Here is a 144,179-nt window from a genome sequence, read left to right on the forward strand (position 1 = left end):
TCTGTATGTGTAATACATGTGATGTGTGTATGTGATGTGTGTGTATGTCGTGTGTGTGTGATGTGGTGTGTATGTCTCTATGTGTAATATGTGTGATGTGTGTGTATATCTGTATGTGTAATATGTGTGATGTGTGTGTGATGTGTGTGTATGTCTATATGTGTAATATGTGTGGTGTGTGTATGGGATATATGTGCGTGTGTGCCTGCATGTGTAATATGTGTGATGTGTGTGTGATGTGTGTGTATGTCTGTATGTGTAATATGTGTGGTGTGTGTATGGGATATATGTGCATGTGTGCCTGCATGTGTAATATGTGTGATGTGGGTATGTGGTATGTGTGTGATGTGGAGTGTGTGTGGTATGTGTGCGCTTATGTGGTGTGTGTGATGTGTGTATGTGGTACGTGTGAGATGTAAGTGTGTGATGTGTTGCGATGTGTGTGAGTGTATGTGGTGTGTGTATAATGTATGTGTGATGGGTGACTGTATGCGTGTGTGTGTGTGTGCCTATGTGTGAGATGTATATATGTAATGTATTGTGGGGTGTGTGGGGTGTATGTAATGTGTGTGTGAGTGTATGTGGTGTGTGTGTAATGAGTGCTATATGTGTGATGTGTGTGAATGTGATGTGTGTGTGTGACTGTGAGATGTATGTGTGCGATGTGTTGTGTGTGTGGTGTGTGTAACGTGTGTGGTGTGTGTGATGTGTATGTGAGTATAAGTATGTGTGGGTATATGGGTGTGTTTTGAGAAGCGGATAATGCTTGTTTTGTGAATGAAAGAATCAAAGAATTATGAGTCTGGCTGCTTAATTAAATCATTGTCAAATTTTATCTTAATTTCATTCTCACTTTCACAGATTTGAGTGGGCCCTAAGATCTAACATCACTGAGACTGGAGTCCATAAGTCTTTTGGGGGCAGTGAAGAGTTAATAAGATTAGATCAACTTTGGAATTTTATACAAATTCAAAAACTTTAATGAACACAAATGATCTCATCACTTGCTTGTCCCAGTATATCACCCTTTCCATTTTATTTTATTTTGGGACAGGGTCTTGCTATGAAGTCCAGGCTGGCTCCATATTCGTGGTCCTCCTGCCTCAGCCTCCTGATTGCTGGGACTCCTAGCATGCGCCATCACTTGATTCCTCTTCATGTTGCTAAGCTCCTTGCTTGCTTCAGTGTCTGTTCTGATTCCAGATAGGGGAGGCAGACCTGGTTAGGCCTAAGAGGGCCGATTACAAGAGAGAGGACAGATGTCAGGTACCCTGGGTTTTGTGGAAATCAAACTGTCTGGATAGCCTAGGATGTAGCTCTGTGCTTACCTAGCATGAGCAATGCCCGGCGGCTTGATTCCCAGCAAAAGAAGAAGAAAAAAAGGAAGCCAGGTCTGCAACCTGCCTCCGTCACTCCTCAGCCTGATTTATCACGTGGATAGGCCAACTCACCTCTGTGATCTTAGCTCTTCTCCCCTTAAAGGATTCCCAAGCTGTCTCTGTGGGAGAGGAGACTTATGGATGCCTGTGGCCCCATGTTAGTGCTTTGCTCCTCAGTGTTCAGCTGAGGTGTGCAGCCCACTTGCTTTTTTTGTTCTACCAAGCTGCCTGGTTAAATGCATGCACTGTTTTCTCAATGTTTTCCCCCTTTAGCAGCTCTGTAGGCCACGTTGCAGATCAAAAGACTCGTTTTAATTTTTCTGAAAGCAATAGAGAGCATTTTTCCTGACAAGAAACACACACTCAGAAGAACAGTCACAGTTTTTTCTGCCCTGGGTCAAGCGCTATCACTGCCTCGTAGCCTGGATTCTCAGTTCCAGCCCTGTTGACCGTCAGGACTAACTAACTCTGTTATGAGCAGTATCCCAGGCCTCTCCCTGGCAGACTTTGGTTCTAGCCTCTCCACCCAGGCTTTGTCCTGTGTCAGCCTCCAACCTTGCTGCAGGAGCACTGAGCTCATAAGCATGCTGCCTCATCCTGCTGTCCATGGGTTCTGAGTGTACACACTCAGCTTGTGCAGCAGGCGCATTGCTCACCGGGTTATCACCTCAGCCCTCTCCTTTGCATCTCAAATTTTATCCTTTCAGATAGCATCTCCACGGAATCTGAGCTGGAATTCTTCAATCTGGCCAACAGTTATATGGTTTAGTGGACAATGGGCGGAGGGTTTCCAGGAATTCTCAGGTCTAAACGCACTTGGCGCTCATAGAGGCAAGATGACAGCAGGCTCTAGCATGCTACACTGAGCCATGGGCAGCAATTTAAGCAATTTTAAGAATAAAGTAAGACCACACATCAGCTGTAAGAAACTGTTTTCAACCCAGCTATGGTGGTACACACCTTTAATGCCAGCACTTGAGAGGTAGAGGCAGGTGGATCTCTATAAGTTCATGGTCAGCCTGGTCTACAGAATGATTCCCAGGACAGCCACAACTACACAGAGAAACCCTGTCTTGAAAACCCAGAAGGAGGCGGAGGAGGAGGAGGAAGTGGAGGAGGAGGAGGAGGAAGAGCAAACTTTTCAAATAAAGGAGTCATTTATAGAATTTTGGTTCTTTTATATAAGCTGATATATTTTAAATGAATAATACATTCAAAAAGTGGTCATAAGATGAACATCATGGCACATGCCTATAATCCCAGCTGAGGTTGAGGCAGAGGGATTGTCTCAAGTTTGAGGCCAGCCTGAGCCACACAGGGTATAAAACACTAAGTAGCTTTAGTTAGCCGGCTTTCTAGCCCTGTAATGAGATACCAGAGATAAACTACTTACAAGGAGTGAAGTTTATTTGGGCTGACAGTTTTAGAGGCTTTCATCCACAGTCTGTTGGTCCTGTTGGCTTTGGGTTTATGGCCAGGCAAAAGCTGCCCTCCTCATGGTAGTCAGGAAGTGAGAAAACACTCATCCACATAAAAATGATGACAGATCGTGTAAAGCCTGGTTAAGGGAGTACACTGCCTCTCTGAGTTGCCTTGTGAATAAGCTGAGATAATCTTGTGCTGAACTGGCGTGGAGGAAAAAATGACCTCACACTCAGCTTTGCACATGGGCGCTGGAAAATCTAACCTTGGGCCTCATGTTTCTCCAGTAAGTGGTCTTACCTCTGAGCCAGCGCCTGAGGCCTGTTGTTTCTATCTGGGCACCCTATATTCCATGTGAATTTTTATCAATTAACAAGCAACATGAAAAATGTTATTTATTGTATTGTGCACATTGGTCAATTTGTAAGCTATATTCTAGGTACATTTCTAAAATGAACTTATTTAATCCCAATAACAAGTATATAAAGCCTCACTGCCATCTCTATTACAAATAACAAAACCATACTGGGAAAGGCAGAGTCAGGATTTGAACCCAGATCTGCCTCATGCCAGAGTCCATGCTCTTTTTATTATTGCTGAGGATTTTTGTTTTGTTTTGTTTCTTTACTCTGTGTGTGTGTGTGTGTGTGTGTGTGTGTGTGTGTGTGTGTGTGTACATTCTTCCGAACATAACCTCTTCTATAGGCACTGCATGCACACATTACCCTTACATACATGCAACAAACACTCATACACATAAAATAAAAAACAAATATATCTTTTTAAATGAAATAAAAAATAAAATTCCATTGATAATATTACTGAAAACTTCACTTATAAGCTATGTAAATGATAGACGGTGACAGTAAAGAGCAAATAATTGTTGTGGTTAATTAGTATTGTCAACCACCTTGGATTTTTTGAGTTTTTTGGGGGGGGGAGAGTAGCTTTTGCCATAGACTAATGTTGCAATGCTGTGGATAATTCCCTCTCTAAGCTTCCTGCACTGAGGGCAGGATGTGTCCCTCATAAGGCCAAAAGGTTCTGTGTTGGTCAGCGCTTAATGCTACAACAAAATTGTTGACAAAAACCTTCTTTTCTTTTTGAGACAGGGTCTCACTGTGTATCCCTGGTTGGCCTGGCCCTCACCATACCCTACAGAACAGGCTGCTCCCCACTTCACAGAGATCTACCGGCCTCTGCCTCCCACGGCTGGGATAACAAAGGCGTATAACACCACATCTGGCAAAGGAAACATTTAGTCTCGTTCATGGTTTCAAAGTCCTTTTCTTCGGGCCTGAAGTGAGGCGGCCTATGATAATGGCAGGAGCGTGTGGCAGAGAAGCCAGAAAGTAGAGAAAAACAAGAAGGGCCTGGGACAAGGCTTGCCTCCAGTGACCCACTTCTTCCCCCTGAACCCCAGCTCCCTGACAGAGATGGACTCAGCAATGAGTTAATCCATCGGCATTAGCGCTCTCCTGGCCCAACAGCTCTAGATAGTACCACCAGCCAGTGACCAAACCGTCAACCCATAAGCCTTTGGGGCCATTTTATGTCCAGACCGTAACAGGTCTGGCTTCCTTTTCTCAAATTTTGTGTCAGTGAGTGTTTTGCCCACACGTCTGTCTGTGCACTACATATGTGCCTAGTCCCCACAGAGGCCAGAGAAGAGTGTCAGGTCCCCCGGAACTGGAGTTACAGATAGCTGTGAGCCTCCATGTGGGTGGTGGGAACCGAACCTGAGTCCTCTGAAAGAGGAGGAAGAACTCGTAATCACTGAGCCATCTCTGCAGCCTCCTGTCCTATTTTTTAAAAACCGTTTCAGTGAACTGCCTTTAGCATTGTACTCTATAGTGTAATTTACCTTAGGACACTCTTCCCTTTGACTATAGTAATCATCTATTCAGAATCTAACATAAAGACATGGCCAACAGTTTTCTGAGGACTTTTGCAAAAAAAAAAAATCTTAAAACACATTTATACATCTAATAATAATAAATGACTTTTTATTAAAGATTTGTTTTTCTTGTTTTTAATTATGTATATGAGGGGGTCTAAGTATGGGTATGTGCACGTAAGTGCAGGTGCCCAAGGGAGCCAGGGAAGCCAGAGGAGTCAGCTTTCCCCTGAAGTTACAAGTGGTTGTGAGCTTCTTGCTGTGGGTGCTGGGAACCGAAATCAGGCCCTCTGTGAAAACAGCATGTGCTCTTAACCACTGAGCCATCCCATTCAACCTCATAAAATAACATCACTCTCAGGCTGGAGAGATGGTTCAGTGGTTAAGAGCGCTCGATGATGCTCTTGCAGAGCACGCAGGATCAAAGTCCAGGCATCCACACAGTAGCTCACAACCATCCATAGTGTCAGTGCCAGAGGATCTGATGGATTTTTCTGACCTCTCCAGCACCAAGCACACACAGGTGGTACCTACATATACATGCAGGCAAAGCACCCACACATATAATAAAAAATAATAGTTTTTAAAATTACTTCCATTTGAAGGCATGATCTTACATCCGATCAAAACTAGACTGGATGACAAAGATAAGAGACAGCTAGCCGTCTGGGCATGCCTGCCCACCCGACCCCTGTTTGAAGTCTCGCGCCTGTACTTGGGATCTCCTGTTCGTAAATCTCAGTGTACTTGAGAATCCTTCAAGTTCATCTTTTTAGACAGAGTGAGCCATGCTCTGCTGGGCGTAGCCCTGTCACCCTGGAGACCAGTCACGGAAGGAGCATTTACAAAAGGGCCTTTTGGATTCAAGGTCTGAAGAGGGGTGGTCCCCTGAGGCTCTGCTGCCGAAGCTTGCAACGGACGCAGCCCCAGCGCCCGCAGGAAACTGAAGAGTTAAGATTGTTCGCTCACGGCGAAATTGGCTCTAGAACTAGAAAGGTTAAATTATAAATCTTCGGCAAAACACGAGTTTCTCTACATCATTTTCCTCTGGAACTCGATGAGAAACAGCTGGGCGCTGGCGTAGAAAACCACTGGAAAGTGTCACAGCTTGTCCCAGCTGAGGCCAACACTGGGTCCGAGACCCAGCTCAGCTGTCTCCTTCCCAGAACGTTCAACCTCTTGCCTCCTCCCAAGCACATCACCCTGTTCCTCTTGGCACTCTGGCTCCCAGGAAGTAGCTTACTCATCTGTTTGCTGTCACTGTTCTTGCCACAATGTGTCACCAGAGAAGCAACCTCGCCTGGCCGTGGGTCACGGCCACGTGAACAGGCAGGCACACGCAGGCGGTCAGCTGACGTGGGATGCCAGACTCCGTGCGACTGACTGCCTGACTGGCCTCTGTGCTCTGCAGTTTTCCTCCCAGTGTGAGCTGATGGAACTCACAAGAATTTCTGGGAAAGAGAGCCTCAGCCAGCCTGACTTCAAACTCCACGTGAGATGCTCAGAATGTCTATCCAGCGCAGGTTCCTCTAAGTTCTGGGAGATGGTGTATTTTTCTCATGGCCATCTCCCTAGCCTCCAGAACTCTGCCGGGCACATGAGGGACACTCAATAAATGGGTAGGGTTAGCTCTTCACTGAGTACGTGCCTAGGGTCGTGCTAGCCACTATTACTAGTAATCTATCTCATTTAATTGCCACTACAGCCTGATGAGGCTAAACTGTAAGCCACATTTTATAGATGAGAAAACGGTGGTTTAGGGTTTTCTTGAGTTAAAAAAAAAAAACTCTAATAAGAGGGAAAACTAATGTTCAAAGGACGCAGATCTGTCTGACACCAAGGCCACAGAACTGTCACATCCCCAGTCTCCCAAATGGCCCTAACACAAAGTCGTCTTCTTTTTTTTTTTTTAAGGGGCCCAGTGGGATCTACTGCTGCACCATTCTATAATCCATTTACCCAAATTTTAACCTGATTACCACTGTATCCAGGCCAGGGCCTGACACAGAGCAGGCGTTAATGAGTAATAGATTGAAGAAAAGACCTAAGGGGGGGCGGGGGAGGAGAGGGGGTGGAGGAAGGGAGTGAAGCAGAGCGTGGTTAGCGGGAGGTCTGGAGGGCCTGAGGAAAGACCAGCAAACAGTGCGTGCGTGCGTGCGTGCGTGCGTGCGTGCGTGCGTGCGTGCGTGCGTGCGTGCGTGCGTGCGTGCGTAGGCTTTCTGAGAGGCTGCCATCTCAGAAGCATCACGGAAGCGTTGATTTTGTTCCTGGCTTCTTGATAGAAGCTGCTGACACCCCCAGGGAGCTCCAAAGGCTTCCTTGCCCTCTCTACCATGCCTCTAGACCAAGCAGCATTTCTGCCTGGCACTGAGCCCTCTAAAGGAGAGCCAGTCCTGCCTGGGTTGACCCTGTGACCTGCTGGGAGGGAAGGAACAAAGGAACACTGTCAGGGGTGGGAATCCCTGTCTCCCGCCCGGTTCCCTGTCCCCCCACCACGTTAAGGAATACCCTTTAAGACCGGATTCCTAGGGTGAGTGTAGCTCAGTAGTAGAGCTCTTGCTTTAAACTCACAAGGCCCTAGATTGTGACTCTTGGTGTGAAAAATAAATAAATAAAAGACTGCAGGGCTGGCAAATTGGCTCAGTGGGTATTGAGGGTGATAAGCTGAGTTCGATCCCAGGAATCACATGGTAGGAGAGAAATAAGTTAAGTTGTCCTCTGACTTCTACATGCAAGGTCTGGCACATACACATACACAGACAGACAGACAGATGAGATTTTAAATTTTTTAAGAAAGACAGAGAAAAGAACTCCCAAACTGACTTCACTTGAAGCAGAGATGAACTGGGCTGGGGTGTGGAGGCTTAATAAGCTTCCTTTGATGACTGTGGCTCTGCTGCAGGCTCACTTCCTCTGGCAAAGGCATCTCATTTGTAATGTGGTACTCTACTGCTGTTCATGCTCCTGTGTTCTGTGCATTTAGGCGTTTTTGATGACAGTGCCTGCTCTATTTCAATGTAGAGCAGGCACCACCACAGGGCACAAGTCCTGGTCATATTTTTTAATGTATGCATTCAACACATACTAACTGGATACAGGTCTACTCCAAGAAGTTCTGAAACTCAGCTTTTTCTTGATGTTGGCAGCGGAACTCCTGGCCCAATCAGCTATGGTGGTATTTGAAGTCTCTCTCTCTCTCTCTCTCTCTCTCTCTCTCTCTCTCTCTCTCTCTCTCTCCCTCTCCCTATACCTCTCCCTCTCCCTCTCCCTCTCCCTCTCTCTCTCTCTCTCTCTCTCTCTCTGAACATTCACGTACTCCTCATGCTGTAGAGATGGGCCAGGGTTGTTGGACGTGGGATACCCAAGACTCAAGTGAGCATTCCAATGTAATCTAAGTACCGTCCACTCGACCTTTTAAGTTCCAAAAACATCCTCCATTCCCCAAACACTTGGCCCCACAGGCTTCAGCTAAGGTCCACGCGCTCTGCGGCTGCCTGTGGTGGCCGCTGACCGCTGCTGAGTTGAAGAAGCGCGCTGAGGATTCTGCTTTCACATAATTTGCTCTTCAGCTAACTAGGCAATAAGAGGAAAATGGGGCGTCTAATAGAGAAGAGTTAAGCAGCCAGGTCAGGAGGGTGGGACGGAAAGATGATGGAATAGAAAGGTTTTGCTAGAAAATCCTTTGCTAGAAAACCCAAACAAAGACAAGAAAGCATCCGACCAAAAGATCTCGGTTCAGGACACCGTCACCGAACAGAGATTAACAACCCACACTCACTCCTACCCAGGATCTCGGCACGTGCTGTCTCTTCGGCAGGAAGCAAGGCATTTAACCTTTTGAGCCAGTTTTTCTTAAGACTCTACATATCTTTAACGTGCCAAGGCTGGAGTGAAAATTGGAGGATTCATGATGTGGACTTACACTGGAGGCTTATGGGGGCGATAGCCATCTGCGGAGATAAACCGGAAAGAGATCTTCCGTGGACTTCAGTGGGTCCCTACAGTTGGCGTCACAGCACAGCTTAATGTCGCAGAAATGAAGTCAGACCAAGGCTATGTCTGTCTGACACAGGAACAGAGATGACCCCAAAGCTCAGCTCTGGCTGCCATGCCTTGAAATTGACCCACACCTTTTTTTTATTTTTTGCCTTGGGCATGGGGGTTCATAGCTCAACAGGCGCATTGGTCTATACACAGGGCCTCACACTGCCTCTGCAGCAACTGTAGCATCTGTGAACACTATCCCCGCCTGGGAGCCTGACCTTCCATCTCAGGCCAGGTTGTTCCAGCCAGGGGTCCTGCTGGGAACACCAGCCCTCAGTGTTTTGTCCTGATTGCTGCCATTACTGTTGGCTTCCCTGGGTCTACTTGTTTGAGGGACGGTAGAGTCTGCAAAGGAGGTGGTACTTATGTCTGGAACAAATGTGCCTTTATGGTAGGAAGGCCGATGTGAGTCTGGAGGTTTAAAAAAAAAAAACTAGCAAAGGCCGAGCAGGATATGAAGGAGCATGACCAATCACCAAATAGGGGCTATTGGCCACCCACTTTATTGGGCCATAACATCCCTCCTTTACGCTTTACATGTTAACAGCAGGTCACAAGCTTGAAGTTGATGTGTACAGCAGGCAGCCATAGGTTCACTCCTCAGCTTAACTCTCCTTAAAGCTGTGCACCCCTCTTTCCTGGCCAACTTCTCAAATGGATACCCACAGTCAAGAAGTTGAGGGCTTGTCTGGACACTAGCCTCCAGCAGGACCTTCAGCACTCTTCTTAGTTCACCAAGAATATTTCTTTTCTCTGATTCAAAGGGCTATTTAAAGGGTCTGACTGAGGGAAAAGAGGAGGCACAGATGAGTGGGGACAGCGGGGAAGACTGTTTGGAATGCTGGATCTCCTGTTTGGCTGCTAGGGACCTCCATCTGCCTCTGCTCAGGCAGACTTTGCCTTCTCAACCATCCGTGGCCCCCTCCAACCCCTTTTGAAGATCTCTCAAAGAGACTAGATTTCTCTGTGTCCCGGGGAATGGACCGGTTGAGGCCTCTGCAGATTTGATGCTCTTAGCAGCTTTCACTGCCATGAGTTTAGAAGTGTACAGCTTAGGGCTGGGGGTGGTGTCCATGAAACCATGGGGCCCATCCCTGGCCTGGCGTAAACTGAGAGTGCTAGGATAGACCTATAATTCTGGCATTCACGAGGTGGAAGCAAATGTCTTCTTGTTGTTGTTGTTGTTGTTGTTGTTGTTACGGAGTGAGTTCTAGGCTAGCCTGCACCCGTGTGTCCTGATTCGAAGGAGGGAGAAGAAGAAGAGGAGGAGGTTGTTGACTTAGTAACTGCCATTTGCAAAGAACTCCCCATTAAGGTACTCTGGTACTCTGGAAGAGATGGAGGAGCTTGGAAAAATGAACTACCATGACCCTTGGGGAAAGCTGCCTCCTTTGCTGTGGGTCATAGCACAGGTCTATAACCCTGGCACTCAGGAAGCTAAAGCCAGACCATTGCTTGGGTCTGAGGCCAGCCTAGAATTCGTAGTGAACTCTTGTCACCTTGTCAAAAAAACAAAACAAAGCCACTTCTTCTTGGTTCTTTGGTCCACAGAAGGATCTGAGCTCTTTGCTCTGGAGGCCACTAGAAAAGGTGGCCTGTCAGGCAGCAGTTCCAAGGCTCCCTGCCTAGCTCACGTCATTGCATAGGACCTGCTGTCTCTGACATATCTCCAAACACCAGGACCCCAGGGCCAGGGTGGATTCCTAGACCAGTTCTAAGTCAGCATCTGTGTTTGGACTCCGGATCCTCGTGGAAAGGCCAAGTAAGCAATCATTATCCTTTAGGGCTGCCTGACACATCAATCAGGGCCTGGGAATGCAGGCGCCAGCTCATGGAAGTATCCAGCAGTCTAGCTGCGCCCCCCCCCCCGCAAGATTCAAGGATCAATGAGGCAGTAGCAGGAGAAATACGGTAATGTTTCCATCAACAGCATCCATTCCAGGATGAGCCCCTGGGATGCAGCCTCTCACAGAGCCGCTGGTCCCAAGCTAGTGGCAACCCTGCCCCCGCTGAGACTGTGAGTGATTGAAATGCAATCGACCTATGGTCAGGAAAGAAGTGTGGGGGTGAAAAGAAAAGAGATAAGTCTTTAATCAGGGAGCCTGTCCATCACCTAACACTCTCCAGACAGTTTGCCAAACAGCAGATTTACCCAAGTGAAAGAAATAACTCTTTTTAGTTTCTGTTCCCAGTCTGCTCCATAAATTAGACTGCCTTTTCCCTACTCTTATCCACACAGCTCAGCTCTACTCCAAACCACCCCTACCCAGGAGAAAAGGCTTTGACAAATACAGTGCTACAGAAACGCATGAAGCTAGTATTCACTTTATCATGCCTGATTAAATAAAGATGCTGACTAAGAGACTAGAGAGACTTAAGAGAGCTTCACACACACACAAATAAACATACATACATATATACATACACATACAAACATACAAAACACACGAAGACAGACACACAAACATACAAACACACACATATACATACAACCACAAACACATGAAAAAAAGTTTAAGTTTTAAAAATTGACCGCTTATTGCTGAGTATGTTGGCACATAGCTTTAATCTCAGCTCTGGGGAAGCAGAGGCAGGAGGATTTCTGTGAGTCCCTGAGTTAGGTCACAACCCAGTCCACAGAGTGAGTTCTGGGTTAGCCAGGGCTATATAGCAAGTCTCAGAACAACAACCAACCAATGAACAGAACCACCTCTTCGGTTTTGAAGCACTTTGTGGAGGGGAATTTTCTTCCCTTTAGCCTGCCTGAGGCTTCACCTTTCTGAGGAAAGCACACTGACATAGCACATCTTTTCTCTTCAGTCACCATCAAATGTTTTAAGTATTGAGCCCTGTAATCAATAAACTTTTCTGTGATTTGCTTCCTTCCATTTATTTCCACTGGATCATGATGTTTCAACATCAACTGTGTGTGTGTGTGTGATGTCTGTATGTGTTGGTGTAGTCATATGTGTGTGTTGTGTGTGTCGACATGAAGTGTAGTGAGTGTGTATAAGAGCCATAAAGGGGTCTTCCTCAGGCACTTATATTTGAGACAGCTCCCAGTAAAACTGGAGTTCATTATTTGATGAGGCCAGCAAGCCTCCCCAACACGCCTAGCAGAGATTTCGCTGAATGGGCTACCTTCCCAACCCCCAGGCCTTTTCAAATGATGTCAGCACACTAGCCATCCAGCTTGGGCCATTTGGGAGCTCTGTGCAATTGCCAAAGATAGGTCGTCAGCTGTCACCCCAGACTTCACCCCCAGGTATCCAACCTTGACCTAATGAGCCTTCTCAGTGCCATCTTGTTGGGAATTTCCCTGTTATTCCCTGGTTCTGTGCACCTGAACAGAACCATCTTAAACGCCCCATCAAAAGCCCTGACGGAGAGCAAACCCATCTGTCTCCTGGCTTTGTTCTCTGATGTTTTCTTCTCCCTGAGTAGACCTCACTCTGATAACTTAGAGATCTGCTGTTAGTGAGGGTGAGGGGTACGGAAGATCAGTTGAGCCAGCAGTGCTCTGCAACAGTGACATTCATGGAATGTGTAGTCACGCCACTCCAGGCTTTCCATGGGACAACAGAGACCCTTCCCTGGAGGTGACTTAATGTCTCTGTGACTAGATCTAACGCTCTCCAAGTGGCCCATCGAAGCACACAATCTGAAACGCCTAAGTTCCTTGCTGGGCACAGAGGAACCACATATCCATGTCCAGAGCTGTCCTGGGAAATCAAGGACTTCAAGTCACTAGAACTTGGACTAAAGCTTAGGAACGAAAATTACACGAGGCTGGTTCCACACTGTTTCTTCCCTTCCTGACTGGACCATGGTCCCCCTATTGTCATGGGCACCCTGGTGCTTGGTCGGGGGCCTGGCTGAGAGTGTGGCAGATGTACTGGGCATAAAACGACTTGTTGATAGGCTGAATATTCATAAATATCATCTTTGAAGACTTTCAAACCAAGCGAAGTCATCTGCGTTTGGGCAGAGAGCAACCATATTTCTGTATGGCATGCCCCTGCCTCTGCACACTGTTCTTCGCACGCCACCAATCCAAAGAGAGACATAGGTGAGAAACATGATTCAAGTCAACCAAAAGATTGGTCATGCCAATCTTTAATTTCTAGTTGCGATTCCTAGTTGTATTTATTAAAACAAACAAACAAAAAATTGTGTAAACTAAATCGGTCTACAAGCAGAGATGTCTTCCGTTTGCCAGCACACTGCTGCAACAGATCCAAGCACTTCAGCACTGTATGGGGGCCACACAGTCCATGCCTACTCAACATACTGATGAGCATCATGATCGTATTATGTGAAAAGAATTCCTCAAACCACAAAGAGAAGGCCTTCTCTTCCAAATGAGTGGTTGGGAACGGAGGAGAGATCCCGACTGTGGCTGCTGACGTGTCACTTTCCGCCTGGGGTTTTATGGAGATCAATGCTCAATCCAAGCAGAGCGGAGAGACCTTAAACAATGAAGCCTCTATTTCTGCTTCACACCCACTCTTCCGAGCTCTGCTTCCGAGCGAGCATCAGGCAAGAGTCTCTGGCGCAAAGTGGCAGCCTTGGATACGTTGAGATATTCGCGACACCGAAATAAAGACGTTCCACTTTGCTGAGGCCTCGCGGTCACACAGAGGAACGCGGGGAGATGGAAAGGCGTGCCTCTCTCAGCGACTCTAACCCTTCTCTGCCCGCCCAGCCTGAGGAGAAGCAGCAGAGTCGCAAACGGACGACAGAGGGCAGTGTTCGCTGTGGCTTTTGTCCCTCTCTTGGCTCTAGCACAATGCAAGTGAGCCAAGACAGAACTATGCCCAGCATTTCATAACACAGGAAGTGGGGAGTAGATTAGATACCGGGCGCCGCAGTCCCCACAAGGGAGCAGTGAGAGAGTCTGTAAAAGTCACTCTTTTCCCTATACAAAAACCTAGCCATTCGGGAGGCTTTCGTTGGGGTGTTTCTTTGGTCTGTTTGGCTGAACTTCTCTGAGAACTTAAGAGAATGTGTAATATTTTCAAACCGTCACGGGTCCGATGGATGGATCGTCTAGGCGAAGCCCTTCGTTTTGCGGAGGAGGGCCAGATTTCTCCATTTATCATCCGTTTCCCTTTGTACTCAGATTTTATCGCTATGTGAGGAGGGAAAGGCAGATTTCCCTACAAGAGGTATTTAGAGAATTTGCAGTCATTTCAAAATAAGACACACACACACACACACACACACACACACACACACACACACACTACGGGGTCCTAGCGAATCCTATCCTGAGCCCGCTTTGCACGTCATCAAACTGGGCAAGGTTTGATCCACGTTCTGTGGGAGAAACTCTCTGGAAAGGTCAATGTAAAGGAAGGAGTCTTACTTCTTTTACAGAGTAATTCCTTCCTACAAATATTTTTGAGCCCAGCTATGTCTAAGGTTGTTTTGTTTTATTTTTTGAGGCAGGGTCTAATAGTCACCGTAGGCCATGCTGACCTCACACTTCTGGGGGTCCTTCTTATTTCAGCTTCCCAGGTGCTGGGATTGTAAAAGGTTCTATTGTTACACACACACAACACTGACAAGGATGTGTTTGCCTTTAAGAAAGGAAGCAGCAAATAAGATATAGGACTGGCTTGCAACTCAGTGGTAGACCTCAAGGCCACGGGTTCAATCCCAAGCACAGCCAAGAGCTTTTAAAAGAAGGATCAGACAAAAACTATTAATAGCCATAATACAAGACAGAACAGAGTCTACTTGGAAAAAATATTAATTGCAAAAGAAGAGATTGTTTGCATCTGGAGCAGAGGACTGAGGGAAGGAAGACACATGGGAGAGAGGCTCGAAGTTGAGCGCTGAGGACCCAGTGGGCTTTAAGAAACTCACAGATGGTGGAGAAAGAGGCTCCAAGGCTGAGAGAAAGCCAGGCCTCAGGAGCCAAGCAGGGTCGTGCATAAAGCTAAGACAGGAAGATTGAAAGTTCAAGGCTAGCCTCAGCTACACAGAGGACCCCTGTCTCCTAAAGGAAGCCAAGCTTTGGAAGAGTGAGCACCAATTAAGAATTAGCAGGAACCTGCAATGTCTTGCTCGTTACTCAAGGGAGGTGGACCCGCTGCAAACGCTGCTTGTGACTTCTCTCCAGACACTACATCCAGAACAGTGGAACTGACCCAAAAAGCCACGGCTAGGAGCACACTGGGATGTTTGGGGGGAATTTGGAGGGCAAGCACAAAAGAAGACGTGAGTAGAGAAGGAGGAGGCAATGTGGCCGATGAGTGAATGCTGAGAAGTGACAATGGAGGGACTGAGGACAGGAAGTGTCACCAGCGCAAAGCAAAAGGAAGGTTAAGGGAAGAAAGGCAGTTCAGGGCATTGATGTGTTGACTCAGATGCTACCACAGATGGTCACCGTGGATTGGGCCACAGGACAGCTGAGAACCCCAGGCTGGGGTTTGAAGGCAGATCGGGAAAGGGAGGGGTGCGTCTGATGATGGCCCTTCAGAAAGGTCATCTTGTCATGCAAAGCCACACTGTCACAGTTTCCCCATGGGCCCTCCAGGTGCTGGGCTGCTGGGCGAGGCAAGTGGTTTGCCTGGCCCTCTCTGTTTGCCACTGATTTGAACACCCCGTATTAAAATAAGGACTGATACCAAGGTGAGAGAGTCCTGGGAAGAGAGAGAGAGAATGCTCATTTGCTGTGCACAGGGATTATTCCTGTAAGGCTTATCTCATCCCAGAGCCCCACTGAAGGCCCCTGAAACTCAGGGTGATGTTCAGTGCCCTGAACGCTGAGGCAAGAAGATCCTGAGTTCGAGGTCAGCTACAGCTAGGAAATTCAAGACCTTGTCTCAAAACATGGAGACACAGACTCTGACGACATTTTCAAAGGCATGATCTGGCTTTTAGATAATCAGTTGAAACAACTTTCTGGGGAAACTTCCACTAAAGAGCAAGGTATGAAAAGGAAAGAAGGAAGGAAAGAAGGAAGGAAGGAAGGAAGGAAGGAAGGAAGGAAAAGAAAAGGGAAGGTGTGTTTCAACACTTCAGTAAATGTAATTGGAATAAAAAATGGTACATTGGGCAGAAAAAATGGAATATCGGGAAGCTCTGGAGTAAAGTTTGAATCCAGCTGTACTCTAATAATCTGAGTTGTCTGTCATTTCACTATTCGGAGCAGCAGTTTCCGTGTTTGTACAAGAAAGTGATAGAATGTTCTAGTTAACATTCTATAGCATTAAGGGTAACTTAATACAGCTCTGCATGGCTCCTAGTACAGAACAGCTTAACAAAGACATTGGTTTTTTCCCCCATTGTGGACCACTCTGGCCCTCTATGGTCTCTGAGGAACCACCTTGTCCCCACCCCTTGCTATCATCCTGTGAGTGCCCTGGGGCCCCTATGTTCACAGGTCTTGATTTATTCTCAGAGCTCTGCTCTCTTGCCAGTGTTATTTATCCACATAACATCTTGTTGGTCAGAAACAAGGGCCTTGCCTCTTAACTAAAAGACACGCATTTCAAACTCCAGTCAAACCCACTACCGCCAGGGCATTCTGAGTCCCAAAGAGGGGCTCGTCATTTCGCCAGCACTCCTGAGCCAGAACGCGCCATTGCTGGCTTGGATCCTCTTGGCTGTAAGGAAATGTCACACAGTGGTCCAATAATGACATCATGAAGCACAGTCCATCTGTGTAGCACTCCTCCCTGCCCTCCATTATAAAGTGTACACACAGCACTTTCTTCCATTCCCACCCCCAAGGCAAAGTGGCAGCTATAGGCATAGACCAGGAGGCTCCACATCTCAGCTCCATCACTAGGCAGCTGTGGCAGCCAGGCAGTGACTCACTCCCTCTGTGCCTCAGTTGCTTCCTCTGCAAGGTGGGACAGCAACACCAGCCTCCCAAAAGCAATCACAGAGCTCACTTAAGATAATAGAGCTGGAGCTGGGCACTTCTGGTACACACCTGTAAACCCAGCACTCAGGAGCCAGAGGCAGGAAGATCTCTGAGTTCGAGGCCAGCCTGGTCTACAGATCAAGTTCCAGGACAGCCAAGGCTACATAAAGAAAACCTGTCTCGTCTTGAAAAACAAAAGCAAAAGCAAAAGCAAACAAACAGCAACAAAAGGATAATGGAGCTGTGATAACTCCAAGAACCTGATACACAGAAAATACTTCTGTTTTTATTGGGATGGAATTCTGAACCTTGGGCATGCTAAGCACACATCACCGCCACACTCTCACCCTGGCCCATAGCCAACCCTTCAAATGTCCTCTACCTATGCTCTGTTGTTGTTGTTGTTGTTGAGTTTAGTTTTGTTTTTGCTTTTTGAGACAGCGTTTCTCTATGTAATAGCCCTGGCTGACTTGAACTCACCTTGTAGACCAGGCTGGCCTCAAACTCACAGAGTCCACCTGCCTCTGCCTCCCCAGTGCTGGGATTACAGGAGTGTGCCACCAATGTTGTTCTAATGGACACACTGGGACTCAAAACTGTGAGCTCAAGGGTACATTTAAGCAAGAGCTTAAATAGGGAACTACATCCGTGACCATGTCACAAATTATTAGATCAAGACATCCTCCCTTTGCCTCTATTTTACCAAAAACAAAACAAAACAAAAAAACCAACCAAACAAAACCCCATGACAACCACCTCTGTCTGCTTCAGTCTTCCCCCTCACCTCCCAAAAGGTTAAAGATCAGGAGGTGTCAAGAAAGTTGTGTATTGGCTCAATCCTGGGGCTTCCTACCGGCCCCTGCTGAACCCCTGAGTTGACTCATTGGCCTTGAGTCAAGTGTCCTGATCTGTTTAGCAAATAGCGTGAGTCCACATCCTATTAGTAACTAGATGCAAAGATAAGTCCACGCCTCCCCTGGGTAATCTCTGGGTCAACTCAGCTTCCCAAGAGCAACAAAGTTACCAAAGGAAATTACAGGACTCTTTCTTAATCCTTGTCTGGCTGGCTAGTTTACCTGCAAAACAAGAGAGGTGTGAGACACTCCCAGCTGGCGGAGAGGGAAGGAAAGCTCTTTTTTCTTCCCCTTCCAATTTAGTCCACAACCCGGAACAGAGCTGAGGCATCCTGGACCTCCCCCTAGATGAAGTAACCCACAGCAAACCAGGGAAGCACCCAGTCTGCAGCCCAGCTCTGCCCCATGGATGGTGCAAAGTGGATCATGTCCTTAGAACTCTCTGCTTCCGTAGACATGTTAAGGAGACAGGAGTTCAAGGCCCTTGATGCAGAGTCTGACCCACAGATGGTGCTGAAGACCAGTATGAGGGCACTTTACACACAGTCTACCCGATAGCAGACACCGCACCCCCAACAGATATTCCTTCTGAGACATAGTTCACAGTTGTGTTTGCCTCAGTAGCTGGGGAGTTTTCCAGAAGGCCACGCCCACCTAGGCTGTTCTAAGGGAGCTCTGATAAGCTGAGGCACAGTTCCAGAAAATTGGAGCCAGGCTTGGAGATGCTGACTGGGCAACCCAGTTGTCCTCCTCTGAACTAGCAGTATCGCCCAAACTGGCAGAGGCATCGAGTCACTGCCATATGCGAGAACTTCCTGCCCGGAGGACTTTCCCTTTACCCCCTGTTTGTTGTCCAGTCTTCACACCATATCCAAATAGGAAATCCATGCGATGCTGGCATCCTCAGCCCCAGGAATTCCAGCAATAGCTCATCCTCACAGAATAAGCAAACGCTATTCGCTATTCGAGTTAAAGGAGAATTTGCCGCTCACCTGGAAACATGCTCCCTCTCCAAGCAGATGACGTTCTGCATCAAGGATGCAAAGCTCGCTGAGCACAGACGGCCTTGGGCGGTGGGCAGTCTGCTCAAGTGAATCCACACACACAGCCATCTCAGCTTACCCTGGGTCTCCACGTCTTCACTGATCCTGCTGCACCAGAGTTACCTGGCCCAGTCGAGGGAGGCTCCACCCCAGGGCCTTTCTTTCTAACACCTTTCATCTGGAAGTTTCGCCCCATATTCCCTCTGTCTTTCTCCCTTTCTCCCATTTGAGTGGTGCCCTCACCCACCTCTGAACTTACAGTTTCAGTACATCTCACGGATTTGACCATGTTATTTTGGAAGGATTTGGCCATGCTGTTTTTCAGTCCTAGGAATTGAACTCAAAGCTTTGCACATGCTTAGGCAAGGGGCCTGTCTGCTGCAGAGCCGACATTTACCGCTAACTAGCATACATGGTGCTTATTTTACAAGCTGCAAGCTGTAGAAGGCAGGGAAAGTATACTGTTGTGCCTGGCCGTGATAACTGCGGCTGCACTAGATAAGTGAACAATGACTTGGCCTGAGGAAAAGCCCAGCAGCCATGGACACCCTCTGTCCAGTAGCTGCAGATGCCAGCTTCCCCCTTGTGTATAAAACCACGCCTATTTGACAGCTGCTGTGAACACAGGGAGATGGACATGCTATGCTGCTGAAACTCAGAAGTGGCTGGGCCTGGTTAGCAGACACCCAGCAGGTCCTGGCACATGGCAGGTGCTCGGAGGCCATGGGCATGATTGGTGGTCTTGTGTTCCTGTTGTTGACCACAACAGATGTCTGGATAAGGGTCTCCTGTATGATGGCAGCTGAAGGCGTGGCTCCAAGCCCACTGTCTGCTCCTCACTTCCTAGTTCTTGCTGGTTGAGTCACGTAACCTGGCTTCGTGCTAAGATTTCATTAATAAGGTAGAATGTGTTATATCCACAGTCCTCCCCTGACATGCTGAATACACACGATGAAGCCACAATGCTTTATCTCTTCCAACAGTCAATCCCCAGTTATTCCATAGTAAGATCGTTGTCATCTTGGCTTGGTAGTGTGTACCTGTAGGCCGACTCTATGACTCTATATAGCAAGTTTCTGGCCAGCCAAGGATTCTTGTCTAGACTTTGTCTCCAACCACCACCACTAATCATCATGGTCATGTTAGCAGAGCCATAAGATGGGCACAGCAGTCGTCTCAGGAGGAGTGTATTTCTCAGCCTCCTTGAATGCTAGAAGCGACTACATGACTTGGCTCTAACCAATGGGATACCGGCTAAAGTGACCCAATTTCAAGCCCTACTCTTAGAGGAACTTCCGGTTTCCTGGGCAATGGAAAGCAGAAAAGCTAATGCATCACTGTGAGCTATAAAAATCACACACACACACACACACACACACACACACACACACACACACACACTTCCCAAAGCCAAGTGTGTACAAGTTGAGATTTGGGTGCAAGGGGGGAAAATGGCTCTTCTGTTAATAATAGCCACTTTTATTTGTGGCCTTGGTCCCATGTGGGTGAAAGCAGATCTCCAGCACAGGTGATAAGCCTCAGCTGGCACACTGCTCACCTGGCATGCACCGATCCTAGGCTCAGTCTCCCAGAACTGCATAAACTAACTTGTGCCGGATCACCTGTGTAAATCCCACCCATGAGAGACGAAGACAGGAGGCACACAGTTAGTCAAAGGCCAACCTGAGGGGTGTGAGAGTCCATCTCAAAAATAGAAAAGAAAAAGAAGAAAGAGATGCTGCCATCTTCATCCCCATTCCTCATTGGTACAAAATTGTTTGTTTGTTTGTTGTTTTTGTTTTTGGGTTTTTGTTTGCTGGTTTGGTTTGGTTGTGTTAACCTTGGCTGGGTACAAAGAAGGTTTTACTTGACAAATAGTAGATGTTGGTTCCTGCCCTTGCAGAGGAGGACATAGCACATCCAAGACATTCCAGTATGATGAAGGCGAATCCCAAGTTCTGCAGGCCCTGAGGACAGTATAACTATGTCAGCTCAGCAGCTCACTGGCATTCGTCCAGATGCTTGTTGGGCACTTACCAAGTACCAGACAGTGTTCTAGACAGAAGATCTGCTCCCAGCCATCTCAAAAAACACAATCACTAAAAGAAATTAACTTCAAAGGTCTTAATTGGCTCTACATTCAGTTCTAGACTCAGGCCATAAAATAGCATAATGTTTTTCTAATGGGGTGGACAGAACAGCTGGGGCTTATATACAGAAAGGGCCTGGGGAGAGCAGAAACAGCAAAACACTCTCTTCTTGTAGGGCTGGGACAGAGAGAGGAAAACTGTGTGGTTGGCGTCCTTTGCATACATACAGAAGGAACACTAGCGGTACCGTGCAGTGGAAGTGGGGCAGCTGAGACACCTGGTTGCTGTACCACTCTGGCTTCTGGGAAGGTCAGGTGACAGCTTTAGTGACTTGTGGCCTCGGTGTGAGTGGCTCCCAACATTACTCTTGCGCTTCTTTCCACAGATCATCTGCCATGGGACTGTCACTAAAGTCAGTTCAAGTCCCAAATGTGACTGCGCTATGTCATCTCCCCTCTAAGAGACTTCCAGACATTCTCAGGGGAGAAAAGTCACCATGCCTGACAAGGGCTGTCTTGTGACCTGGTCTCGAGTCCATCTGTACACTCCAGACTCTAGCCACGCTGGCCTTGAGACTGCAAGGCCTTTGCATCACACACGTCTCTACCTTCTAAGCAAACCACCCTTCCTCCAGTATTTCCATCGCTCGAATAGGCTCCTAAAAAGTTCCCATGAAGTGTTGGACATGGGCTCAGAACCCCAAGACCAAGTTCTCAGCACATAGGAGATTTATTTGCCCTGGGGGGGACAGAGGGCAGGAAATAAGAGACAGAGACAGGAGATAGAAGATGAGGGAGAAGGGGGAGGAAACAAGGGAGAGGAAAAAGGAGGATTTGTCCTGGGGGACAAAGGAAGGACTGCCTCTGGGCAGAGAGGAGACAGGCGTGGCCCATAGGCAAATGGCAGTTTACAAAGGTAAGGGGGGAACCATTCTTAGAAGAGGTGCTTAATTTTTAATGGGCATGATAATTAGGTGAACTAAAGGGGGCTTTTGACTGCTGGACATCAATACTTTAATAGTGGGGCCTTGGGAGTCGGCCTCAGGAGGAGGAAGTTGCCAAATAAGGGAGTGGACCTTGGTGGCTAGCTTGGGAATGACGTTAATGGTTTTTAGCAAAGGGGGGGGACATATTGAAGGAGAAGGACAAGACCTGCCAGAGCCACGCCCACCATGGTCAAGCTGGCCAGAGTCCCTGCAGGACCATCCAGCCCAACACAAGTGCTCATTCCCAGCAAACCCATCCTTTTGTAGATTCTAGGGCATGTCACAAATTATTTTACTTTTAGGTACAAAGATGAGTCACTGACTTCATTGTTTATGAAGCACGTTTTAAATAAAACTACAGGAAGCCATTGTTTTGCTCTGAGTTCCTGCACCATACCCCAACAAACTAGACTAAAATCCAAAATGAAGTCACTCGTGGTAATTGCATCATTAACCTGAAGAAACTAAGTTGTTGTCTGACCTGCTGAGAAACCCAGGCAATGGAGAGAAAACAGTGAAATACTCTAAAAATGCTCATTTCAGATAGCACAAAAATAACATTCCCTCTTCAGTCTTCATTTGTCGTTTATTTTATTTGGGGAAGGAGTTGAGGTAGGGGCCCACACTGGAGCTCCACGCTGGCTTTGAACTCACTACATTTTCCAAACTGGCCTCAAACTCAGGGCAATCCTCTTCCCTCGGTTTCCAGAGTGCTGGAGTTACAGCCGCATGCCCAATTACTTTTCTTTTATCTGTTTTCCTAACCTGATTTTACAGGGAAAATAACCCTTTGTTCTTAGTTTCTGCTCTCAGCAGGTCTTCTACAAACCATCTTGGCTTTTTTAAAAAAATGCCATTCAATGGAACAAAATGTCGCCAAATCCTAGAATCTCAGAATAAAACCAATCAAGACCTTTAGAGGAGCAGGGCCTGGTAGCACACTATTGCTCAGGATGCTGAGGCAGGAGGATTGCCATCCTGTGATGCATAGAGAAACCTTGTTTTGAAAGGAAAGCCCCATGGAGGGAACTGCTGCAGGTTTGTTCTCTGATGCCCGAGAAGCTGGCAATGTCGGCTTGCTTGACTTGTTTGGTCTGGGGTTGGGATCCAGAGCTGGAGTTTCAACAAGATAGAAATTAAACACCACCAAACCAAATAACCCAATAGAGAAATGGGGCGCAGAGCTAAACAGAGAATTCTCAACAGAGGAATATCAAATGGCTGAGAAACACTTAAAGAAATGCTCGACCTCCTTAGTCATCAGAGAAATGCAAATCAAAACGACATTGAGATTCCATCTTACACCCATCAGAATGGCTAAGATCAATAACTCAACTGACACCTCATGCTGGCGAGGGTGTGGAGAAAGAGGAACACTCCTGCATTGCTGGTGGGAATGCAAACTAGTACAACCACTTTGGAAAGCTATCTGGTGCTTTCTCAGAAAAATGGGAATGGGGCTTCCTCAAGACCCAGCTATTCCACTCCTTGGAATATACCCAGAGGATGTACTACTACACAACAGGGACATATGCTCAACCATGTTCATAGCTGCCTTATTCATAATAGCCAGAACTTGGAAACAACCTACGTGTCCCTCTATAGAAGAATGGATAAAGAAACTGTGGTACATTTACACTATGGAATACTACTCAGCTATTAAAAACAAGGAATTTCCAAAATTTGTGGACAAATGGATTGAACTAGAAATTGTCATAATGAGTGAGTTCACACAGAAGCAAAAAGAGCTAAATGGTATATACTCACTTATATCGAGACACTAGTCCAAGCTGTACGTCCCCATGAAAAACTGTACCTACCAGAATAGTGGGTAAGAGGGGAGGACATCCTATTGAAACTTTAGGTGTGAGAAGCCTGGGAGAAAGAGGAAATGGAAGGATCCAGTGGGTCCTGGAAAACTACAGGCGAGTCTGGGCCCTGGGGCCCTCCGCAAACTGTGGCAACAGCCAAGGAAAAAATAGGCAGTAAAAACCTTGAACCCCTACCCAGACTAGCCGATGGACATTCTCCACTGTTGAGTGGAGAAGGAGATCTAACTTTCACACAAACTCTGGTGCCCCATATTTGAACATGTCCCTTGGACGGAGATGCCTGGTGGCACTCAGAGGAAAGATAATAGGTCACCAAGGAGAGACTTGATACCGTATGAGCATATTCAGGGGGAGGAGGTCCCCCTCAGACACAGACTTAGGGGAGGGGAGGGGAGTAGGGGGGAAGTGGGAGGAAGGGAGGAATGGGAGGATACATGGGATGGGCTAACAACTGAGATGTAATATGTATAAATTAATAAAAATGTATTTAAAAAAAAAAGAAGTTTCAGGAAACCAAGGGTGAGGGCTTTGGGTGTCCTCCCATATTCTAGGAAGCTTCTGGAAGCCCTTGTCTCTTCCTTCCAGCCCTCTAGCCTCTACAGCTCAAGTCATAGCTACCAAAGACTCTCAGGCTTCCCCATGGGGCTCCCCTTGCTCTCTGGTAGCACCCTTCTGGCCTCGCACCCACCTGGCAGCAGTCCGCTCAACATCCAAGTGCCTCTCCTTTCCTTCTTCAATTTGGGGCCAAATGTCACTCTTTCCAGGAAGAACGCGTCCTAGGTACCTACTCTTTGAAAACAAGCTCCTACCTCCACACTCTACTGTTCTCAGCTGCGTTTTAGTCAGCCAGAATATTTACTACATCCTAACACACCAACAGCTCTAAGCTGTTTACATATGGTCATGTCTTTCTCTTCAAAGGTCACTTCGCAAGGGCAGAGATTTTCATGTGCTTTGTTTGCTCATGGATCCTAAGAGTCAGAATGGAGGCTGGTCCATAGTACGTGCTCAACTAAATGCACTTTGGGGGAAGTTGGAAGGCATTTCACTCTTCCATAAGTGGACCAATGTTTCAGAAGGATGGAAAAAGAAATCTGTGTTCTATGCATTCATCTGAATGACTGGTCGCCCAGGTGACAGTGAGTCACTCCATCTGACCACTGAGAGAACTGAGTCATTGTAAGAGCCCAGGATTCAGTGAGGTTGGTAATGTCCTGGTTTTCCTAGAGAGACTGTGGGGCATACACAAAAGCTCACCTCATTAGTCAGTTACCCAGCCAAACTAGTTGGAAAGGGCAAGGCCCGGTGTGTTTGTCTCATCTGTGTGTGGGGGCTGGACCTTAGATGTGCATGGCTCTGGGAAACTGAGTCTTCCTGAAAATGTTGCCTTCTGTGTGGGATCCTGTAGGGCAAGGAAACTTCTAGTCATTAGTATCACCCCAAACTTCACTTTGCTTTCTTCACATTGATGAAGCATGCACTCCATGCTACTCACAGCGGCCAGCAGGCTGACGCAGCCCAGATATCCAACAGACCAACGGACAACCCACAGCGCATGCGTATGAACGGAGAACCCGCAGCGCATGCGTATAATACCACTAGCTATAACATGAGACGAAGCCAAGGGCTGGTTGTCGGGCATGCCTGTAACTCTAGCACTGGGGAAACAAAGGAAGGAGGTTCAAGGCCAGATCTAACTACCCTGTAGCGTGAGGCCTGCCTGGGCTACGTGAGACACTATTTCCAAAAGTGGTGGCAGAGAGGCAGAATAAAACCCAATTAGTTTCATAAATCTCCTGAGCCTTTCATGGCCTCCTCCCAGAACGGATTAATTCAGTTCGGAGGAAATAGCTGCACAGCACTGGTGGTATTAGAGATCAGACCTGCAGCCTTCCTCGTGAGCGGCAAGCGCTCCATGACCAACCCGAGCCCCCAGCATAAGAATTCCCTTCATTTCTGAAAGATTTGTGTTTGGTACAGATCTTTGCAGGGGAGATGATTGTTTCGAACTCCTGCCTCCCAAGTAGCGGGGATTATTGGCATGAACTGCCATACCTAGCTCTGTTTTGTTTTGTTTTGTTTTGTTTTGTTTTGTTTTGTTTTGTTTTGAGACAGAGTCTCAGACTGTAATCCAGGCTGTCTGGAAACTCACTGTGTTCAAACTATCCACTCAGCAATCCTCCTGTTTAACTTCCCAAGTAAAGGGATTATGGGTGTGTGTTACTTGGCCACATTGGTAATTTCCTTTATAACGGTTTGTTTTCTAAGCAGTAAAGTTCATCTCAACTTCTTTTTCTAAGTCCACGCATGTGTTCGTTCATGTGGACTTCACGTGGGTGTGTAATAGATAGCAGCATTGCTCGCCGTGGGACAACTGAGCCTAGGGATGTCAAGGGCTTGGCCAAAGCCACAAGGGAGGGTCAGGTTGCCTCCAGAGCTTTGTTACCTCTGAGCCACCAGTCACTGGGCCCTAGAGATGAGCTCTGGAGAACCTCAGAGTGTCTTGGGGGACTGAGGGATAGTGGGATTGCTAAAGAGTGAAGTTGGGGCAGTGAAAAGGCCAAAGCAGAAGCACTTGGGTACCTAACTCAGTGTGAGCACAACTCAGTGTGAGCACAACTCAGTGTGAAGCTTCTGGGCCACTGGTCCTGCAATGGGACCAGCCTCTCCATCCCTTCTCTCTGGAAACAGGCAAAGACATAGATCAGAAGTGAGAGGGAACAGTATGCTTGCAAAGAGAGTGAGTGGGCCAGGTGTAGCTGTGCACACCTTCATCCCAGCATTCAGGAGGCACTGGCAGGTGAATCTCTGTGAACTCGGGGTCAGCCTCGTCTACAGAGCAAGTTCTAGGGCAGACTACACAGAGGAACCCTACCTCAGGAGAAGAGACAGGGGGCCCATGGGGAGAGAGAAAGGCGGGGGGGGGGGGACAGACAGAGGGTAAGGGAGAGGAGAAGAGGGGAAAAGAAAGGGAAAAAAACCAAAGAGAAGAGAGTTGGAAGACCCCAGCATGTTGACCCACAGTTCATCCAGTACTCTTCTTTGGGGGGGGGCTGCACAGGGTTGAGACAGGGGTTCTCTGGCACTTGCTCTATAAACCAGGCTGGCCTCGAATTCACAGAGCTCCACCCTTCCTCTGCCTCTTTCTTGAGTGCAGGGATTCAAGGTCTGTGCCACCACCCAGGCCCAATACTCTTCTAAACCAATCTTCCTTTATTGCTTTGGCTTTGAAGTCCTGAAGGACTTGGATGAAAACATGTTTTGAAGGAAGAACCTATTCTAGGGCGAGCCTCCATGGAAGCTGCCGAGGTGTTGTCATTCAACTAGTAGGCAGATAGAGACAGAGAAGGAGGATAGTGGGGGTGACAGGGGGACACGGAGCAGGGCAATGCATTCAACTTTTCAAAAGCTTGGCAGCTCCCAGGGGACAGGCTCCCAGGGAGGAGTAAGCCTTCCATTCATCTTTCCTTTCAAAGCTTAACACCTCTGGGAGACGTCACCACCTTAACAGGGACCTGAGACCTGATGCCAGGGCACAGAGAAGCCAGCACACTGAGTTCCAGGCAGCTGCCTAGAGGGTGCTGCGATGTTAAAAAGCACCCCCAGATTCACACAGCCCAGAGCAGCTACAGCCAAATGCTGCCACTCCCTTCCCGTCTGGCTGTTGCCTAGGTGAGCACATGTGGAAGCCATTGAGAGCTGTCCTCACCTCGTGCCCACTGAGCATCAAGACTGTTTCTTCCTTCCCGCTCAGATAAGGGAGGCTGAGCAAAGTGAAGATGCATAGCGAAAGGTCTCCAGCGCTCTCTCCCCTCCCTTCCCTTCCCTTCCCTTCCCTTCCCTTCCCTTCCCTTCCCTTCCCTTCCCTTCCCTTCCCTTCCCTTCCCTTCCCTTCTCTTCTCTCTCTCTCTCTCTCTCTCTCTCTCTCTCTCTCTCTCTCTCTGTCAATGAAGATGAAAGAGCCCAAAGGGACTGGGAACAAATGTGTCACTCCCCATGCTAGTAGGTTTATATGGGAATCCAAAGTCATCTCTGATGGCTGCAAAGGCCCTGTTCTTGGCACAGTTTCAGCCAGCTCTGAACCTCTGAGGATTTGCTCCCAAGACTCGTAGGCAACTGCCATCTGGGGAAAAATTGTATTCAGCTGTGAGATAAAGCGCAGTGTATAGGCGTTTGCTTCATAAGTGTTCAGTGCACAGCCTTTGAAGGGCTTTCTGTGGCCTGGTATTTTAAATACAGTATTAAATATGAGTAAAATATTTATTGGAGAAAAAAGATAAAAAGGATTGGAATTACGTGGAACAGCGGCACATGTGCATGGAAAAAAGGAAGATATGGCACGTGGAAAACAGATAGTGAATGAGGAGTCAGGTCCCTAGGATGCTGTGATGTCTGCAGCAGCCCGCACTCCTGCCTTCCTCTGAGTTATTTCCAGAGCAGTGGTTAAAAGTTCAGGCAGCAGAGGCAAGAGGTACATGTTCCTGTTCCTTTCTCTCGCTGACTAGCAGAGGGAAAAGACACCTCTCTGAGCCTCACTCCCCTCAGTGAAAAACAGATGATATAACTCTGCATTTGGCCGAGAAAAGTGGCTTATGTAGTCCAGAGCTCTCCAAGGGCTATTGTGTTGAATTTTTGTTGTTTTAAAATACAACAAAACAAAAATCAAAAAGAGAAGGGAAGGAAGAAAGGAAGAAAAGAGGGAGGAAGGGAGGGAGGGAGAGAGAGAGAGAGAGAGAGAGAAGAGAAGAGAAGAGAAGAAAAGAAAAGAAAAGAAAAGAAAAGGACAGGACCCACCAACACCACCAGCAAACCCACCCAGCCTTAGTATACATGCCTGAAAACTCAACAACAAAAATGGCTAAGGTTGGAGGCTCAGGAGCTCAAGACCAACCTGACTACATAGAGAAACCTTATCTAAAAGAAATGAGCAGGATGAACTAAAGTAATGAAGTGCTTCTCTTTTGGAAGGTTATTTTAAGTCCTGAATACCTAAGCATCTGCCTAGACAGTTCTTCTTAGTCTTTCCATACACATTGACTGGCTATTTCCAATTCTCTGGGTTGCAGTAAAAAGGCAGCCATGGGTGCATGCATGGCGTTCCAGGCCTGTCATCCTGCCACTCGAGAGGTCATGTGTTCTAGGCCAGCTTAGACTCCAGACTGATCTCTACCTTAAAGAGAAAAGCATCCATTGTGTTGCCCTTGTCTTTTTTTAACTAGTTAATTTATTTATTTATATGAGCACTGTATTGGCATAGTTGCCTGCATTACAGAAGAAAGCATCAGACAGCAGAGGGCACCAGATCACATTATAGATGGTTGTGAGCCACTAGTGTGGTTGCTGGGAATTGAACTCAGGACCTCTGGAAGAGCAACCAGTGCTCTCACCCACTGAGCCATCTCTCCAGCCCTCCTTTGTGTTTTCTAGGAGAGTTTACAGACAATTTATTTCTATGAAATTATGTATTTAGACTCAAATACTGGCTGAGGAAAACCTGTTTGCATTTGTACAGGTGTGATAAACTCTGAAACTTGCCAGCTCATTACTCTCAGTGGGAGGATGCCACACATACCCCTGAGATGAGTCATGAGTGACAGCATTGCTGTTTTTCTCTAGGCCCAATTCATCACAGGCTTCATAAGTACACAAACACACACACACAGGCACACACACAGGCACACAGACACACATAGACACACATACAGACACACAGACACACACAAACGCACATAAACACACACACATACAGACAGACACACATACACACAGACACATACACACATACACACACACACAACCTCCTAGCATCCCTAGAGACATTTAACAGATGAGAAAATGGGCTCTGAGTCATTAAGCATCTCTGTATGTCCAAGCCAGGGTCCCAGTTCATAACCATCTGCCTTCAGGAAAGCTGTTCCTTCCAGTCCACGGGGTGTCCAAGCAGCTCTTGTTCCTTTTTGTTATAATTTCTGAGACCAGCAGCACTGCTTTTGAGAACGTAACCATTTGCCAGAAAGTTCTCGATAGTTCTACATCTCAGCTGCAGCACCTCACGCCTTTCCCTGTATACTTGACACCCCCCCCCCAGTACCACTGTGATCAATCCCATGTGCTCTTCTCCCTAATCGGCTGTGGTTTAAATGTGTCTCCTTAAAACTGGAAGCAAGTTCCATCCATTTGTCCACCACTGGGTAGTATTCCATAGTGTAAATGGACTAGTTTCTTTATCCATTCTTCGACTGAGAGACATTTATGTCATTTCCAGGTTCTGGCTATTATGAATAAGGCTGCTATGAACATGGTTGAGCATATGTCCTTGTGTGGTGGAGCATCTTCTGGGTATATTCCAAGGAGTGGAATAGCTGGGTATTGAGGAAGCCCTATTCTCAGTTTTCTGAGATAGCACCACATAGATTTTCAAAGTGGTTGTACAAGTTTACACTCCCACCAGCAATGAAGGAGTGTTCCTCTTTCTCCACATCCTCACCAGCATGTGCTGTCACTTGAGTTTTTTATCTTAGCTATTCTGATGGGTGTAAGATAGAACCTCAGAGTCATTTTGATTTGCATTTTTCTGATGACTAAGCATTTCTTTAGGTGTTTCTCAGCCATTCGATATTCCTCTGTTGAGAATTCTCTGTTTAGTTCTGAGCCCCATTTCTTAGTTGGATTGTTTGGTTTGGTGGTGTTTGATGTCATGAATTCTTTATATATTTTGGATATTAGCCCTTAGTCAGATGTAGGGTTGGTGAAAATCCTTTCCCAGTCTGTAGGCGGTTGCTTTGTTCTCTTGACAGTGTCTCCTGCCTTACAGAAGCTCGCAATGAAGACAGTTTACCTACTTCTTCCTCTGACATCCTGAAATTATAAAAGGATATTTTGTTGAACTTGAGAATTTGGGTGCTACAAACTCTCTCCCAAAGGACTATGTGAAAAAACAAACAAACAAACAAAAAACCTGGGAGCCAGAGTTCAGCATGCCTGAGTTCTCTGGACATGCTGTGCCCATGGTACGTGGAGAGTGGCAGAGCCTGCCAGGGTCCATGTCACCGGGCTATGCAGCATATACAAATCTGGTCATGGGTTTTTTTTAAAGATTTATTTATTTATTATGTATACAGTGTTCTGAAGGCATATACACCTGTAGACCAGAAGAGGCCATCAGATCACATTATAGATGGTTGTGAGCCACCATGTGGTTGCCGGGAATTGGACTCAGGACCTTTGGAAGAGCAGACAGTGCTCTTAACCTCTGAGCCTGCTTGTGTGCAGAAAGAAAAGAGGAGATGAGTCCATCAAACAGCCAGACTTGGCAAGTCCATCTTAGTGTAGGTTGCCTAGTGACCTCTTCCTGAAATGCCACCACTGTTCAAATTGTCCAGGGAAGCCATTCTCAGACCAAGAGGTCACGCCTCAAAAGAAAGCCAAAAGCTTCAAAGACACATCTTGCGTTCCACACTGTCTTGGGATCTGAATTCGATAGCTAGAAACCACATGGGAGAAAGAGAGAGCTGACTCCTGAAAGTTGTCCACTGGCCTCCACATGTGGCACAAGTGTGCCTGCTCTTACACACACACACACACACACACACACACACACACACACACACAGGCTAGGGTACGTCCCAGATCTACTGGGACGCTTCCATCATAAGGTCACTTCGGAAACACGGCACAAGCAATGGCAGTAGACAGGACATCTGGAGAATGCCCTGATATGCAGTTCATCCTTGGGACCTGGGTAATCAGTCCAGAGGCCCCGGGACTGATAAGGAGAAGGCCGCATGTCCACTCTGCACCTGCAGATGACCAGAAGATGACCTACAGAATCATGCTCTGGAAACTTTGTGATTCTGCACACATGGAGGGAGGACCCATGGCAGGCCTCAGTGTCTTCTCTTAGAGCACAGTTGTGAGACATAGCTTAAAATCCTGAGCTCAGGGACCTTAGGCTGGTCACCGAACCCTATGGAGTCTTTGGTAAGCATTGGTGAAGTGGTCTTTCAGAGGTCATCTACAGTAAGCTCTGGTCCTGTTCCTTCTATTCAGCCACTTCTGTTGTCTGTCTATTCTATTTATGAATGAGAATTAAGCATCCTCCCTCGGGTCTTCCTAAGGTTCTATTTTTCCAAGATTTTTGCTTGTTTGTCTGTGTCTTTGTCTGAGTTTGGGTGGGGACAGTTCCTGTGGAGGCCTGGATTGGATCTCCAGGGGCTGGAGTTACAGGCAGTTGTGAGACTCCTAATGTGGGTTCTGGGAAGTAATTGAGTCGTTTGGAAGAACAGCAAACATTCCTAACCTCTGAGCTATCATCTATCTCTCCAGCCCCGAGCAGAGGTGACGTAAGGTGATATATAGCTACTAGTGAAAAAGAGACAAGAGGAAAATTCAGATAGTCCTCTTTTCAGAAATGAGTGATAAGCATTCATTAAGCATCTACTGTTTGCAAGACGTTTAAAATCCACCAGTCTTGTTCTCTGAGTCATTAGAGATTTTTGGAGGCAACACATCTCCTTTGAAAGTTAAGTATTATATTAACCCTTTTATGGAGGAATCAAGAAGGAGATCCCAGTTTGGGAAAATATTGCCCCTGGACGCCAGTTAACATTGTATTCTTCTGAGCTATGATGGCTAAGCAGTCTGGCTATGAATCATAAACATCATTTGCATTGGCAGCAAAACCCCACTCCCGGAACTGATTTCTGTCAACGAGCAAAGGCTTCTAATAAAAAGGGAGCTGCCCAGCTCGTAGGCCTGCGGAGCTCCCAGAGAAATTTCCACAGGCAGAGGAGAAAGAGTGGAGCCGTGTTTTGTCTGTGTGGGTGATAAAAGAGACAGCTAAGGTAACAAAGTGAGCCAGGCTTGGCCACCGTCTTCTCATAGGGAGCCAACTCCAATGTGTACTGTGGACTAAGTCTCTCAAGTTTGACTCCGCCCTCCCTTCTCGTGAGCCTTTCCGCTCAAGCAAGCTTTTGCATCCTAACCACAGCTGAAGGGAAGACAGAGGGCGTTAGGGACTGAGACAGACACTCAAACCAGCCTTCCTTTCTGCATCTGTCTCTCCTCCCTTCGGTTTTGATCATCTCATCCTGGCTCTTGTTCCAGCCACTCTTCCGTTAACAGGTCGCTGCTGAGCTGTGTCAGCTGGGAAAATCATCCAGAAAATCATCCATCTCTCCACCCTTTTTCCACATCCTCAGGGGCCTTCCCTAATGATCCCCCTTTTAAAATCACCTGCCTGCTGCCTCATAAGCCACAAGCTTTTGCTTTGTCCTGCCCTGGAGCTGTGTTTCAATGTTAAACTGTCCCCTCCCTCGCCTGCAGGCTTCCATCTCTCCGTGTTTCTGAAGACGCCCATGCCTTCTGATGGGAGCTCTAACTTGCAGTGAGTGTGTGAGGACACAGTCCTTCTGACTTTCTCTCTCACACCACAGGAGTTCGGCTTCGCCTGACAGATCAAAGGACATTTCCTTAGCCTGTTCAGCCGTTAGGCCTGGTGTTCGTCTAGAACTACCCGGAGCACAGCTAGGTGGCGCTCACGCCCACGCATTTCTGAGGCGTGCTGTGCCAAGAAAGATGTTTTCCATTAGTCTCCCATCTTGAGTTTACAGTTTAGGAGAAGGCAGACTGGAGCACATGAAATAACTGCAAAGAAACTGTGGTGTGTGAGTTCTCTAAACAAACTGGTGCCTAACAGGCACAGCATGTCAGATGCAGTTCTGAGCCCCCAACGGTTGTCTCCCCACCCCCAGCCCAGCAGGCAGATACAGAAAAAGCACTAATAGACTTGGTAAGTTTCCCCAGGTGGGCAGAGACAGAGGTCGACCCAGGCATGTTGCACTCAAAACCACACTTAATAACAATGGACTGGTTGGAGGACAGGACCAAGAGATGACACTGAACGAACAGTTCAGGGTTGGGAGTGTTGAGAAAGTACACTACTGGCCTCCTACGCAAGGCTCTGTACAACCTAAAATTATTTCAATATTTTGAATATTGAATTATTTTTCTAAGAGCCCTAAGAATAGCTCGGCGGTAGAGTGCTGGCCCACTGTGTGCAAGGCTTTGTGTTCAAGCCCTTGCACCATGAAAAGTTACAGGAGCGATAACATCAGCTGGGTGTGGCAGGAACTGCTGTAATCCCAGCACTCAGCACTCAAGAGTCAAGATAATTAAGAGTTCAAGGTCGGCTTGGGCTACATAGGGAGACAGTATCACAAAGCGACAGCAATAGTTGCTAACAGACTAAGTTATAGAACACAGCTCCACTATTAGCAAAGGCAGATTCGGCACACCTGGGTCAAAGCAGCAACAAAGGTCAACTATTAGCAAAGGCAGATTCGGCAGACATGGGTCAAAGCAGCGATGCGTTAGTACGCAATCAAGCAAGCACACGCGCTGTCTTGTTTACTTCTCTGAAACAGAAGGTTGCCCAGTTTGTCCTCAAACCCCTGGGCTCCGGTGGCTCACTTGTCTCAGCCCCCTAGGTACCAGGGACTACAGTTGTGAGTCAGTGGACCCAGCTAGTGGATATTATGTATGTTGAAAATGAAATTACAAAAAATTACACCTTTTAAAAAAATGTGGCAAATGCCACAGACATAAGAGCCTGGAAATGTACATACTTACATCTGAATTGTCCTATTTTCTCTATTTTTTTGGCTGCATAATTTTTGTTTGGTCATTTCGTCCTATGGCAACAATTTCATGATATAATTTTCCTGGAGAGAAAAGGAAGCAATCTAAACATGTTTTTAAATGCCATGATTTTAAAAAGAAGCAAATAAGAAAAATGCTATTACATTGGATTGAGCAGCATAATTGCTCAATGAAGTTACCCTTACTCTACGGATAGTAGCTAGGGGGTGCGTATTTCGCCACATTCACTTACTTTGAATGTCAAGTGTTCTGATATCACCAGATTTCGTTAGGAGAAGGTATGTCACATATACTGAGATTGATTCGGTATGTGAGAAGACATAAGGAAGCAGTCTGGCGTGCATAAGAACATACGTCACAGTTTACGGAATCGCTTCAGCGGTGTGCTCTACAAAGACAAGGATTCTAGTCAATTCTATTTTGCTTAGATTCCTGTTTCAAAAGTACCACAGTGTGGTGTGCGATGGCTGTGTGTATCCACATGTGAAGTGAACTAGGCCAGATTTAGAAAGACAAATATCACTTTCCTGCCCCCCTCCATGTAGAATTTTCATTAGAAGAAGAAGAACAAGAAAGGGCATGAAAGTAGAAGGAGCAAAGGCAAAACAAGCAGTAAGAGAAGAAGAGGATAAATATGAGCAAAGGAAATACATGACATTCACTCTCTTACACCATCAATATATGCTAATAAAAAGAAACTTAAAGTAATAACCTTATGCATCAAAAGACTGGGTTTTTTTAAATGATAATTGCCATCTTGATGATTCATCAGTGACAGCTGGATGCTTCACTCGTCCCTCCGTACAGCTGATGACTGAAAGAACACGTGGCTCTCGCTTCTTCTCCATCGCTTGCTCATTTCCAGACTCGAGCTTGGTGGACACTGGACTCATCACAGGACCCAGGATGCCCCTGAGGATGCACTGAGCATGTGTGCTGTTGACTCCATTTTTACCCTTAGAAGACTGAAGGAAAGTGAATGTGCATCATATATGAAGACGCTGTAGGTCTATTTCTATTGGTTCCCCTGAAGACTTCCCAGCCTCCCCATCATCCCGGGCCTCCTTATGGAGAATTGCTAGAGAGGGAACCCAGTGGCAAGAGGCAACGTCCCTACTCTATCACAGGTGACACCTTGTTTCACATTGTTGCTGACAGCTGGCCAGTTAGGTAACCAATTGTTAAGACCCCTCCTGGAACCTTGGAGGTTGCCCTTAACCACCAGCGGATCCCGTCATTTATTCTTCTTTACTGGAACGCTTTGGCTGCGGTAAAGATGACCTCTGTGTGGTGTTGTCACTTACAACTCCATATAGGAGACAGCACTGGGCTGGACCATGTGGCATTGTAGGATCTAGTATGCGGAGATGTGGGAAGGGCCAACGCCACTGTGTTTCTGCTGTCTTGCCAGTAAGTAGACACGTGTGTGTGTGTGTGTGTGTGTGTGTGTGTGTGTGTGTGTGTGTGTATAAAGATGTTGAATGTGTTCCTCCTGCCAACAAAAACATTTCCACACCCCTGGCTTCGCTGCTGCTTCACGTGAGCCAGTTGCGAGGCATCTGCACATCACTGGAGAATGAGGAAGTAACTTTCCTTCCCAGCCCCTTCTGCTCAGCCCAATGAACAGAAAGCCACTCCCAAGCCAGGAGGGAGCAGAGCCACAGGCATTTGGCACACATGTGTGTGCTGCCTTCTTCTCTCCAACCTGAGGGTCCAAGAGTCAGGCACAGGGACAGGCAGGGTCAAGAAGTGGTCTGAAACACAGCTGTCTGGTAAACCAGGAAGAGAAGCCTGGGGGAAGTCCGTTCAGCTGACCAGATAAATGGAGGAAGATCCTCACTACATTCTCAACCCCTTTTCTGTTGTAGCATTGAGGAGAGAAAAAGGAATTCCCGCCAGGAAGCAGCTCCCCCGCCCCCACCCCCAACTCCATCCCTGCCACTTCTGGAAGCCTCGACATTGATCTTGGCTGTGATCTTTTGCTGGTGTCTGACAAGCTATATTTGATCTTCAGTGTTCTGGAATGTCAGAGAAAGCCTCCCCTCGAGTGAGAGGACTCTCACAGGCTACTTAAAGGAACTCCAAGATTAGGCCAGCGTCATCAGCAACAGCCACGGCCCATCGCGGGTACCCAGGTGTGAAGTCACGTAAGCTTCTTGATTTTGTCAAGGATGTTAGAGCTGGAATAGGGAAGAATGCTTAGGGTCCTCTCCTCCCAGATCATGCATGTCACTGCCCTCCTTTCGGGTTCCTGTAAATTTCCATCTAAACTATTTGTTATCTATTGTTTACCCAAATTTCACATCCATCCTAGATCTCAGCCATACTTGTTCTGGGTCATCTGATGCACCGGAGTCTCCTCCTGACCACACTTGTCACTAGGCCAGCTTCCTGCTGAATGAACAGCCATGCGGGCCTGCGCAGGACCCTGAGGGTGCGCAGGTGGAAAATGGTGCTCAAGGAGCCATTAACTCTGGCCAGATTGAACCCCTCCCCACCCCAGGCTATGGGTTAAAGAGTCAGCTGCCAGCAGTTTCCTGAATCTTAACTGTGGCAGCGACACCACTGATGAGCTAGCTCTTGTTTTCTTTTGTGATGCTTGCAGGATCCCGTGGTGAGTTACTGTCCAGAGCCTGGGCCTGTAACTTGGTGTTAGAGTATCTGTCTGTCACGCAGGAGAGCCTGAGCCATGCCAAATCATGCTACTGCCTCTGAGGAGCTGGGTCCTCAGTCTCACCCTGACCTCTGCCCACTTTGACCCTCTTCTCTGAAAGGCAACAGAAGGACAGGATTCCCCACATTTCCTGGAGGAATTAATATTTTCATATTTTCCAGAGACAAGAATGTCTGTTATCCTGGGGTGTGCCACAAGTTCCCAGCTAGAACTCAGAATGACTTGTTACAGTAACAGGTTCAAATAGAATGGAAAAGGTGTTACAACCAGTTTTCTATAAACTGTTCCTGCTCTATTAAAACGGCTTCAATCACCAGGCTCGGTGGCGCACGCCTTTAATCCCAGCACTTGGGAGGCAGAGGTAGGCAGGTCACCATGAGTTCGAGGCCAGCCTGGTCTACAAAGGCTACACAGAGAAACTCTGTCTCGAAAAACCAAAAATTAAAAATAAAATAAAATAAAATAAAATGGCTTCAGCTTCTCCAGTGTCCAATAGACAGACAGACAGACAGACAGACAGACAGACAGACAGAAACAGAAACAGAAAGACAGACAGACAGACACATGGCGGGGGAGATGGTGCATAATCTTGTTTTCTTCTTTTCAAGTTGGCCTAATTCAAATTGTGTCAGGTAAATCTCAACACCGGGTCCTAGAGAGACAGCTCAGCAGTCTGCTGTTCTTGCAGAGAACCCAGGTTTGGTTCCCAGCACCCACATGGTGGCTCACAACCATTTGTAACTCCAGTTTGTCTCTGGAGACCTGACACCCTCTTCTGGCCTCTGTGGGCCCCTGGCACTCACAGGCCAGCAGAACATTTATACACAAACTAAGTGATTTTTTTTTAAGCTCACATGGTAACCTCGAATTCCATGGTAACAGGGACCAGTCGTTCCTCGCCACTTTCACTTCATTTTGTAGAGGGATAAGGCACGGAGGCAACAGCATCATGAAGCAGTGTCTAGAAATGTGAAGCCACAGCCAAAAGAACAAATAGGCTTCAGAAGGTTTTGTTTTCAGTTGCCACTTTGTGTGCTTAGAAACACAAAAATGTATCTCGTATAACCAGACCCCCTTTTTTAAAGTGCTGAGACTTCAAATTTGCTAGTTCAGACACACTACTGCCAGTCTGCCACTGAGCTGCACCCCAGCGGCAACTAGGTCACATGTGAGCTTGCTAAGCTGCTCCTCTTTGGTTTGAGGAAAGGGGGCTTCTTTCAACCTGTGTGTGTTGGCTGAAAAAAAAATAAGACCCCTACACTTGGGTTTTTTCTAATTTTTTTTTAAACATTAAAAAAAAAACAAAACTCTAAAACAAGCTGGACAGTGGTGGCCATGCAGAAGCAGGCAGATCTCTGTGAGTTCGAGGCCAGCCTAGTCTACATGGTGAGTTCCAGGACAGCCAAGGCTACACAGAGAGACCCTTTCTCGACAAACAAAAACAACAAAACATAACAACAGCAGCATGTTTCCCAATAGTTCTATGTTAATTCTGAACACCAGAGAAGAAAACCTGATTCTCAGTCAGCTGCAATCTAAGCCAGTCTGACCTCTGGCCTCACCCACTTGTGCTCTCTCAGGGCCTCTGGTACTTTCTATAAAGCTGAGTTTGTGACTGGGGTAAAGGGAGAACTGGGTCTTTGCTCACCAGGGTCTTCAACGTTGGTTGTGGTTGTTGTTGTGTTATTTTGTTGTTTGAGGTGGGATCTCACTCTGTGGACCTCACGTAACTCAGGCTGGCCTCAAACTCAAGGGGCTTCTACCTCCTAAGTGCTGGGGTCAGCCAAGTGCCACTCTGCTTCAGAATGATGCCTCTTCCTCCTTCACTTCCTCTTCCGCCTTCTTCCTTGTGTATACATGTTTTGGGGGTGTATGGCTATTTGCTATATGTTGCACACAGAGGTGTGTGCATGTGGGTGTCGAGGCCTTCGGGTGACACTGGGGCTCTTCCTCTTTCTCCACCTTGATTCCAGAGACAAAAAGGACAAAAGAAAATGTGATAGCATTGCTGCAAATCCAAATCCTGCTGGGGACCATTAAAAACAAGATACCTTCATGCTGCCTAAGGCCAAAGCACTATAGCGTGTTTCACAAGTCCGGGTGGCGGGGTGGGGAGGTCAGTCCCGATAATAAATGGACTATGTGATATAATACTGAAAATAAAGTCCAGCATGGTTGCTACATCACCCCCGGGCGGGTCCTCCCGTCTTCCTTTCTTCTCCCTGCACCCTCTCTTCCCACAGGATCTCCTTCCCCCAGCTTGTCTTGCTCAGTCAGCCTTCTTCCATTTATCACCCTTTGTCATTTTCTCAGGAGCCACTGAGGACTGAGGAGTGGAAAGAGCTTGAGAAGGCTGTGCAGGGGATGCGCTAGGGAAGGCTGAGTGGGTAGCTGGTGTGTGCAGGGGGTGGGCTAGGGGAGGCTGAGAGGGAAGCTGGTGTGTGCAGGGGATGCGCTAGGGGAGGCTGAGAGGGTAGCTGGTGTGTGCAGGAGATGGGCTAGGGGAGGCTGAGAGGGAAGCTGGTGTGTGCAGGAGATGGGCTAGGGGAGGCTGAGAGGGAAGCTGGTGTGTGCAGGAGATGGGCTAGGGAAGGCTGAGAGGGTAGCTGGTGTGTGCAGGGGATGCGCTAGGGAAGGCTGAGAGGGTAGCTGGTGGATCTAGGGCGGCCCGAGGGCTGTGAGCTTGCCATGGACTGGCTGGAGCTTTAAGAGGCAGAGATGGGAGGATCCACCAAGAGCAGGCCATAAAGTCGGGTGCTTGGGAAGCTGCAGTGCTTCCTGAGTGCCACAACACCCTCAGATGCAGTTTGGGTTGTTTTTTGGTTTTTTTTCTTTTTCTTTGTTTTTTTGTTTGAAACTATCTTGAGTATATCCTGGCTGACAGCACCAATGCAGAATCCCTGTTGTGTTGTGTGTATCACAGAAAGGCTCTGACAAATGCCCTCCCCGTTTACACTGATTCTTCTGCCCAGAGCTCTGAGATGGATTCTGTTTTGTAAAGGATCAAACAGGCTCAGAGGAGTTATTTAACATGTCCAGGGTCCCACAGTCGATGAGAGGCAAATCAAATACACAAGGCTCACTCCAATTCTTGTCTTTTTTTTTTTAATAGAATTAAATTATTTGTGTTTTTTTTAAATTAAGTTAAAATGGAATTGATGGTGTGTGTGTGTGTGTGTGTGTGTGTGTGTGTGTGTGTGTGTGTGTGTGTGTGCGCGCGTGCGCACGCTCAGGGGAGAAGGGTACACATCTGTGGTGGTTCCCAAAGAGGCCAGAGACCCTCTAGAGCTGGAGTTATCAGAGGATGTGAACCATCTGGCATAGGTGCTGGGAACCAAACTCGGGTCCTGTCTTAACCACCGACCCACCTCCCCAGCCCCTCGCTCCCATCCTTAAGCCCTTTCGCTACCCTAGGAAGCAACGGACGCTTCAAAGACATGATCACAATTCTTTTGAGCACACGTATAAAACTCCACTGAACTGCAGAAGAAAAGCCCTCGTCTGCCGGCCCTCTTGCACACCCTGCCAGGAGGACTCACCAGGAGACAGAGGTGATGCACACAGCCAGCTAACCTGGCAACAGGAATCCCCAGGGACCTCTCAAATCCTGCTGTTTGTGCACTTCCTGCCTTCCCAAAGACACCCTCCAGAAACTCCCGTTTTCTGGCTGCAGTGGAGGGAGTTTGGCATTAACTCATCCATTTATCAAGTGATATAATTTAAACCTTCATCTTGGTAGATATCACGCTGATTTTTCTCTACTTTGGGTAGAGCTATGAGCAAGAGTTTCAAGGTCTTTGTATATGACTCAAAAGGCCAGATTCCCCTGGACCATTGTAAAGAGCTAAAGAAACTCTCTGCAGACTTGGACGATGTCCCAGATCTTAACACGGAGCTCCTCTTCTTGGGATGCCATCACCTGAGAGGAGCTTAGGGATGTGTTAATAATTCTGTAGGGAAATTGGCCGGGATTACCTGCTCATGACTAAGGAGGCTGTCATCCAGTGTTCCTTCCCACTGTTTAATAAAGTCTCCCAAAGACTGGCTCATGAGGACGGATGGCGCTATAAGAGGCACCCCCAAAACTGTCACAATGTCAGCCTAAACGGAGGCCAGCTTGTTTCACATGCCAGTCTTCTTTCACTATACTTCACAACAGCGTGTTATTAAATGACAATGAATTTACCATTAAGGACCAGATACTACTTAATAACCATTCAGCAATCTTCCATGATTTTATTTTATTTTTTATTTTTTATTTTTGCCTTTGTAACTAGAACATCAGCCATGCGAGTACATGTCATTCTGGATTAGAGGAGCTGGATTTTCTAGAACAATTAAAATTATTGGCACTCATTCACTAATACTTGACATGTTTTAAAGCTCAATTTGCAAAGTTCTGATTTTGAATTCATCATTTAAAATTCAATAAAATTAGCGACTGGGGATATGGTGCCATTGGTAGACTAGCTAGCTGGCATGCAGGAGGACCTGAGCCTGTCTCCAGTGGCGCGTAAGCGTGTGTGGTGGCACACACTGGTAATTCCAACACTCCGGAGCAGGCAGCAGGAGGAACAGAAACTCAAGGTAGTCTTTGACACATAATGAGTTTGAGGTCAGCCTGGGATAAATAAGGCCCTGTCTCAAAAATTAAATTAAGTAAGAATGAAGTAGCCTTTTTCATTTACATAAGCAAAAGAATTATGTGAAATGGGAATTAAGGAGAGATTTGGGGTTATTTATTGGTATTGATTTGTTCTTAAAAATTTATTGAGCCGGATGTGGTGGCACGTGCCTTTTGTCCCAGCACTCAGGAGGCAGAGGCAGGCAGATCTCTTTGAGTTTGAGGTCAGCCTGGTATACAAAGCAAGTCCAGGACAGCCAAACCCTGTCTCAAAAAAAAAACACCCCAAAACCAAAAACCAAAACAAAAGAAAAGATTTATTATAGCTCTCTCTCTCAGGTGCCCTTGGAGGCCAGGGGAGGCCGGAAGAGGCCATCGGATGCTCTGGAGTTACAGTTACAGATAGTCATGAGCTGCCTAACACAGGTGCTGGTAGCTGAACACCAGGCCTCTGTAAGAGCCACACATGCCATTAATTACTGAGTCCTCTTGCCAGCCCCAGTTGATTTATTTTTGTTTTAGTTTTTGAAAATGTATTCCCTTTTCATGGATGTGGGTGTTTTGCCTGCATGTCTGTCTATGCACCATGTGTCTGATTGGTGTTCTCAGAGGCCAGAAACTGTCAGATTCCCCAAGACTGGAATTGAAATGGAATCTGAGTCCTTTGCAAAAACAGCCAGTGCTCTTGACTAATGAGCTGTCTCTCTGAGACAAGGTCTTACTGAGAAGCTAGCTCAGGCTGGCCTCGAACTCATCCCCCACGTGCCTGCGGTTACAGGTGCGAAGCCCACCTCAGCAGACCTCCTGATTAGTAATCATCCAAAATATCCCACACTACAGTCTCCGCAACTCTCTTTTAGGAATAAAATAAAATAAATATGAAATAAAGCCAGAAAAACGACCCAAGAGCCATGTAACCCAACCTCCCACATTCGTCACCGCTAAGCACTGTGGGCATTGTGTCACGGCTGCTGCAGATTGCGAAGTAAGACAACAGGTGGGTGACAAGTCCCTTGCGGGTCCCCAGCCCACCCTGCTCCGCCCACTCGGGGGCCGCCACCAACATGGATTTAACATGGAGGCTTCCAGGGTACACTTTAAAGCTCTGCTTCATCTGTGATTGTCTATAAATAATGTCTGGGTTTTCAGTCACTTCGAATCACTTATTACTCTCACAGATGCATTTTGAATCATCTCGTCCAAGTCCCCGAAGAGCCCTTTCTCAGATTTTTATTGGGGACGTATTAAAAGAATGTATTACTTTGGGGAGAACTGACATCTTTATATTATTCGTTTTTCCCTCCAGGGATGAAGTATGTTTTTCATTTATTCAAGGTTTCATTATATTATGTCCCTCTGCAAAATATTGTTATTTCCTTCTTGTAGATCCAGCACAGATTTTGCTAAATTATTTCTAGATAATTTATGGTTTGTGTTGCTGTTAAAAAAGAGGATTTTAATTTTGTATTGTATTTAATTCCTTTTGTTGTTGTTGCTATTGTTACTTTTTTTTTTGGTATTGATTTGTGACAAGGCCGTCACATGTAGTGTAGGCTAGACTCTGGTACATAGCCACTACGTACCAGAGGCTGGCCTTGAACTCCTGATCTTCCTGCCGTGTCCCCAGTACTAGGATCACAGGTGTGCACTGCTGTACACAGTTCTTTATTAGGACTTGTGACTCGGTATTATTGATACCACAAAAAAAGACAGCAAACTTTAAAATATGTATTTTCTACCTGATTATAACACTCTATTCACTTTATGTCTAAAACTACAATTTGTCCATTGTTTCCTTGCTAGATGGTTGGGCATTATGTATAACACTCAAAATGTACAAATAGTGATGATTTAGTCGGCTTCCTCATGACCGTATAGCCTCCGCTCCTGTTAGGCCTAGTTTTCTCATACATAGAATGGGAAAATGGATTTTATTGATTTCACAGCATTGTTATAGGCAATGATTAGGTTGTATTTTAAACAAATGCTCTTTGTAGTACATCATGAATATTCAGTAGGCAGTAGTCATTGTTTTTAAGAATTTAGCTATGGATGGAAACACGCAGAGGCCTGCCTACCACCACATAGTATGGGCCAAACACTACAGACCTCCATGACACACACAGTGTGGGCAGGCAGAACACTACAGCCTCCATGACACACACAGTGTGGGCAGGCAGAACACTACAGCCTCCATGACACACACAGTGTGAGCAGGCAGAACACTACAGCCTCCATGACACACACAGTGTGAGCAGGCAGAACACTACAGCCTCCATGACACACACAGTGTGGGCAGGCAGAACACTACAGCCTCCATGACACACACAGTGTGAGCAGAACACTACAGCCTCCATGACACACACAGTGTGGGCAGGCAGAACACTACAGCCTCCATGACACACACAGTGTGGGCAGGCAGAACACTACAGCCTCCATGACACACACAGTGTGGGCAGGCAGAACACTACAGACCTCCATGACACACACAGTGTGGGCAGAGCGCTACAGCCTCCATGACACACACAGTGTGAGCAGGCAGAACACTACAGCCTCCATGACACACACAGTGTGAGCAGAACACTACAGCCTCCATGACACACACAGTGTGGGCAGAGCGCTACAGCCTCCATGACACACACAGTGTGAACAGAACACTACAGCCTCCATGACACACACAGTGTGGGCAGGCAGAACACTACAGCTTCCATGAGAGGATTTTTGTTTGTTAGTTTGTTTGTTTTTTATTTGGGTGGTTTGCAGGGTAGAAGGAAAATAGGAAGAAGGGACAGGGAAGTCGGTGTGGTGGTGCACTTCTTTAATCCCAGCACTCAAGAGGCAGAGGCAGGCGAATCGCTGTGAGTTTGAGGCTAGCCTGATCTACAAAGTGAGTCCAGGACAGCCAAGGCTACAAAGGGAATCCCTGTCTTGAAAAACCAAAAAGAAGAGGAAGAGGAGGAGGAGGAGGAGGAGGAGGAGGAGGGATGGGGAGATGAGGAGGATTGGGGTCCATGATGTGAAATTCACAAAGAATCAATTAAAAAATAATAATTTAGCCCTGTTACGTGCACGGTAGTGTATGCCTGTAACCCAAGCACTTGGGAGGTGGAGGCAACAGGATGAAGGGTTCAAAGTTACTCTCAGCTACAAGAAACCCTGCCTCCAAAAAAATCAAAACAGGCAGGGCTGGAAAAATGGTTCAGGCTTTAAGAAGGATGACTGCTTTCCCAGAGGACCCAAGTACAACTGCCAGCATCCACATGGTGGCTCACAGCCATTTCTAATGCCAGTTCCACGGGATCCGGAGCCATTGTCTGATCACTGCACGCATGTGGCTCTCAAACATGCATGCAGGCAAAACATTCATACACACGGAATAATAAAATAAAGCATTTTGAAAATACTGGGACTGATAGTTGTTGTATTTTTCAGTGAGTCGAGGCATGTGCCATGCAAGGCAGGTGACCTGAGTTCAGTTCCCAGAACCCTCATAAAACTGGAAAAAGGACACTGACCCCACTCTGACCTCCACACACAGGCCCCATCATATACAAACACTAATAATAAATAACATAAGACAATAATTTTTTAAAAAGCAAAATATACATGCACAAGAAAACCTTACCATGAACTTCAGGCTGGTCTCACAATCCTGAATTTTTTTTTCACTTCATAGTCTCATGCATGCAACCTGAGTTTCTTGTTTGTTTTTTTGTTGTTGCTTTTTTTGTTTTGTTTTGTTTTAAACAAGGGCTTGGGTGGCCTGGAACTAGCATATAGATCAGGCTGACCTTGAACTCAAGGACTGCCTGCTTGTGGCTCCGGAGCACTAGGATTAAAGCCATGCGCCACCAGGTCTGGCTCCAACCTAAGCTTTTAAGAATCTTCAGTCCTGTCCAGTTATTAGATGCGTCTGACTTTGTAAAAATACATGTGTGCATACACACATGCATGCATGATTCCATACATGCATGCATACATACACATATGCATGTATGCAAACATACATACATAGGGTTAGATGTGGTGGTACATACCTTTAGTCTCAGCGCTCAGGAGGATCTCTGTGAACTTGAGGCCAGCCTGGACTACAAAGTGAGACCCTGTCTCAAAAAAAAAAAAGTAAGATGAATTAGTCTTAACAAATCAAATTGATTTTTAGGAATATTCTTTATCTTTTTTAAAGTGTGTGCTCATGTGTGCATGCGTGCTCTTGTGTACATGCATGCAGGACCACAGAGGGTACTCTGCATCAGCCCAGGCATGATTTAGGGTTTTAGCTGCTTCTAGGACAAGCTCTTGATATGTAGCCCAGGCTAGCCTTGACCTTGCCTGGAGCCCAGGAAAGCTCAGACTGGGCAACCCTCCTACTTTAACCTGCCCAGGACTGAGAGCAAAGGCATCCACTGCCACTTTTCTGTTCATTTGTTTGTTTTTAACACAATGCCAGTTGCTATGTCGTCCAGGCTGGCCTTGCACTACTGGGAGCCGGGGATGCTCTGCCTTAGTCTTCCTTAGTCTTCTGAGTAGCTGGGACAGAGGAGTACCACTGAGTTCCTGTGAGCCATCACAGACGAGCGGACCTGTGAAAGGCAAGGGAGACCTTCAGGGAGAGGACAGCTTGCAAGAAGAGGTTTGAGGGCAGGGGGAGGGCAGCTTTCAGACCTGGGTTCTGCCCCTGCAGCCCATTTAATGGCTGTGTGGCTTCTATCAAGTTCTTTTACATTCCACTTTTTACTGTTTTAAAATTACATTCGTGTGTGTGCATGTATGTGCATGTGTGCGTGTGTGTGTGTGTACGTGTGTACGTGAGTGCGTGTGTATGTGTGTGAGTGTGTATGCATATGTGTATGTGTGTGTGCATATGTGTGTGTGTGTGTGCACACATGCCTGCTATTGCACATGTGTGGCTGTTGGACAACCTTCAGGAGTCAGTTTTTTCCTCCTGCCACGTGGGTCCTGGGGATGGAACTCAGGTCACCGGGCTTGGCAGTAAGCACCTTTACCCACCGAGTCACCATATCAACCCCTGAATTCTCTGCCTTTATCAGGAAGGAATCCATTGTCTCTGCTAGCCCTCACTTTCTTATATTTTTTGGTTGTGAGCCTAGCCTTTAACGGCTGAGCCATCTCTCCAGCCCTAGCCCTAACGTTCAAAGATTAGCATTGATCCAGAAGAAAATTCAATTCCCAACATGAAAATCTCCGTTCGGCCATTCGTAGCCAGTTACAAGCCTAAAACTAGCAGGACCAAGTCTTGACTTTCCCTTAGCTTAGTCCATTTGGCGGGGAGTTCTGCACTGGGCATGGAATCCAGATCCTCTGCAGAAAAGACTTAAACCTGTGCAGCCTCTTGCAAAGACTGGGGATGGCGGTGGGGCGGGTCCTCACATTAGGGGAAGGTAAGCGCAGCCCTATTCAAGATCATTAGGAAGTTGCTGAGCAAGCAAACCAGAAGGTTACAAAGCCTGCAGCTGCCACAGATCAAGCCAAGCATGAGGTCAGAAGACTGGAAAATTAGGGTGGGCCCATGGAGAATTCAGAGAGCAGAGGTCAGCCACAAGCCCAGCATAGAAGTCAGGCTGGGTAGCCCAAGGCTAAGGAACCTACCATTTCTAAAGCTTCGGTGGGAAGGTGGATGCCTGAAAGGCTCCCCAGTGAAGAGAAAGAGAAAGAGGATCCTGTCAGTTAGACTGAGCTCCTCACGCATTGCCCCCCCCTATACCCCCCCTTGCGGCTCCATCCCTCGATACCCCCCCACTCCCCCAATCCCCCCACCCCAGCCCACCCCCAGGCCCAGGAAACTCAGAAATAGTTGTTGCCTCAAACTGACCTGAGTGAGTTAAAACCTCAGGGGTCATCACACAGAATAAACCTCATCTCAGAACAGATGTTTCTCGCCCCCAGGGATAAGCCGGAAGTGTCTCCCGAGTGAGCCAGAAGAGCAGTGTCCACAGAGCAGCAGCCCTGTGGGATGGTGGGCAGGGATGGAGGCCTCAGCTGGGGATGCCTCCATGGCTTGCTGTCTCCAGCCTGGCAGCGTCCCAAGATGTCCAGGCCTGTCAGCTCAACCGTCCTCCCTGCTTCCCCTCTCAGAGTAGACCGACCAAGCAACGAAGCTGACAGAACCCACGACAAGGTACAGAGACTGCCATAACATACTTTGTCTCCCTTCACAGAGGGCATAAGTCTTTCTTAGAGGCAGAATAATGATGAATTTAAGTTCTCAAGGAAACACCGTGGAATAGTCACAGGGCTGGTGGGGTCTTACCTGCGGGATGTACAATTGGCCCTTGGTATTTCCAGATTCCATATTTACAGACTCACTCGTACTAGTCTTTTGCTTTGTTTTGTTGTTGTTGCTGCTGCCGGGACAGCAGTTCGTGGGCTCAGTCCTTCATGGCAGGGAAGACCTGGGGGCCGAGGGGCGGGGGGAGGGGGCGCGGAATATGAGGCCGTTGGTCACACTGCACTCACTGGCAGGGAGCAGAGAGAGGTGAACGCCGCTGTCCAGGTGGCTTTCTCCTTTTTATTCAGTGCAGGACCCCAGTCTACAGAATAGTGCCACCCACATTCAGGATGGGGCTTTCCTCATCAGTTACCTTGCTGGAAATACATCTATACATACACCCTAAGGATTGTTTCCATAGTGATTCCAAACCTACTCAGCTGACAATAAAAATTAATTACCACAAATACTGAGTGAAAGATAGCTCCAAACCCAGTGCCTGACAAGGACATCCTGGCCACTCAAAGACCTACACAGAGTAGTTTTTTGTTTGGTTGGTTAGTTTTTTGTTTGTTTGTTTGTTTGTTTGTTTTAATTCAACCAATGGGCACTGTTTTAGCAGATGCTGAATAAGTCCTGCTCTTCCATCTTAGCTTCCTCTCTCACTCTCTGAACGAACATCCTTCCTGCTCTCTAGACAGGGTCAGATCTTTGTGTTTCTGTGTTCGCACTACTTAAATGGCTCCCCAGCCAGGCACAGTGCTGCATCCACCTTTGACCACAGCAATCAGGAGGCAAAGGCAGATTACAAGCTCGAAGTCAGTCTGGGGTACACTGTGTGACCTTGTCTCAAAAGTTGCAACATTTAATAATAAAATCAGCAAAAAATAAAAATTAAGCTGGGCGGTGGTGGTGCACACCTTTAATCCCAGCACTCGGGAGGCAGAGGCAGGCAGATCACTGTGAGTTTGAGACAAGCCTGGTCTACAAAGTGAGTCCAGGACAACCAAGGCTGCACAGAGAAACCCTGTCTTGAAAAACCAATATATATATAACATAATAATTATTCCTTAAAAAATCAAAACTCACAATGGGCAGCATTCCAGTCCCATATGTCAATGAGTCACTATATGTGTTAAATAAGCGTCTTTAAATATCTAAAGTAAGGCTGTGTTCTGATTGGTGTATGAAAACTATGCCTAGAAGCTGGTGGGAAAGAATCCCCATGATTCCCTGGGGCATGAATGTTGGGTACTTCCTGTGCCTCTATACCATATGACTACTTGAAGAAAAAAGAGGAGGAGGAGGAGGAGGAGGAGGAAGAAGAAGAAGAAGAAGAAAAAGAAGAAGAAGAAGAAGAAGAAGAAGAAGAAGAAGAAGAAGAAGAAGAAGAAAAAGAAGGGATTGTCAGGGCTTGTATGCGGACACTGACTCGTTCTAACCCGGTCCCTAGGAAGTGTTTCAAGGAGCTATTGAATAACTGCTGCAAATAAAAATAAAAATATCTGGAACCGTCTTCAAAATCTTTCTTTCTTTTTTACAGGCACGGCCTCCGTTCTCCTTGACAAGTCCCGAATGTGATGGCCCACTTAGGACCGGATGCTCTGGTGCGGAACCAGATGAAAGGCAGCTGGGCAGCTACACGGCCTGCTTGTTCTTACTGTACATCTCACCACAGATTTCCCATGCAGGCGCCTACGCAGAAAGCCAGCTCCAGGGTGGACGGAGGTTCACAGAGCGGTCTTCAGCCCTACTCCAGGAGATTGCTGGGAGTCCACCAGGTCACGGCAGAACGAAACTTTTCTTTGGCTGTTTAGTGTGGACTTTTTCTGTCCCTGTTGCGAAATCACGCCGACTGGACTTGGAACCTAACAGCACTATGACAAGGTTAGATTCAAACAGCAGCTGTAGGGGGGGGGTACTGGGGGGGTGAGGCGGATGCCGGGGAGAGGCTCCTGCTGACTCAGTGGACATGCAGTGTGGACACAAAGGCCGTGTGATGCCACATAGGCGTCTTCTCAAGGTGTGAGGATCTGGGGCCAAATGCTAGCTGTTCTTGCTTGGGTTTTACTCAGGCTTTGGTCACCCAGAACTCCTTCCTCACAACTACAGATGTTTGACTTGTCAGCAGGCATTCCAAGCCATAAGGCCAGTCCCGATTACCTGTAGTTTTCTTTTCAGTTCAGTTAAGGTAAATTTATTTTCTTCGTGTTTAAATTTGTGGTGTAATATAGTGAGGTGGGGAAGGAGGGCCCCCTCGGTCTTAGACCTAGGGGAGGGGAACAGGGTGAAAGCGGGAAGGAGGGAGGGAGGAATGGGAGGATACAAGTGATAGGATAACAATTGAGTTGTAATCTGAATAAATTAATAAAATTAAAATAAAAAATAAACTTGTGGGGTAGTTGTTTTCTTCCTTCCCCCATCCTTTTCTACTTCCCTACCCTTAAAAGCCCAGATACTTCTGTCTTAGAAAAAAGAAGGCTTCTGCTGAGGGGTGTTTGCTGCCTGCCTCCTTCAGGGCCTCCCAAGCATCCTTCGGGTCCAGCTGGAGAGTGTGTGTGGCCAATCCCCAGGAGGAATTCACAACTGGAGACCAGGCTCGTGTCACACGGTTTCCGGTTTCCTACTTGGAGACACCCTTTCTTACACCAGGGTCAAGTGTGAGCCTCACAAATGCATGCTGCTGGGACTGTTTTCTTAGCAAGTCTTTTCTCTCCCCTGAGACCAAGAGACTTTGACCCCGAGACCTTTCAATCCTTCAGCAGATGTCATAAACCACAGCTACATCCCATATTAAAGGACATACAAGTGACTAACACTGTCCACTGGCCTCAGCTGGCCTGGGCAGTCGGCCAGCGTGGGTGGAGCCTGCAGGGGGAGAGTGCTGCCTCTGCCCCTGAGAGCCTATGAGAGCACATAGGTCGGTCCCAGCTTACATGCACAGCGTGCGGGGACATGTGCTGGGCTCCGGAGCCAGCCGGTGGACGTACACGTAAAATTAACCCAGTCCAGTTTGTCTTCTCTCTTCTTTTCAAGTTATTTGTTGGTGTGCAAGCATTTTTAGCATATATTCAAGCAAGTGGGCGAATGTGTATGTGGGGTAGGGCGGAGGCCATTGGTATTTTGCCAGAAGGGAGACGGAGGAGGCTGGGTTCTCAGCTAAACAATAGGGAGCCAAGAGCTTCCTGTCATCTACGGTCAGACACTCAGTGCGGCCTCCTCCAGTCAGTGATGGACAGAAGTGGATGACGAGGAGCAATGGGGGCCTGAGCGGAAGCCATGCACGGTGTTCTAGGGCCTTCTCCCCACCATCACCAGCCTCTCTGCACACCGGGAAGCCTTTCCCACTACAACCCAGCCATGCAGGGTGCGGGGTTCCCAGATCACACAGGGGGCCACAGGGGCAGCCAGGTGCTAGGAAATGGGGCACAATCTGTGCAACGGGGTCCCCAGCACGGAGAGGTCCTATTGTTTCCTGTATCCTGCTCAGGCGTCAGCCACCAAAGCTCTTTCCTCCCAGCTTCTGCCTATGACTCTAAGTTAGTAAAATTTGCTTTCTCACCAAATGCAAATGCTTTCAGGGCCAGAGGGTACTTTCAAAATGCTGACTACGTGGCAGAGGACCCAGGCTTCGGTTTATAACAGCTCCATGGTAGCTCCCAATTCCAGTTCTAGGGCATTCAGCACACTTTCCTGACCTTTGCAGGAACACACACACACACACACACACACACACACACACACACACACACAGCACATAAAATAAATAAAAATGTAAAAATAAGTCAAGTACTGTATATGATTAAGAATGCAGAGAGCTTCAGATCCAAACCCCAAATGGGAACATTTTACACACCATTTAATTGTTTTTTTTTTTAATTTGATGAATCTTAAATGCGGAATTTTTTATGTAAAAATGAATCATGTTTTTAAACTTTTAAACGGAACTTTGAGAGAAAATTTACCCCTCACTGCACATCTCTCCCTTCCATATGCTGTGCGGCAGAATGCACTGGTGATGCGTGGCTGTCCTGGGGGCTCCTGTGTGCAGTGTGTGCAGTGTGTGCAGTGTGTGCATGGGTGTGCATGGGTGTGCAGTGTGTGCATGGGTGTGCACACTGCTGCTTGACCAAAGGCAGCACAGCTCTCCCCATGCACTCCTGTGCTGCTCACTTGCTTCAAATCCTTCTGCATTAAAAAAATCTCTTTTCTGATAGAACTGTATTACTCCGAGTTTCAAAAGGCACCTTTAGTTGTCTAGTCAAGGTGGTAACTAGGCTGGAATCTCAGTACGTGGGAGACACAATCCAGAGGATTGAGGAAAGTTTAAGGTCGGTCTAGGCTACATAGCAGAATGAAGTCTCAAAACAAACAAACAAAGTAGAGGCCAGTGAGGTGGCGATGAAGATAAGGAGTTTTGTTGCATATGCCTGGTGACCTGAGTTCGAGTCCTGGCACCCATAAAAAGGACACAGGAGAGATCTGATGGCATGAAATCCTCTTCTAGCCTTGGCACTCATGCCATGGCATACATGAACACATTTACACACAGACCGCAACAACACACACACACACACACACATACACACATACATTTTTAAAAGCAAACAACACACCAGGAGTAATTGCACATGCATTTAATCCTGGCACTTGAGAGGCACAAGAAACAGGCAGCTCTCTCTGAGTTTGGGCCAGTCTGGTCAAGTTCTGGGCCAGCCAAGGCTACACAGTGAGACCCTGTCTCAAAACAAAAGAAGAACCCACCGGTCCCAAATACTATTATACTTCTTAACAGTGGGCTTTTGGACCAGTCGTGGTGGCACATGCCTTTAACCCCGGCAATGAGGAGGCAGAGGCAGCGGCAGAGGCAGAGGCAGGTGGATTGCTGTGAGTTGGAGGCCAGCCTGGTCTATAAAGAGAGTCCAGGACAGACAAGGCTACACAGAGAAACCCTATTAAATAAAAGTGGGCTTTTGTTTGTTTGCACTGTTTTGACTTTTATTAAGCAGAAGAAATTATAGGTTTCTAAGGTAGTGTCGCCCATTGTTCCCTCATCCATTGGTGATGGACGTGTCTTTCATGGGTGCTCTGTGCTACAGTAGCTACTACCCACCTGTGACCACTGAGCCCTGGACATGTGACAAGTGTGTCTAGGAGACTGACTGTTCTACACGCTGAGCTTCCTGACTTTTACTTGATTTCAATTTTGTTTTTAAGACGGGGTGTTACCATGTGACCCAAGCTGGCCCCAAACTTGCCATCATCCCCCTTCACCTCCAGAGCGCTGGCACTACAGGAGTGCACCATGTCGGCCCTGATTTTTGCTAACTTAAATGCCAACTGAAATAGATGTGGCAGCTACTGTCTTGTGTATTGGATGATGCGCTTGTAGAAATTTTGGGCTGAACAGATTCTATCTATCTGTGTGTCTATGTGTCTATCTACTTATTACTAGAAGGGGGCAATGAGACTCTGAAACCAGACTTTTGAACCTTATAATTCCTTCCATTTTCTGGCGTCATTACTTTGCACACGTGACTATAACTGTCTGAGCACCAATTTGCTGACTTGTAAGATGCTAATGATAACAGAAATCCTTTACTGGAGTGTTCCGAGGAGCCGGTAAGTTAACAGCTGTGAAGTGATTGAACTGGACTTAAGTACACAGCAGGTACTCGGTCTCTGTTACAAAGCAAATTTACTTGTAGTGGGGTTGGGAGGCAGAATGAGGCGGATCTCTGAGTTTGAGGCCAGCCTGGTCTGCAGAGCTAGTTCCAGGACAGTCAGAGCTACACAAGGAACCCCTGACTCAAAAACAAAAACAAAAAACAAAAAACAAAAAAAGAAAGAAAGGAAGGAAGAAAAAAGGGAGGGCAGGAAAGAGGGAGGGGAGGGAAGAAAGGGAGCGAGGGCAGGAAGGAGGAGGGGGAAGGAAATGGAAGGGAAGGAAAGAAGGAAGGAAGGAAGGAATTTGCTCTAAGACTAGGCGTGGAAGGCAAGAAAGTCCAGTGCTGAAAGGGGAGGAGCGTGGCGGGAAGACAGCTGACTTGAATGGACAGACCCTTTATTCCTTCAGCAATGGTGTCTCCTAAGTGCCGACAAGAGCCTCTCCACCTTGCTTTTAAACCTCACACTGGCCAGTAGTTCCAAGGTAGGGAACGGAAGAGCAGGCAAGCAGCATTCCTGCCTCTTCGCGTCTCCCTCCCTGCAGGACACAGGTCAGCTTGATTCCCCTGCCTTGGGCCAGGCAGGACAAAAGGCCTGCGTTCAGCACACCTTTCCCTCAGCTGCAGCCAGAGAGCAGGCATGGTGCTCCCAGGCCTCAGAGCCGTCACTGTGCTGAAGCTGGTTTAAGGCTAATTCCAGTAAAGATGACACCGAATGACATCATTACTGCAGGAGCCGGAGCCGGAGCCGTCTTCCCAGGGAACTAGTCAATACAGGTAATCAATGCATGAAATGTAGCAGGTCTCTTTTTCAGGGGTTCTTTATCCACTGCCTGACTCTATCAGACCACCCGCCCACACTACACTGAGCCCTGGAGTCCGGAGTATTCACAGCATGTTCCTCTGGCTTTTGCTGTGACCTAAGACACTGGTTGGCCACATCTCTCTAGCCTCTGCCTGTGAGTGGTTCATGAGGAATGAATGACAGGCAGTCGAGCTGGTCCTTGGAAGCTCATGTTCTTTTTCTTTTTAGATTTATTTTAATTTCTATGTATGAGCGTTTTCCCCCCGCATGCGTGTTTGTGCGCCACATGCATAGTTGGTGCCCTCAGAGGTCAGGAGAGGGCGTTGGTTCTCCTGGAACTGGAGCGGCTGTGAACCACCATACAGGTTCTGGAGATCGAACCCTGGGCCCTCTGCAAGAGCAGCAAGTGTTCTTAACTGTGGAGCCATCTCTCCAACTTCAAAATTGCGTATTCCGGCCTACATGCTCTCGACACATATTAAGCTGCTCTACATTTATAGGCGGAGTCAATCCATCTGTTTGTTTCTGCGGTGCTGCGGGTAGAACCCAAGGCCTCGTTCGTGCCAGGCAAGCACTTTACCACTGAGCCGCACACCCTTAGTCCACCATCGGGACTTACATTAGAGCAATAATTTTCCACCTTCCTAATGCTCCCGCCCTTTGGTACAGTTCTTCCTGTTATTTTTAAAAAGTATTTCATTTGCTACTTCATGGCTGTAATTTTGCTACTGTTATGAATTATAATGTAAATATATCTGATATGTGACCCCTATGGAAGGGTCACTTCACCTCCCAGAAGAGCTGAGAACCTTCGCGGTAGAGGGCTGTAATGTTCTCAGGCTTAGCCATGCACAGACCAGTCCACGGGGCATGTTGTCTCAGGAAAAGGCACTGACTCTAGCCCTGGCCTGCCTTCAACCCCAAGCTCCGCCAGGAGCCTTGACTTCTTTTTCTGTTTCAAAAAAATCCAAGAGGCTCCTTTGGATTTCCAGGAACCTGGAAGAAGGCAGCAAAAGCACACTAGGCTCTAGGACTAAGCTGACCCCCTTTAGCCAGTTACCATTTCCCAGCTAGGACCAGACAGCCTATTTTCTTAGCATCACAAGACACTTTTGCTCTTCCTGCCGCTTCCAGAAAGGTTCCCAGCAGGCCTCATCCTCAGAGCCAAACCCATCCCTACAGGCCCCCTACCCCACCCCACCCCACCCCCAGGACAGTTCTAACCACCTCTGTCGCCTGTGAGTGGAAATTTTCCTTTCACAGACCCCATTCAGGGGCTTTTTGCAAGCCTTCTATCCTGGTGCAGTGAAGCAGGGCTGCCTCTTTTTCCACCAAATGTTCCAAAGGGAAATGACATTCACCAAGAATTTGGACAAACTTTTTTTTTTTTTTTAAGAAGAAACGGTGTGAAAATTGCCCGGATCCTTGTTCCTCAAAGCATCTCAAAAGCAAAACTGCAGGAAGTAGTGGATTCCGACATAAAGGCATCATTTGCCTGCCTTATTATCTCATTTTCCAGCAGGGCTGACAGGACAGCTGCCTGTTATTACGGGGCACACCAGGAAGTGATTTGCTGCCAAACAGAAAAGAGCGAGAGAAGGATCCGTGTGCTCCCGCCACACAAGCGGGCCTCCTGCACCTGGTAGGCACACAGCCCCATTCGTCCTCTTCACAGGGTATGTTTCTTAAATCCCATTTACAAAGCAACAAAAACAACCCCAAAGGCGCCTTAATGTCATTGTAATTATGATAAGCATCAGCAACCATTTTTCGGTTTTTGGTCTAGACTAAATGAAGTGGTGGTAGCCCTCCGGCCTCATCGCGCTAATCTCTTCCTCGGGTTGTGTGATGTGAGGAGGGGGTTACCCTTCCAAGTCACAGACCCAACGGGTTCTGCAAGATGAAAGATCGGTAACAGATTAACCCTCCTCCTCCTCCTCCCTCCTCCTCCTCCTCCTCCTCCGCCGCCGCCGCCGCCGCCGCCGCCGTCGCCGCCGTCGCCACCGGCCGAGTTTTGCAGCAATAGAGATCTCCCTGCAAGGTGGCAAAGCACCGACAGAAGTGACATTTCAAAGAAAAGAAGTAATTTCTCGATTTCTAAGGCAAGGGGGAGGGGCCGCGCTCCTTGTGAACATCAGACATCAGGATCCCAGAGCCAGAGAAGACACAAAAGGGTGACAGGAGGTCTTAAATGACCTTCGTGTGCACAGCAAAAGTTAATTCAGCTCCCTCAGGTGGATCCCCAAGGAAAGACTCCAACAGGAGGAAAAGAGAGTCTTAGCCCCTTTAGTACTACTGGTAAGTTTATGAAATGAATCTTTGAATTAATAAAAAAAAAAAAAACAAAGAAAGAAACTAAAAGAGAAGAGAAGAAACCAGTGGCGGCGGGGGGTGGGGTGGGGGGTATAGCTCAGTTGGCAGAGGGCTTGCCTAGCATACACAAAGCCCTGGATTTGAACCCCAGTACCAGATAAATCTGGTGTGGTGGACCTTTCCTTTAATCCCAGCACTCAGCAGTTAGAAGCAGGAGCATCAGAAATTCAAAGCCATCCTTAGCTAGCCCCATGGCAATCACATAGGCCCATTGAGTAGAACAGGATTTAGGTCTAGCCTTTTTACTCAACTGTCTTGTGAAAAGCTGATCGGGGAGGCAACTTAGTTTTGAAAGTCCAGCAAAGGATATGGAAAGATTGTGAAACACAGAGCAGAGAGGCGCACAGAGTGCTGGAGAGTCCCCTAATGTCCAGAGTGCTGAAGGGATGCCCCAAGTTCATGAGGCTCCATCTAAGGGTAACTCAGGTGCGCCCTCCCCTTACCAGTGTGCAACAGGGCTTCCCCTTGTGAGGGCACTGAGAACCCAACCTACACTGCGAGGCTCTCCCACTGCGCCTTTTTGTGTTTTGAGGCAAGGTCTTGCTGAATTGTCCAGGCTGGCCTCGAATCTGCTGAATAATCCAGACAGGCCTTGAACAGTCAATCCGCTTTCCTCAGTTCCCCAGGTAGTTGGGGTTACAAGCACGTGACACACTACCCTGCTTTCAAGTGTTTACAAACACCAACAGTGTGTGTCTTGTAACATTCATTATTTACTTCAATGTGTGTGGGGGGGGGGTGGTCACATGTGTACAATGACCTGGGAGTGGCAGTCAGAAGACAGCTTAGAGTCAGCTTCCTCCCATTGTTTGGAGTGTGGGCACTGAACCCGTTGTTAGGTTCAGAGGCAGAGGCGCCTTTACCCACCAACCCTCAATTTTGAAATTGAGAACAGGAACTTAGGAGCTGCATGCCAACACACACACACACACACACACACACACACACCCTGTAGCTCTTCCACAGTCTGAATTACAATTGTGGATTACGCTGGTACCCGGTTTCAGGGGTTTACTGATGGACTTACGTAAGAACCATCGAGTCCCTAGCAACTGCCACTAACTCCTGATCTTTTGTTCCACATTAGAGCTGCCATCCCACCACGCCCACACATTCCATTCTGACCCACCTCCCATTCCTCCAGCCCCCCCCCCTTCCACTGCCACCCGGTTTCCTCCAGTCCTCTTCCACCATGGGGCTCCTCCTCCATCAGGGGGCTCCTCCTCCTCCACCATGGGGCTCCTCCTCCTCCACCATGGGGCTCCTCCTCCTCCAGCATGGGGCTCCTCCTCCTCCACCATGAGGATCCTCCTCCTCCACCATGGGGCTCCTCCTCCATCAGGGGGCTCCTCCTCCTCCACCATGGGGCTCCTCCTCCTCCACCATGAGGGTCCTCCTCCTCCACCATGGGGCTCCTCCTCCTCCACCATGAGGGTCCTCCTCCTCCACCATGGGGCTCCTCCTCCTCCACCAGGGGGCTCCTCCTCCTCCACCATGAGGATCCTCCTCCTCCACCATGGGGCTCCTCCACCACGGAAGCCTTTGTCCCTTCCCCCTTTCCACATGAAGTCCCATCTTCTCTCCTACCTGGCTTCCTTCCATTCTCCTTGTCTTTGCCATCGTCTCACTCTGTCACACTTACGGAAGTGTCACAGCCAGGGGAAATCCAAGACTGCCTGTTCTGAGGTAGATGAAAATGTCTAGCAAAAGGTTCGACTTACTCTGAGTTTCTGATCATGAGCCAGTGAGTGCTGCCTGGCAACCCCGCGCTGCCCCAAACGCTTGGACCATAGGTCTTTCAGGCTTGGCTTTATTTTATTTAATTTTTAAATGCTTAGAGAGTTCTTCCTGGTTGAAGATCCCTGAAATGAAAGGTTACATTCTGAGCTTCTTGTGCGAGTAAAAAGGTTTTGGGTTCTAGAGTAGACCTTGGATTTTTGGACCAGGCACGCTCAGTTCATCCAGGCGTGCTTAATTCATCCAGGCATGCTCAGTTCATCCAGGCATGCTCAGTTCATCCAGGCATGCTCAGTTCATCCAGGCACGCTCAGTTCATCCAGGCATGCTCAGTTCATGTTTCCTTTCCAATTAAAGCACAAAAGTCCGCGCTGCCTTCTCTCTCCCTAGACTCTTAACATTCCCATCTCCTCTTTACTTTCAGCTCTTTGCTACCTAGATCTCACTGTCTGAGACAAGGAGAAAGGTTCCACAGGCACCCACACCCACACCCACCCGCTTACTACTCCCTTCATCTTCCCAATCAGCCTGTGTCGGAGTCTTAACCCCGTCATCTGTGTGGGAGCGTTCTGTGCTCCCTCTCACCCACTCAGGGCCATACCCTTAAGCCCAGCAGCTTTCTCTCTTCTTCCTGCACCACAAATTGTCACTCAACCCAACCCATCCCACACCAGGACTGTCAGCAAACAAAGCTGCTGTGACGCTCACAGCCACAGGCTTACCCATTGCACCCCAAGCTTTGCTGAGGGCCCAGGCTCTGTTGCTCTCTTTGCTTTGGCCACTCTGTGTCCAGAAACCCAGCGTGCTTGTCTGCTCTTCCACGTCAAATCTTCACTCAGGCATCAGCTTCGGGTCTGCCCTGTCTAGCCTACCCTACTGTAGCCCTCGAACTCACAGAGATCTGCCTGCCTCAGCCTTCCAAGTGCTGAGATTAAAGGTGTGTGCCACTACACCCAGCTCAAGCACTACACTTTTTGTGTTGTTGCTCTTTTTTTAAATGTTCATTGGTGTTTTGCATGCATGTACATCTGTGTGAGGGTGTCAGAAACCCCTAGCACTGGACTTACAGAAAGGTGTGAGCTGCCATGTAGGTGCTGGGATTTGAACTCAGGGCCTCTGGAAGAGCAGTCAGTGCTCTTAACTACTGAGCCATCTCTCCAGCCCTTGTTATGTCTTTTAATTAATTAGTTTTTCAGTGTTGGGGATGAAACCCAGGGTCCTGAACATGCTAGGCAGATGTACCACCTTGAGCTACATTCCTAACCCTAGTCCCCAGCCCTGGTCCACTGCATTTAGCACATAGACCCTCTAACGCACCAAATGGCTTTTTGTTTTTCACTTCCTTTATGTTGCTGCGGTTGTTGTTCATCCGTCTGTTTGCGTCTTCTTCACTGTCTTGCCCTTCTAGGCTTTAACTGCCGCGATACAAGGGCCTCTATTCCATTCACATCAGACACCCAGACCACTGCTTGCAGCACAACAAGCTCGCAATTAAAGCTGAAAGAAGGTAAATATTTTGCAGACAAGCCACCAAAAAAAAGTATGTATTGGGTTTTATATTATCCTTATGTTATACAGGAAGAAGCTGAGGCGGATTGCAAATGTAAAAACCATGCCAGGGATCAAGTCACTCACAAGCCAGGGAGAGCCCAGCGGCCTCCCTGACTCCACAGGCTGCTGGCCCCACAGCCGCCGCTCTGCGCAGCCTCCCTGAGGGGCCTCCCAGTGGTTTGGAATAAGCGTGTTGAATTAGATCCACCATAACTAAGGCATCATTCAGTACAGCCATGTCTTACCGTGGCCCCTTGGGAGAGACAATAGATAACACGGTTTTGATCTAAGATCAAATGCTGCTCCATTTACTTACTCTGAAAAACTAATAGGCCCCCAACCCCCGCCTGTTTGCAAAGGGTTAGCTTGTCATTCACTTATCCATTTGTTCCTTCACCCTTTTAGGGAGCACCAAGCCGCCGAGGGTATCCTGTGGGCTTCTAAAACAGATGCAGCCAAAAGCCAGAGTTCTCTGTGAATTACCATGAAGAAAAGAAAAAAACAAAAAACAAATAAAATAAAATGGCCACATCATACTTGGAATAAAACCCACAGATAGAAAGATGATCTTTCCTTCAACACATCAGAGGTCCCAAATGCCACCCCTCTGGCTTGCTGTCCCTGGGCAGCCATTCCCACAGAAGTAGGTAGGGGTTGCGGAGGCTGCTAGCCTGCTAATTCTGAACAGCCCTGTGCTGGAATTTGGAAGGAATGTGTGCTGTGCTCAATACAAAGCTCATGTGGCTTCAGGGACCATTTTAATTAAATTAATTATCTCTAGAAGAGACACTCAGAGCTCTTTAGGCCCAAACAATAGGTACTTGTTCTCAGTTCTAATGAGTCAAGCCCGTTGTTGAGAGAATCCTCTTGGTAGGCTGAGGACAATGTCTCACCAGATACTTAAAAAGCCCCCCTCCCCCTGCCACGCCCCTAATGTCTACCTTCCATGTGTCCTGCTCTGTCCTGCGCACAGCAGAGAGACAAACCTCCATCACACTCTCCTTGGCCACCCCCACTCTTTTCCCGTTGGCCTGTCTTGTGTTCCCAATAGTCAAATATTTTTATATAACTATAAATATATTCAACCAAATATCTCTTTGGTAAACAAACAAAAAAACAAAACAAAAAACAAAAAAAGGAAGGGCCCCGTGCAAAATGGCCAACGCCGCAGCATCTGTGACGATTTAGGGAGCGCAGCCTCTGTGCTCTGGGCTGCTTCCACAGCCGTTCCTCCTAACGGACCCTTCTAGAGCACCAGGCTGATGTTTAAAAGAGACTGCAGGATCAAGGCAAAAGAAAGGAATGCTGAGGCCGCCTCGTGTGGTCTTGTGGTCTTTTTGCAATGGAAAAGCAAGGAAGTAAAATCTACCAACATCTTTCCTTCTCCAGCCGCACTCCCTGCTCCTTGCAGCCAGCCGCTGTCTCTGCAGACAAGCCAGCACAAGAGCCTTCCCTACGCGCCGAGACCCACTTGTCAGAGCCGCGCAGGATCTGGGAGAGCTCATTACTCTTTTGTGTGGGCTTTGTGTTAATGTTTTTCTGAGATGAGGCCTTACTGCGTGTCTTAGTTAGGGTTTTGTTGCTGTGAAGAGACACTGTGACCAAAGCAAGTCTTAAAACGGACATTTAACCGGGGCTGGCTTACAGGTTCAGAGGTTTAGTCTATTATCACCATGGCGGGAAGAATGGCAGACACGGTGCTGGAGGAGGAGCTGAGAGAGTTCTACATCCGGATCCGCTGCCAGAAGAAGGGGACTGGATGTGTTTTTCAGTGGGTGTGGCTTGAGCATTTGAGACTTCAAAGCCCACCCCCTACAGTGACATCCTTCCTCTAACAAGGCCACACCTCCTCCAATAAGGCCACACCTCCTCCAATAAGGCCACACCTCCTATAACCCAGCACTCAAACACATCACTCTATGTGGGTCATAACTGTGCAGCCCCCCACACACACACTGTGTAGCTCTAGCCTCAGTCCTCATCTCCCCATGTGGCTGAGACTATAGGCAGGCCATTACAAGCAGAGCTTGGGCTATTGTTGATGATGTAAAAGCCCACACTGGACTGGAACTCATGATTTTCCTGCCTCGGTTTCCTAAGTTTAGAAATGACAGAAAGAAAAAAAAAAAGCCACATCTCTTAATTGTGTTTTATTAAGTTCTCCTTAAAAGGAGAGTGGGATGTACCAATGCTTCCTCCTTGGAGTCCTTAGCAGAGTTGTGAAAGGCCGTGTGGGCAGAGAGCTTTGGCTTCTGTTCTTTGGAATCTCTTTCAGTGAGTGACCAGTAGGCAAGGCACACAGGCAGAGAGCAGTGAAGAGAGTCGGTGAATGCTGTGGATTGATTGATCGCAGCAGAATTGGGTTTATCAAAATGAGTACAACACTAAGGGGAAGAGCTTGTCCAATCAGCTTTATGTAATAATAGCGTGAGCTTGGTGTTGGGGGTGATGGCCAAAGGCCAGGCGGGCCCCTTTCCAGCTTCCGCGGCTCATAGTAATCACTTAACAGGTAGGATGCAGTCTACAGCCTAGTGGTACCTCCAGGACGCTCTAAATAAAGTGGTAAGTATTAACAATGCTCAGAATTATTTTAATTTTCTTTCAATATAGTCTAATTCATTAATAAAAGGCAGATGTATGAGTCAATTTTTTGTTGTTGTTGTTGTTCCAGGGACAGGATGCCTAAAAGACATAACTGGAGAGGAAAAGTTCATTTTGGGTTCATCTCAAGATTTTAGTTCATCCTTGCTTGGCAGGCATGGTATAGCAATGGCTTCACTGCTGCTGTGTTGAAAAATATTTTTTTTATTATATATTATTATATATTATATATTTATATAAATATATTATATATTAAAACATATATATCATGACTAAAAGCCACTTAGGAGAGAAACATTTATTTGGGCTTCCAGTCCTGGAGGGGCAGAGTCTGTCCTGGTTGGGAGCATGGCATCCAGAGCATCAGGATGGTGTCACATCTGAGAGATCACAACATCTCCAGATGCAAACACAAAACACAGAGAAAGCCAGAGATAGATAGAGTGAGGCTGTCTCCTCTCAAAGCCCGCACTCAGCGATGTCTTCTTCCAGCAAGGCCACACCTTTTCAACCTCCCCAAATAGTGCCACGGGCTGGGGACCAGGTATTCACATGCCTGAGCCTAGAGGGACCATTTTCTTTCAAACCATCACAAGGAGGAACAGGAGACCAGTAAGGAAGGACTGGGCCAAAGCAGCACCAAACCCATTGTGGCAAAGGTTCCTGGAGTTTGTGGCCCTGGGACTGAGCTGCAATGGGTCTGGGCAAGCATTCCTATGGCCTTGCTGTTTACAGCCCACATGGTCTCTATTTCGGGCTGGCTCCCCGCCAACCCCACCCCTCCCCCACGCCCATGGCTTACCTTGTCAGACAGGCGATATACCTGGCATCTCTAACATCCTGGGGTCGCAATTCTCGGCTAGGTTTCACCCTCATAGCTTCTCTGCCATCTTGGGGCTGCCTTTAGAATGTGGTGGGAAGTCCCTATGACTTTGTAACTCTTGCATTCTGCATGCCTGCAACACTAGCATCATGTAGACAAAGTCAAAGTCTGTCATTAGACTCAATGCTATCCAGACCCCTTGGGGGGCTTGGTAGTGTTTTGTGGTGCTTTTAGGATACAGTCTTACCTACCAGGAAGCACTGGATGGCCTGGGACTCACTATGTAGACCAGGCTAACCCTGGAATTCACAGAGATCCATTTGCCTCTGCCTCCTAAGAACTGGGATCAAAGGTATGTACCACCATGTGTGGCTTTCCAGACTCCCTTGGAACACAGCTTTTGGTTATGGTGTTTTTTCATAGCAATATAAATCCAAACCAAGATATAAATTGGTTCCAGAAGTGGGGTATTGTTATGACAGACTTGACCATGTTTGGGGGAGGATTGTGGAAGGGCTTTGGAATTTGGGAAATTATGAGAAAACATAATTGAGTGTTAAGAGCATGGTGGGTGATTTCTATAGGAGCTTGAAAGGTAAGAATGTTGAAAGTGATGATGATGGGGGTCTGAATTGTGAAGTTTCAGAGAAAATAAATTAACAGGACTGTATGTATGATATTGTGAATTAAGAGCCACTTTACTGGGACAATTGATACTAGTCACCTGGGACTGAAGAGCCAAGGTGTGATTAAGAAGAAACCAGCATCCCTGAAAGGAAATCTTCCAGGAAGTGTTTCCTCAGGGTCAGCTCACAGAAACTGTGTCTCAGAGGTGGTTAAGGTTGTACTTTATGCTGGCAGACAAACTTGATCCTGTATAAGCGTCTTCCACATGGTACTGGTTATGAAGGCATGAAGGAGTTATGGAGAGCAACTGAGGCTTGGCACTACAAAGAGGCCAGGAGAGGCATTGATGAAGGTACTTCAGTAGCAACTGAACCCCAGGATTGAAGAGGTCATGGAAAGGCTTGGCCCCATGAAAAAAGTACATCAGAGGCTACTGATGAAAGTACATCCTGGTTGAATGAAGCAGGAGAAACCAGTGTATCGGAAATGCCAGTACCATGAAACAACTGGCAAGGACAGCAGCAGAGGGCAGAGCCAGAAAAGTGACCCACGCCTTTGGAGGAGCCCAGAAGACCACAAGTGAACCACATACATTGGACACTTGAGTTAACTGAGTTATTTACATTGTTGGAGCTGGTTGTGCTAGATTCAGATTGTGACTGTGCCCTGGGTTTTCCTTCTTGTAATAAGAAAATATTTAACTTATTTTGATTTTTACAAGAACCTATAGTTGTAAGGTGCTAATATTTTGAAGAACATTTGAATGTTGAGACTTCAGATGTTTTAAGGAGTTGAATTTTAAACACTGTAGGACTTTTAAAGTTATTTGTGTTTTATACTATAATATTCATATAAATATATCTTGGGGAAAACAAAAAGGGAAAGGTTGTGGTTTAACATGAATGTATGTATGGTCAAGCTGGCAAGGAGTCAATTGTTCTGGCTAGATGGATAACAAGCTAGACTTATTTTAGAAGTGAGAAACTCAATTGAGAAAATGTCCCCACCAGATTGGCCTATGGGAAAAACTGAGGTACACCATCTTGACTGATGATTGATGTAGGAGGGCCCATCTACTATGGGTAGTCTACCCCTGGGCTGGTGGTCCTAGGTACTATAAGAAATCATATTGAGCAAGCCATAGGGAGGAACCAAGTAAACAGTACTCTTATAAGGCTTCTGCATCAGCTCCTGTCTCTTTAAATTCCTGTCTTGGTTTCTCTTCATGGACTATGATCTTGGATGTGTAAGCCAAATGAACCCTTTCTTCACCAAGCTGCTTTTGGTCATGGTGTTTTATCACAACAATAGAAACCCAAACTAAGACATATGCTTTAAAGTTTTATTTAAAACAAACAAACAAACAAAAACATCAAAGTTGAGGCTTGAGAGATGTCTCATGGGTTAAGAATGCAGAGGACCCAAGTTCAGTTTCTAAATCCAGGGCCCTCTGATGCCCTCTTCTGGCCTCTTCAGGAAACTGCACTCATGTATACACACACACACACACACACACACACACACACACACACACACACACTTAAAATTTTTAAATGTTTAAAAAAATTTTAAGTTGAGACTGGTGCCTTATACCTATAATCGTAGCACTAGGTCAGGAAAACAGAGAGTTTGAGGTAGCCTGATCTACATAGTATATAGTAAAACTCTGTCTCAAAAACAAAACAAAACAAGACAAAACAAAAACCAAAAACCACACTAAGTATCTTTATGTACATACACATATGCAATACACAGCACATTGGTGATGTTCAGAATATCACTGTCATTAATACCTTAAAATATAAGGAATATTTCACGGATTTTATGTGCATAGATATTGAGTAGGGTCCATTTAACTTAATGTTTCAGTTCTCTCTATATATATATTTAATATATAAATAACATGTACATTATTGTTTTAAACTGTTAATTTTTCAAGTCACAAAGAACAAGTTTTGGTCAAAAGACACTGAGTTTAAAAAAAACCACTATTTTAGCACTGTTAACTTCCTGCCATTGAACACTTACCATATTTACATTATATAGTGTAATCAAATACATCATACATAAATGTTCTCAGAAAATATCTTACCCAATGATGGCCAAAGGGCATGCCATTTTTACTAATGACGGTCGAGAAAAGTGGAGCCTTCCCTGTCATTTCAATTACCCTCAAGTGGCAGCCTGCTACACAACCAGCTCCCTATGGCTTAGCATTCGTTCTTCTAACACTTGGGCCCCTTCCATTCTTCGGCCACTGCTCCGCTCCACCACACTCTCAAGCGCTAGTTGTGCTTTCCCAAGACTACCTCAAACATAACTCGTTTGAAAGACTGACAAGGTGGAACAGAATGGTTCTAGCCTAACATCCAGTGAGTATGGATAATTGATACATGTCCGTACTGCCACTGTTCCCAGGGTAGTTCATTTCTACCCACACAGACACAGCACTAGCGGGCAAGCCTGCGGAGCGCCACTCTGCTACAACAACGCTCACAGTGCCCTTCATGATTACCAGGTCCTTACTGAACACGGGATGGTTCGTGGAGGCTCATGTGCGTAGATCATTAGTGGGGCTCATTGGGACTAATGTTTCAGTTAGCTTATACTATAAAATAAAAAACAAATTCAATGGTAAAGAGACAAAGGACATAGTTCACACCACATTACTCACTTGATTAGAGAGCTCAACGAGAACACACACACACATACACACACACACACACACACACACACACACACACACACACACATACACCACAAACCCCAGGATCTGTAGACCTGTCTTTGTAATTTAAAATGTTAATGAGATGTAAATTTTTCAGTACAAAATTCATGAATGTTCATCCTTCAGCTGCATTGTGCCCAGCTTTGTAGGAGTCCTTTTAGTAGCTTTCATTAGACCCCAAAGTCTCTCCTTGTGCCTTTCCCTCAGTCTCACCATCAGCAAAGAAGATACATTTGACAACTACCATCAGCATGGAAGCAACGAAACATAATTTCAATTTGGAAAACAACACACCCCTTGCATTTTTTATAATGAACTCAGGTTTTTTTTTTTGGGGGGGGTGGTTCCAGCTATTCATGGTGACCAGAATGTGTTTAATCTGATGTGAAGCTGGCTACCCAGCCATCTAGGCAAGCTGCAGAATGTTTAACTCTAGGTCTGGTAGGCTGCCAGCCATTCTAAATGTTTTCACACCATGAGCAAGAAGTAATTAAATCTCTAAGTCACAGCTGATAGGGCTGTACAGAAGGCTGATGTCACCGCTCACAGAGCTGGGCGTTTACCCTTTTGAGAGTAAAACCACACTCTACCTCAAGGAGCTCTTGGTATGCAATTCCATTTCAGGCAACCATGGTAACGCTTCTTTATAAATAAAAGGGATGGATGGATGGATGGAATTGAATGGGTAGATTGATGGATGGATAGATAGATAGATAGATAGATAGATAGATAGATAGACAGACAGACAGATAGATAAACAGACAGACAGACAGACAGATGGGCCAGCAAGATGGCCCAGCGGGTAAAGGTGCCTGCCACCAGCCTGACAACCAGAGTTTGATACCCAGGGCTCAGATGGCAGATGGAGGAAGTGGTCCTCTGATTGTTGACCTTAACTGTCATGCTCACACATACACCTATATATAACTGTAATTGTAGTTAGGGAATGTGTAAAAGCACACACACACACACACACACACACACACACACACACACACACACACACACACGGATGCCAGAACACAACCTTGCAGAGTCACTTCTATCCTACTGCTACTTCTGGAGATTGAACTCGCATTGCTGGGCTTCCGAGGCAGGCGTCTTCACCCACCCAAAGAAGTGCTGTGGCTGACCGCACACTTGTCACCCCGTTTCTACTTCTTCAGCATAACACCATGCCCGGCAAGGCTTTAAAATGTTTTGTTGTTAGGATTTGGTGGGGCCTGTGTCACTCACTCTTGCCACAGAGTTGTGGAGAGCAGAGGCCAACTTTGTAGAGTTGGTTGTTTCCTATTACCCTTATGGGGACCAACTCAGATCAGCAGGGTGCTGTGCCAAGCACCTTCACCTGAGGAGCCATCTCACTGGCCCAAGATGTTACAGCAATTCAAGAGATCACATTTGTAATTTTTACCATTCCATTTGCAAAAAAATCAAGATTCTACCTTTAGTAAGTATCACAGATGCCACCACTAGGCCTCATATGTAAACTAGAGTCAGATTTCTGATTTTAGGTCTGGCACTGTCACCTACAACTCATGACCTGAGATAACATTCTGGGTCTAATGTTACAAAATTAAGTTAGAATGGAAGATACATTTTATTTATTTATTTATTTATTTATTTATTTATTTATTTATTGAGACAAGGGTTCTCGGTGTAGCCTTGGCTGTCCTGTACTTGCTTTGTAGACCAAGTTGGCCTTGAACTCAGAGATTTGCCTGCTTCTGCTTCTCTGAGTGCTGGGATTACAGGTGTGCATCAGTATGCTTGGCTTGAGAAAATTTTTATCATACACAAGAAAAATATGCTTGCTCTCCTTCCCTGTCCTTTAAGTTTTCATGTGGTAGATGTTTATAATCACAAGTATTCAAGACAAAAATGAAGGAATAAAAGCTTCCTATTTCAGTGTTTTTGTTTTTCTTTCCCTTTTCCTTTTTTGCCTGAGGCGATGCCTTGCTGTGTAGTTCATGACAATATCTAATTCAGGGTTAGGCATTCATCATCTTTCAGCCTCCCAAGCCATAAACTACTACAACTAGCTATTAAAAATTTATTACAAGGCCAGGCATGGTGGTGCACACCCTTAATCCCAGCACTCAGGGAGGCAGAGGCAGGTGATGGATGGGAGTTTGAGACCAGCCTGGTCCACAAAGCACGTCCAGGACAGCCAAGGCTACATAAAGAAACCCTGTCTCAAAACAACAACAAAAACCAACAAAACAACCAAAAAACTCACACACACACACACACACACACACACACACACACAAATAAATAAATAAAAACAGGAAACTCTTATTACTGTGTGTATTACAAGTAAAAGTGAGCAGATCCCATTGTGCACTGGAAGTGTGAGGACAGCCTTCAACATTTGGTCCTCTTTCCTCTGTTTTCTGTGAGTAGAATTCTGGAATAGTAGCAGGTGTCTTTACCTGCTGAGCTATCTCATTGACCCTTTTTAAAAATGAGGATTATGGGTGGTGGGTGCGGGTCCATGGGGTTCTAAAGATGAGGTCCTCCTTAATGCATTCTGAGGATGATTGTGCTCCCGAGCTACACGGAAATGTCCACCCCTGAGAGCAGCCTGATTGGGAGGAAACCCGTAGTGCAATGTATTAGAAATACCCAAGCTGAGATCATCCAACATGGCGTTGATCACACACTGTGTCTGATCTGCAGAACAGCAGTGACTGAACAGACATCACAGGACCATACTGAGAGCTCCAAACCACAGTGCTGGTGTTTCCCAGAAAGAAGGAAATCATGTCACGGGAATCGTCCATGCCCTCCTGCCACAGGACCATGGAACCACGCTCCAGTGAGCTCCCAGGGAGCCCGGGCCACCGCTGCCGCTGCCATTGCTTTTTGGATTGTGGCCCAGGGCAGTACGGCAGAGGAGATGGCTTTTGAGGAGAGGGTGCTGTTTGAGTCGAGCCCCGAGTGAGGACTGTACTGCCCATACCACAGGCCTCACGGATACTAGGGGCAGCATCAAGGCAGGGGCCCATGGTAGATGGAGCATGTGATGGAACCAGAGACTCAGGAGGCGGGATACAACATAGCCACAGGCTCCCCGGGACAAGAAGCTGAGCTGGGCCAACATCAATGGTTTCTGGGAGGTACTCAATGAAGACTTTGAGGGGCCTCCACTTGCCACCTGCTTGATGGCCCACAAGATCCAGTACCCACAGGAGTAGGAGGCCATCCAGGCCTTGATGGCCAGCAACAATCTGTTGGATTGAATGGAAGCAGGAGAGCTGGCCCTGAGGACACAAGAACAGGAGAGATGGCCCTGAGGACACAGGAGCAGGTGAGCCAGCCCCGGGGACATGGGAGCCTGAGAGCTGGCCCTGCCTTGAGGACACAGTAACTGGAGAGCTGACCCTGCCCTGAGGACATAGGAGTGGGAGAGCCATCCCTGCCCTGAGGACACAGAAATGGGAGAGCCGGCCCCACCCCAAGGACATGGGAGTGGGAGAGTGGGCCCTGCCCTGAGGACATGGGAGCAAGAGAGCTGGCCCTGCCATGATGACAGGGAGCAGGAGAGCGGGCCCTGCCCCTGCCCTGAGGATACGGAAGCAGGAGAGCTGGCCCTGCCATGATGACATGGGAACGAGAGGGAGGGCCCTGCCCTGAGGACAAGGGAGCCGACCCTGATCCAGGGCTCTGAGTGGACCACACCCCAGCATCTACCCCATGTATGGCCTGCTGGAACACATGAAGGGGCCAGACCTACAGATTCAAAGATTAAGAATCTCCTTGACACACAGCAACAACGGAATCTCCGAGAGCAGTGCCAGTGAGCATCTGGTAACTATAGTGTAGGCCTCAAACCAGACTCATGACTTGTAGCAATGAACATTTGAAAGTAAACATACGTGGGCAAAAGGCTACACGACGTGATACCCTACAGCTTCTGTGACAAGATTTTTTGTTTGTCTGTTTTATTTTACTGGGAGGAGGAGAGGGGTTTTGGTGCATGACGTGTGAATCATAGACATTCAGTAAAAGTTTAAAAAAAAATGAGGATTATGGCTAGAGACTGCTATACAGTCTCCAATGCTAACAGAACTGGGCAAGATGATGCTTTCTCCGCTCATGCTTTCCCTAGAGCAACTTCAGGGTGCTGCCTAAGTTTTTGATAGTTCTGACTGGAGCCATTATTGATGTTTTCTGATGGTCTACTTCATCTTTTACCCTTATAAGGAGTGGGATCCTGAGCATCCCACAGAGGCCCACATGTTAGGCATGTTCCAAAAGTGGTGCTACTGAGAGGTAGCAGAGACTGTTGTTCAGCATCCAGCAGGTTGGTACAGGTGCTGCTTGCTTCGGAAGGGAATGGATAGACCTTGAGGTCAAGGGTCCCAAGGTCCTACTTCCTGATCAGGAGTGGCTTAGAGTGCTCAGGGTGAGACCCAAGGCCCAGGCACTGTGCCAAGCTCCTGGTCTCACCGGGGAGGTGGAAATGATTTTCCACTGGTGTTACAGTTTAGCTCTTTTAGAATGAATTTGCTGGTATCAGACAGGAGTGGAGACTCAGGAGCTCCAAATACCCGTGGTGATTCCACAGTGTTATAGATCGTTGTCAAACTGCTGTGCTAAGCAAGACAGAGGAAGCAGGCGGTTGTTTGAGACCAGATAGCAGGCAGGTCGAGTGAGAGGCAGGCCTGGGTGGGTGCTTCATCAGTGGTCAGCACTGAGCTAGCAGCGGTGATGGAGCAAGCGTTAGAGGCTGCCAAGGTAGTTTTGCCATTGCTGCTTTACCACTGGGAGTCTGGCGGCAGTTCTCTCTCAGAATAAATGGAGTCTCAGATGATGACAGTGGAGGAACAGCAAGAACCTGAGACAAGAGCAACCCAGCCAGCTAGCCAGCCTTTATTTATAAACCTTGGAAAGTGGGGAGGGGTTTGTGAGTGAATGTGCCTGATTTGCTGGGACTAGGGGTGCCAGAATATCTAATCTACATGCAGTGGCACAGTACTTCATTGACATGTAGTAGCACAGGATCCTATCACAAAAAAAGAAAACAGTACTTAATTATCCTATGGGTGGTGGAAGAATTTCTAGGTACAGTTAAAGGCCATTTGCTTAAGGCTAGGGTCTCCTCAGCTTAGGGTGGGGTACCCCAGGGATCTCCAGATGTTTGATAAACCGGTTTTCTTATCAGGAAAGGGTCAAGCCTGTGATGCTCCTTAGACGATCTGGGGTCTCACATCAGGGGGAAGGAGAACCTCGCTAAGAAAGAGTCCACTGTAATAGACAGACCTCAGTTGGCTATCCGGATATGCTAGACTTCGACCTCTCCAGCAGCCCTTCACAAGAGACTTTGAAGCTGTGAGAAACATTTTAAGTCATGGGTGGCATACACTTACAGAGTACCAGGGGGCTCTGGTCTCTTCCTTTTCCTTTTATTTCCAGCCATAAGCAAGCAGCTCTGCTCCACACATCTGCCAAGACGTGTTTTCTTACCACAGACACAAAGCAATGGAGCCAACCCGCTGGAGCTTCCTAAGTCTGAGCCTGAATCATTATTTTCTAAGGGTGACACAGGCTGACAGACATGATGGGGAGGAGCATTGGTAAGACAATCAAGGGAGAGTGGTTCATGTGTTGACTTCTTATTCTTTGCCTCTTTCAGATGAGTTTCACCCAGCAGGATTGGAGGTAAATAGGTCAGTGGTAGAGTGCTTGCCTAGCTAGCATGGATGAGGCCTAGGCACGATCCCCTGTGCGGCCTCCACCCAGAAAACCTATCAGGAGTATGTTGCAAAGAGGACGACTAAAAAGCTGCTTTGCAGAGTTCAAAAACCTTGAAGTATGTCTGTTCAATTCTACATCACTTTGTGAAATGTGCAACGTTTGTGTGATTTGTTGTGCAGAATAAACCATGCCAAGCACATTTTACAGCCCTGGAGAGGTAAGTCTTCCTATGCAGTCCAGACTCTTCCAAAGTTAGTAATTTTAAAGTAAGAGTTTCAGTAATTTTTTAAAGTTCTTAACACACATAAAATATCTTCATTATTTTATATTTCATCTATAAGCCTTAGCTGTGATTCCATCCTTGGATCTTTTTAACTTTAGCTTTATTTATTGAGTCTCAAGGATGACCCTGAACTTCTGATCTTTCTGTCCCTACCTCCCAAGTGCTTGGATTACAGGTAGATAACACACCTGTTTTATGCCATGCTAAGGACTGAAACCAGGACTAAGCAAGCACGCTGAGCTATGTTCCCCAACCTTAATTTTAGCTCTATGCTATAGAACAATGTCCTGTGAATTCACAAACCACTGACAGATGATAGAACCATCATGTTGAAAAACAAACTAAGCCAGATGTAGTGGCGCATGCCTTTAATCCCAGCACTAGGAAGGCAGAGGCAGGTGGCCCTCTGTGAGTTCAAGGTCAGCTTGGGCTACAAAGAGCTCTAGGACAGTCAGGGCTATTACACAGAGAAACTCTGTCTCGAAAAACCAAAAACCAAAACCAAAAACCAAAAAACCAAACCAAACCAAAAACAAAAAACCAAACCAAACAAAAACAACAAAAAAACAAAAACCAAAAAAAAAAAAACCCCAAAACAAAAACCTAGATGTAATAAAACCCAAACCACAGTATTTTTTCACAATAATTGCCATATTTCATGTGAAACATTGGTCAACAAGCATTTTGGATGGAGGGAAATGAACTGGATAGAATAAAGGAATTAGCTTCCTACTTCCCAGTGACAACAGGATACCTCTAATTATCTTGCTAGGTTATTAAAGAACCAACAAGTTATCCTTTTATTTTGCTGAATCAACAAATTAGAATTTTCATCTCCAAATAACTTAGAAAATACTTAAAGTGCTTCCTTTGTAACCAATTTTTAATTTCCTCAGACAGCAATAGCATTTTTTCCCCCACAGTGTTTCCATTATTTCTGACTCAGGTCTGGTGTATCCCAGGCTGGTCTTTTTTTTTTTTTTTTTTGGTTTTTTTGAGACAAGGTTTCTCTGTGTAGCCCTGGCTGGGCTGGACTCACTTTGTAGACCAGGCTGGCCTCGAACTCACAGCGATCCGCCTGCCTCTGCCTCCCGAGTGCTGGGATTAAAGGCGTGCGCCACCACGCCCGGCTCCCAGGCTGGTCTTGAACTCATTACACACTTGTGAAGTAGCTTGAACTTCTGATCCTCCTGCCTCCACCTCCTCAGTGCAGGGATTACAAGCACCATTTGACTGGTGCTAGTGACTGAACTCAGGCACCGCATACTAGGCAGGCACTCCTATCAACCGAGCTACACACCTAAACAGTCTTCAGGTTTACACAGGTGTGGTTAACACATGGTTTGTGTTAACGTGGTAACAGGGTTTGAACAAGTAAGTGTAAACACGTGCCCCACGGCAATCCTTTGGGCTTTCATGAATCGCACTGCTTAAAGCAGCTCAGGTTGGTGTCGGCTGCTCACAGCGCTCCTGGCACTGTGTAAGGAAAGGGTTTGGGCATCTGGGATGGCAAAGGAACAGAAGACTAAAACAAATATGATCAGTTAAAATCTTTTTCCAAGGAGATTTGAGTATGTCCGTGCTGAGAACCAGAATTGACTCATAAAAGATTTCATTAGCAACCCAAGGTACATGAAGCAGGCCTGTCCTATGCCAAGATCAGGATTCAAAAGACTGTGAACCATCTCCTGCCTCCTTGGGAGCCTGGCTCACTTTTAAGTGGTCCTGTATAGTGAGGTAATCCATGGTGTGTCAGTCTGGGCTCCAAAAGTGGGTGGTCTTTGCAGAAGGAGGTGCTCACTCACTCTACCTCCGGCTAGAGGCAGTTCCTGCAGCTGGCCCAAAGGCAGCCCACAGACTGCACTTGCACATTTCTTCATTTCTCACTTGAGTGCCCTTCTTTGGGTCCCTTTCAACTGCCCACTTTAGATCGGCTTCATTACACCACTGCTCCATTTGTCATGTAAATTGGGGGACTCGGGGAAGTTTTTCTTTTGGCCTTGTCTACGGAAGAATACCAAGAGGTATTCAAAACGTATTAACACAAATCAATGGCACCAATAAAAGCGAAATCTCCTTAGCAACATAGTCTTGATTGCAAAAGGAGAACGGAGAGCATTTAGCAGAACACTGGCCCACATGGAAGACGCATTTGTCTGGAAGAATCCAGCACAAAGCCTAAAAGAGAGATTTTGAAAAAATCCAAAATTAACTCACAGGGAACAGTTACTCTTTTTTTCAAAAGTCCACAATTGGCTACATTAAATCTATCGTGTGCTTTTGGCTCAGCAACATTGTATCTCAGCGCTTTGCAAACTGAAATTACAACACCCTGCATGTTTCACATGAGTTACAGGGTGTTTTTTGTTTGTTTTGTTTTTTGAGGTTTTTTTTTTCCTCTGTTGATTTCTTTGATAAAGCAAACAAAAAGTCTTAAGAAATATTCATCTCACACACAACGTGAAGAAAACTGAATGGCTATTTAACAATATCTGAGACTGTAGGTACAAAAGGCTGGGCTATCTGCGAGGCTTTCTGCAGTGGACTCTAAGGTGCAGGCAGCGACGGCATTTTGCTGCAGTCTATTTGTGGAAAAAGAAATGGAATACAATTCTGAGAATGCTCTCATTTTTGTTAGAATGAAAATAGTGATAAGAATGGAAATTCAGAAAAGTATCAATTCTAAAACAACAAAAACCCTCCAATACAGGGATGATTCAACAAAAAATAAGCAAAAATAAAGCTTCTCTCTTAAAAGGTTTCATGTAGCATTTTCATTTTGTATCTCAAGTAAAACAATTCAGGCAATGGAGAGAAAAACATCTTTACTGCATACTACAGAGAAAGTCTTTAAGTAAACTGAGTTGGGTATTTTTGTTAGACTCGTACCTCTATGCGTCTTCCCCTCTGTCTACACACAAGTGCACATGTGTGAAAACTCTACAGCTGTTACTGAACTTGATGTAGATTGTAGAGGGGGTGGAACGCTGTCTGCCAGAGCCTAATGACAATTCATCTTGGACTACCTGTATTATGACCCACTTCTCACACCCTTGTAACAGCTAAAACCTTTCAGATGTATTAACAGGCCATTGGCTTCCACCAACTAAAAGCATCTGAGACTCACGCTGACTGCTACATCCACCTACTGGTATTTCCGCCAAAGTGTCTTTATCGATGACTTTGTTCTGTTACTTTAAGGATACAGTTTCTACACTGAAATATGGAAATTTGCTATAAGCAGAATCTGTATTCCCAAGCCATACTTGGTTATATTTAGCTATAGAATAAATTTATTCCCTTTGAGGTGAAAGCTGTTTTTGCATCAACATGTGTATGTATTTGCCATGTTAACAACTGGAATTTGAGTCAAATAAAATGGAACAAATCCTGTGTAATAAGCCCATTTAATACAGTGCAACACACAGGCACTGCTATGTGTATTTACAGAGGTGGTGGCTAGATTTATTTCTGCCTTCACCTGAAAACTTGAGAGCCTAAACAAGGTGACAGACTATGTAAGGACAATAAAGTAAGACCTTTCGGGCAAAGGGTAAGATAGAAGTCGCTTTTCCATTTTTTTTTTAATTTTTAAATTTTTTTATCTTTTCTTCATAGTAAAAGCCTAGGGCCTCAAGCATGCTAAAGTGTCCCACCACTGGGTGGGAAGTTCACAAATGTCTAGTGCAAAATTTTCACATTCACCATGCCAAGTCCTAAACTCAAATTCGTGAGAATGTCAATGTAGTTATGTTTCCCCAGACAACTGTGAAGTGCTGTCTACTGTAAGTGTGTCCATGGATGTGGGCTTCACTCAGCCATGGCCACAGCACCTGCTCAGTCCGTGCATTTCCTCTGAAGTGATTTGGATGGATTCATAGTTTTATTTCATCTACTATGTACACCATGCAAGGACAAAACGCTGTGCTTTTAATCTGGCTACAGCATTATCTGTTGAAACCACGATAATGGATTCTGCTAAAAACAGCACTTTTATGCCTGGAGTGGCAGAACACATACATCTACAACCCAGTAACTCAGGAGGCTGAGGCAGGATGATCATCAGTTTGTGGCTAGTTTAGACTAGAGTGAGCCTGTAAGAAAAAAAGAAAAGAAAAGAAAAGAAAGAAAGAAAGAGAAAGAAAGAAAGAGAGAAAGAAAGAACACTTTCAGTTTACCAGCCAAAGCAAGCAAACGCACACAGTAAAAATTTGTAACTCTCTAGCTCATAACAGATTCCTATTCGAGTATGAGTCTTGTCATTTTACCCAGAACTCACTTGTAGCCCAAGCCCAGGCTTTGAACGGGAAATCATCAAGGCTTAGCCTTCCAAGTGTGGGCATGTCAGGTGTGCATTCCTACATCTGGTTTGAAGAGTTAATTTTATAAGAGAAGTTTATAGTTTTTGACTTTTAATTTTATTTAAAAATTTTATACATTTTACTGTAACCTACAAGAGATCACAAACCATGCCACCATAACTACAATTCAAGCATAACCCATCTAAAGGACTTAATTATGGATCAAAGTTTTAACCAAAAAGAAGGTTTCTTAAGAAAAACAGACCATTTTTTTTAGAGCAATGGCTTTAATTTGTAAATAATGATAGTAAAAATATACACCTCTGAAATTCACCTTTGAACTATACCAACTTTGAAAAATGTCACGAGCCTTCCTTCCACATTTGAGTTCGATGAATGCTCAAGCAGGAAGGGCCACTTTGTTCAGCAGGAGTCTGAAAATTATCTGATACCCATTTAAACACTTAAGAGTTCCCTACAAGCTACTAGCAGGGTTTTCCATAAGTTATCATATTACAGTTATAAACAATAAAAAAAAGGATTGTTTCCAAGGTGGCCCCTGCTATCCTCTCAAAGGGCATCAACAGTAGAGGGAAGCTCCTCCTGCAGCTGTGTAATTTAAAATTCCCACTATGAGAGCATATAAAAGACAGCAAAAGGCTGTGTGCAGTCCTGGCCATCCTTGTAAGCTAGCCAAGGGTAACAATGCAGTGACTTCTCTGGGTGAGAAGGGGGTTTTTAAGCATTTTCTCTCTAAGTTCTGACTAGCTTATTTCTATTGCTGCTACTAGTAAGTTTATACTAGAGCTTTGTTGTCGTTTCATGTTTGAGATGATCTCACTATGTGGACCAGGGTGGTCTACAACTCCTTATCTTTCCCCCTTAGTTGGACTATACAATACTGGGATTCTAGGCATTTTCCACTGCTCCTGGCAATGCTTAACTATTCTGTGAGGCTATAACAGTAAATAAGAGCATCCATCAGCAAATGAAAAGAGATAAGAGATTTTAAAAGGCGGCGTTGATGTGAGTGAAGGCAAATTCCTATTTATTAATGAAGATTCCATTCATAACAATGTTATTACCTAGTAAAATCAACTCTTAAACAGAGGGACCGATCCTAACAATTGAGTGTCTTCTAGGTTTTTTTGTGGGGGTAGTGGGAACCTCAGACAGGGTCTCATTTTGGAACCTTTAGAGCTCATTATGTAGAGCAGGCTGGCCACCAAATCAGAGAACTTCCTCTTCTGCCTGCTGAGCTATGGCATTAAAATGCAGCACCACCACCACCTGGCTTTCGTTTTAGATTTTAAGTCTAATGGTATTTATGTCAATAGAAAGAACTAAACAAGGTTTATTGTAACTAAGAACCAGGAGCAGCCACTCCGCGCTCTCGGGCTCCCATTTGAGACGGTCTAGCCTCAAGCACACTACCCTGCCATAGCCCCCAGCGTGCTGGTCTCCCAGGGTTGCGCCAGGCCCCGAGGGAAGGGAGTCTTTGTTGGAGGTTGGGTGACACACTTTCCTTACACGGCAGTAAGAGAGCAATAGGTAATTAATTCACCAAAAATAAAAGGCCTGGTGTTCAGGTCACTAAAATATTTCTGAGATAGAAAGCTAAGAAGGCCGTACATTATTTTTCAAAAACAGCTAACTCTCAAATTAAGAGCACTGTGTTTAGGTGTGCAAGGGGAGAACACGGCCTGCGTTACCTCGTATGGAACTCTATTTTAAAAGGTCACATGTAATTTTTTTCAATATTATAGTCAATATTTCCCCAATCTTTAAACATGCAAAACATTTTGAGAAGTGTAATCCCACCTCTACTTTTAAATACAAAATTTAACAATAGCTTATTTATGCTGACACTCTAAGTATCTCCAAATCATTACCATTTAACGTTCTAGGTAGGTACTCTCACATAAAACTTAATAAACAAGAAAACATGAACAAGAGCTGGACAAGATAACATCATGAGGTAGTCATGGCACCACCCTGCTCTGACAGTAATGTGACCGTGCAGAACATCAGAAACGCCCTGAAATGAAGCTGAGCATCTTGCAGGCATCATGGCTGGTGCCTGTAATCCTCAGCTGCACGGAAGGCTTGAAGCCAGGTGGACCACACAAGAACCCTTCTCAAAACACAACACAACAACAGGACTGGCATCTGGAGATCTGTTTTTGGTACCATCAGAACAAGGAACCTACTAGCCTGGTACACGCCTGCAATCTCAGTACCTGGGGGGCTAGGTAGGGAAGGAGACTGAGGGTGAAGGCCAGCTCGAGTTACACCTAAGATTACCTGAAAACAAAATAGGACAGGACAAAGCAAGAAGGAGAAAGAATTGATATTTCCAATGTTTTCTATGAGGAATAGCTGTTCCCCAGGTCTAGATAAGGATGCTAGACAGATAGGAGGGTCGCAGTGCCTGGGTGTGTAGTTCAGTGGCAGAGCGCTGCCCGTCACCAAGCAGGCCTTAGGTGACATGCCAGCACCACAAGGTTTATGAAGGATAGAAGGGCCCACAACTGGATGCTGGTGTGGCACCAAAGGCAGCTTTAAACATATTTTACTTTTGACTCAGTACCAGTCATCAACAGCAAGTCACCGCAAAACTCTGTACAGTAAACACAGGCATGCCAGTAAGCTTTACAGGGTAAGATGTGAAGCCAAATACTATGGGAACTCAAACAGTCAGCTATGTCAGAGCAACATAGAACACCACTGCATCTGAGCTCGTGCAGATGTAGGTCCAACTGTTCACACCACCACTGAGCATCTTACCCAACACTGCGGTGGAAGCGGTCTAAAGCCTATAGATAGCTTGTGTCTACAAAACAAACAAACAAAACAAAACAAAAAATCAGAAATACTACATAACTACCATGAAAACAACCATAGGGACAGCTGTGTGTCTTCTTGACTGAAAATTGTTCACTTATTTAACTATTCTAATAATTAATGGAAATTGTTGCTTGCCATTATTGAAGGTTTTCTTAACTTTATTTTGTGGATTTTAAGACAAAAATATATGGTTTATAGTCTAAATACTGGAATCTAGTCATTAAAGAGTTTTGCTATAGTATCTGCTGGTAATTTAGACAGGTACAGTGAACCCTTCAGGAGGGAATGGCAACCTTTACTTCAAAGCTAAAAATATCACATCAGTTTTACTGCTGTTACTAGACTCTGGAATAGCTGTTTTAATCCAAATATGTAGTTGTGTGTAAAAGAATTTGTAAAATATATTGTATGAGAAAAGGAGTTTCTATACAAGCAATAGTGTAAAAAGCCAGTGATGTTCAAAAAAAGATCACAGGTAATTAGCTTATATACAAACCTACACATTTGATTTTCTGCCAATAATCTATTTTTTTGGCTAGTCTAAAATGTGCTTTCCAGCACATGGGCCCTTAAATCCATGATTTAAGAAATGGTAATATTATAAGCCATTAATGAAAACCCTACATGCTGGAGATATGGCTGGTTTATGGTAATGCATATAAATGCGTTTTGGTGGTACTCTGTGTGTATTTGAAATATGGGAATGTACATTTCTAGGGAATTTTTTTAGCAGCAAACACATTTCTAATTACAGTTATAAAAGCTTTTAAAATCCTATACTCAATATTAATTGTGAATAATATTCTTACAACAATATAAATTTGAAACTACAACGGACCAACAATAGGAAAACAAGGACCTTAACTAGGTCTGTTTCCTGTCAAGCCAACAGCTGTGTCACTCTACAGACTGACAGCTGTATCCAGGGCTCACTCTTGCATAGTCTGTGTGGTCATCATAGTTCTCTGCTCTCTGAGGCCTGACACTGATTCAGCACTGCAAGAGTACACAATCACTTCACAGAGAAACACAGGAACACTGGAGTTTAGAGGAGCATTACTTGGAACTGTGCTAATTAAGGTGGTCGGACACACCAACTAGACATAGGTTAAATAAAGGTGTGAAACACTAAAATCCTTTGTACTCTGAGGGCTTTGCGGAAAAGTTTTCTATGGATTCAAGTTGTTGAGTTCCTGGGGGGGTGGGGGTGAGGTCACACACAGGGTAGGGCGGTGGGGGATGGGGGGGGTTGAGGACGGACTGGACTTTAAATCAAAGTTTTAACAATTCCTAAAGTCCCATATTGGCTACAAGATACTGGCATTTAGCTATTCAAATATATATATAGAGAGAAGCACAGTACTTTAGAGAAATACAAGAAACACTTTTAAAAATATAGGTATATAAATTAACGAAATTGGTATTTAAAAGATTTAATACAAGGGGGAGTACCAATTCTTAATACAAATTATTAAGCATAGTTTATATAATTTCAAATGTTATTCACATTATTGCTCAATACCACAACTATATGGAACAAGTTCTTGACACACATTAAAATGTGTATAATTTTAGGCTTATAAAAAACAAAGTCTACCTATACACAGGCCATTCCGAAATCTACAGTGTGAAGATATGTACAACCAAACAGAAAAAAAATACAAACATGTATGTGTATATTTAAAAGCAACAAGCTAACCTGGTTTGATCTTAAATATACAAATTTCAATCAAAAAAAGTATGTAACTGGATTGAGATAACTGTGCAGACTGAAAATAGCATAAAATGTGCCCTCTATGTCTTAGTAACGATCTGCTCTTCATAACTATCTACCAGTGGGACATCAAATACCAGATGATTCTTAACTCTATCCTTTGTTTCCTTTCCAAACTATTCAGAAACATATCCATTCTATAATGATGTTAGTCTGGGAAACAAACTTTACTTTTATTTTTAAAAGGAACAGTTCCCTGCTGAGCACTACACACAACCCAAGTCCAGCCCCTTTACTGCTGCCACCTGGAGCCCACAGACTGAAGCCACTGCACGGTGAGGCTGAGTTCTAGTAACCACAGGCGTGCACACACACTCATGATCCGTCTACTCTAGGGACATTACCACTTGTGAGGATAGATACTTTGAAAACTGCTGCTAGTTCTTCATAAAGTTAAGGTGTATCTGCTGAGACTGAACATAAGGAACTGTGTGAGAAAGGTCAGAGCAGGGCCCAAAAGGCTTTGTGAGAAAATCTACAGTTTTCAAGTAACTATTGTGGCAAATTCTAAGAGAAAGAAAAAAACAGTACAAGAGAGTGTTAGAACAGATAACAAGTATGTTTTTCTATGTTAAGGAACTGATAAATAAATGACTGTGTGAACCTTGTTGACAAAATAACAAAGGCTGGCCATTTTTTATGCTAAGTTCAAATGTATTTTTTTTTTGAGAATACAAAAAGTAATCCTTGAAAATCAGAATATATAACAGAAAAGAGCACAATAACTTAAGTATTAAACATCTGTATGAAATAACTTGCAAAGTTTGACAAATATGCACACATAGAACATGCGGTTATTTAAAAAACAGAACAAACAAAAACACCACCCGATTCTGTAGAACCAGCATCATATCACCAGCAGGAGAGCACCAAGCAAGGCACCATTGGAAAGACAACACACTTGGAAAGTCTCTATAAATAAAGCAAATGCTAATCTGGTCGAAAAATCGGTGTCTTTGGTAAAAATTCTATGAGGATGACCTGTAAAAAGGAGAAGAAAAAGGCTTTAAGCAACTTAAAACATTTCTTAACCTTAAAACATCAGTCATATTCTTAAATAAAAAAAAAAAAGAAAAACAAAACAAAAGCCTTTGACAGATAAAGCATTTTTACTAGTGAAATTGTACTTGCTGTGAATACTTTCTCCCGATGGGCGTGCTCACTTTCCTCAGGACCTGTGTCCTGACTGGGAGGGTCTATCATGCGCTTGCCTAACCATCTGGGCCAGGACCTTTCTTTTTCACTTGAGTTTTACTGGCTTTTTGATTTGCCTCAGTAAAGAAAACACCTCCATTCTTGTTCAAAAACACTCTTTTCCTTCTCTAGTTCCCCTGCAGGACGCCTCAGGTGTCACCCATGGCACTTTGCTGGCCTACCATTTACTTAGAAGACAGGGCACTACTTCCTAGCACACTGCGTGCTCACTGAGAATAAGGCAGTGTCTCCATTGCTCACCCCACAGCAAAGGCTCGACATCATTAAGGAAGAGGGGGGAAAAGAATCTAAGAACCCACTGTCTGCACATGACACACTCACTGCACTCACCAACTCACAACAGCCACAGTTACTTGCACCCCATTTTACAGGCCGAGATTCCAGGGCAGATGGGAAGGACTCATGCAACCTTACGCTGTAACTGAGAAATACTGGCGTCCACAGCTGCCGAAGAGGGGGAGCCGTGCCATGCAGGCACTGGGAAGCTGCCCATGATGCAGGAAACAATCCTGCACCAACGCACATGCAAGCAGCCCTAATTAAACCCAGCAGGTTATTTCTTTTAAAGAAAAAACAACAAACAATAAACAAGCAAACATGACTAGGAGGCAGCTGTGCTGGGAAGAAGGTTCCAGAGGTTTGAGTGAAAGAAGAGAAATTGTGGGGGTGGGGTGACAAAATACATTCTATACGTGTTTGAAGTTGTCCAACTACACATAAATGTAGGTTTGAAATGTTTATTTTTGGGTCTAGAATGATAGCTTAGTAGTTAAGAGGTCTGGGTTTGCTCTGGGTTTGGACCTGGGTTTGGTTCCCAGCACCCTCATGGTGGCTCACAACAACCACTAACTCAGTTCCAAGGTACCCAATGCCTTCTTCTAGCCTTCAATGCCAAAGATATACACACAGTAGAAAGTCTCAAAGGAATTTAGTAAGGAGGGATTTTCTTCTTACTAGATTATGTGTGATTATGATACATGCTTTTAAAGAGCTTTTCAGGCTTTGTTTATTCCTATTTTCAAATACCACAAATACACATATTCTAAGAATATCTAAAAAAAATCACTTTAGAAGCCAATTTTAAGCTAGGCATCATGGCACACGCCTTTAAACCCACTACTTGGGAGGTAGTGGGCAGATGGTTGTCTGTGAGTTCAAGGCCAGCCTGGTCTAGGAGCAAGTTCCTGAGGCGTGAAGACTACATAGAGAGATGTCTTGAAAACGAAAAAAAGAAAGAAAAAGGAAACAAAGAAAGAAAAAGTACTTTGTATACACCTTCTATGATCCTGTGAAATACAATTCATTTAAAAGTACTTACTTATATAAAAATTCAAGGTAAATTAAATGTTTTTATGACAGTATACAGTTCAGAATGTTTTAAAGAGCTACTAATTTAACTGTAATGAAAGAATTTCCTAAAGACAGATGAAAACCCAGTGCATATACTGTATGAATGAACTTTTCCCATACAGCTCCACTTGGAAATCATAAGTTAGATTTTTCTTTTCCCAGTGCAAGAGATCCGAGCCCTTGTGTGGTAGGCACATACTCTACGATTGGGCTGTATCCAGTTTGGCATTAGCTTTCATTTTTTCTTTTCCTGTTTCTTTTAGAAACATCAAAAAGCAATTAAAGAGCCGGGCATGGTGGCGCACGCCTTTAATCCCAGCACTCGGGAGGCAGAGGTAGGCAGATCGCTGTGAGTTCGAGGCCAGCCTGGTCTACAAAGTGAGTCCAGGACGGCCAAGGCTACACAGAGAGACCCTGTCTCGAAAAACCAAAAAAAAAAAAAAAAAAGCAATTAAAGCTTCAGGTTTAAGCTTGGTGTTTGCGTTTATAAATGTATACTAGCAAATTATTATTTCATGAAACCCTTGAAATATCCCCAAAAGCTATTGCTGTCCTTCCAATGGGTAACAGACCTCTTACCACCAATGATAAAATGACTAGTACCTGGCCAGGTCAAGCTCTAAGGAGTCTCTCAGCTGTTCCTGTTTTATGGTTATAAAGAAGCAGCACATGTCTTTCTCAACCTTAGAATTAACATGTGATGTCATAAAAGTAAAACCCAAATTACTTAGTTTATGAATAGAGATCGTTAACTCCTTTCTTAAATTTTTTTCTTTTAATCTACTAATCTGTCTATGTTCTCAAGTAAAACACTCTCGCTCAAGGAAGAATAAGTTCATGACTTCTTAAAAGTATTCTGAACTTTTCAAAAAGAAGAACAATTATTCAAATAAGCCAGGACACCAATAAATTGAATTTCTAAAACTATTGTGTGTGTACATTTATGTATGTGTACGCCATCTTTTAAAAGACAAAACAGGTTGGCCAACATCTGTTTGCATTTAAGATAACTGTACAAAACAGCGTTCTAGGAACGGTTTAGAAAACCCTGTACAGCTACTAGGAACACAGGCAGCAAGTCCATGAAGGCTTCTCAGGCTCCAGCGGCCCGGCTGAAAGGTTCTCTTCCATACTTGGAAACTCATTAGCATTATATAAAACGCCATATCTGACGTGCTGCGTAACCAAGGTTGTGGTTATTCTTTATACAGCATCTAAAATTTCACACTCCATCAACACATGTTCAGGCCATTTTATCTTGGCAATTAATTTATTATTTTTCAGAACACAGTGGAGCCTTGTCTTCAAGTCATTCATAACTTTATAAATCAGCCTTGCACATGAAACCCAGGCATCTGTGAACCGTAGAAAATCCTTGCACTGGGGAGATTAAGCTCCTGACACCTTTGCTGATTAATAATCATGGAAAGAATAAGATCAGAAACAAAATAAATGATCATTTAATAGAGAAACTCACAAAACAGCCCTTTAACTTACATATTCCATCATGTTGTTCGTTTCACATTTCCTTTTGCTCAGTCTCCAGTGCAAGCACAGCTAGACATGACGGAGGGCAAAAGAAGAGAAATGAGCTCCATTTTCCTGGGCACAAGACTCACCCACTCGTCCACCTTTCATATTTGAGTCCAACAAAAGCATCTGTTTCCATACTGTGCAGTTCAGACCCCAACAGTACGAAGCTGCTCCCCGCAGTACTCACCTTGTGGTATAACCTATTGTTTTCCCATTCTAATAACTTCTCAATCGATCTTCGTGTCTGGAAGACAAATGAGGGAGAGCTTACTCTTGACTGGCTTTAGAAAAGCTGGTTTGCAGCTGCTTTCTGTGTGAAAAGGCAAGAGTGGCCTGTCCTCTCCGTGTTCCAGCACTAAGCAGCAACCTCATCAGAAACAGTAGTTTTAAGTCAACATGAATTTTCTTTTAAATATATGTGCATATATTTTTCAAGTATTTTGTACTTACTATCCTCTGACTTAAAGCTATCAGCCTAAAAAAGCAAATGTCCTTTACCAAATTTAAACTTAAATCCCCACTTCTTAGGAGACATTTTGCAGTATTGAAATACTGCATTAAATAGTAATTCTCTGTTTTAAAATAATAATAATAATTTAAATATTAGTTAAGAAAATACAAATGGCCTTTAGGGTAAATCTGGAAGGAAAAAAAAACCCTACTAACTGAAGATTAATAAAGAATGAAAAGAGTTACAGAATCAAGCTAATTTTAGGATTGTATGACAACATAAAAGTGAGGGTAAATCTGATTGCTAATCCGACGGGCGCCCTGTCGGAGTCAGCGGAGCAACTCATCCCCCTCTGTTACTGCACTGCAGAGCTTCTTCCTGAAGGGTGAGTGAGGAGCTACTGCGTGGAGCCGGGTGTCTGCAGGTGTGCGAGCGACTGCAGCCATCAACTGCAACTTGATGCAGCTGCAGCCTTCTTGAGAGGAAGAGGCGTCCACTGAGTTTAAATGTAGCACAACTGTAAATAAATCCTGACGACCACATGAAAACTCGCTTGCCAATCAAGGAGGGCGAGGTGAGAACTGGTGGGAAGGAGCGGCTTTGAAGACTTACATAACCACGTTAGGATGAACTTAAAGTCTCTGCACTTCAGCACGTTGAACACTTAGACACTGAAGTCACACAGGTGCCAATTATAATCCATAACTACCAACAAATTACCATGAGTGCTTGTATTTTCAAGTTTTATGTCATAAAAATAAGAAAATCAACTACTTCTGACAATAATATGTCAATGACTAATTTATTACAATTTTTAACAGTCTTTTTGGCAAGAATTTTAAAAGAAAAAGTGCCCTTGTTAGCAATGATCAGCAGCCCTCACTTGTTTCTTTGTAAGATAGCCTTTTAGAGGCAGCTCTCCTTTTAAATGAAAATAGGGCAGCAGTTATGGTCACACTTTTTGTTAATTTAGTTGCCAGTCAGCCCCAAATCAAAAGAAAATAAGGCTGCAGAGTGTAATTAACATTCAGTTCAGTCGTTTTGTCCCTTGTCTAGCCCCCAAGCTTTGTTAAAATTGCCATCTGAATGCTGAAGGCTGTAGGGAAATCGATTTGATTCTAATCGCACCATGAAAAGAACATGATCTAACTGCTTTCAGCCCTCCGTAAATCTGTACTAGGTCTTTAGCACAATGCAACTTCCAATTTAAAAAGCACTGAATGTCTCGTCAATGACTTTGTGAAGAAAAAAGAACAAGGAGCAGACATAAAAATTCCAATAGTTGTTTAAGCACTGAAGTTCATTTGCATCACAGCGACCTGAAAAGGGCTGACCTCTCAAGCCGCCTCGCAGGTCTATGAAGTTGTAGCCTTGACAAGCTCACATTGACAGAGCTCATTGACTCTGAAAGGCTACTCTATCAATGGTGAAAAACGGCAATAGGTTCTACTGTGAGCAGGCATCTGCCTGCCCACCCGCTGCTAAACCAATGGTAAAACCATTTCAAAACCTGAATCCACCTTGTAATCTTCCTTTCTAGAATCTTTTAATAATAGATTAAGATTACTATACAATTTGAGGTTTTACGTTTACTGATGGTCTAAAAGGGGATGGGGAAATTAAAGAAATAGGGTAGGAAGAAGTAGCTTTTGAAGTCTGTGGTTTTATATTAAAATTATATAAAAATAGTTCCTAAAAACTTAACACTGCATTCTGCAAATATTTATTACTCAAAAAGTGGTTTTTACCCTATCACAAGTTATCAGAAATTTAAGCCATGCTACTCAGTGAGAACATCTCATTACCATACATACATATACAAAGACATACACATGGCAGTTACCAACTTAACAATATTTGCTTTTACTTAAGTCAACTACTATGCCAATATTTGTGTAAAAGATAATTACAACGTATGAATTTAAAATTCTAAAATACTCATGTAGGAACTTGGCATTTATTCATTGCCTCTAATTAGGAGTTTAATGACAGGGTTGGATATAATAATTGTATCCCACAATATTAAAAATTCTAAAGCAAACAAAGTTTGCTATGCCATACTCTGTATAATCATCTAAATATTCACTATCTCTACACTGTTGGGAGTTTGAAGCAAAGCTGTGAATTAGCACCATCTAATCTTGCTATAAGACTTCTTTCCTGCTTGACAGGTGAAAAAAAGGCACTTGCACGTGCAGCTCAATTAATCACTGCACTTGACATCTCAATGATTTACAGTGAGGAGCAGGTGAGAACACACAAAACCAGAAAGGAACCCTTGATTTGAGTAGAACATTTCTAGCACACTAAGGTGACAAGTATAGTGATTCTAGAAATGATTTTTTAAAAAAAAGTAAAAAAAGAAATTGTGTCACAAATTATTTGTTAGTAACAACAAAAGATCAAATTAAATAGAAGAAAAAAAGGGCTTAACTATAGAGAATGTTTTACACTGTGCAATTATTTTTAGTTCACAAAATCAAAATATATTTTCAAGATTAAGTACAATACCAATCTGGCAGATAGTAGGGGAAATATGACATTTCAGCATTATAAAAGCTATTTCAAAGCTTTTAAACTTCAATGGAAAGAACATTTTAATTACAGTCATCTAGAAATAAAAGTTAGGAGTCTATGTCCATTAGTTGTCAGATAGCTATTCTAATGAAATATAAAATTCAACACAGCCAAACCCGGTATCTATTAACCGGACAAGCAAATCTTATCATATAAATACCTGGTATTTAATTTTAAGTGATTATACTGACTTGCAAATTCTAAATATTTTAATATGCATCACAAAAATATACATATCTAACACGAATTACCAATAAAAAAAAGTCCTTCTAGGTCATATTCTAAAAATAAGTTATATTAGCTTTCTTAAAAGAATTTAATTTAGTGCTTGAGAAAACACCAGATTGATATAGCCATGGGAACTAAAAAAAACTCTTCTGTTTAGCTGAAAGAACAGGAGAAAGGGCAGTGCAGGCAGGCTTCAGGACAAGTTCCCTACAGCGGGCCTTAATCCTTTTCAGCACTCGGCCCTGGGGTGGAAAGACAGGTTAGTGGTTCTTTACCATGAATCCTCCTTCCTTTGGCCCAAGGCTGCCAACAAGAAACCTGCTTTTATCACATGGAGTCTTGAATTAAAAGGACCAAGACACCACCTTGCTCCACGTCAGCAAACCGCGTCTCTGTGAGAGGCTGCCTACCACGCCGTGGACCTGCGTTAGAACAGCAGCGCCCAGTACCCAGACCCGGTCAACCTTCCTCATGGGGCTCATCCTGAAGGACAAGCTTTTAAGCAATCAGTATTAACATCTTTCATTTCAACATCTTTACATTTTTCTCACTGTTAGCCAGCTCTAACACAGTTGCTTGGCTACACTGCAGTGACTAAAATTCAAAACAGTTCAATTACTGAACAGGCAGTAGAGACCGAAGCTAAGCATTTGGGTTTATTTTTGTTGCCTTTGGTACCAATTTTTGATAGAACTGTGGAAAAGAGTTGGAACACAAAAATTACAAAGGAAATTAAAAGATTAGAGATCATAAAATGGCTAAGAGGATGATTAATCAACTATTAATAGTAAATATGGCATACAGTGTTAACTTCTAAAAAGAATCGATAAGTAACTTAAAGAAAGCTTAAAATAGTAAGATATAAACCACAAAAACGCTTAAATCCTAAAACATAAAGCTAAGATTTCCTCAAAATTGAAATGTGGTTTATCCTAAGACCTTTTTGTAGGTGTCCCTAAGCAGTCTGCCTTCCTGAGGAATAAAGTATTACTCCCAGACACAAGTTCACACGATGCGCCACTGAACGAAGTTTTCAGGATAAGAAACCAGCTTCAGCATCTTGGATTCATTACCACCATTACTTAATATTCACCCCAAGTGATCACTTTATATCCATAACCAACTGTTTGAAAAAATGCTTTTTCAAAATTTTACAACCATTTATAAAAGTTCAACAACTTAAACTTGCAATTAAAACTTATTTGAACTAGATTTGTTTGTTGTATTAAACAATGTCAAGGCAAATTTCAAAGGTTCAAATTCTTAAGACATTTGAAATTCAAACTGATACGTTTGTAATTTGCCAATGAAGATTTAACTAGAATAGTACCTGTAATGCATTCATGATTTTATTTTTAATCTTTATGAGTTTTTCAAGTAAGGATCCATCCTTATACATTTGTACAAATGAAAATTGTGGAAATACGTAAAACAGTAATGGTCTTGAGGCTACTAGAAGGAAAGTGTACATAATTTACAATGAATTATTTTAACTTAAAGAGACAATTACATGATCTACTTCTGTTTGTTCTGGATTAACCTTAAATCTCAATTCCAGTTACAAGCTGAAAACAGAATATATACAAATATATAATTATATGATTACACATACAAAACCTGGAATTTGCCAAGATAAACAAAAATATGAACTGAGTCCTCAAAAGAAATGTCCTTCCTGTATGTAAAACCTCCTCTAAAGCTCTGCACATGGACACTGACTGTTACCAGTGCAGCCGCAGTAAGACAGCCTTGCCCAGCATTTGGACACACTGCTGTTAGGGAACAGTTAGAGAGAGACACCAACAACACCTGGCTACCACAGACACCCTCTTCCTGCAGCTCTCAGTGGTGACTTTAAAGGAGCTCAGTGACACACAGTTGCATAGCATTTCATCAGGTTAGCAAGTGAATCTTAATTTGTTTTAGGTTATACTAGTACTTTATGAATGCCAAAAGTTTTGGACTCTTTCCAGAAAAGCACAACATAAAAAGCTGCACAACATTTTAAGGAAATTAATATTTGATGATAATATTTGAGAAAATTCTGTGGTAAGATTCCTTAAAACTAAACTAAAAAAAAAAAAAAAGCCAAATAACTTTCATTAAGATAAAATACCATTAAGGAGTTCTGGGTTTTGTTTTGTCTTAGAACTGATAGTGAGAAAAGAGTAAAAAACTAAAAGACACCTCCTGGCTGATGATATTAAACAACGGGAGAACAAGAATATAACAAGCACACGTGTGCCTTGCCACTCAGGGCCTGACCAGTAAGACTTGTGGCAGCTTGGACTACTTTCATTTTACATATAAAAATGGAATCTTCCAGGACAAGAAATTTAAAGCTACCCTACAACACAGTAGTGCTGATCTAAACCCAAGGTTCCATTATAGAGCTGTCAACCTTTCCATAATAGGACAGAGCTATGAATATGTAAAGAAGCCGGGTGTGGTGGCGCACGCCTTTAATCCCAGCACTCGATAGGCAGAGGCAGGCGGATCGCTGTGAGTTCAAGGCCGGCCTGGTCTACAAAGTGAGTCCAGAACAACAGGGCTCTGTTACAGAGAAACCCTATCTTGGGGGGAAAAAAAGAAGAAAAAGAGTGTGTAAAGAATATGTTTCTAAAGCTATCCTAACAGAAATATCAACTAAGACATGCAAGTCACCTAAGCTACCAACATCTGCCTTAAATAACCAACTCACCTAAATACATATTTAATATATTTTCCTATTTCCCCCATTTTCCCAGCCCTTGGATTCAAACACATCTGTAAGGTCCTAGTAACACTGCTAAACATTCACAATATTTTTATTTTAATTAAAAACAGATGATCAAACAGGGCAGGAAAATGAGTACTTAAAATTCCAGAACTTAGAGGAGGCTGAAGCAAAAGGACTAGGCCACTCTGGGCACTATAATAAAACCCTATCACAAAACAAAACAGAGCATCAGTACTATCCACACGAATGCCTTCATTTATATAAGAGCCACTTTCTTTACAATGAAACAGCAGTAAATACGCTGTTCATGTACAAGCAGTCTTTTATGAGAGCTCTTTTGAGTTTCTGATTTAAGAATTCAAAAGAAATCTAAAATAGAGATCTCAGTTAAGGTTTTAACTACTTGTTTGCCTTGTATTTTATACTGAAAAGATAATGATTAAAGAACAGAAATCCCCACAGATCCAATATCTAGGACTAGATAAGAAAATGCAATTCTTTCAGTTTGGTTTCCTTTTCCCTGCACTGCATTAACTCATTAAACAGCACTCTTAATCTTTGCTTTCTCTTTAAGATGATTTTTATTATTTTTAATTGTGTAGATGCATGCATCCGTATCTGGATACATGCACATGAGGACAGGTGCCTACAGAGGCCAGAGGCATAGGAGTCCCTGGAGCTGGAGCTGGCATTACAGGCAGCCACAAGCTACCTGATCATGGGTGACCAGAGCTGAACTGAAGTCCTCTAGAAGAGCACAAATGTTTTTAATGGCTGAGCCATCTCTCTAGCCCACTCTCAATCTCTATATGAGTAAATTCACACGGTTTTTTAAAAAGACAGAATGGGGGGGGGGGGGAAGCTCCACTAGAAACTGTATTAGGAAGGACTGGTTAGAAGGTCAGAACCTGCTGCAGTGGTTTGAATAAGAATGGCCCTTATGGGCTCATATACTTGAATGCTTTGTCAGCAAGGAGTGGCCCCATTTGAGAAAGATTAGGATTAGGAGGTAGAACCTTGTGGGAATAGGTATGACCTTGTTGGAGATAGTGTGCTGTTGCAGGCAGGCACTGAGGTCTCAAAAAGCCTCACCAGGCCTTTAATCCAGCACACGGGAGGCAGAGGCAGGTGGATCTCTGTGAGTTCGAGGCCAGCCTGGTCTACAAAGTGAGTCCAAGACAGCCAAGGCTACACAGAGAAACCCTGTCTCGAAAAACTACCAAAAAAGAAAAAAGCCACCCCAGGCCCAGACAGTCTCGGTGACAGGCGGTGCGCCCCAGCCTGTCAGAAGGTAGCCCTCAGCTGCTTCTCCAGCTGGCAGGCATGCCCCTGCGGGAGGACAATGGGTGCGTCTCTAATACTCTAAGCAGGCCAGCAGTTAAAGACTGTCTTTTACAAGAGTTGCCTTGGTCATGGTGTCTCTTCACAGAAATGGAATAGTGACTAAGACAGAACCCAATAAATAAAGTTCCCAAACAAAGTCTTATAAAGTAAAACAAAGCTAAGTGTAACACAGTGCACATCAATAATCCTGGCACTCAGGAGGCACACACAGGAGATTACAAGTTCAAGGCCAACATGCACTGCTTGAACTACACCAGGCTAACTAATTTTAGTTACTTATTTTTTAAGTAAAACACAAGAACTAAGATGTGGTTAATGGAAGAACACTGATTTAGCATGCACAGGCCTTATATTCTATCTCAAGCCTTGCAAAGCTAAAAACATAAAAGCAAAGATTTAAAAAAATGACATAGAAGCAAAAGCCACGACTGACCCAGTGGTCTGCAAACTCTCAGGTGAATTCTATCACTGAGAGAAGTCAGAGCAGGGACATGGAGGTGGAAGGTGAAGCCAAGCCATGGAGGTGTGCTACTCACTAGCTTACTCCCCACGGCTTGCTCAGCCTGCTTTCTTATACCACCCACGCCCACCTGCTCAGTGACAGCACAGCCCCCAGTCACCGGGGCCCTCCCAGATCAATCATCAATAAAGAAAATGCCTCACAGACTTGCCCACAGGCAGATCTTACAGACATTCTCAATTGGGTCCCACTTCCCATAGCTTATGTCAAGTTGACATAAAACCAACCAACACAAGAGCAAAACGATCTCAAAAAGGAAATAAAATACCTGTAGGTAGGTAATAGCACTCCAGAGGAATGAGGCTAGACTTTCGGTCTGAGTGACTGGGAAAATAGGGGGGTGGGGGGCAGGGGCGGCTGTGGGCATGCTTTTGTCTTCCTTCCTTCACAGCATATTGGTATGAAGAGCTGAGCCTGTGGGTGTGAGTGTGCCTTATTTCTTCCTCTGTTATTGAAAATGATCTTTCCCAGAACACCTACTCTTTCCGGACTCCAGCACTGCCAAGACTCCACGTCTTTGGTTGTGATTACTAGCTTCTCCTTGGAGTGTAGATTCTGTACACTGTACACTGTAGTACAGTGTAGATTCTGAATACTGACCAGTGATTCAAGAGAGGCGGAGCAGGAGAGCACATGACGCCGGGTGGGCAGAGAGGTGGGGGATCCAGGAGTTGTGGAAGGAGGAAAATATGAAAATTTTTTAACAGAAAATCTTTTAAAGCTTTATTTTTAATTATGGGGGGAGGTGGCACATGAATGTGTGCTTGTTGAGTGCAGGTGACAGTGAAGGCCAGAAAAGGGCCATCAGATTCCCTAGAGCTAGAGTTATAAGTGGCTGTGAACATGGGTTCTGGGGACCAAATTCAAGTCCTATGCTCTTAACCACTGAGCCAAATCCCCAGCACCTAAAATTCATTCTTCCTCAATGAAAACTGGCCCGACTAGTCTCTTTCACAATTAAGCTGTAATATATGATTTCGTTCTTTGCACTGAGTACTTCAGTTCCAGACTGAACTACTCTCCAAGCACCAGTAAGGTTCAGGATCTCCACAGGTTCAAGAGTATTGACACTGTCGCAGAGGACTCTTCTCTTTGCAGGACACGATGCACAGACATACATGCAGGCAAAACTTTACACACACACACAAATAAATAAATTAATTAATTAAAAAGTCAGAAGTTATGTTACAAGCTGAGCTTAAAATTTACATGAAAAAAAATAAAAATAAAAAAAGATCTTGAGGGTTGGAGAGATAGCTCAGAGGTTAAGAACACTGGCTGTTCTTCCAAAGGTCCTGAGTTCAATTCCCAGCAACCATCTGGTGGCTCATAACCATCTAAAATAAGATCTGCTGCCCTCTTTGCAGGCAGAATACTATATAAATACTAAATACATCCATCTTTAAAAAAAAAAAAAGATCTTGAAGAAGAACAAAATTTCAGGGCTTGGAATGTAGCTCAGTTGTTCCAGCCCTGCCTAAATTGCATGAAACAGAGTCAGCTCCTAGCCCGACAAACCAGATGTGGTAACACACCTGTAGTCCTGGAACTTGGAGGCAAGAAGATCAGGGGGTTACAGTCATCTCAAAAGGAGGGGACACACAAACTTGGAAAACTCATCCCACTGATTGCTAATCTAAAATAAATAAGCTATAGTAAATAAGACACTATGATATTAAGGCTAAGATCAACATAACTGGAATACAAGGCATGGTGGCGCATGCCTTAAATCCCAGAACTCAGGAAGGCAGAGGCAGACAGATCTCTGTGAGTTCAAGGCCAGCCTAGTTACAAGAGTCCAGGACAGCCAAGTCTACACAGTGAAACCCTGTCTCAAAAAACCAAAGGGGGTGGTGCGGGGACAAGCACGACTGATTGATTGATTGTTCAGTTAATACTAAAAGGACCGTCTTTGCCACCAAAGGTGCTACAAAGTCTAAAGAATAATACGTCAAAACATGAACTTTGACCTCTTCTTGTCATACTTACACAAAATACAGGAGAGATCAAAATCTTCACAACTTTGCTTTAGACAAAATAGTAGACATGATAGTAAAGCAATGTTTTTGTTGTTATGGGGGTTTGTTTAGCTTTTTTGTTTTGTTTTCTTTCTTTCTTTCTTTCTTTCTTTTTTTTTTTTTTTGGAGACAAAGTTTCACTATGATGATCTGGCTGGCCTGGAATTCACTATGTAGACCAGGCTGGCCTTGAACTCAGAGCTGCCTACCTCAACGTACTAAGAGCTGAGATTTGTATGTTTGGCATAAAATTTTTTAACTGATGAATGAGACTTCACCAAAATAAAAAACTCTGGCTCTGCTAAAGTCTTTGATAAGAAAATAGAAAAGACAGAATACTATAATAATGATGATGATGATGATGATGATGATAATAATAATAATAATAGATAGATAGATAATAATAATAATAACAACGACACATACCTACCAAGGTACTTACGTCAGGATTATATTAGACACTCTCAAGCCTAGCATAGTGGTACATGCATTATACTTTCAACTCCCAAGGCTGAGACAGGACAGTACAAAGTTCAAGCCTCCGTATGGGTTATATAATGAGATTATATATTATATATCCAGATTCAACAAAGGAAACAACCATTTTAAAAGTCAGACATTTAACATGGTTCAGAGGTTAAGAGCACTTGCTATTTTTGCAGAGAACTGGGGTCGATTCCCAGTACTCCCATGAAGCTCACAACCATCTGTAATTTGGTTCCAGAAGATCTAACACCCTCCTCACACCTCAACAGGCTCCTATACAGTACACATAAATAAACACACACGCACACACTAACACACATTTCAAAGCCTGGTCATTCTGAATGCTAAGTAAGCACAAATATATACATCCCAACAAATATCCTGCTGAGAACAGGACTTATAAAGGCAAACAGGTCTGAAAATCTACGAGGCCATTTATATGTTGGTTGCAGGTGATATCTCCAAAACCAAAGGGACCACACAACACAGCTGGTCTAAAATAAAAAGTTTATGTCCAAGGTAAAATCAAATTCTACTTAGGTAAGAGATATGATTTGTTCAAAGCAAACAATAACATAATCCTCCTGGTGACAAACTGAACAGAACCAGTATAATTTGGGATTATCAGAGCCCATGGAAACAGCAGCATGGTTTGCGTCAAATTCCAAAGCAACCCTCTTGCTTTCCCCTAAGGCCGCTGGACATGAATCTGTGTGATGCTACATCTCTCAAGGATTTAAAGTAATAACAAGTAGATAAGTAAAAGGAGGTTTGAGCTCTTAAAAAAATAAATAAATAAGAAGGCTGAGTGTGGTAGCACATGCCTTTAATCCCATCTGTAACATGGGAGTGAAAAGCAGGTAGGGCTTTCTGAGTGCGAGGCCAGGCAGTTACAGTGAGACACCACGTCAAAAACAGGAGGAAGAGGGCAATTTGTTTCAACTAACTTTATCTTTCGTTTCTTCCTTTGTTTTGTTTTTGTATTGCTAGAGTCTCAGAGCCTTGCACATTGTAGGTAGGCACTCTACTCCTGAGCTATATATCCCACAGGCCTCAAATACTATAAAAGCAAGAAAGTAAGTGGCAAATAAACACAGTATCATTACTTAAAAGGACAGGGTAACTGCAAGTACCATGACGTATCTTTCAGAACAACTGCCCTCTCTAAACATTACCAAGCCCTGGCAAGGACACTGAGCAACTACACCTCCCACACAACGCTTGTGTGAATGCAAAATTACTTGCTCACATTTGAAAAGAGTTTTGAAGTTTCTCATAAAATAAAGCACAAAATTGCTACATGACTCAGTAGCTCCACTCCTATCTTCACGTACGAATACAGCAAGTCTTACTCAGAACCACCAAAACCACACACAATCCAATGTCTTCACACTGATGAATGGATAAACCAACTCAGAAAGGCTCATCTATACAATGGCATATATATAAAATGGAAACTACCTGCAATTAAGAAGGAATAAACTACTAAATATGAAACAAAACAGATAAATTTCAAATGTGCTGAGCTAAAACAAAGAAGTTGGGATCAAAAGTCTACATAAACTGGGTAATTTCCACAATATTGTTCTCTGACCTCTATACACTTGCTGAAGAACCTTCACCTCCCTCGCTCAAATAATAAAAATTCTTAAAATATAAACACTTCAAATATTATAATCAACAATATGTAAGTAGTTCTATTATAAAGGTATCATTTCCTTTCTATCAATAAAATGTATTGGCTCAAAATTTTTCAGTAGAATATACCTCTAACCTTATAATAGAAATCAATTGGAAATTAAATGTTTCCTTCATTTCCTTGTCATTATTTGCCACCAAAATTAAATGTTCCCATAGAAAAGCCTGGTTGATATCCCTCCTTTGGAATTTGAGGCTGGCCTTAACTATTATGTGGCAGAACTCACAATCTTCCCCCATCTCAGCCTTACGATTATTGGGATTCCATACCTGAGTTACCACACATGGCTGAGTGGTATTTTAGTTTCATACGTATAATTTTCAAAGATAACAAAAACAAGGGCACTGTGTTGGGCATGGTGGTATATGCTAGAGCATCTGGGAGGCAGAAGCAGGCAGATCTTTTAGTTCAAGGCTAGCCTGATATACACAGTGAGTTTCAGGCCAGCCCAGTTTACAGAGTAAGACAATGCCTTCCAAAGAAAACAAAAGCAACCAAAAACCACTTTTGATTTGCATTATTTTAGCATGTCAGTAGCAAACATCTTGGAACTTTTCCTTATAAGTAGTAGAAATTAGGTCTTAGGATTATTTTTTCCTAGTCAAAGAGTCAGAGTATATTCATTATAGAAAGCCTGTAAGATACAAAAGTAAAATGACTTCCCTATTATTTTACTATAACCATTTTATTTCCGCTATGGGTATTTTCACAGTACTAGTAATAGCATTAGTCATCCCATCCTGACAACTTCTGTAATGGGTTGGATTTGAAGTATTCTCCCCCACCCCATCCCTCTTATGTTAGGGGCTGTAGACTCGGTGGTGGGGAGCATGGGCTGCTCTTGCAGAGAACCAGGGTTCAATTCCCAGCACCCACATGGCTGCTCAAAAGCATCTGTAACTCTACTTCCAGGGAATCCGACACCTCTTCTAACCCCCACAGGCACCAGGGATACACGCTGTGCACATATACACACAGTCAAAACACTCAATATGCATAATATATCAGCCACACAGCACTGCTTGGGAGATTCTGTACCCAGAAAGGTGATTTAGATCATGGGAATATGACCTACTCAACAGATTAATCACTTATGGGTTCCTAATATGATGGCCTTTTGGAAGGTGGATCAATGGCTAGAGACCCAGTGGAGCGGGCAGGGCTCTGCTCTCAGGCCTGCATCTTGTTCCAATGGCATTCCTCCCTCTCTGACGCCTGGCAACTGTGAGGCAAGCAGCTCTGCTCAGCCAGCATGACATGTTTGCTTAGACAGGCAGAAGTAATGAAGCTAGCATAGCAGTTCACGGACTAAATAAAATCTCTAAAACACGAGTCAAAGCATGCACTTCCTCCTTTGAACTGTTACTCTCATGTATCTGAAACAGCACTGAAGCTGACGGAATTTCTCAGAAGATGTTCAGCCAAGAGCTTTATAAATACTATTTCATTGTATCCTCACAACAGTTTGATTCCAATCATAGGTAAATACTATCATTTTATAGTTTATATCAACCAGATTTTATAAGGTTAAGAAATATGTCCATGGACACAGAAGTGGTAGAGCTGAGTTCAGTACCCTTAAACCGCTCTAGTCCACAATTAACACAGACATAGACATAACGCTGCAGTCTTCTTTGACCATAATTTCCTTTTTTTGTTGTTTTGATTTTTTGTTTTTTGAGACAGGGTTTCTCTGCGTAGCCTTGGCTGTCTTGGACTCAAACTCACAGAGATCTGCCTGCCTCTGCCTCCCAAGTCCTGGGATTAAAGACATGGACCACCATGCCCAGTTGTGACCATAATTTCTTAATGTATAAAAATTATGAATAGCTTTTACATAGCTGTTTTATAACATATGGCTATATAATTTACTTAATTAATCTTGCTTTTCCAAACTATACTATTTCTGTATTAATATTTAGAACAGTATAGTTCACTCAACAGAAAAAAAAAGGTAAAATTAGGACTTGTTGCACACATCTAAATGTAAATTAAAAGATGTAATTTAACTTACTCTTTTACTGAGGCAAATAACTGGCCACATACTGCACCCTAACGTGCAGCAGCAACACAGGCAGCCACAAAGCAACCACCGCACATTCACAGGAAGATTCTTCCTAAGGCAGCTGTTAACTCTGTTGATGCTGGCTTTGAATTCTTCAGGAGCTACCTAAAAGTAAGAAATGTAACACTGAGATGCTGAATGATGAACGGCTATAAGCACATATTTTTTTAATTTCTAGGAAAAACTAATTTAAGATACATAAAAAGTAGATCAATAAGAGAGACACTCACTTTTCCAGTTAATGAAGAAGGGAATTCTGATTCAAATTTGTTGCTCAGTCCAAATCTGTTTTCAAAAAAGAAAAACTGTGTTATTATGTCTCTGTGGCAACAGCACAGGAGCTTGAACTACCTAACCTAAAGGTGGGAGAACAGAATAAGGGCCCCTCCACAGAGCGGGTAAGGAAGGATCAAGGGCTAATGCTGTTATAAGTAAAAGGTCCCAGTCTCTAGATATCACTAACAAAGACTGGGGGCCAGATGCTGGGGGTGAAAACCTGCTAGCTCAGAGAGACAGGGAAAGCACCCAGCTGACCTTCCTCCTCAGCTCTTGTGCCAGAGGGAAAATAAAAAAAGCTCACTAGCTCAGCTGATAGCCCAGAAGGAAAAGTCAAAATTCTAAAAGCCAAAGAGCTTGCTAGCTCAAACCTCAAAAAGCCCCTTCTTCTTACCCATGCTGTTTTAAATACCCTTCAACTCAAAGCACCTCCTACTCTTTATCCCTGCCAGCTGGTTTCTTGCTCCACCTCATGACCTAGGGCTAACTTTTTTCAATCCTATCTTCAGAAAACGCTTCGATTAAAGGTGAGTGCTAGGGCTGGCTAAGCCGCAGCATAATCAACTTGTTTACAATAAACAGAAAGCTCTTGGATTAAAGGTGCCTGTTAGGGCTGAACCACACCCAACAAGAAACAGGGCTATACAGTTCACCATCTCAGGGCTCACAATAGGTTCAAATGTCCTCAACAGTCTAAGATAGAAAATCATCATAATGAGCAACTTACAAAATGTAGCATACAAAGAGAATTCCCACGGGAATCAAAACTTTTACATAATGATGCACAATGTTAAATAACCAGTGATATGTAAGTAAAATAGATGGCCTATTTCATTTGCACTACCATGTATACTTTAAAAGCACTAAAGCAAAATATTTTAATCAGCAAATTGTCTAGCTTTCACTGTTTTGAACTAACAGTGCATTTTGTCATTTAAGTAACAAACTACCAAAATCCAATTGCTTCAATTTATTTCACTCTGAACCAAAAATATGTGTTCAGTGTTTACTTGCCTTGCTTCTGAGTTGTCGTGCTATTCTAACAATGAAAGTTTAGAAATATTTTACAGTAATATTAATTACAACATGTGTGACAATGCGTTAAGCTAAAACCATATACAAGACATGATAGCCCAGTAAGCTCATTACTTGAACAACTAGGACATCTCTACCCTGGAGGTGAGCCCACAAGTGGGCATTTGCCTTAAGTGCACTTCATCACAGGAACAGGACCCAACAGGGCGGCTCAACTCAGACACAGCTTTTTTTTCTCTTGATGAATATGAATATAAGGTATTAACATATATGGTATCATGGATAAGGGCTGAAATACACAAAAAGCACTTAAATTTAAGTCAAGACACAGTAAAATTGTGAGGCCTGAAAAGTCAAGAGTGAACAGCAGAGTGGGAAGCAGAAGCGGTCAGGTGAAGGAGAAGTAAGCAGTCAGCAGCTCACTGCAGCAGCAGAAGCTGGGTCATTATGAAGGCAGATCAGTGTGACAGGGCACCAGACCAGGGAGCAGGGAAAACGTCAGAACCGATCAAGTCCAGCTGTAGGATGCTAAGTCCTGCCTCTCCCAGTCCCCAAAGCATTCTTAACCCCCTTGAGAACTTAATAGACTCTCTTCAGTCATATTTTTAAGATCTCATAATTATAGTGGCAAATCCTCTCAAGATAATCCCTAGTGAAAAATGCAAAAATAAAATATTGTCTAAAATTTAATGTAACTACTTATGCACAAAAACAAAAGCCAAATCAATCCAAAGACTAATGGTAGTTAATCCTAGAGAATGAAGATTATGGATGACAATTTTTACCTTCATGTTTTCCATGAGTTCTCAAATAAATCCATTAGTATTTCAGGCTACATTTAAAGACTAAGGATTCCCAGAACACATATGAAAGCCAGGCCCAGCACTGCCAACTCTGCACTTGGGGGTGGGGAGGAGACGGCAGGACAGGAAGAAGCACATGCACTTCAGGCTCAGTGAGAGCAACAGGGAAAAGACAGCCCAAGTCTACCGCTTACACACACATGCATGCATGCACACATACACTCAAATGCACACTTGTACACGACATTTTAGAAGTACATATAATACACACAACACAAATACACACACCAAGGGGGAGGGGAGAAAAAGAAAAAGCTAGGAACAATTACACAAAAAACATGTACAAGAGACATGGCGATATTTAGAGTGTATTTCAGGGCTGGGAGTGTAGCTCAGTCAACACTCACGCAGTTGTCTGGCGCACAGGAAGCCCTGGGTTCAGTCCCTAGCACTACATAAACTAGGTGTGGTGGCATACACCAAGAACACCAGAATTCCAGAAGTGGCAGCAGCAAGACCAGGAATTCAAGGCCACCCCTGAGCCCAAGACATGAGAACCTGTTTTAAACAAAAGAACCCACCAACCAAAAACAAAGAGTGAATTTTAAAGTGCTTTTGCTATTTTGGTTTGATGTTTTTAATGTACATTTTGTTCATTATTCCCCTCGCTCTTATCTTCCCATTCCCACCCTCCCTCTTCTGCCCTATTCCGCTCCCCTAGACCTCTGACAGGGGGTGCCCTCCTACCCCACTGTCTGGCCACAGCCTATTAGGTCTCAGCAGGATAGCCTGCCTCCCCTTCCTCTGTGTGCCCACCAGGCCATCTTTCCAAGAGGCAGTAACCAAATCGTGGCCACCAGAGTACATGTGAGAGGTTCAGCAGCAGCGCCCCTCCCCCACACCCCCACGGAGACTCGGCTGTCCATCAGCTACAGCTGAGCAGGGGGTCTTGGTTCTCTGCCTGCATTGTCCCTGGCTGGTCCATAGGTTTGTGCAGCCCCACCCCACACCACAGCACCCCCTTGTCCAGATCTGCGGGCCTTGACGGCCTCCTGGTTTGGGGTTTCTAATGTTTCTTTGTATGTAGGCATCTCAGCATATGCACATACTTGGAGGCAGACACGGGAAGTCAGGAAGCCTCCTTTACCACTCTCTACCTACTCTTAGACACAGGGTCTTTCTTCCTGAACCTGGGGTTTGCTCTTTCTCTGCTAGAAAGTTCCTGGGATTCTCCCTCTGCTCCCCTTGCAGCCTGAGTCACAAGCATGGGTGCAGGGGTCCCATCTGTGTCTAATGATCACACAGCAAGTGTTTGTTGTTGCTAATCAGACCAAGACCATTACATACTTCTCCACTGTTCTGTGCTTTTTAAAGATTTAATTGTTTTACGTTTTTGAGTGCTTTGCCTGCATGCATGTCTGTGCACTATGTGTGTGCATAGTGCCCAGGGGGTTCTGAAGGGGGTGTCAGATCACCAGGGCCTGGAGCTAGGGATGGTTGTGGGTGTTGGGAACTGAAGCCAGCTCCTCTGAAAGAGCAATTTACCAACCAAGGCCAGGAGGTAAATTGTAGAAAACACGATGATCTCAACTGAAATGTCAAGCATACAGCCAGCAATCCAATTAGGTAAGACAAAAATTGGCAAGTATGGAAAGCTAGTGTGGCAACTGGAAGAGCAACATTATCAGAGGGAATGCCTGAATTCTAATAGTGGTTTACACATCAATTCAACACAGTATGGGAAAGTAAACCTTCCCTGGAGTTTTGTCTGTCTCAGATAAGACAGCAGCCCGAAGAGCAAATCCTGTGCTGTCCTAATCTTCTGGTTTTTACAGTGCAAAGGATCACATCCAGAACACTGGCCATCACCCTCATAAAGCTTGACCCCAGAGCCAGCTCTGATTTGTTTGTTTGTTTGTTTTGGAGGTATATAGGCCAGTGTGCCACAGAACTAGTAAGTCTCCTATCTCAATCTTTCCACCTCATTTTTTAAACTTTAATATTCTGTGTGTTTCCGAATGGTGTGTGTGCTGGCTAGCTTTATGTCAACTGGACACAAGCTAGAGTTACCTGAAAAAGGAACCTCAATTTTAAAAAGGCTATAGGGCATTTTAAAATTAGTGAGTGATAGGAGAAGGCCCAGGCCATTGTGGGCGGTCGGTGGTTGTGGGTTCTCTAAGAAAACAGGCTGAGGAAGACATGAGAAGCAAGCCAGTAGACAGCACCATGCATAGCCTCTACATCAGTCAGGGGACACCTTGGTGAAGCCAGGTCTCTCCTTCCACCTTTGCATGGGCTCCAGGGATCAAACTCAGGTCGCTGGGCTTGGAGCTTATACACTGAGCCATCTCGAGAGCCCAACTCTCAGTACTGTTTTGTTGTGAGTTTTGTTGTTGTTGTTGTTTTTAAAGAAAGTCACTCTGGATAGCTTTGGCTGTTTTAGAGTTTGCAATGGAGAGCAGGCAGGCTTTGAACTCACAGAGATGCTCCTGCCTCTGCTTTCCAAGTGCTGAGATTAAAGGCATGGACTCAAATTAAAAAAGAAAAAAAAAACTGCAAAATTTAAGGGTTAAGTAGTACAGTTGCTATACAATGGGAAATGTTTTAAGACTTTATTCTCAGTTAAAAAAAAAGTTTACTGAGGCTTTCTCTCTTTACAAGACACATGTCTGAAGTGCATGTTCTAGAGTAAGGTGTAAAGGCACATTCCTACTGTAAGCCCGGAACCAATGAGACTGAAGTGGGAGGAGTTGGCGTTTAAGGCAAGCCACCAACTACACAGCAAATCCTAGTCATTCGAGGGGGGCAGGGAACAGACAGACACAAAGTTTGTACCCTAACATGTCTGGCAAATTCATGTTCTGACTGCAGACAATTATCAAAAAGGAATAACGTGGCACAGGATAAGGAGAAGATGGAGAGTTCTGATTTTAAGTAGTAGGGTAAGCCTCTTACTGACAGAGATCTGAAGATGAGAAGGACCCAACTTCTATGTGTTGAAAGCAAGATTTAAAAAAAAAAAAAAAGAGCTAGTTAGGACAGAGGACCTAGGTCAGAAATACCCCTAGACTAATTCAGAAATGGAAAGGAAGCCAGTTTAACTAGAACAGGGTTAGCAAGCAGAAGTAGGAAAGACGTCAGAGACGTGTCCACCCAGTAGGTCAAGTCCGGGAGGGTCCTGCAGACTACACAAGGACTCCACAGGAGACGTGGCTCCAGAGAGCTGACACAGAAGAGCACAGCTCAACTTTTATACAAGCATTATCATGACAGATGTGCCAGTGAGACTGTAAAAGAGAAAAGCAAAAGTGTACAAAGGAAAAGTAGTAAGTCTAAGGCAAAAGAAAGAGGTTTCAAAGAAAGAATTAATGGATTGCTTAACACACTGGATAGAGAAAGACATCTAAGGTGTGTCAACATTTCTGCTCTACGGGGGCACTGTACTGGCTGTTTTCTGTACATTAAAACAAGCTGATATCAGCTGGGAAGAGGATTACCTCAACTGAGAAAATGCCCCATCAGACTAGCTTATAGGCAAGCCTGTGGGACATCTTCTCCCAGTGTGGGAGGTCCCAGCTAGGTGGGTGATGTGGGTGTTGCCATGCCTAGGTAGGTGGTGCTGGGTTATTTAAGAATGCAGGCTGAGCAGGTATTGGGGGGTGGGGGGGCCAAGCCAGGAAACAGCACTCCTTCATGGTCTCTGCTTCAGTTCCTGCCTCCAGATTCCTGCCTCAGCTTCCTTAGAAGATGGACTCTACCAGTAAACCAAATATTTTCCCGTCCAAGATGCTTTGGTCATGGTTTTTACACAGCAACAGAAACAAACTAGGACAGGCATCTAAATCCAGTAGCTAATGACTGCTACTCCAGATAATCCACCACCTTCTTCTAGCTTCTTTGGGCATCTACATTTTCATAGCAAATACACACACACACACACACACACACACACACACACACACACACACCTTTCAAGGAATTTTTAAAAATCTAAATAAAGCCAGTACTGGGTCTACTATCAGCTGAGAGAATAAGAAAGCTACAGTTGAGACTGCTTTAGACAGAGGATTACGTATTCAGTTTTGGATAGGAAAAAACTCCAGCCTGGCACTCCTCTTAAAGACACTCAACCTTTAGAAACCCAGACTCACAGACTTTTACCTTCCATAGCTCTGACAAGACCTATGCACAAATGAACTATGTATTTCAGACTCAAACTAAGCAAATGGGCTGTGCAGACAGGATATGAAGACAGAACATATTTCCTAATGTTGGACTTTGAGCTCAATGGAATCAGACTTTTAGCTATTTTTGGAAATGAAATCATAAGTATGGAAGAAATTAGCAGACTTTGATGTTTATAAACCATGCTTTAATTTACCAGCCATCTCAATATGTGTTTGAGTATCAATACAGCACGACAAGGACTGAAAGATATAAACCCCCTGCAGCTGGGATAGATAGACAGACAGACAGACAGACAGACTCTCTCTCTCTCTCTCTCTCTCTCTCTCTCTCTCTCTCTCTCTCTCACACACACACACACACACACACACACACACACACACACACACACACACACGACACTCTCTACCAGAAGATACAAAACCCTTACAGCTGAAGAGGACACAAATTTTAATTATGTGACCATATTTTGAACCATGTTTAGCATTGTTCAGCTCTGTGGATAGATAATCTCATTCATTACACTAAAAAGCAAAACCTTTTTTCTTTTTTTTTTTTTTTTAATTTTAGGTGTATGGGTGTTTGTATGAAGGTAGTGTATACACGTGGGGGGGGGGGTGCGCGCGCTTACAGAAAAAAGACATTAGATTCTTGGAGACTAGAGTTACAGCCATGAGCTGGCCATATGGGTGCTGCAAATCCAGCCCATGTCTTCTGGAAGAGCAGTAAGAGCACTACTGCTAGAAAGTACACTTTTAGTGTCAGTCCCACGCCCTTGTGACAGGTGTGAAATCTCAAAACTGTAAGCCAAAATATAGCTTTCTAAATTAATTACTCTAGGCATTTTGTTACAGTAATGGAAAGCTTACTAACACAACAGACCACCAAAAATTGAAACTACAAATAACATTTCCTACTATAAAACGGCAGACAAAGAAAGCTGACATATATAAAATATATAAAAACTCTTTCACTGAACAAACCCAGGGCTGACTTCATCATAACCACAATGCAAGATCAAAGAGAAAACAGAAGGTTCTTGCCAATCGGGGTGGCACACACCTACAATTCCAGCACTCAGGAGGCAGAGGCAGGAGGAATTCAGCAAATTTAAGGCCAGCTGGAACTATAAAATGAATTCCAGGCCAGGGGAGCTTTGTGATCAACAAAAAGGAAAAAAAAGAAGTTATATCAGACTAGCCAACTCTACCGTAGGTAAGCTACATTGAAAAACTTAAAAAAAAAAAAAAAATAAGAAAAAGAGGGGGCTGAAGAGATGGCTCATAGGTAAGAGCATTGGCTGCTCTTCCAGAGGACCCAGGTTCAATTCCCAGCACCCACATGGCAGCTCACACCTGTCTGTAACTCCAGTTCCAGAACCTCTAACACCCTCACACAAACATACATGCAGGCAAAAACACACCAACCAAGCAACAAACAAAAAACCAATGACATAAAATTAAAGTAAGTAAGTAAGAAAAAGAAACTCTTTTTTCAGGGCCCATCAGAACATTAGCCCTTGGGACTCCAAGCCAGCTTTAAATGCAGATCTTTCCCTCAAATCTAAGAAATGATCAGATGCCAACACCACACGTATTGTAGTGAAGAATGTAATTCCACAAACATCCTTACTTCAAAATCATGAAGAAGATCTCTGCAGCCTGGCAAAGGTTGCTGTCTTGGCATATCAGCTGCCCATGGCAGGAGATTAAAAATAGTCCCCAGTCAGTGAGGGGAGAGCCAGGTTTTTTAACTTCATCCATCATAGAGCCAAAATCAAATCAAATGAATGACATATACACAAGTGAAAAATCAGATGGTAAAGGTATTTGCTGCTATGTTTTTCTGTGGGAAAGTTGCAAGATTTGATGGTTTATACCTAGAGCTGTAATACGTCCTTTATCTGCTGACCATAAACCTAGCCAGGCCACTCGCATGCCTCACCTGGAATGCTGCACAGCCTTGGCACTCTGACACTAACATTTCTCTCCATGGTGGAGCCACTACAGTACACTGGGTGTGCTCCTGGAACCTCTAACCATTACTTTATCCTCCTTGCTGGCCCCTACTGAACTCTCCAAGCTCGTGTCATGGCACACTCCTGCGAGGGTTCTGTGTGTGGTGGCTGTAACACGAATGCTTGGACTTTTTGGGTTTAAATCTCAGCATCCTCTAGACTCAGTGTGCTCTTCCTAAGCTTGTTGTATCGGTTCTTAGCACCTTCCCCCGACCATATCACTTGCCATCACGGTGCCCTTTGTTATTGTTCTGCATGGCCTGTTTTCATTTAAACTCACCTACTAGCTGTAAAGTGCACCAGGGGAAACTCCTTGTGCCTTTCAGAAGCCTGTATACTACCTGGCATGAAATGAGAATTTAAGGAATCCCTGTGGAGCTAGAGACACCGCTTAATTGGTAGTACTTGTCTACAGTAATGAAGCCCGGGGCCAGCTCCCCAGCACCACAAAAATAGATGTGAGAACACCAACAAAACAGACCAAAAGCACTTGCCAACTATAATGTGATGGTAAAGAATTAGAGCAGCCTTGGTGGTGCACATCTTTAACCTCTGCACTTGGGAGGCAGAGGCAGGTGGATCTTTGAGTTTGAGGCCAGCCTAGTTTACAGAGCTAGTTCCAGGACAGCCAGGGCACAGAGAAACCCTGTCTAGAAAAACAAACAAACAAACAAACAAATTCCTAAATTCAGTATGTAGAATAAATGTTTTGCTTTCTATGGTCTTCTCATAAGACAACAGTTTAGCTAGGTGGGAGGCAGCAAGGCAGCAGCTCACATCCGAGAAGTGTGCCATTAGAGCAGGGAGGTCTTAACCAACACAACCTCCGCATACCCTTCTGATAAAGCCTTCATCAGATTCAATCGTCCTTTAGTCAATCTGACCATCTGCTTCTGTGTTCAAGATCTTATTTTAAAGTAGAAAACACATGAGGGCCTACTAACACACCTAAAATCACAGGAGTAGACGGGGAAACTCATCTATATAGTTCTAAGGTAGCAAAGCTACATAAAGAGAGACACCCTGTCTCAAAAAACCCAAAAAGTACAAATAAAGCAGAAAAGTAATATATCATATTTTGGACTGATTTTTTTCAAAGGGTAAAAATTAATGAAAAATGTGTACACAGGAATAAAAATCAAATCATGATAATAATGTATTGAATGCCTATGATGAGTCCATGTCATAAAATTAAAGTTGTATTTCTGATTTGAAATACCAAAGTAGGTATTACCCCTTTGCAGATGAAAAAACTGAAGTTCAGAAAAGTTCATCTATGGTCAGAGGAGGTATCCAAGAACTGAAGCCATTATGACTGATGTCTTCCCATTGCACCACCCATTACATATGAAATATGTTTGGTGTAAGAAACACCTAGAGTCTCATTAGAAATAGAACACTTGAGAGAAGGGCATAGTGAGACATGCCTATACTCCCAGCTGCTCAGAAGGCTAAAGGTCAATTAGCATAACCAGCCAGGAGTTCAAATGCAGCCTATCAAAAATACATGTATGCTAGACTCCGCCTGGTGATTCTGGTTGGGTCAAGCAAGCAAAATAATCTTAGACGGAAAACAGTAGTGTACAGATACTCAGGAGCATCAGTTGTTCCGAGTTACACTTAAGGCTTAACCTTTCTGACAACAAAATCTAAGACGACATAATCTAAGCTACATAATGTATCAAAAACCTGCCAGGAGTGGTGGCTCAAGCAGTAGTCTGGAGGCTGAGCCAGGAAGACCGCTTAAGTGTCAAGTCACAGCAGGCTACAGACAGACAGACAGACAGACAGACAGACAGACACACACACACACACACACACACACACGAATGAGAGAGAGAGAGAGAGAGAGAGAGAGAGAGAGAGAGAGAGAGAAAGGGGGGGAGGGGAAAGGGAGGAATTGATTGAGATTAGGGGAGGGAATCGTGTGTGTGTGTGTGTGTGTGTGTGTGTGTCCGTGTCAGTGTCCAGCAGTGCCTCTAGTCCAGGCCAGCTTCAAACTCTTCGTTGTCGTCGTCTTCCAGCCTCCATTGGGATTGCCTCAGTTACTGCACCTTCATTCAAAGATTCTGAGTAGGGTTGAGCTCATGCTCAGCCAGAGCCTGTAACCTACTAACATATGAACTCACGGTGTCTTTCAAACTAAAAGACTGTATTTTTAGAGAAGTATTATTTGTTTAGAATACTACCTATCAACATGAATAAGTATGCACAATTTGCTTTTCACTATTTAGCCCCTGTATTAGCCGGTCATATAAAATTAAAGTATTAGTCAGTTTCACATCTGAATAGCACAAATCTAACTTCAAACTCTGAACTCAAATCATATGTAAATTTTCAAGTTCAAATACAAACTTTGAAACCTCTACTCATTGCTGTACTTCTCATCTGATTTTATTTTTGTGGGAGAAGTGCACGCCACAGTGCACATGTCGGGCTACAGGACAATGTTGTGTAGTCAGCTCTCTCCTTCCACCTTTGCACGGTTCCAGGAACCCAGAGGTCAACCCTGGTGGCCCGGCTTGTGCACTGAGGGCTCCCACACACTGCGGCTCTGTAGCGCTCATTTCTTTAAGTTTACCAATTAAAATTTAGTAGCTGTCCTATTAAAACACTTAGCATTTTTCCTTCATGTTCTTCATCAAAATAATTTCCTCTATAATTTATTTTGTTGAAGTTTGTTTATTTACTTACTTTTTTGTAAGACAGGGTTTTTCTATGTAGCTATGACTGTCCTGGAACTCACTGAATAGACCAGCCTGACCTGATTACAGTTGGTACTACAATCAGTTTATAATATCATTTATTTCAAAGTGGCAAAGGAAGAGTGTTTTAACAAATTCCTTAGCTAAAAGGAGTAGTAAGCTTACATGTTTTACTATAATTTTTACTTTTTTAAAGATTTGTCTTGTTTTTGTGTATGAGTGTTTTGTGTAACTGCTGTTATGGGTGGTTGTAAGCTAACATGTGGGTGCTGGGAACCGAATCTGGTTCTCTGCAGGAGCAATAAATGCTCTTGACTGCTGAGCCTGTTTTACTATAATTATCAATGGCTTTTCCTGTTTGTACTTATAAAGGAAAGGAAACTGAAATACATTCAGCAGCTTTAATAGCATATAAGCACCGATTTCAAAAGGCTTTGTATGTGCTAACTTGCCTATACAGTCTAGTATGCCTAACATCATACACAATGGTCATATATACACTTTATATTACATACAAATGTATATCACCACAATACAGGCTTAGGTTTTCACTGCACAAAGATCAATATATATATGCACACAGATAGATAGATAGATAGATAGATAGATAGATAGATGAGGATTTTAAGGAAGATCGCAGACAAGAAAAATGTTTGGAAATCTTTTGAGCCAGTGTCTCTCTCTCTGCAGCGCTGGCAGGCCTGTAACTTGCTATGTAGACTAGGTTGGCCTACAACTCACAGATCCACTTGCCTCTGCCTCCTGAGTGCTGGGATAAAGATACATACCACTATGTCCTTATTAAAGCACACATAGTCCTTACGTTTAAAGTAAGAAGAAAAAAGTTCCAAGAGTAAAACTAAATTTTAAATAGCAGGTTATGACACTAAAAACACTGTGATATACATTTAAACTGTTATTCATAATCGGCTATATTCCTTAATTAAGCTTGTGATGACAGTTAAAACAGATCTGTTATTATGGAGCTAAGTCTCATCTCCCTATCCAGGTAGTGCCACAATGATTATGCAGTGTTTTTACCTTGTTAAGTCACTTAAGTACACACGTAACAGGTGCTCAGAAACCAACGCATTACATAAGCGTCCCCAAACAACAGCATGGCTAGTCAGGATGACTGCTCTCAACAACACTGAGGAATGCAAGGGCTCTGCTGGCAATCTTAGGAGGCGGCTCTCTGGTTAACTGACTTATTCCCAGCACATCCTACTCAGCCTACATCAAAACACAATGAAAAGTGCTCCAGCCATCTTCAGACTCGCTGCCTTTTTCTATCAACGATACAGCGATACGCAAGTTCAGGAAGTTTGAGCTCTGACTTATTAACCGGAGATATCAGCTGCAAAAAGAGTATCAATATCCAAGTTGTACAAACTCCGGATTTATCAGGGAAATATTACAAGACTTGCAAAACTTCCTCCTTCCGGACAGCTCATTATTTGCTTCAAGTCTACATTCCTTTATTAGTCATGACCTTTCAGAGCGCTTTCATCCCTTATTGTTTGAATAATATTGGAATTTTGATGTTGCTATTAAGCCTTACAGGAACCCTTATCAAACAAGAAGCCAACCTAGAGGTCGTGCCCCAGAGCAGAACCATTACAGGAAACACAGTACTTGTCATTAATTCGTGGCAAACATATATCTTTCCGTTTTTACGTCCACCTGTAATAATTCTATCATATGTAATGACAGAAACTTGAAGTAGTTTTGCAGAAACTTACTCTCAAGGAACTGGGAAACCCTGTGAGTATCTGTCACTGATACTCAACAGCGAACCTCATTTCCCAATTGCCACTGAGATCTTACACCCCAGATCTGACCTCTGAGCCATATGTCAATAATAAGCTGTAAGTAAGGCAGAGTCCCAAAAAATAACGGGGGCGGGGGAGAGGGAGAGATTTGCAAAGGTGGATCCCATAAAATATATATGCACTTCCACCCCTAGGCTGTAGACATAGCCCAAAAGGCAGACCCGAAAGAGCCATCTTCCCTGCTGGGATCCCACACACCCCCAAGCCGTGGCGCCTGTGGGAGGGAGGGAAGGCAGTGTCTGTCCCCACTTGGGAATCCTAAATAAATGGAAACAGAGCAAGTTCTCACTTCCTGATTGCCGGAGCTTCCCGAAGGCCCCCGTCCCGCGCCAGTCATCGGGAACCCGGGGTTCAAGGAAGGAGGACCCCGAGGGGTACTGGGGCCCACCCAGCCCGCGCCCCCCGCCCTCGCCCTAGCCCTCGCAGGGCCTTACACGGTGACGTGCCCGGAGCCGCGGACCACCACCGGGTCGGGCGAGTACTTGAGCAGCTGCTCCTCCAGGGCCCGCTCCTCGTCCTCCTCCTCCTCGTAGATTTCATCGAAATCCGCCATCCCGCGCCGGCGAGCCCCCCGCCCGGGGCCCTAGCTCTGGGGCGGCCGCGGGGAACGGCTGGCGAGGCGAAGGGCGCGGAGGCCTCGGAGCTGGCGCTCGGCAGTGTCGACTGTGGCTACTGACGAGACTGGGTCCCGGCCGCCGCCGCCGCCGCCACCGCCGCCATTACCGTGGGCAGGAACAACAACACAATGTCAACATCCGCCGGGGCCGCCACCCCCGCCAGCGCCGCAGCCGCCGCAACTCCGGCAACCACAGCAACAGCCCGAGCCACCCGCAGCACAAGCAGCCGGCTACCGCATCGCGAGACTTCCCGGGAGCGCGGGCGGGCCGGCGGGCGCGGGCGCGGGGCGTGGGCGCGCGGGCGCGAGGGTGGGCGGGCGCGCGCACGCGGGAGGCCTCGCGCGCTCCCGAGACGCCGGCCTCTCCCTCCGCTTCCACTCGCGGCGCGGCCCCGCCCTTCGGCTCCGGGGTCGCCGACCCGGAAGGCGGCGTCTGTGAGGACCCGGGGCGAATACCCCGACTAGACTCTGGAAGCCAAGCTGAAGTAATCTCTAGCCCAAACAAGGACTGCGGACGAAGGCCCTGGCTGGGATAGACAATCTGTCTTGCGTGGGACCGCAGGTTTAATAATCTGATCTCATTTTTATTTTTATTATTTTTTTGGTCAGTGCTTTTAGTCCACGATGCGAAGCCGAGTTGGTTGACTTTGCCAACTTGAGACCAACAAAACAGTGCATACTTGTCCACCGTTCTGATTTTCCAAAATATCTCCAAAGTCAAATATCTTGTCCTTTTAGCCTCTCAAATACAGTCCCAGATCTTTTTAAACAAGGAATCTCACAATCATACTTTAAAACAAAGTGGACAAATTATCCGGGTTCCAATTGAGAAGTGTGCCTCAACTCCCTAATGAAATATAATCTGTTTTCTCCCATAAACCTTACCAGTTTGTTCCACAAGAAGGGGGGGGCTGTGGGGGGAGCGATGGAGGAAAAGAGAGGGAGGAGCCGTTGGCTTAATGGATGGGTCTCCTTGGACTTGGTTTCATAACCAAGAGTCTGCCAGGCATACAAACAGCACAGGGACAGGACTGGACGCCTAAGGACAGTGTGGACAAAGGAGTAATGACAGTTTATCATTGTACTAGGACAGAAAGAATAGTTGTACTGGACCCAGTGTCCCGAAGACCGTGCTCCACGTAGTGCGCTCATCCTTGAGGTTCATTTATGGGTCTTTAAGCGCAAAATGTACAAAGTTAATGTGGGTGCTGAGAGACATTGAACAGCTTAAGCCTGCAAAGAGTTGAAGAAAACGGGCAGTGAGCAAGGAAGGAGGAAATCGCTGATAGGTCCAGAATTATTCACTCAGTAAACCCTGAGCCAGCTATGTGGCAAGCAGTGTGTGTGTGAGTGTGTGTGTGTGAGTGAGTGTGTGAGTGTGTGAGTGTGTGTGTGTGTGTGTGTACGCGTGTTACACTGTCTTGACAGTAATGCATTTGTCATTAAGGCAAGCAATTGCAGTTCTCTGTCAGGTGGTCAGTTGGGTAGTTCTGAAACCTGACTTTGAATCTTAGTCTGTCACTTGCTGCGTGACCCTGGACAAGTCATTTAACTTGTCTTTCGCGTGTAACAAGAAGACAAAAGTGGAGCATGGTGGCAAGCATCTATGTAACCCTGGCAGTTGGGAGATGGCAGCAGGAAAATCAGGAACCAAAAGCTACTCAACAGAGCCAATTTGACCTATAACAGGCCCTTGTCTCTAAAATAAAATAAAACTAATAGTCTCCGCCCCCTGGGCTACTTGACAGATTGTTCTGGTACATGTGGGATGCTTAGAAGGGAGCCTGGAACACAGAGGCTACAATGGAGTCTCAGCAGGCAATGTTCCTGATTCTCCCCAGCCCCTCCACTGGAAGATCACCACGATCCTTTCGAATTGTGTAATGTTTTGGTGTCTGTGAAGCGTCATCTGTTTCAGAGACCCTGTGTGAACTTCCTTTTGGTCGGGTGCGTATTTAATGGTCTCACTCAGGACTTCAACTTCAACACAGTAGTTGCAGAAAGCTCCCGAACATCCTCCGTGGCAGTAACCAAGACACCAATGGCTACACTCAAAGGAATGGCTGCACACAGGAGGGGGAGATGGAGTAAGAGGGAGAAAATAAGCCTGTTCTGGTCAGGGTCCACCCCCTGCGTGCTGTGTATGACCCAGAACTCGCCTTTCAGTAGGGACAGCCACTGATCATCACACAGCTGACAACTTTCCAAGGACGAAGGACACTGTAACAGCCCCCTTCCTTCTCCAGCACCCTCCACAGAGGAGGAGCTCCATAAATGTTTTCTGAATTGAGATGTATCACGACTGCCATTGTTTGCAGAACGTTGGGAGTTAATTAGGCTTCGGAGGACTTGTAAGAATCTCATCTCAGGCCAGGTGTGGTGGCACACGCCTTTAATCCCAGCACTCGGGAGGCAGAGGCAGGCGGATCGCGGTGAGTTCAAGGCCAGCCTGGTCTACAAAGTGAGTCCAGGATGGCCAAGGCTACACAGAGAAACCCTGTCTCGAAAAACCAAAACAAACAAACAAACAAACAAAAACAAAAAGGACCTCATCTCTAGCCAGGCATGATGGCAAATGCCTGTAATCCCAGCACTCGGGAGACAGAGGCAGGCAGATCTCTGTGAGTTTGAGGCCAGCCTGGTCTACAAAGCGAGTCCAGGACAGCCAAGACTAAGACAGAGACACTTTGTCTCAAAAAAACAAAAAGAAAAAAAGAACCTCATGTCAACACGGATGCTGCGTGGGAGAAGCATTCCTGTCCAACTCGACACAGAGATCACTCTAAGTCCCACAGCCTCGGTGTAAAGAGGACTTGCTTCTTTCTTTTTGACTTTTCTTCCTGTTCTGACAAACCTACCAGTATCAGAAAAAAAAGGGGGTGTGAGACCTGGGATCTGGGCCAAGAGGGTGAGGAAAGAAAGATGAGTCAAGCATTTCTCTATAATAGTTGACATCATAATTCCAAACCCCACCCCCACACCCCCAACCCTCCAGGATTGTTTCCTGCCAAACTACTTCCTCCGCCTTTCAGGGGGATGAGCCAGCCTTTTTGGAATTCCCCACCTCTACCTCCAGAGCTCTTCTGTGGTCACAGTACCCACCTGCACACATTTCTCTCCTTTTGAACTCCTCTTTCTGCTCCTCATCTGTCTTCAGACCAGCTGGCTGAAAGCAAACAGGACAGCTTCTTAGTGATCCCAGGAGGCAAGCAAGACTTTAGTTGCTATTTGGGGAGGGGGCAGAGGCAACATCTCACTTCATAGGCCAAGCTGACCTAGAACTTGTCATGTAGCCCAGGCTGGCCTCTTGTCTCATCCTTCTGAGTGTTGAGGAGTCCATTATTCCTAGGTTTAAAGGCTTCTAACTACCTGGGCCGTAGTGGCACATTCCTTTAATCCCAGCACTCATAAGGCAGGGGCAAGTGGGTCTCTGTGAGCTTGAGGCCAGCCTGGTCTATCAAGTAAGTTCTAGGACAACCAAAGATACACAAAGAAATCCCATCTCAAAACATCTCCCCCAACAAAATAAAAGACCTCCAACTTTTGTCAGTACAGAACTGAGTGGCCTTGGTTACATTTATCTCATATATATATATATGTAATTTATTTTTAATTTTTTGGTGCATTGGTTTTTTTTGTCTTGTTTGGGGTTTGTGTTTGTTTGTTTCTGCGTGTGTGTGTGTGTGTGTGTGTGTGTGTGTGTGTGTGTGTGTGTTGGATCCCCTGGAGCCAGAATTACAGTCAGCTGTGAGCTGCCATGTGGACGTTAAGAAGTGAACCCAGGTCTTCTGGAAGAACAGTTAGTGCTTTTAACTGCTGAGCCATCTCTCCTGGCCCCACATTTGTCTTTTGAAGCTCCTTCTCCCTAACCAGAACCTTTGTCATGGAGTTATGAAAGACCAAATGAGATCACACATGTGCTGTGGACTGAACTGTGTGCTTCCCTAAACTTCACATGCTAAAGCTTCAGCCCTCAATGTGATGATGGTCTTCAGACATGGAGCTTTGGGAAGCTAAACAGGTTTAAAATGGGTCATAACAGCTGGGGTTTCAGAGTAGAATTCATACCTTGACAGAGAACGCCTTGATAGAGACAGTAGCAACTCTGCTTTCTGCCAAGTAAGAGGACAGCAAGAGATGGCTATGTGAAAGTCAGGAGAATGGCCCAGACAGGCTGGTACCCTGCTTTTTGACATTCTGTCTCCAGACCATAAGATAACCTTCTGTTATTTAAGCCACTCAACCCAGGTGGGCACTCTCTCCACCTCTCCCATAACATGCAAACCTAGGATTTCTCCCACACCCATTCTGGGGCTCACCTGCCACCATGGCTGACTAGGAAGCAGCTTTTCACTATTCCATGGGACACCGTGATCAATGAGGAGTACAAAATATGGACCCTGGCTATCCACCCTGGTGGTTCATTTGATGTCCCCAGTACATGTCTGTAAATGGTGTAAATATATATATTTGATCTTTTGAAACAGGGTTTCTCCTCCATGTAGACTTGGCTTTCCAGGACTCACTTTGTAGACCAGGCTGGCCTTGAACTCAGAGATCCACGTGCCTCTGCCTCCCAGAGTCCTGGGATTGCAGGCCTGTGCCAGCAAGAGATGTCAACTCACAGGGCAATGGCTTGGGGGGGGGGGCGGGGAGAGCACAGCCCTCCAAGTGGGGCTTGTGCCTTTAGATCGCAGGCCCCAGGGAACTGATCTGCCTCTCCATGGTGTGAGGACACAGCCAGAAGACATCTATCTACAAATAAGAAAGATACCAAGGGGGCTGGAGTGATGGCTCAGAGGTTAGGACCACTGACTGCTCTTCCAAAGGTCCTGAGTTCAATTCCTAGCAACCATATGGTGGCTCACAACCATCTGTAATGAGATCTGATGCCTTCTTCTGACCTGCAGGTGCATGTGCTGGCAGAATACTGTATACATAATAAATAAATAAATCTTAAAAAAGAAAGAAAGAGTCTCAGAGAGTTTTCTATTTCAGTGACAAAACATCATGACCAAGGCAACTTTTAAAAGTTTAATTTAGGGCTCCTGGTCCCAGAGGGTTAGAGTCCATGACTGTCATGGTGGGGAGCATGGCAGCAGGCAGGCAGGATCTGAGAACTTGTATTTGATGGACAAGCATGAGGCAGAGAGAGTGTGGGAAATGGGGTGGGCCTACAAGGCCACACCTCCTAACCCTGCCCAAACAGTTCAACCAACTAGGGACCAAGCTTTTCAACACATGAGCCTATGGGGGACATTCTCATCAATCCACCATGCTACACTGTGACTCTGGGTATCCCAGCTCCCAGAACTATGAAAAACAAGCATATATGTGTTGTTTATAAGCCATCCAGTTTATTATGCTCACTGTAGCAAGATAAGACAGCATGTATGCTGTCTTCTTATCACCCAAGCCAAGTACTAGGCAGCATATTAGACCCTGACTTGCTCACTTATTCATTCACAAGGACACATGGAGTGATTGTCACATCCCACAAACTGTGCCTTGATTATGGCATTAGCGTTAGAGCAGTAAGCAAAATGCAGCCCCTGGCTTCACAGAGCATGGAGTTCCACTCTCAGAGCAAGCAGCTCACTCTGGGACATTAAGAATTCTCTGGGAAAAGGATTTTTAAGCAAAGAAGAGTCTAAGTAAAAGTAAAGGGATGAGGAAGAAGGGTTAAAAAATAATAATAAGAGGAAGTTCCAGTCAGCAGGAAAATCATGATCAAAGACTCTGAGGTCGAAAAGAAGCTAGCCAAGGCCTGTGAGTCGGTCATAATGAGGAGAACCAAACCTGAGGTCAGGCCAAAGATGGTGGTGGAAATATGGCATTTGTAACAAGTCTGAAGGACATCCTAAACACGAGAAAGAAGAGGATGTGAATCCAGGCAATGACACTATCAGGTGTGCACGCATGAATCCTCAAAGGGGAAGCCCAGTGGCCCAGCCTCCCCTGCAAGCATGGCCCACCACCACCACCGCAACAACACTAGGACTTCTGGTAATTCAGATAGCTCCATCTTCACGTCTAGTGATTGTGTCAAGCTAAGTGTATTCCTACTTCCACCAATGTACATGGGCCTAAAATTTGCAGTATATGCCTGAGAGTTTTGGTGCCCACTATATAAATTATGGAAAATAACACAGGGCACACCTTTAATCCCAGCACTAGGGAGGAAGAGGCAGGAGGATTTCTGAATTTGAGGCCAGTGAGTCTGGGACAGCCAAGGCTACACAGAGAAACCCTGTCTCAAAAAACCAGAAAAACAAAACAAACAAAAAACCAAAAAAAAAAAAAAAAAAAGAAAGAAAAGAAAAGAAAAAAAGAAAAGAAATCATCCAGGTGACTCCGTAGTGGAAAAGGAGATTATCTACCTGAAAGAGACAGTAAGCCCAGGGTGGTGGTACTTGCCTGTAATCCTAGTGTTCAGGATGCTGAGGCAGCAAAGCAGGCTACAGAGGGAGATATACTTATTCATTAAATATTTGTTTATATTTGAAAAATAAGTCAGATGTGGAGCTTCATGAAAGCAGAATACTTTTTTTGTTGTTGTTTTGTTTTTCGAGACAGGGTTTTTAGAGTAGCTGTGGTTGTCCTGGACTCACTTTGTGGATCAGGTTGGCCTCGAACTCACAGTGAGCCACCTGCCTCTGCCTCCCGAGTGCTGGGACTAAAGGTGTGCACCGCCACATCCAGCTAGTAAATACTTTTATTATACTTATTTATTTATTTGAATAGACATGTGCATGTGTGTGGATGTACATGTGGCGGCTAAGAAGACTTTCTGGAGTCAGTTCCCGCTTTCTAGCACAGGGCTCCAAGGATGGAAATCGGGTTACCAGACTTCACAAGGGTCTCCACCTGCTGAGCTGTCTCAACAGCCCTGGAACTTACAGACTTAGACAAAAGTCAATGCTTACATAACACACAAAATATGTTGGCATTGTTCTTTTCCTCCTTTTAAAAACTTTTGAATTTTTAAATTAGCCAAAGTATTGGGTTGCACTTTGACATTTTCAAATATAATTTTTTTGTTGTGGGTCTTACTTGTTCTGTTCTAGACTTTTTATTATTGAGTTTTTAATTTATTTATGTGCATGTGTCTGTGTGAATGTATGCAACATGTCTACAGGTGCCACAGAGGCCAGAGTAAGGCATAAGATCCCCTGGAGCTGGAATTACAGGCAGTTGTGAGCTACCCTACAAGGATGCTGCATACTGAACTATGGTCCTCTCGAAAGCCAGCAAGCTGTCTTAACTCTCTAGCCTCCTTTTTTGTTTTGTTTTGTTTTGTTCTTAAGACAAAAGCTCATACAGCTGGGACTGGTTTTGAACTTTCTATATACTCAGTGATAATCTTGACCCTCCTGTCTCAGCTCCCCAAAATCAGAATTGTAGGTATAAGCCATTAAAACACACCAAGAAGACACTATTTTAAGCACTTTGCCCATTATACATTACCAAAATTATTGGTTCCATTGACCTAGAATGTGTGAGGTTGGTGGTTCTGTTTCTGAAATACAGCATAAACCCCGACAAGGTGGTCTCAGTATTCAAGATGTAGGGGCAAGTGGCTCTGGAATTCATGGTCATCCTTCACTGCATAACTTTAAGACCAACCTGTGTTACAAAGGACTATCTAAAGGGAAGGACGGGAAGGAGGAGGAGGAGGAGGTGGTGGTGATAATGGTGCTGATGGTGGTGGTAGTGGTGGTTGTGGCAATGGTGTTGATGGTGGTTGTGGTGATGGTGGTGATGGTGATGATGGTGATGGTGGTGGTAGTGGTGATGATGGTGGTGATTGTGATGATGGTGGTGATGGTGGTAGTGGTGGTGATAGTGGTGGTGGTGATGGTGGTAGTGGTGGTGGTGATGGTGGTGGTGATGATGGTGATGGTGGTGGTGGTGGTGATAGTGGTGGTGGTGATGGTGGTGGTGGTGGTAGTGGTGATGGTGATGGTGGTGGTGATGGTGATGGTGATGATGGTGATGGTGATGATGGTGATGGTGGTGGTGATGGTGGTGATGGCGGTGGTGGTGGTGATGGTGATGATGGTGATGGTGGTGGTGATGGTGGTGATGGTGGTGGTGATGGTGGTGGTATGATTAGAACCAGGACTTGAATCTAAGCAGTATGTTTCCTCATTATATGATCTAAAAACCAACAGCAGCCAGATGTGGTGGTACACATATGTAATTCCAGCACTTGGAAGATAGAGACTGGAGGACTACAGCAAGTTCCAGGCCAGGCTCGAATATATAGCAAGTTCCAGGCCACCAGGGACGCATACCAAAACCCTGCCTCAAAGTAACAAACAAGTGAAACACAAGACAAATATTTAGGTTACTTACACCTCTGTCTTCCCAACCCTACAAGATAATTAATTAGATTAATAAAATATAAAGTAGGTGGCTACGTGTATGAAACCATTTGCTTTCATTTTTTTCTGGGTCATCTCACACTATGTATACATATTTAATTTGAATTCTGTCTGCAAAATATTTTCATCATAAATCCAATAAAACCCAGAGGATTCTCTTACATTCCTTCAATATCATCTGAGTAAATATTATCTGATTTAAATCCAACACTATAAACATAAAATACAAGTTGTATCCAGTCTTATTCTCTTTGGTCTTTTAAATTCACAAAATAATTTCTCAGAAACCTAAGCTCATAAGCAGAATGGAGCCACAAGCCATCTGATCCACACTGTCCTTCCAAACCATATATCAGAACTATGCTATATTAGAGAGGGAGGCACGATGGCTCCCAAGTTTGAGGCTAGTCTGAGCTACAGAGTAAGACTCCCATTTCAAAAAAGAACACAAAAAGGGGGAGCTGTTTTGTAGCTCCATTGGCCTAGTATGCATGAAGCTATGGCTCTGACCCTCAGTAGCCCCATAAACACAGCAGGAAGTCCCAGCACTCCAGAGGTGGAGGCACGGGGCTCAATTCAAGGTAACCCATAGCAAGTTCAAGGCCAGCCTGGGCTACAAGAAACTTAAAAAATGAATGGGGGGGGGGGCGAAGCAAGCATACATTTATCAGTCTATGTGATTTTTCCTCTGTAACTAACCACTCTAATTATGATTTTAACATTCATGTCTAGTTGAGTAGATACAATAATAATTTCTGTTCTGCCACATGAAAAGCTAGATTCTTGAAGGTAGAGATTCTATTATTATTATTATTATTATTATTATTATTATTATTATTATTATTATTATTATCCCTTGAGTACTCCCTGGATCTAGGGTCACTCAGCACTCATCTCTCTGTTATTTATTACAATCCCTGACATACTAAACTACTGTCCTTCCGTATGAGCAGAACATAAAGATATCCCCATCCATTCTTTCAGCCAAATATTCCCATGTATTTCCACCATATTTCCTCCAAGATGGTGGATCGAGGTATCTGCCTCTGTGTCCAGACTGCATCTGACTCCTTCAGCCTGTCTGCTCAATAGACCTCAGCATTTTAGGACTCCCAAGGAGGCACATCTTGATTTAAGGAATATGATAGGCAGCCTCCAAGATTGGTCCCTTAGGACATCCTCCCAAGTGATGGGACTGTAGGCTTGTGACAGCTAGCCCAACTCTTCAGTGCGCCTTAGAATAAAGAAGTGGGGGCAAGCAAGATGGCTCAGCTGGTGAAGGCATTTGCTGCCAAACCTGATAACTCTTGGGTTTCACGTGATGGAGAATCAACTCTCCTCTCTCTCTCTCTCTCTCTCTCTCTCTCTCTCTCTCTCTCTCACACACACACACACACACACACACACACACACACACACACACACACTGAGGGCAGAGGAGGGAGGCTGAGTATAACTAAAATGCAAAACTGTTAGTGTTGCTATGGTTTACATTTTTCATGAAAGGGAGAGAAAAAACTAGAAAGGGAAAAATATATGAATTTAATGAGAAGAAGAAGTTACCCATTTTCCTTCTTCAGTGTAATGAAAAATTGTTAAGTGGTTTTAACAGGACTCACGTGCCTCCTTAAATACGTCAGGATTTTAGGACGATCTATAAGACAATGTGGTATGAATGCCCATAAACCCAGCACTTAAAACTGGAGAGGGGGGGCCTGGCACTCAAGGTCACTCTTGGCTATCTGCCAAGATCAAGTCCAAGTCTAGACTACATAAAATTTTGTTTCAAAACCTATTTGTTTGGTTGTTTGTTTGGTTGGTTGGGGTTTTTTTTTTGGTTTTCTGTTTGTTTTTTGCTTTTTACTTGAAAGCCAAGTGTGGTACAGCAAGCCTTAAAAACAAACAAACAAAAAAAACCAAACAACAACAAAAAAAACCAACCAACCAAACAAACAAAAAAACAGTACTCTGGAAACTGAGGAAGGTATATCTCTGAGGTGGAAGCCAGCCTTTTCTACAAATCAAGTTCCAGGACAGCCAGAGCTACACAGAGAAACCCTATCTTAAAAAATAATAAAGTAAAATGTTAAAAATTAAGTATATATGAAAAAAAACCTTTGAAGACAGTTGACTCGGCTCATCTTGTCCTCGTCTGTGCTTAGAGCTAATTATAAAGGACTTGCTCATAGAGTTGTAACAAGGATTGAAGGAGATGACTTATGTAAGGAGTGGTAAGCACTCGTTAGTTATGACTATGTTAGGTCATAACTCGTTAGGTAACTCGTTAGGTAAGACTATGTTAGTTATGGTTAATGATATTTTTTAATCTGGGTGCATAGGATCCTAGAGAGAGGAAATCATTGGTTTTTCCATAGGTTCATCAAGTCTAAGCCCCTTTCCTTCAATTCTCTCATCTAAACTGAAGACAGTATCATTAGCTGCCTCTTTCCCGCAAACAACTCGGCAGGATGAGTCCCGCTCCAAGCACCTACAAAGCTTTGTAGAGATGAAGACGTACAGCTAGAAAGATGGCTCAGCAGTTGAAAGCGCTTCCTGTTCTTGTAGAAGAGCCAGGTTCAGTTCCTAGCATCCATGTGATGGGGGTAACTTTCTTGTCTGATTCCCTCCTCTGACTTCTGTGGGTACCAGGCCGGCACATGATGCACATATATATATGTTTATATATATATAAAACATTCATACACATACAATGATAAGTCTGAGAAAATAATTTAATTTAAAAAATAAGGAAAATAATTTTCTGTAGTAGTGTCTTCCTTCCGGTCTTTCTTCCTGTTCCTAGGAGAGCAGCACAGTGGGGGCGTGGGAGAGTGGATGAGCAGTCACCGCTACAGACATGCGCAGTAGTCTGGGTTTTTTGTTTTTTGAGTTGTTTGCTTGGTTTTTTGAGACAGGGTTTCTCTGTGTAGCCTTGGCTGTCTTGAACTCCCTTTGTAGACCAGGCTGGCCTCGAACTCATAGTGATCTGCCTGCCTCTGCCTCCTGAGTGCTGGGCTTAAAGGCGTGCGCCACCATGCCTGGCAAGCACAGTAGTCTGACAGTCCAATAAGTCAGTGGTGGCTGATGCCTTTAGTCTGGGTACTAAGACAGAGAAAAGGCAGATCTCTGTGAGTTCGAGACTAGCCTGGTACAAAGTGAGTTCCTGGACAGCCAAGTCTATTACATAGAGAAATCCTGTCTCAAAAAAATAAAACAAAAGGAGGGGGGTGGGGAGAGAAAGAGGAGAAGTGAGAGGAAGAGGAGGAGATTTTCTGCCAATCAAGTAAGCAGCTCACTCAGGTAACAATGTCCTGGTCATCTGAGAAATGGCTAGGATATTACTTAGCTGCGGGTTACCATGGTGATTAGTCTGTAAAAGAGTTCTCCGAAGATGAATTCTCTAAATGTTTCTCAAGTCTGATGAGGATGCTGCCCATCGTACATATGATCCCAGCGTGGCCCAAAGATTTTACCCTACCAGCGCTTCATCCCTCGGCACCCTCCCTGACACACCACTGCCAGCACAGGGCCAGTGCTTTAGGGGCCTGTCATGTGATTAGGTTAGTACCTCAGGGCAGCTGGTCGGTGGTGCTGAATCAGGTACCACTGGGACCCGTCTATACGACATCCAAATGTGGCTCTCTCCTGTCCTGATTTAAGATGCTTTAAGAAAAATGTTATTTGGCAAATGAATCCTAGATCAAAACACGTTTGGATGATAATCTGGGATTAACACAGAGTGATGCCAATCAGTCTGTGTTTTTCCACATTGAATCACATAGAGGTTTGTTTGTTTGAATTCCCATATTACTGAGATGAATTGATAGACCTATGTCATTCAGGGATCTATTTCAAACAGGAGTGAATCATCTTGTTGACAAACACCAGTGCCAAAGAGCAAACGTTAATTTTTATTCTCTTTGTAGAGTGATCAAAACCACCGTCTGGTGGCTTGGTTGACCAGGACATGTTAATCAGATTTAATTCAGTCAGGGTAGCTTGTGCCATTAGGGATAAGTCTATAATCATTTCCAATCCCTCGTTTGATTTTGGAATTATAATGAAAATAGTATAGGAAGGATCTTATTAACATAGTTTGAAATGTGTATCTATATTGAGATTTACATTTTACTTTCCATGAAATCTTTTCTTTCCCCTTTTTAAAATAAATAGACTCATGTAGCCCCTGCTGGCTTTTCACTCCTTAGTAGCTAAGAATGTCTTTGAACTCCTGTGTCTGCCTCCATGTCGCTAGGATTACTGGCGCGTGTTTCCAGAATCACTTACCCACTCCCAAGTAAGAGACTTTTTGTGACTCGTTAATTATTGTTTCTGTATTTCTCCTATGTGACATCACAAGTCTCATGCTCTATGGACCTATAGTTCTATGGACCTATAGCTGGGTAATGCCCTTGTTACATTAAATTGTACAATCTTAGAAATTTTACTCTATACTTTCTTCTCTGGGTAGTGGTTAAAAACTTCCTTTTTAGAAAAATTGACTTTGATTTGTCCCTTCCAGATTTTTCTCCCACCTTTTTCTGTATTTTCTTTTCTCTGATCCCTTTGAGTATTCTCATGAGCCCTTTTTTCTTTCTTTTTCTTCTTTTCCTTTACTAATTATGCCAAAGGTGTTTTAATTGCTCATCAAAAATGATCTGAAAACTTAAAACTATGTGCCATTTTTTTGAGGATTCATATTTAAGATTTATTTTGCACAGCAGTTGATATTAAAATATTTGTTAAAAATACCCTGGTCAATTTGAGCACTTTTTATATTTTCTGCCATACTGGATGACAGTCATCAACTGTCAAAGTTACTGTCTGCGATGTGATAAATGTGTTCAGTAGCTTTACTGTGATCATTTTATGTACACATGTGCCAAGTCAGCATGCTGTGCTTTACGTACGGCTCCCAAAGAGTCCTGTGTCAGAATTCTGCCCTCTATCTGGTGGTGGAATGGTGGAGGAACCTTCCAGACCGTGACCCCACACAGATGTTACATATCTGATATCTACAGTACCATTCATAACAGTAGCAAAACTGCAGTTATGAAGTAGCAACCAAATAATTTTATGGTTGGCGGTCGCTACAACATAGCAACTGTGTTAAAGGGTGGCAGAATCAAAAGGCTGAGAACCAGTGATTTAAGAGGCTTAAGAGGCGGAGCTTCGTGAAAGGGCATTGGTGTTGCCACACTTCGAAAATAACAAACACAATTAATGTAACTCTCCCGAGACCCCGGAGAGCACCTCACACACCTGGCCCTCCTGCACACAGCTGCTCTGCCTCCTGCTTTTCAGAATGCTACAACTCAATGTGTGGACATCAGTGCCCTTCACTAAGGACCTCCAAACACGTATATAAAACTAAGCCTCTTTGTGTTGTGTTTTTGAGATGGGGGTCTCACTATGTCGCCCTGGCTGGCCTAGAACTCACTACGTAGACCACACTGGCATCAGTTGACGGAGATTGCCCCCAAAGGTGTGAGCCACCACACTCAGCCCGAAGTAAGCCTCTTCTATCAATCAACTGCTCCACCGGGAACAACGTCTCCTCCACATGACACAGTTAGCTACAAGCACTTGGTTTGGCTTGGTTTATAACCTTTGTATTTATTTGGGGGTGGGGAATGCGGATGTTGGAGAACAACTCTCAGGAAACTCCTCTTTCCTTCCACCATGTGACTCCTGGAAACTGAACTCAAATTGTCAGGCTTGGCAGCGGTCACCTTTATGGTCTCGGCCGTAGAGCTGGCCCAGTCTTAGCTATTTTGATATGACCACACAAAGTGAAATAATACAAAAACGTAAACATATGCCATTGTGTCATTTATACTTCAATAAAGATATAAAAAAAAACATAAAGAAATTATCTCTTTCAGCTTCTGTTTCCTCATCCACCGGATAGAGGGGAGCGCGTCCGCTTCTTCCCTTTTGATGGTGTCAATCAAAGGCAGCGATATAACAAAATGCTAGGTGCAATGTTTATCGTTGCTAGTCTCATCTTAGAAATGGAATTTGGTATAGTCACATGGCCATCTCTGTATGCGAAGCTGAGGACGAGCCTGAAAGACTAAAGGTATGCCCTAGGCACACACAAGTGAATCCTTTGTCCCCCACTCAAGAAGCGAGTGATCATCACCTCAGGATGTACTATGGAGAGAAAAAACTTTGAGTAACTGATATGGACACAGAAGACGTGGGACGATGGGAGGTTTAAGCACTAGGAAGAGAAAAAAATGTAGAGAAGTTACAGTTTTGGAGCAACACTTCAAAAGTTAAAAATTATGTGAGTGAGGAGACGGTGGCAGCAGGCGAAGGGGAGAAGAGGTCGATGGCATCACATGTGGGAGGGCAACTGTGCGTGCTGCCAACCCAACTGCCCCGCTCAAGTCAGGGGTCAATGGCATCACATGTGGGAGGGCAACTGTGCGTGCTGCCAACCCAACTGCCCCGCTCAAGTCAGGGGTCGACCTACACTTGATTTCCTCTAAGGGCCAGGACGTGATAGAAGGATAGCCCAGAATGTAATGCGCTGAAGGCAGTTACCCAGACGGCTGCTGGAAAATTAACAGCTATAGTTGAGGATAAACAGTGACGCTGACCCTGTCACGTTTCTCCCTCCCTGTCGCATCCACCTGGGATCTCATAGGTGACTGATTTTCTCTCTGGAGGTGGCCAGGCCATTTAGCAAGCACTTCAGCTTCCTCAGGAAATGGGAGCAGACATCCTCTGACCTTGAATGGCCACTGAAGACTGACTCAGCCCGGGATTATGAGAGATGTCATGAAAACAGGGCAGGGCACTAGATACCTGGGCATCTCCGTGGAGTCCTGGCATGCTCAGTTGTCAGTGGGGGCTTTGGATGTAAAGTTGACTCAGATGAAAAATATGTAAAGAGCACGTGGAAAGGGGATCTCTCGGGAAGAGGAGAAGGCAGAGGAGCTGCCCAACATGCTAGGGCTTCCTTTCTCTATGCTACTTCTAGCTTTCTTTTCCTCTATGCGATGGGATGAGGCACCTGCTGCAGCCGGCTTCGCAAGGCACCTGGAGGCACTGACCAGCTCACATCAGCGCGTGCTAACGCCAACTCGACTTTCACACTAAACTACCTTACAACCTGGAGCATCCCAGTCTATTCCAGGCCCCCTGTCAAGTGGTAAATGCTGGATTAACCCTAGACAGACTCACCAAGACATCATACAATTCCTGGAATGGAGAAAGTAAGATGGGAACAGATTCAATTTCCTCTCTTTCTTTCTTTCTTTTTTTTTTTTAAACTAAAAATTTTGGTTAGCAAAAAAAACAAAACAAAACAACAACAAAAAAAAAACAATGGGTCTCCTTATTATGTTTTCATGTAAATATAATTGCTCCATGTTCATATTCATCCCTCAACCCAGTTCTCAACGAATATGTTACATACTGTGTCAACTACTGAACAGGTACTGAGCCTATAACTTTAAGGCCTTCCCGGGTAAATGTGCCTTACCATTCCAAATGTTACATATAATTTAAGCACTGTAGGCAGTCATCGTATTTATTGGCAACCCCACTGTCCCTTCAAGTCAAATCTCTGTTTCCAATTACTAACATATAAATTAAAATTGTCCTTAACTCTTCTTTTTAATTTATTATTGGGGCTAGGGATTTAGCTCAGTGGTAGAGCACTTGCCTATCAGGTGCAAGGCCCTGGGTTCAGTCCTCATCTCTGGGGGAAAAAAAAAGAAATTTATTATTTTGGTAACTAAGTGTGTACATGCATGCTTCTGTATGGGTTTGCACACACGAGCGCAGGTGCCTGCAGAGGCCAAAGGCCTTGGATCCCCAGAAGCTGGAATTATAGACAGTTGTGAGCCTCTCTCCTAGGGGTAGAATTTGTGTCTTTTACAAAAGCAATATGCACTCTTTGCCACTGGGCAATCTCCCCAGCCCTCTCCTTGCCTGTTCTTAATATTCCAAATACTTAGAACCAAATACTCTGGGGCCAGCAAGATGGCTCAGGAGGTAAAGGCACTTGTCACCAAGCCTGACAACCTGAGTTCAGTCCCTGGGGCCCACATGATGGAAGGAAAGAGCTAAGTCTTTGGGGTTGTCCTTTGACTTCTACACCCATGCTGTGACAGATTCATGTTGTCCCATAACAAGTATTAAGTAAAAGCAACCAATAACCCAATACTTTGGCTTTTATTTTTTATTTGTTTGTTTGTTTATTTGTAGGGACTGCATGTATGCCACAGAGTGGATGTCAATGGAGAACTTGTGGAGTCATTGCTCTCGTTATACTTTATTTAATATGGGTTCTGATGATTAAACTCATGTCATCAGGCTTGCCCCTTTAAATAAACATTTCTTTTTCTTTTTGGTTTTTTGTTCGTTTGTTTGTTTGTTTTGGGTTTTTCCGAGACAGGGTTTCTCTCTGTAGCCCTGCCTGTCCTAGACCTGCTTTGTCGACCAGGCTGGTCTCGAACTCTGCCTGCCTCCTCCTCCCCAGTGCTAGGATTAAAGACGTGCACCACCACACCGGGCTAAGTAAACATTTAAGACTGCTGTAGCCCCAGTTGGCTTCAGACACAGTAGGTTGCTGAGGGTGGCCTTGAACTCCTGATCCTCCTACCTCCACCGCCTAAGTGCTGGTATTACAAGCATGCACCCACATCCAGTTTGCTTTCAAATGCTTTCCACTGACTATAGAATCCTTCATATGCCAGTCAAATGCTTTGTTTCTGGCGCCAAACAGCTCTTACTTCTTTCCCTTCCTGCATGCAAGCGTCCCAGCACGATGCACAGCCACCCTCATTGTGCTCACTCTGGACCTCTGGCCTAGAATCTTCTCCTCCGGTCTCCTTGTTTTTAATCTGAGTATTTCCTGTTCAAAGCCCAGTGGTCAAAGACCCTGGCGCCAGCAGGAAGAGGCAGCAGCGCCTCCTCCTCCTCCTTAGCTCCATAAACTGAGGCCTTCCCTTATCACACCTGTTAGAACCCGTTGATGACCGAGGTTAAGTTCCAGTCACCTGGCAGAGCCTAAGAATTCCACCTACTTGGGCAGCTATGGCGGGAAGATTGCAAGTTCAAGACCTGCCTGGGTTACAGGGTAAGTCAAGGCCAGCCTGCAATTTAGTGAGACCCTATCTTGAAATCACCAAAGCCCTTGGGGATAGAGCTGAGTGCTAAAGCACTTGCCTTGCACACAGTAAGCCTAAGTTAGAGTCCTTTAAAAAAAAAAAAAAAAAAAGGTGTTAGCCATCTTTGCAGGCCCAGCACCTGCCTGCCATCTGTAGGAACTCTGTAAAAACTGCTGGCTAAAGCTGGATTTCAGTAACAACTGCCTTCCATTTTCATTTCTTCAGACAATATGAGTCAGGCCTCACATTTTATTCATTTATTTACTATTTTTATCTTTATTTATTTTGGTTTTTCAAGACAGGGTTTCTCTGTGTAGCCTTGACTGTCCTGGACTCGCTTTTGTAGATCAGGTTGGCCTCGAACTCACAGCGATCCGCCTGCCTCTGCCTCCTGAGTACTGGGATTACAGGCGTGCGCCACCACTGTCAGGCCTAGGCCTCACATTTTAAAACAGGCATTATTCTGAAATTTTTATCTTTTGTTGACAACTAAATACACTTAAAATCCTGTTTGGGCCGAAGTTAATCTCCAGCCCATATACAGGGCGCGGTGGCCAGGGTCAGCTGCACCTGTGGAAATAGCATTGACTTACCTGATCTCAAACACACACTAGACAGAGAAAGGAAAACTTCTACATGGAAAGCCCTCTCTAGAACGGCAACTGGTCGCTGAATTTTGTGGGCCATTGCTCTGTTCCCGAGGTAAGCCTATTTTTTATTCATTATTGTTGTCTCTGAAGTATTAGAAGACAGAAAACAGAAAAACAGTGTATAACTGAGATAAGCCGTTTACTCTTTATGGTGATAATTAATTACCAAACATTGAATACAATTTCAACAGACAATGATTAATAAACAATTGTCTTATCTTGAAATTTCTAAATGCTATACTTCCTGGTTCACATAAAAACATTTGAGCTAGCGAGAGATGTGGCTCAGTGTGAAAGGAGCCCTGGGTTGTTGCCAAGCAAGTGCCACCAAAAAGGCAGGGAGAGAACTTGTCACTTAGATGATAACAACATGATATAACAGTTTCATTTTGCTGCATATGAATATCCTTGAGAAAAAAATATCCCCTTGAAAACTGCTCAGAGGCCGTGTAGCTGGATTATGTAAAAGTGCTTTCTATGTAAGCCTAATGTCCTGAGTTAAGGTCCAACGAACCCCTGTAAAGGTGGATAAGGTGAACTGATCCCCAAAAGTTGTTCTCTGACCTCCACACATACACTGTGGCATGCATGTGCGTGTGTGTGCGCGCGCGCACACACACACACACACACACACACAATAAATCTTTAAAACTGCATTCAGAATTATTTTAAATTACACTTGACTTCTGACTTACTTAAAAATTATTTTAATTGTATGTGTGTGCATGTGTGTGTGTGCATGTGTGTGTGCATGTGTGTGTATGCATGTGTGTGTATGTATGTATGTCCATGCATGCATATATGAATGCAGGTGTTTTGGAGGCCTTAGGTATCAGACCCCCTGCAGCTGGAGTTAGAGGTGGTTGTGAGCTCCCATTGTGGAGGATGGAAACTGAACTTGGGTCCTCATCAGAAGCAGTATAAGCTTCTAAAGGCCCTCCCTCCAGCCCCCTGACTTCTGTGGTTTACTATGATAAACTCCTGCCCTGTCACCAGCTATTGACTGCTGCCTATTAAGACACTAGCGCTCTCTGAAGTGGATGCCAATGCTTACCAAGCATCTGCAGGGGACAATGCTGCTGTGTGCGCCTGGAGAATCAGAGTCATTGTCTTGCTCAATCAGTTTGCAGTCACTGAGCTCATCTGCCAATTCCAATGGACTGACAGAGAACTCAGCCATGAGGGAAGCCATGGTAATGTACTAAACAAGGCAGTGACTGGTCCGCCTAGAGCAGTCGGAGGCAGGGTGGCATCCAACATTCAGGCCGGACTCCACGTCAGCTCCAAACAAAACGATAGCTCCTGTTTTCAAGCCAGTAGAAATTCTAGAAACAACAAGACTACCACAGCAGTGTGCCTTCTAGGCATCCTGTGGCTTAGGCAGCTGCACACTATCCCAGGCAGACAGGAGACAGAAGACCACCCCACCACGATCCCAGGCCCAGGCCCAGGAACCTAGCAGTTGCCTTTATTAGCCAAGAAGTCAAGAGGCAGGGACTTGTCTCCCGCCCAAAGTGATGCTCAGGCTTAAACTCTGGTTCAGGATTAGGATGAGCCTACCAACTTCTCAGTTCTCATTGTAAAAATAACCATTCTCTTTTTTTTTTTTTTTTTTTTTTTTTGAGACAGGGTCTCTCTGTGTAGCCTTGGCTGTCCTGGACTCACTTTGTAGACCAGGCTGGCCTCGAACTCACAGTGATCCACCAGCCTCTGCCTCTCGAGTGCTGGGATTAAAGGCATGCGCCACCACGCCCAGGGAAATAACCATTCTTAAAGGGCACCATCACGTGTATGAAGGCAGAAGCAAGACTACAAGTGGGAAGGGGTTCAAAGTTGGAAGAGGAACAGCAACAGCTAGAGGGGGGAAAGACAAAATATTAGATATTTCCCTCATATTTGTGATCTAAATATATATGTATATGAGTATGCAAGTGTTTCCTGGGAAGATGCACCTACGCATATACTAACCCCAGGTAGGGAACCCACAACAGACCAAAGTACAGATACCATTGAAGTCCATCTTGGTGGACCAATGTGTTTTACTGAGGTTACTTACAGGATTATGGGTAAGGCAGTTACAGGAGCAGAAATGGCTCAAAGACAGCTGTGTCGTCAAGGCCCAAGCTGTATCACCACCCCGCCAAGGGTGACAGCTCCCAAATTTTGGGAAACCTGAAACACACTGCCCAGCCCACAGGCAGCTCAAGAGGTGGGAGGGTGTCCCAAGTCCTGTTTCTCTCAGGCAGCGGGTCTGGTCTAGGAGTCTTCTTTTAAAGACTCCTCTGAGGAGGATTCTCAGCATCTATGGCTTGTTGTGGAAAGGGGATGCCTAGTGAATCTGGTTAGTTTCAGGGACTTCCTGAGTATAGTTTGAGTCATTTACTTTCCTGCTTAAGGAGTAGAATACCCCTGCCGAATGGACTGTTTTAGTCTCAGAGGAAACTGTTGTACAATAGTGATATGTGTGTGTGTGTGTGTGTGTGTGTGTGTGTGTGTGTGTGTACGGGTGTGCATGTGTGTGCATGCATGTGTGTGTCTGTGTGTCTGTGTGTGTCTGTGATGATCTGAAAAGGAGATGTCAATTATCCCTAAGCATCTTCAGAAGACAATGCCGCTGTGTGTGCCTGGACTATCAGTTTGGCATACACACCTGCAACATAAAAGCATGAATAGAACTATTTGGTGAAGGAATAGGGACCAGTGAGTAGAAAGAAGAGTGCTACGACAGAGGGGAGTGCTAAAGTTATTTTTTATAAAACTGTGTTTATGGGGCTAGAGAGATGGCTCAGTAGTTAAGAGTGCTGCCTGCTCTTCCAAAGGTCCTGAGTTCAATTCCCAGCAAGCACATGGTGGCTCACAACCATCTGTAATGTCATATGGCGCCCTCTTCTGGCTTGCAAGAGTACATGCAAGCAGAGCACTGTATACATAATAATAAATAAATAAATCTTTTAAAAAACTGTGTTTGTTTATCAGTTCCCTAACCCAGCTACCACACAAATAATTGAGACTTTATTATATTATTTAAAGAAGCTTCAAAGTAAGAACTGAGCAGCTATTACTCTATTAAGCCTATAAACTAATCTGGTTTCCTCCCAGCATACATCCCAGGGATACTTGCCTGTTGTGACTTTCCCTGCTGAGCACTGTCTCTCCAGGTCTCTCCTGGATATCTGCCCATGGCTGAGTCCCTCACCACCTCTCCTAACTCCTCCTCCCCTGGCTGGCAGGAAGTCTATTCCTATTCTCTCCCCTAGGTACAAGCTGCTTTATTGACATAACAGGGGACAGTTGGAGAGCAGTATTTACACAACATTGAGACAGGAGATTCTCAGAACAAGGATTGCAACCAGATCCGGGGGTGGGGGGTACAGAAATCAGCACTTGAGGTATATAATAACCTTATGCCTACAGGGAAGACATGATCAAGATACATGAAAATTTCATACTGAAATCCATTATTTTGTATATTAAATTAGTTAAAGAGCTGGAGAGATAGCTCAATGGTTAAGAGGACTTATAGAGGACTCGAGTTTGATTCCCAGCAGCCACATGGGTGCTCAAAATCACCTGCAACAGTTCCAGGGAATAAGATGCCTTCTTCTGCCCTCTGAAGGATGCTGTATGCATGTGGTGCTATAAGAATACATTAAAATGGGCATTGGTGGCGCACGCCTTTAATCCCAGCACTCAGGAGGCAGAGGCAGATAGATCTGTGTGAGTTGGACAGTCAAGGTTACATAATGAGACCCTGTCTCGAAACAACAACAACAAAATAAACAAATAAATATGACATTACAAATTTTAATTTAGGCTGGGCGTGGTGATGCAGGTGTATTATCCCAGCACTCAGAGAGGCAGAGGCAGGTGGATCAATATGAGGTCAAGGCCAGCTAAAGAAAGAATGTCAAGGACAGCCAAGGCTACACAGAGAAATCCTGTCCTTAAAACAACAACAACAACAACAACAACAACAACAACAACAAATTATTTTTTAATTAAAAAAAAACTGTTGCTATAAAGAAAGAAAATCCCAAATAGTTCAATTTTTACCAATAAATACTCAGGAGTCAGATGCTGGAGTGAAAACGTGCTAGCTCAAAAGGCAGAGAAAGCACCTAGCTGACCTTCCTACTCAGCTCTCATCCCAGAGGAGCCTAAAACAAAAAGCCAAACTCACCCAGGGCGAGGTGGCACATGCCTAATCTCAGCACTCAGGAAGGTAGAGGCAGGTGAATTGCTGTGAGTTCAAGGCCAGCCTGGTCTACAAAGTGGGTCCAGGAGAGCCAAAGCTACACAGAGAAACCCTGTCTCAAAAAACTGGGAAAAATAAAAAGCCAAATGCTCAAGGCTAAAAGTTTGCTAGCTCATCCAAGAGCCCAAGAGGAAAAGGCCAAAAGCTAAAAGCCAAAAAGCTCTTCCTTCCTCTCTGCGCTGTCCTAAATACCCTTCCCTCAAAGCCCCTCCTTTCTACTTAATCCCTGTTAACTGGTTTCTTGCTCTGACTCTTGACCTAGGGTTAACTTTATTAAATTTTGTGTACAGAAAGCTCTTGGATTAAAGGTGAGTGCTAGGGCTGAACCACTCCAACAAGAAGCAGGGTTTTATAGTTCACAATCTTGGGGGTTCACAACGGGACCAAATATCCCGCAGCAAAAACCAAAGAAAGATGTAGTCAATTAAAAAGTCTCAGAGGGGTGTGAAGAGTCACACCTGTAACATCAGCACTTGGGAAGTAGACGCAGGAGGGTCAAGGGTTCAAGGCCAGCCTCAAGTCCAGAGCCATCTGCAGACTAGAATGAACCACATGAGACTGTTTAAAAGAAGTGAGAAGAAAACGTCTTGTACACTTCTGTAGATTTAATGACATAACTTTTCGGAGAGTCTTTGTACACACCAAAGTGCTGTAAGAAAGAACTGTGCCTCAGCTCAAGCTGGGGAGAGCCCCTTCTCCTTCCTGTCTCCAGCCATCACTGAGTGCCCACTGGGCACAGGTGTTTACAGGATCCCTGTCACGACCCCTCCAATGGAGTCTGTGTGACAAATGGCACTACACAACCCGAGATGACAACCCCTAACCGAGGGAGAACCTCCTGGAACTGGTCTGATGTTCCTGCCAGGAGTAACTGATTACGGCTTCCTTGTTTGGGAACACTCTGTCTGACTGTTTTCTCTTTCTGACCTGTTTTCTTATCAGAACTTTTCAAATGTAACTCTGTTGCTAGGAGACCCCTAACTTGGGACTGCAACCAAGGGTCATTTAGAGTTTTACCACCAAGTTCCGCTCTACTTGTTAATAAAAACATGGCTAAGGATTAACCATAGTTTATATTATGGCTTACAAGTAAAGTGTTTGAAAAAAGCTCCAGATAGTGACAGAAGAGCTAAGAAAAAACTGTCTTGACTCACAGATGTTTGGCATAATGAGAGAACACTGATCTTTGATAAAGAGGGCACATGCATACTGATGCCAAGTTAATGACTTAAGAATGATGGTTCAAGATTGGTGACAACATTATTGCTCTGCATCCTGTATTTCGAATTGTATGAAAAAAATGTAACCACGAAAAACATGCCCATTTCAAAAATGTGTATAAAAACCTAGTTTGCTTGTGTGCAAAATACACTCAGATTCAAAGACTACCCCTGGTTTGTCTCTGTTTGTTACTCGCCTTTGTTCACCGACACTTCAAGAACTCTCATTTCCAAGGACCAACTGAGACGGTCTGAGTCTGAGGCATGACCCTAGTGGACCTTCATGTCTTCCTAGAGCTCTCAGAAGGGAGATTCACACAATTAACAAACCAGCTTGGTTTGATTTCCAAAGTGGTTCTTCAAGTTTGCACTCCCACCAGCAATGAAGGAGTGTTTCCCTTTTCTCCACATCCTCGCCAGCATGTGCTGTCACTTGAGTTTTTTATCTTAGCCATTCTGATGGGTGTAAGGTGGAATCTCAGAGTCACTTTGATTTGCCTTTCTCTGATGACTAAGGACGTTGTGAGCATTTCTTTAAGTGTTTCTCAGCCATTCAGTATTCCTCTGTTGAGAATTCTCTGTTTAGCTCTGAACCCATTTCTTAATTGGGTTACTTGGTTTGGTGGTATTAAATTTCTTGAGTTCCTTATATAGTTTGGATATTAGCCCTTTGTCAGATGTAGGGTTAGTGAAGGTCTTTTCCAAGTCTGTACACTGTCACTTTGTTCTGTTGACAGTGTCTTCTGCCTTATAGAAGCTTCTCAGCTTCATGAGACACTCCTTCATTGCTGCTAGGAGTGCAATCTGGCGCTTTCTGAAAATTGGGAATAGCTGTTCCTCAAGACCCAGCTATTCCACTCCATGGAATATACCCGAAAGATGTTCCACTACACAAAAAGGTCATTTGCTCAACTATGTTCATAGCAGCCTTATTCATAATAACCAGAATCTGGAAACAATCTAGATGTCCTTCAGTTGAAAAGTGGATAAAGAAACTGTGGTACATTTACACTATGGAATACTACTCAGCTATTAAAAACAAGGAAATCTTGAAATTTGCAGGCAAATGGATGGAACTAGAAATGATCATCCTGAGTGAGTTAACCCAGACCCAGAAAGACACACATGGTACATACTCACTTATAATTGAAGACTAGCCCAACATGGATGTCCTCTGAGAGTGTTCACTCAGCTGGGGATAGGGGCAGATGCTGGGACTTGCTATTGGTGAGAGAGGTATGGGAGAATGGGGAGATAGGAGGACCCAGATGGTCCTGGAACCCTACAGGAAGACCATCAAGTCTGGCAGATCTGGACCTGGGGTGGGGGTTGGGGTGGGAGCTGCACAAACTGTTGCACCAACCAAGGACAATGCATGCAGTAAACCTAGATGCCTTGTTCAGATCTAGCCAATGGGCAGCTCATTCTCCATGGCTGTGGGGAGAGAGTGGACTGACTTTGACATGAACTGTGGTGCTCCCTGTTTGACCACTTCCCCTTGGTGGGGAGGCCCGGTGGCACTCAGAGGAAGGGAAAGCAGGCTATCTGGATGAGACCTGATAGGCTGTGATCATATAGTGGGGGAGGAGGCCCCCTTCTGTCACAGACCTAGGGAAGGGGAAGAGGGTGAAAGAAGGAGGGAGCAGGAAATGGGAGGATACAAGTGAGGGGATAACAATTGGGATGTAGTCTGAATAAATTATTTAAATAAAAAAATTTTTAAAAAAGAAAAAGAAAAACAAACAAACTCAGCACATTACAGAGTATGGAGTAGAAAGCAATAAATGCTTTAAGAGAAAAAAAGTACCTAGTATGATAAGAGGATTATAGTACAAAAGATAGAGTAAGGACTTTGATTAATGATAATGATAATAATAATAATAATAATAATAATAATAATAATAATAATAATAATAATAATAATAATAATAAGAAAGTGATGCCTGAAGCAAAAGCTGAAGCTGAGGGGCTGATACTTCTGTAGTTTGAGTGGTCAGGGAGGTTGGAAAGGCCATATCATGGAGGACTTTATGTAGAGTCTCTAGTTCTTGCTCTGACTTATAAGCTACTCCATGCACCTTTACTTGCAGGCAGAGGCCAACATCTGTGCTTATCACTGACATCTTGCAAAGCAGCCACACAGAAACAGGAAACCGCAAAGATCCAGTGGACGCAGATGATGCTGTATGACACTTCAGCTATTTCATTCTGGTTTCCCCAGCGCCTGACTCAGAGCCTGGCATCTGCTGCTACACCACCAAAACTCATCCCATAAACGAATGGGAAGATGATCCACCAGGCAAAGAGCAAACCTGGCGCCGCCGTGAAAGAGGTGACCCCATGGCGGTGGTAGTGCCTAGTCCTCCTTCCACGTAGCACACCCAGACTTTGACTGGAGGGGAACTCCCTTAGGATGCCAAAGTTACCAGCCTCCAAGCCCTGGCCTTGCCCCCTGCGTACAAATTCTCCCGCCGCACCGCCCCTCCCCCACCGCCCCATTGTGTCTGCCTCGCATCTGTCTTCACAGAATCCCGTAGCATGAAGCTTGACCATCCCCACGCACTCCACAGGGTCTGGACACGCACACTCCCCTCACACGCGCTGTGTTTCACCTTCACACTGACTCTCAAGTCACTCACTCCTACCACTGCGCTCGCGCTAGGCAACCCGCTCAAGTTCTCCCGCCTCACACCCACGCGTGCGTGCGCACAGACTCAGCCGGGGGAAGGGGGTGGGGACGACGCATGCGCGCCTGTGACGGATCAGAGAGGTCGCGGTGCGGGGCAGGCTATCAGGTGGGTTTGGGATTGATGGTACCTTGTTTGGGGACTTTTGGTCTCTGCAACCCTGAGGGTTCGTTTATTTTATCCCACGACTAGGAAGTCGGCGAGGAAAGGCGCAGAGAGGTGCGCTGTGGGACCCGCTGGATGCCCTGGCGCTGGGGCTACTGTATGCACCTCTGAGCCTGGACTGGGCAGAGTGTGTGGATGTAGGATCGGTCCAGCTGCACACCCTGGGTGCTCAGGCTAGTCCCGTTGGAAGCAGTGACTTGGGTGAAAAGCCAAGAAGGCCTTAGCTTGAAAGGGCAACGCGCTGGAACCCAAGTTGAGGCCTTTCTTGGCTGTAGTGTGAGAGCCTCCCTCGGGAGAAGGGAGAAGAAACCATTGTGGTGGAACGCTCCGTCTCTGCCATTTCCAGGCAGCTTCAGTTTACCTGTCTGCGACATGAGGAGCCAGGCTTTCAGCACGTATGAACTCTCATCTATGCGGACTATAGACTGGCTGTTTGACAAACGCTGGCAATCAACGGAACAGACCCAGTGTGTCTGCTTAGGTGCAGTTTAAAGCCAGCTGGGAAAGATGCCCAACCAGAAATTAAACCCACAGAAATTCAGACTGAGGAAGTAAAGCCTTGAGGTTTTAGTTTCATTTTGAGCATCCTGTGTTCTGAGCACAGGTGCATAGAAGCTTCCTGCCCTCCTCTTAGTTCCAATCTGTGTTTTTCTTAGGTGAGCCACATTTGGCTGAGACTTGGAACCTATAATATGGTGGAAAACCACACTAATCAAGAATTGACTATTTAAAAATGTAAACAATACATGCAACTTCCTCCGGGCTTCGTTGTGAGAAATTAAATCCTGTGTGAAGTTTTAGCCTACTGCCAGGCACACTGAGGTGCTCAGTACGTATTGGGTGTTATTTGCAGGCAGAGTTGTCTAGCTCCCCAGGTCAGGCAGAGGAGATCTGGTTCCTGGCCCTGCCATCTCTAACTGTGGGACCTAGGTAAAGTCTCTGGCCTTCAGTAGGCTCCCTTCCGCAGCCATAATAGTAGCACTTTTTCTGAGAGGGCTGCTGGGCACACTTAAATGAATGTGCAAAGGCTACTTTGTTTCCCTGACACAGAAAACTCTTGGAGGGGGTCTTTGTGGGGACTATTAAACACTAAAATGGAGCCCTCCTTCACGGGAGTGGATGAGCATGCAGCAAACTTGGCTGTTTTCTTGGGGCCCCAGGAAAGTTTTGAAGGAGGAGCAGAACTTTGGACTGAGTGAGGAGTGAGATGTGGTAAGGTAGACCCCCCCACACACACACACCTCAATCCGTGGGGCTACTGCCCAGAAAGGAAGACTGGAGGAGCCAGCAAGTAGGGGTCTCAAGGATAAGGATGCATGGAAAAGCTATACAGACTAAAGATGAAAGGTTTAGGAGAAGGTAATTTACCCTGTGTTGTAGCGTTGCTTATAGCTACACCCTAGTCTGTAGTACCCAGTGCCTGAAGGACTCATGAAACCGCAGGTACCAAATAATAATAATAATAATAATAATAATAATAATAATAACAACAACAACAACAACAACAACAAACAGGCTTTAGGCATGGTGGTAGGCAACCCTTAATTCCTCAAAGCAGTCAGGGTTGTTGGCATGTTTCATACTTAACAAGTATGAAGACTGACCGTCTTCCTTCACTGTCTGACTTCTTTTCAGCTCTCTTGTGTCCTGTCCCTAGTCTCTTTGGTGGCCCGAAACTTACTCCTCATGCTCCTGACCAGCCTCGGTTTAAATGTCATTTCAGGCATCAAATTTTTGCCAACTCCCAGAGCCCCTTAGGCTTTCTCTCATATTCCCACGACTTTCTGTAACCTATCAGCTCTAAATTGTTGTTGAGTCTTTTAATACAGGAGAAATTCCCAAGGGGCTGGCATTATGCTATGAATTCTCTAGCTCTGAGCTTGGTGTGTAAAGGTGCTGGTCAATGCACACTTTTGGGGTGGGGAAATGATGCCAGGGGTTCAAACACTGCATCCCTTTGCCCATCAGAAAACTGCTCCCCCACTGAACTACGTCCCTGGGCCAATATACTTTTTCCATTTGTCAAAGGATTGAGAGAGGTTTATGGGAGTGAGTCACTCTCTTCAGGGTCCAGGATGGGAGGGGTCAGGAATAGGTTTTTCTCAGTCCTCATCTGGCTGCTTGTCCTGAGAGGCCGAAGCACCTTGGTCGGTGTTTTGTGTGTGGGTGTGGGTGGGTTTTTGTTTTTGTTTTTGTTTTTGTTTTTGTTTTTGTTTTTGAGACAGGGCTTCACTTTGTAGACCAGGCTGACCTAGAACTCACAGAGACCCACCTGCCTTAAAGGCCCGCACTTACCGAGAAAGAATGAAAGAAAGAAAGAAAGAAAGAAAGAAAGAAAGAAAGAAAGAAAGAGAAAAAAAACCCAGGGGGGTAACTTTGGGTGTTTTTGTAAAAGCTCTCCAGGTGGTTTTTGTAGAAGACCAAGGTTGAGCACAAGAAAGGCTGAATAGTTTTTAAAGTACAAAGATTCACTCTCACTTGGGTAAAATGGAAGCTGAACATGAAAGGGCTAGGGACGTGGCCAAGCTGTAGATTTTTCATCTGGTGTGGACAGTGCTCTGGGTTCCCTAGAAGGCAAAGGAAAAAATGAAAGGAGGAAAAGAAGGGGGAAAGGGGAGAGAAAGAAAGTGTTTTCCCTATAATTAAGCAGCTAAATCAGCCCAATGCTTGCAGCAAATTTAGGGAAATAGGGAATTGGTATTCTGTGAAAACTCAACACCCCGCCCACCCCACCGCCCCCACCCCCGCCTGGCCTGCTCCCCTTATGCAAATGCACTACTGCTGAAAAGAGTCCTGAGGCTGGGAAGTGCCAGAGGAACTGGAGCCGGAGGGAGGGAGGTGGGGCATTTGCTTCAATTATCCGGATAATTGTCCCCCACCTCAGGCCATTGTTACTGGAATGAAACAATATTCTATTGGCTACTGTCTCGGCCTTTTCTTCGGGCTCCCCGCGGTGTCTCGCACACGCTGGGCACCGAGTAGGCACTCAATAAATTTTATTCCGATGACAGACAAGAGCTTTGAGGGTGGGAGAGTGGTGCCTGGTTAGAATTTGGAGGTGGGTGAATAGTAGTTAAGGCGAAGTGGGGAACAGAGGGCCGGTGGGGATTTGCTGCCGGCCGTCAAAATTCGCTTCCTAGAGCTAGAAGGCCGGGAGACAGGCAGGCAGTTTTTTCCTGAAATCCCAAGCCAAAGCCCTGACTCTCTTTTTCTCAGAAGACACCCCCTCCCTTTCTCAGAAGGCTCAATTGAACTCCTGCAACTGTGGTGAGCACAAAGGGAATTCAGGTCTCTCAAAGGCCCATCTACTCTGAATAAACACCAGGCAGAAGCAAAAGCACTTTTGGTACTGCCTCGGCAAAGGGCCTGCAACCTGTTACCTCTCTGGACCGGGCCACGTCCTGATTTACATTAAAAGCAACTGTGCTAGGGCTTTTCAGCAGCTCGTGGCTCAGCCAGTGCAGGAATGTGGGGGACGCAGACCCACTGCTTTCAAGGGGGGGGGGGGAGCGAGAAGGCGGTTCCTAATTGCACCCTTGCCTTTAATGAGATTCTTTTACTCCCTACTAACTGGTTTGCAGGTTACAGCCTCATCTGGGGACCCACGTTTTTCTACTCTGGCTACACGTCCTGGGAACAATCGCCTCTCCAGAGCCTGAATGGAAAGCGAGCGCCCCATTTCTGCTGAATGGCGGCCTCAGTTCATCTGAGGCTGGAGGGCTTTTGATGGCCACAATGCAAGTTACGCCCGAAGAGTGTCTCTTTGGTCAGATCGACAACGCTTGGTTTCACGTTTGCAAGTTAAACGGGGCCAAACCCCGGCTGAAACTCCCACGCCAGACGCCAGGGACATCCCCCCCCTACACACACACCCTGCTCAGAGCAAAACTAGGGAAAGGGTCTGGGCAGGGGGTCACTGGCACGGGGTGGGTGGAGGAGGGGTGGGTGGAGGAGAATGGGGTCCTGATTCTCAGCAGCAGTCTAGAAGTAGGGGGCTGCGTTTTCTTTAGCATTTCTTCTTTGTTTCTTATTTTATTTTTTAATTTTGCTTTGCTGACAGCTTTACCCAAACAACAACAAAATGAAAATAAGCCGACAGCATTTTCTCCTGGTCTTCACCTAGGTAGCTGCTTTTCTCCAGCTTCTGAAAACGTGACTCCTTCATAAAATCAAAATTTATGATTATTCAAATGTTGAGGACTGTGAAAAGAGAGGAAGAAAGAGAGAAAATTAATATTGCAGCTGTTCGTCTGATTAATGAGAGATAATTGCTCATGAAAAGTCACCCCTGTGGCATTTTGTTGTCTCCTGGATCTTTGTTCTTTTCCACTATTATTGAGGACTTTCTTGAAGACTAAGCGGTTCTTTTCAATTTTTGGGTATTCAGAAAGGGTTGCCTGGTTACAGAGAATGGGGAAATCTCGGGCTATATCGGGTAAGATGTGCCACAGACAGCAATACCACAATGCCACTTGGAGAAAAGGATGGATACAAGTTAACGATGCGCTTTCAATAAAACATTCATAGACTTGTTCACGCTTTGATAATGACCTCATTAAAGGGAGCTGGGGGCAAGTAAGTCC

At 44.9% G+C, this 144,179-nt stretch overlaps 1 protein-coding gene and 5 long non-coding RNA genes across 8 annotated transcripts in view; 3 read left to right on the forward strand and 3 right to left on the reverse strand.

Annotated features, from left to right (window-relative positions):
* Positions 1-30,015: 30,015 nt before the first annotated feature.
* LOC311584978 lies at positions 30,016-34,459 on the reverse strand. Its single transcript, XR_014775072.1, has 3 exons — positions 34,317-34,459; positions 34,055-34,146; positions 30,016-30,283 (listed from the first exon to the last, which is right to left on the reverse strand). It is a non-coding gene; the product is annotated as an uncharacterized lncRNA (long non-coding RNA).
* A 545-nt stretch (positions 34,460-35,004) lies between these two features.
* Positions 35,005-47,804, reverse strand: LOC311584974. 2 transcript variants are annotated; one of them, XR_014775064.1, is made up of 5 exons: positions 47,654-47,804; positions 47,216-47,349; positions 45,420-45,965; positions 38,407-38,720; positions 35,005-35,049 (listed from the first exon to the last, which is right to left on the reverse strand). It is a non-coding gene; the product is annotated as an uncharacterized lncRNA (long non-coding RNA). The 2 variants fall into 2 exon arrangements; XR_014775065.1 differs by lacking the exons at positions 35,005-35,049; positions 38,407-38,720 and having other exon boundaries at positions 40,180-45,965.
* On the forward strand, positions 35,709-49,511 carry LOC311584975. 2 transcript variants are annotated; one of them, XR_014775066.1, is made up of 3 exons: positions 35,709-36,231; positions 47,290-47,521; positions 49,155-49,511. It is a non-coding gene; the product is annotated as an uncharacterized lncRNA (long non-coding RNA). The 2 variants fall into 2 exon arrangements; XR_014775067.1 differs by having other exon boundaries at positions 35,709-36,219.
* A 6,611-nt stretch (positions 49,512-56,122) lies between these two features.
* On the forward strand, positions 56,123-60,272 carry LOC311584363. Its single transcript, XR_014774834.1, has 3 exons — positions 56,123-56,380; positions 59,601-59,699; positions 60,149-60,272. It is a non-coding gene; the product is annotated as an uncharacterized lncRNA (long non-coding RNA).
* A 20,801-nt stretch (positions 60,273-81,073) lies between these two features.
* Positions 81,074-113,403, reverse strand: CHIC2 (cysteine rich hydrophobic domain 2). The gene is made up of 6 exons (XM_084759747.1): positions 112,923-113,403; positions 99,866-99,920; positions 99,585-99,740; positions 85,716-85,772; positions 85,493-85,552; positions 81,074-82,411 (listed from the first exon to the last, which is right to left on the reverse strand). The coding sequence occupies exons 1-6, from the start codon at positions 113,039-113,041 to the stop codon at positions 82,361-82,363; spliced, it is 498 nt and encodes a 165-aa protein (XP_084615873.1). The 5' UTR covers positions 113,042-113,403; the 3' UTR covers positions 81,074-82,360.
* A 26,079-nt stretch (positions 113,404-139,482) lies between these two features.
* LOC311584977 overlaps positions 139,483-144,179 on the forward strand; it is a 4,776-nt gene continuing 79 nt past the window's right edge. Inside the window, exons 1-3 of the long non-coding RNA XR_014775071.1 lie at positions 139,483-139,539; positions 143,178-143,362; positions 143,657-144,179. The exon at positions 143,657-144,179 is cut by the window's right edge and continues 79 nt beyond it. This is a non-coding gene — a long non-coding RNA (uncharacterized lncRNA). The remainder of the gene's footprint in view (positions 139,540-143,177; positions 143,363-143,656) is intronic.

The sequence above is a fragment of the Acomys minous genome, assembly GCF_964271855.1.
Source record: "Acomys minous genome assembly, chromosome: 15".
Classification (NCBI taxonomy): Eukaryota; Metazoa; Chordata; class Mammalia; order Rodentia; family Muridae; genus Acomys; species Acomys minous.

What these genes read in the sequence shown, in the direction of transcription:
- CHIC2 (XM_084759747.1), bottom strand. Translation starts at nt 113,041, where the DNA reads ATGGCGGATTTCGATGAAATCTACGAGGAGGAGGAGGACGAGGAGCGG. An exon ending in CTTCTTCATTAACTGGAAAA is followed by an intron (nt 99,741 to 99,865) that starts GTGAGTGTCTCT and finishes TCTTACTTTTAG; the next exon opens with GTAGCTCCTGAAGAATTCAA. An exon ending in TTATTTGCCTCAGTAAAAGA is followed by an intron (nt 85,773 to 99,584) that starts GTAAGTTAAATT and finishes TTTGTCTTCCAG; the next exon opens with ACACGAAGATCGATTGAGAA.